At 38.0% G+C, this 115,748-nt stretch overlaps 4 protein-coding genes and 1 long non-coding RNA gene across 5 annotated transcripts; 1 reads left to right on the forward strand and 4 right to left on the reverse strand.

Moving 5' to 3' along the window:
• Positions 1–5,276: 5,276 nt before the first annotated feature.
• On the reverse strand, positions 5,277–19,351 carry LOC139734648 (uncharacterized). Its single transcript, XR_011711168.1, has 3 exons — positions 19,276–19,351; positions 9,543–9,740; positions 5,277–5,600 (listed from the first exon to the last, which is right to left on the reverse strand). It is a non-coding gene; the product is annotated as an uncharacterized lncRNA (long non-coding RNA).
• Positions 19,352–22,509: 3,158 nt separating this feature from the next.
• On the reverse strand, positions 22,510–28,223 carry LOC139734649 (uncharacterized). The gene is made up of 4 exons (XM_071645437.1): positions 28,058–28,223; positions 26,711–26,898; positions 24,689–24,820; positions 22,510–23,017 (listed from the first exon to the last, which is right to left on the reverse strand). Exons 1-4 carry the CDS (start codon positions 28,157–28,159, stop codon positions 22,510–22,512), a joined length of 930 nt encoding a protein of 309 aa, XP_071501538.1. The 5' UTR covers positions 28,160–28,223.
• A 24,266-nt stretch (positions 28,224–52,489) lies between these two features.
• LOC139734650 (trifunctional enzyme subunit beta, mitochondrial-like) lies at positions 52,490–71,619 on the reverse strand. Its single transcript, XM_071645438.1, has 14 exons — positions 71,458–71,619; positions 67,692–67,827; positions 66,945–66,989; positions 65,910–65,941; positions 65,023–65,090; positions 64,172–64,259; positions 63,547–63,668; positions 62,411–62,479; positions 61,546–61,638; positions 58,344–58,556; positions 57,536–57,663; positions 56,341–56,503; positions 55,773–55,937; positions 52,490–54,849 (listed from the first exon to the last, which is right to left on the reverse strand). The coding sequence occupies exons 1-14, from the start codon at positions 71,528–71,530 to the stop codon at positions 54,814–54,816; spliced, it is 1,431 nt and encodes a 476-aa protein (XP_071501539.1). The 5' UTR covers positions 71,531–71,619; the 3' UTR covers positions 52,490–54,813.
• A 382-nt stretch (positions 71,620–72,001) lies between these two features.
• LOC139734672 (trifunctional enzyme subunit alpha, mitochondrial-like) lies at positions 72,002–96,756 on the forward strand. The gene is made up of 20 exons (XM_071645460.1): positions 72,002–72,086; positions 73,574–73,627; positions 74,331–74,401; positions 75,074–75,207; positions 76,836–76,866; positions 78,199–78,306; positions 78,707–78,929; positions 80,104–80,173; positions 80,462–80,514; positions 82,367–82,485; positions 85,111–85,230; positions 86,210–86,391; positions 86,960–86,995; positions 87,499–87,634; positions 88,377–88,463; positions 89,512–89,721; positions 90,996–91,191; positions 91,942–92,144; positions 93,786–93,840; positions 94,501–96,756. Exons 1-20 carry the CDS (start codon positions 72,020–72,022, stop codon positions 94,647–94,649), a joined length of 2,304 nt encoding a protein of 767 aa, XP_071501561.1. The 5' UTR covers positions 72,002–72,019; the 3' UTR covers positions 94,650–96,756.
• Positions 96,757–102,645: 5,889 nt separating this feature from the next.
• LOC139734651 (1-acyl-sn-glycerol-3-phosphate acyltransferase epsilon-like) lies at positions 102,646–114,070 on the reverse strand. The gene is made up of 7 exons (XM_071645439.1): positions 113,799–114,070; positions 112,936–113,130; positions 110,793–110,891; positions 107,492–107,582; positions 106,846–107,016; positions 105,561–105,684; positions 102,646–102,878 (listed from the first exon to the last, which is right to left on the reverse strand). Exons 1-7 carry the CDS (start codon positions 114,012–114,014, stop codon positions 102,656–102,658), a joined length of 1,119 nt encoding a protein of 372 aa, XP_071501540.1. The 5' UTR covers positions 114,015–114,070; the 3' UTR covers positions 102,646–102,655.
• Between the last annotated feature and the right edge of the window lie 1,678 nt (positions 114,071–115,748).

Consider the following 115,748-nt stretch of genomic DNA (forward strand, 5'->3'; position numbering starts at 1 on the left):
TGGGGTGGGGGTCAATATTGTGATCAACAATTGAAAAACTAAATTAGTCGAATCTATAAACAATTGTATTGTGATTGTTGATTACATATCTTACCTCTCGTTACCTACAGCTATGTGACATTGTCGCGATATACATGATATCATTATGCCACCACTACATTAACTACCATTTATTTTGTTGTATAGCCGATCGAGCGCAGTCACCTTCATAGAGTCAGTGCACTGTGACAACACACACGCAGAACCATTAGATATTTACATTGCCCGTATATCTCACTTGTTCTTACTATTTGACTGAAAATTTTCAAAATACTCTATTCTTAAAAAGTGTGCACAAGGGAGGGAGAGGAGGGGACGGAATACGCCTTCAATATCCTCCCTCTCTGTCCTTCTCCATTGCCTGCATGCACACGCGGAAAAGCAGGTAGAGAGACAGCTTGAATTAACCACTCCCATTCTTCTATAATATTTGTTTTTCTTTGTTGTTGATTGAACTTTTTTTAATATTTCGTAAAAATATTATATACACCAGATTATTGAACTTTAGTTCCATTAAAATGAAAAAAAAAATAATCTTTCGTTTTGTGGTGGTTGGGCAGGAAAGCCCTAAAACATAGATTAGATTTGATTTGATTTCATTTCATTTCATTTCTACAATTTTACAAAGTAAACATAACGTAACACAATTTTCGAAAATTAATCATACATTGAACGAAGAATGACTATAAAATATGTAAAATCATATACAAATCATAAAATATGATACGTAAATTGTAGTCATACACTAACAATGGACAATCGTTCATTTTTCGATCATACCATAGGAACAAAATGCAAGAGACCGCCATCCTAGCAGAAGTTTGATTTTGATCAACCCCCCCCCCAAAAAAAAAAAAAAAAAAAAAATGTCTGGTTACTGATGGTTACAAATCATTTCATTACGGGTGGGGTGAATAAAAGATGCATCAGTGCGATGTTGAGTTAGGGTGTGTGTATAAGGTTACACTTTTGTTCTTTTAGAACGTTATTATCATTTTTGTTATTTTTTGTCCCCATTCGTCTTTGTTAGGCATTTGCCCCTAATTGAGAAGTTTTGAAGTTACTGTTAATTTCAGATCGATTTTATATAAAACAATAAGGAAAGTATTTTCCAACGTACGGATCTACATACCTGACAGTGAACAATTTTCCTCGCATGTCTGGTTTACGACTTCTTCACCTGGTATGTCACATTTGGTGTCCGCAATGTTTCCATCTAGCGAGAATATTTCAGGGTCTTGGCTTACACAAAAGCAGCTGCTGCAATCTCGTGAGAAGCCCGCGAAGTCTTGAGACTGAGTCCGACAATACGCAATGCACTCGTTGGCGTTGTTGACGTTCTTCAACGCAGCTTTCACTCGTCCTATCCACACTGCGTCCTGCTTGTAACATCCGGTGTAACTGCTCTCTATTCCACATTTTAAAAAAAAAACGGATTATGCGGGAGCAACATGCTTTCTGGTGTTCGCAGACAAAGGAAAGTCCAGTCGTCTTTTCATAAATCAGCTCACTTTAATATCATGCCTGCACTCTGCAGTATATGATATGACCAAACCAATCTCTTCGTTGCCTTTTTATTTCAAAGATTCATACCTCATAAACAAGTGCTATAAATTGAACAATGGCAAACGATTACCACTCCAATTTTCAGCTGAAGGTGTCCCCTCCCCTTATACTCTTTTTTAACTTAATCTCTCTTAGTTCGATATAACAGATTAATTTCTTATGTTGTAATTGATGTCATAGCCACAACTATTTTTTTTTGTATATCATGTTCTAGCTAGAGAGCGATCAGTTTTCGTCCTCATTAAATAAACTGAACATTTCTGGTCTTAGGAAAACTGCATAGTATTCTCAAATAATTAGAAGATGGGTTGAAAATATGATTCACCCGATCATCAATTATTGCTGCCATTATTTTTGCCAGTACAAGTAAAATTATTAGTTTTGTCGTCATAATTTTTAGGTATTTCCTATTGCACTGCGTAGTGAATCAGCAACCATACTTTCTTACTAATTAATCAGTTATTGAGGGAAAAAATGTGTAGAGTTTGTCTCCAAGAGTTAATGACACACAATATTTTTAAGATTATTTTTTCACACCATATCAACATAGCATTGAAATACAACGTTGTAACATGAAGGCGTGTTGTTTACAATTACATGGCAGCAATATCAAGAAGGACAAGAAGTTTATAGCCTTTTTTTACTGGTTGTTGTTGTTGCTGACATTCTCGTATCAACTACTTGTGATAAAATGAACGAGGACATTGTCAAGCAAAGTGTGAAATGTACAATGAAATTATACAGTTTTGAGAAATATTTCTTTGAAAATTTATAATTTGTAAATGGTATAATATGGTCTGCAGATTGTATACACACCCGGACATGCTATCCAGAGTGAACTGCCTTGGCACCTATGAGGTCTGTTGAGTTGGTTGAAAAGTCTGCAGTCTGTTTCACCTGTTCAGAAATGACGGAATTTTCTGAAAGCACTGTTTATCTCAAGTTCAATTATGAAGGTAGTATTTACACGATATACTGAAAGAAATTAGACTGAGGCGGAGGCAACAGAATAGTTATTATCTGAATAACATGATGTGTCTTATAATATGTAATGCAATTTCATACATAACCAATCTTCTGAATTATTTCCATTATATACACAAATCATATACACAAATTATATACACAAAATTCAGATGATAACTATTCTATCGGTAGATCCTGAGGAAGGCCTGATGACTGGCCGAAAGCTTGACTGAATAAAAGGGAGACTCAAGATCGAGAGCAACGTCCGCCTCAGTCTAATTTTTTTCAGTATAATATATGCAACCAACAATGAGGCACCGCGCACGTTTGGGAAGGGAACTATCTCTCGCACTATGATATATATGTGTCTGAATTTTGAACGATGTACAATTGAGCCAAAACAAGGCAAAATTTAAAAAGTAGGAAATTCTCCAAATTATTCATCTTACCTGAAAGAGTATAACTCAAGCTTTAATATGAACCCAATTATACTAGGATTTTCCCAGAGGAACAAGTTTTTATTCACCGCTGAAGTTTACCATGTCCAGAGCAGCGAACGCCCGTGAGGAATAGTACAGCACATACACTTGAATACCATTTAACATAGTTTGCAAAGATCTGATTCAATTCAAAATCCTAACGAAATATCTTAAGGGGCATGTGTACGTGCTTGCAGAATATTAAGCTTGTACTCTCAACCTGTGCGTAATGGTAGACAACTGATGATTTAACTAAATTCGTCGTTTCTGTTGAAATATTGCTCTTCCGCTAAAGACTTTCTCCACTTTACGCGCATTTTACAGAAACTCAATATTTTGACCTCTTATTTCACTATCCCATACCATACTTTAATCCTCACTCCCAAATAATAACATACTTTTTTAAGATGTATCTGATCTAGGCAGTCTCTATAACCCAACGAACATAGCATAGTTTTCATTACGGAGGTTCGCATGTATATAGCTCACGGATGTTCGGAACAAACAAGATGCAGCTCTCTTGAGTTGGAAACGCATTCTACTCACAACAAACAGCAATTACATGTCGAGAAAAAACTCCTCTACAAAATCCTGAATAGATATTACCAATATTCTCAATTATATAAGCTTGTTTATCTCCTCATACTGAGAAATCAAAGAAAACAATTTTTCCATCTCTCGTAAATGAACGTACAGACGTACGTGTAATCTCAGTGAAGTAGTCCATCCTTGAGAACGAATATATTTATCAAAATTTCGTTATCATGAAGTAAAGATTCAGGTCCTAAATTTGTTATCTAAAGTCTACGATGCAAAATTTGCTTATAACGAACATGGTCACAGCTAAAATTATGACAAAGAATTAAAGGGGATAGCTTGTAACTGATCAGTGGGAATCAGTGGGAATGCTGGAGGATGATTGTTCCAATCCTTGTCGGATTCATTTAAGAGTACTCTACTGTTGTGTGACAATTATTTGCTTCAGAATGGTCTCATATTCAAGTAATGTGCAGTTTAATGTTTCCAGGTTAGCGTGCCTGGTCAGTGACGGGGCATTAATCTGCACATTACTTGAAAATGAGACAGTTCTGAAGCAAATAATTTTCACACAACAATAGATATATAATGTACTCTTAAATGAATCCCACAAGGATTGGAACAATCATCCCTCAGCATTCCTACTGATTCTCACTGATCGGTTACTAGCCATCCCCTTTAACATAGAAACCCCTTTAACATAGAAAGACAACAGAAGTGTGCTCCGTTATAGAAATTCGAAGCTTAGCTGGAGAGGGCAAATGAATACGTTGGGAAGAAATCCCTCTATGTTTGCTCCTTGTGTTACACACTGTTACCGAGGAGAATTTGTATTATTATATTAGTCAGAAATGATAATAGGTTCGAAGTTTCGTCATAACAAGACACAATAAGTCCATATAACTTGGATGGATGTTTGTGACTTCGATATTATACAATATGGTTTGTTATAACAAACATTTTGTAGCGCGTCATTTCGGAGGCTCGTTATTCATACAGTTTGTCAATACGAAAATTGATATAGTTCGTATAATTATGAAGCTTTTTTCGGTAAATGATAGGAATCTCCGAAGGTTGATTGAAAGGTTTATTAATTGGAACATGAAAAATCATGTTCGCTTATCCAAATGTGGAGAAACATGTTAACAACTGAAACCCTCCAAATTTCAAAACCTCATAATAACCGTTTTCACCTAAACGAATATCAGGCCCTTTCCACTTTTAGAAGAACGGACCTAAAAATAATGATCCTTAATATTTATTTTTCGGACTAACAAACTTTCGGAATAAGAAAATCTTTAATAACAAACCTCCTTGATTAACTACAAACCTTTGGACTTTTTATTATTATTTTTTTTTCCGTCGAGATGTTTTCATTGCAACTGATTGACAATCAGTTGCAAACCTTTGGACATCGGAGTAACGAATCTTAGGAAGAGCGAACGTATCAAAGTCGTGCAACCTTAAACCTATTCTTAATCATTACTTTTTTTAACATGTGTTTTCAAAGTAAGCGCAAAAGCACAAACAAATTGACGATCCCTCTGTCTCTTGAATGTAAAATGAAAAAAAAATCTTGGAAAGAATTACAAAAGAACATTGCTTTTCATTGATGAGTATAAAACAACACTATGTGATGATAAGCGGAGGATTCGTTTGTTTTCATCAGACAATAATTGTATACTGCATTATTTTTGTTCGCTTGTGACGGCATCTCGATTACTAAAAAACATAAACAAACAAACAAAAACTTCTCCAGAGGAATTTGGTACAACGGGAGTGCACTGGCAATTCTTTTCTCTGTGTGTTGGAGCTCGATCCCTTCTCTGTTTTTCAGTCAAATTCATTCAACTGCTTCCACGTCCTTTTGAAACTTTTCCATTTTTTATTCAACACATGCCCATTACAGACTTCTTCCGTCATTATCCTGCATGTGATTACGTAGCACTTTTGGGATGGTTTTGGTATGTTTTGTTTTGCTTCTGTTTTCTGTTTGGTCGCAGCATGTCCAGGCTATTGAGGGAATGAGAGAAAAATCGTCATGAAGAGAAAAATAAGAATGAATTACTGGTAAGGCATTTAATATCATGACAATTACAGCGAACGTCCGTTATGGAGACAAAAACTGGATGTGTTCTGTTTGAGACGGCAGCTACCATACTCAAAAGATAAACACTTGGCGCACCTGTCACTAAAAAGTGGCACTGATCCTCTTTCTCCTACTATGTAATCCATTGACTTATTCTACCAACGAACATCCGTGACCAAAACGTTTTCCTTTTGTTATTACAAGTAAATTGAGTGCTGAACATTATTCACTTTTGGGTGTGAGCGGCTCGGTGATTTGGTAATATTTTCAACTAACATTAACTTCATGTGCAGTGATATATTTGTAATTATCAGAAATGTCCTTTCTCGGACAGAACGTCCGTGAGCGAAACTTTCAGAACCTGTAACAGTACAAATTATCTCCAGATCCTCATTAGAAAGAAATCTGAATGTACAGAAATTACAGATTACGCAAAATTCCATTTCCCTATAACTTTGTTTTCAGTGTATAGCTGTTTTTGACTAATTAGAGGGAAAACAAACGTAAAATTGTGAGTAAATTTTCAACTGTTTCTCCATCATGATCACATAACGCCTTAAAAATTCTGAAACTACTGCTCTAAACTCATTGTTTACTTTGTAAAACTTAATTTGTGGCTATTGGAGCTGAAAGTTTTAAAGAATACAGGACAATTTCGGGACAAGTTATCCCTATCGAAGGGATCGCATACGTCACGGACGTTCGCTGGAATTGTCACGGACGTTCGTTCTACTGATAGGGTCATGTTCCAGGACGGATAACTAATCGGCAGAGAGTACCTAGCCTTCCTAACTCTCTCAAAAATTTGAAAAGGTATTGTCAATGCAAATTATAAGAAATTTGACATCCTTACAACATATGTATTGCTCAGAGGGGGATCAGGAGCTGAATTTTCAGAGAAAATTTTAATTATTTCCTTGGTTTTCGGTGAATTGCATGGTCCAAAAACTGTGGACAAGCCTCAGTCCGCTCCAAAAATAACATGCAGCTCCTCGGCTAGAGAGCCAAAGGTAAAATGCACCTTCGTCATCAAAACAAGATGGTGTCCCACTCGAAAACGTTTTAATCATCACGGACGTTCCTTTTTTCTCGGAGATTCGTCTAAAAATATAATTCGGTTCCTATTTGACAATGGATGGACAGAAACTCAGAACAGACATATTATCGTGTGGCTAGATCTTAGTTGATTACGACTCAGAACAATATCACCAATAACGTTTAATGGGATACGATCTTTATTAGAAAATAGCGGAAGCACGTCCGTGACGAAAACTGAGTATAATTTTGAATAAAAGGATATTACGTCCCATGTACAGCCAACAGACGTACAATTTTTGCATGATATGTTCATTAGGTGGAGCACCGAATTTTCGTATACGTTACAGTTGGGACAACAAAGTAGAATTTGCAGCAGCGATAGAAATAAAAGCACCACGGACGTTCGTCTGTTTAGGACTTTGATATTTCAATTGTTCTCTGTGGTTTTATACGTGCTCATAAAGTTCTTATAATTTTGTGGTTAATACACATGATATGTCAGATCCAGAACATGGTCAGATATGCCACGTACGCTTAAAAATGCACATCATTAGTTTGAAGAACATAGATTATTGTGAAAATAGCGTTTTTACCGTATTTTTACGCTTTAAGTCCTTGTCAAATGAAAAATATTAGGCAAAAGTCAACCAAACCATATATTTCCTGAAAGGAAATTTACCAATCTTTGAGATGACATGAAAAAAAAAATCTGGTTTCTTAGATCACCCTGGCGTGTTCTAAGGGAAAGAATGTCATAAGGTGCGAAGATTGGCCATTGTACATCGTTCAAAATTCTCACCCATATATATACATACATATATATATATATATATATATATATATATATATATATATATAGTATTTACAGATATGCAGTAATAAGGATATATCTATTAAAATTGAAAAGGATGTACAATTATCATATCTCTCAAAACGATTTAGGTTAAGCGTACGTTATTTACTTATGCGCTCTCCCTCCCTCCCCCCTCCCCCCCCCCTCTCTATCTACCCCTCTCTCTCACTCACTCTTGAAACCTGCTGTCGTCATTCTAGGTGTACTGGCCATCACGGAACTATCTGACAACGGGCCTGATAGGCCTGAAAACTCCTTAGAGGTGGTTTAAGCAGGACAGCGATGTCCATTGGTGTCACTTCTACTCCGTTGTCGTTTGAAGCAAAGTGAATACACAACCTGTCATGGTCATGGGGATGAGTCTGATATCCCTGCATCCACTGTGCTATAATTATATTTTAACAAATAAAGACAGAATAAACTGACCAGAAAGAATATAAATTATTAGTGGAAAAGTGAGCAAAGAAAATGGGATTCCATCGGGATTCGAACCCGAGACCTCCGGATTGCTAGACCGGTGCTCTACCGACTGAGCTATAGAAAGCCCTAGTGCAGTGTTCGTCCCAGAAACCCTTAATTCTCAATGCTCGGGTGGTCAGAAGCTATAGCAGTGTGTTTGTGTGTGACACACACGCACACACTTGAACCTGGCATAAACCCGAAGGATAATTCAACTTGGGGATAAATGCGAGGGATCACCGAAGTGATGCAGCTTTTTGAGTTTGTAACAAATAAAGACAGAATAAACTGACCAGAAAGAATATAAATTATTAGTGGAAAAGTGAGCAAAGAAAATGGGATTCCATCGGGATTCGAACCCGAGACCTCCGGATTGCTAGACCGGTGCTCTACCGACTGAGCTATAGAAAGCCCTAGTGCAGTGTTCGTCCCAGAAACCCTTAATTCTCAATGCTCGGGTGGTCAGAAGCTATAGCAGTGTGTTTGTGTGTGACACACACGCACACACTTGAACCTGGCATAGACCCGAAGGATAATTCAACTTGGGGATAAATGCGAGGGATCACCGAAGTGATGCAGCTTTTTGAGTTTGTAACAAATAAAGACAGAATAAACTGACCAGAAAGAATATAAATTATTAGTGGAAAAGTGAGCAAAGAAAATGGGATTCCATCGGGATTCGAACCCGAGGATAATTCAACTTGGGGATAAATGCGAGGGAGCACCGGTCTAGCAATCCGGAGGTCTCGGGTTCGAATCCCGATGGAATCCCATTTTCTTTGCTCACTTTTCCACTAATAATTTATATTCTTTCTGGTCAGTTTATTCTGTCTTTATTTGTTACAAACTCAAAAAGCTGCATCACTTCGGTGATCCCTCGCATTTATCCCCAAGTTGAATTATCCTTCGGGTTTATGCCAGGTTCAAGTGTGTGCGTGTGTGTCACACACAAACACACTGCTATAGCTTCTGACCACCCGAGCATTGAGAATTAAGGGTTTCTGGGACGAACACTGCACTAGGGCTTTCTATAGCTCAGTCGGTAGAGCACCGGTCTAGCAATCCGGAGGTCTCGGGTTCGAATTCCGATGGAATCCCATTTTCTTTGCTCACTTTTCCACTAATAATTTATATTCTTTCTGGTCAGTTTATTCTGTCTTTATTTGTTACAAACTCAAAAAGCTGCATCACTTCGGTGATCCCTCGCATTTATCCCCAAGTTGAATTATCCTTCGGGTTTATGCAGGGTTCAAGTGTGTGCGTGTGTGTCACACACAAACACACTGCTATAGCTTCTGACCACCCGAGCATTGAGAATTAAGGGTTTCTGGGACGAACACTGCACTAGGGCTTTCTATAGCTCAGTCGGTAGAGCACCGGTCTAGCAATCCGGAGGTCTCGGGTTCGAATCCCGATGGAATCCCATTTTCTTTGCTCACTTTTCCACTAATAATTATATTTTGTAACATGGATGACATCCGTAAATATACATTGAACGTATATGAGGGGACAATACCTCCTATGCACGAAAGATAACCGAAGTTATGTATGGATCCTAGTTGATCTCGCATCGTGCCTGCTTGACCCATCTCTTTAAAGTCAGGCTCTCCGCAGCTGACCACGCCTACTTTGTAGTCGAGGGGTAATCCGAACTTAAGTGTGTTCCAGGTCCCATTCTTGGCAACTTTGATGAAGACTTTGTCATACTTGCCAGCTGTTGTCAGTTCAGTATTTTGATACCAATGAAGAAGCATGAAAAACAATAAACACACATAAATATAAATATCACCACTGATTTTAATAGCGAGGTATGACAAACGATGTAAACTCTTTATCAGAATGTAGGAAAGAGTTTGTAGGATTTTTGGATTCAAGAATGTAATGATGACATCGGAATGAAATAAATCATCGATCATCAATTCATCAATCATTTATGTGTCAATGAGTAAAATATGCGAAATTTCACAAATAAAACGTACGCACACACACTCTTTTTCTAATAATTGTCTGTGTCCGAATTTCGTTCGATATCATCATCGTATTCACAATGAAACAATACAAACAAACGATGATCTTATACAAACTCATACTGTTAACGATCACAAGCAAACACACACACAAACACACACACACACACACACACACACACAAGCACACACTCTCAACAGTGCAGGAAATGATATAAATTATATGGCTACAATTTTTTGTAAAAACGCGCTATTTCATTTCGACACAGTTTTTCATTGTACATTCTGTATATATATGTATATATATATATATATATATATATATATATATATATATAGATGTAGCAGGACCAAAATTGACCATCTATTACTCCTTTTTCCCCAACTTAGAAAGGTTATCGGGCTTCTATATTTGAAGTGTGAATGTTCCCATGTTTTACAGTGCACCCAAATTACATAGGGTAGAGGTTATTATGATGGATGCAGCAAAAGTTATAGTGTACGTGTGAACAGGGTTAGCTAATTTTCGACAAGGAGTCACCTTTCCTTGCCAACCAATGTTTACAGTAGGCCTATACGCCCGGTATAATGTTTTCAGGTTGTTCCCCTTCCTCGAGCGGTAGGTGGTCCCTTGTTGTTGCTTCACGTGTTGGGGAATGGACGTATTTACGGCTGAATTAAGTTCCGGACGTGGACAATGCTCAGCTGCTAGAGTCAATGCAGATTGAAAGACAGTTTTGTGCAAGCTTTATTCTTCTTCATAAAACAATGGGAATGCAGAGAAAGTGTTGTGTAAGCTCAATTTTGAAGAGTCAGGACTTTTTGGACAAAGGGTGCGTGACATTACATGTCCATCATGATAAACTGACCAATGGAGATTTGATATTCTAATCGAGCACTCTAGGACCATTCCCCCAAAAGAATATTTAGGAGAATTTAGGGAACCAGTAATAAGTCAGGACTAGTTAGTTCATTTGCATATACCCAGTTAAGGCGGAGTAATTATGACTGCATAATGAAGTATAAATCCCCCATGTTTGCCCCCCTTCCGACTCACTCTCGGCTACCCTCATCCTCACTCTCGCCTAATCTCATCCCCCTCTCGGCCGCCCCATTTCCTGTCCTCTTCACCTACTTTATCGCCAGTAATATGTACTAACCCCTTAGCGAGAAGTACGTCAAAGTTTTTGGACTCCAGCTGAAATAAAGTAACGCCCTGTGAAAGCGGAAAGTTTTGGAATTGATCTTCGCCGATTGAGTCACCAATATTTAGGAGAAAGGAACTTTTCCTTCCGATCGAGTCACCAATAAAACAGAGGGAACTTTTCACGTCTCGCCGAGCCGAGGAAACGGGACTTGAATTTGCACAAGTGCAATTCTAAATGTATACGTCTCCGTCCTACAAGTAATTTGTTCCAGAAATTAATTTGATCCTGATTTGTTCCCGTAGGCAGGGCTCGACACTAACGGTGGTCCGGTGGCCGGTGGTCCGGTGGCCCGGGGCCACCAAAAATGAAAGTCGGGCCACCAAATTTAAAAAAAGGGCAAATTTGGTGGCCCGCCTCGGGCCACCAAAATTTTTTGAAAAGTATGTCAATAAATTCGTAACTTTTTGCGCCAGAAATTAGCAGTTAAATTTGTTTAAAGGATGGATGAAAAGGACTGAATGAGTGCCTGAGAGTGAGTGTTGCAAGTTTGTTGAAGTTTATTTATGAGTAGATTATGTCCAACTTCTAATTCTTACTATCATAAAACTCAAATATTTGACTCATTAAAAAAAAAGGACTTTTAATGTTTTTTATTGTATTTTCGGGACACCAAATTTTTCTCGCGGGCCACCAAAAATTTGAAATTGAGGATTTTGGTGGCCCCATCGGGCCATCAAACAAAAAAAGTTAGCGTCGAGCCATGCCGTACGTCTTCCCGATTTGTTCCCGATGTGTTCCTGAATTGTTCCTGAGTTGTTCCTTAATTGTTCCTGTCCTGAATGCCCCGGAGGAGCCAGAATAGCGAATCGACCCAACTGAATTAAGTGCAACCAAGTTCAAGACTGCAGCGCATCTCGCGAATTATTTCATTTACTGTTTTTTTTTTTCCACGTGGACTCTCGCGTTACATGTGAGTACTCAATCCACCCCTTTTAACCCATTTCATTTATACTAATTGCCCTCCCATTCCCTATCCTGCTTTTCCCCCTATATATATATATATTACCAGTGAAGACAATTGTGACTTCTCTGCATGTATAACTAGTCAATTTGTTATGTACGAGTGTGGAACATGAGAATTCAAATGTGAATGTTAGATATGTTTTAACATTTTGATTATATTCCACAGTTTGGGAATATAATAAATAAAGTGACACATGCCTTATAGAGCAAGTTTCCAAGTCCTTTATTTCGCTATGTAACAATTCTTTCTTTAATTTGGTGGTTTATGCAAACTTTCTAACCCCGGAGAGCGGTGATGTATTAACGGACCCATTGCCCATCCCGGGACACAATTTCCTCCACTCCTTAGGGAAGGACAATCGGCGTTGTGTTAGATATACATAAATATAATCATACTTTTATGCCGTTTTTCAACTATGATTAGAACGGACTTGCTCAGCTTGGGAATATTCCACTGAAGTGAAAAGGATGCTTCCTACAACATCTATCTCCAAGGCCAAAAATGTCGAAAGTGAAATTGTGTATGATTTCTGCTACCATGATTATAAACAATGTGAAGTTAAAAACGACACAAAGTTGTGTCAGTGGTCAGTCTACATGAGACAAAGAAATAATGCCGTGTTCACTGCGACTGCCATCGTCTCCGCTGGCAACATGAGTTTCAAAGGCATGTAAAGCATCTGACTGATTAATATCAAGACTTTTTTTTTTCGATCATAATCATAAAATTATAATCTGTAAAGCGTGGCTCAGCATCAAACATGGACAAATGGAAAGACTGTTTAACACCAGAAATAAGCGTTCGGGAGTAAACGTGCTATGACTTTGTTGCCTTGAGTTTGATTGAAAACATGAGAATATGTGATCCCTCATCAGCCCCCCCCCCCCAAAAAAAAGAAAAAAATGTAGCCCGACTTGGATTTTGAGGTAAGGCCAGATTCTGAAAAAAAAAGCAAACTCTAAGCTTCAAAATGACATGATATATGATTCAATTCATATTTTCCTAGCCCATGTAAACAATCGAAAGGAAGTAACTGGGGGAAAAAATGCCACGAGTAAAGAGGTTTTGATGTTTAGGGTTTATTCAAGTGAGCTCAACCAAGCTATTCTCTGTACACTGAATAGAACAAAGAACAAGTTATAAAACTCCATACCACCACTATGGAGGGGTTATCAATCTAAACTGGAAACTTTGCACGAACATTGAGTACATTCTTTTCATGACTGATACTATACTTTTCCATAGGCAATAGAAGCATCCGTTAAAAAATTGTTAGACTTGAATCAAAAATATTGTTTAAAGGGTCTGTTGAAGTGATCTCATCCAAGCCGCTCTCATTGCAATGAATGTAGCAAAGGAGAGAATGTAAAAGTCCATAGCAACCACTATGAAGGGATTATCAATCTACAGTGACACTTTGCACGCATATTAAGTACATTCTATTTATTTCTGACACCAACTTTTTAGGCAATAGCAGCATCCTTTTGAATGTTTTTAGAGAATAATGAAAATAAAACGGTTTTCTCGTGCTCCAAACCCATAACCCTGAGAGAGTATCCATCAGACCGAACGAAAAAAAAAAAAACCTGCAAAAAGATAATTTCCTATTCATTTCAACATCCCAAATATAAGAAATATATTGGAAAAGAATAATTCTTTTAGAAAGTACTTAAATTTGACTTGGTCGATGTATTTCAAAAATAATGTTTTTCATTCTTATCGGAAGATCAGATCGTATGAGTTTATTTCTTGTTTTCTCGGACGGACACATTTCCCAAAAAAATCTCTTTTCGCTTTTCTCTTTCAGACAGCCGGGAGATTAATGAATAAGAGTCGAAGAACAAGAATGCATAAATAAGGGACCAATGTCAAGGATTCCACGGTTATATTGGAAACAAAAAGAGTTCGTGAGAATGGGAAGATGTAATAACAGAAACAGATGAATTCCAAAAAGGCGTAGCGAGCTCTCGAAGGTGCTCGAATGACAAGTATGAACTGCTGACATTAAGAAAATGGCATATGAGATGTGAATTACAATTGAATGAGAACTTTTCATTTATATATGTAAGTCACTTGTTCAGGTAAGGGCGTACACGGAGCAGAAAACAAAAAGCGTATGGGATTTCTTGAGAACAAAAAAAAACACAATTACTAAAGTCGTCATACGCATTGACAGGAATGAACAGGTTCATGGATTGCTATTGCAGGATTCCATATCCATGGAGAGATGTGTTTGAAGATCTACAGTTTACACATTTTGTGGTAAGGTGTCTATAAACCTTGCGAAAAGAGATTTTGAATTACGTAGGTGTAATGTGGATTTCTTGAAGAGAAGGACGATAAAATAAAAGATTATGACAAATGAGAGGCATGCACAGTTAAAGCCGCCTTCACACACATTGAAGGAGTCAGCGGATTTTGCGTGATCATGTTAAACTTGAGTTTATTTGTTTCTGTCAGTCTCTGTTAAAAGCATAATTTACCATTTGCAGATGAAACAAAAACCCAGCATTAGTGCTTCAAAATAGGTCTAAAATGTGAGTTAGGGATAGAAACAACCAATGTAAAAAATTGAACCAGTATTGATGTTACTGTAAGTATTGTCAAATAAACAAAATGCGAACAATAGTTATAATAAAATGTTTCCATATTAACCCGTCTACAGTTATGATTTTATGAGAAAAGTGTTGATATCTCCTTATATTTCAAGCTTATTGCAAAAATGTTATATCATATGGTAGGATTTTTGTGATACAACTGACCTACACAATATTCATCAAAAGTGATATCTTCAACATTTTTAAAATCACTGCTCCCAAAGGTAAACAGGACCTTTAACACATGCTGCACAGGATAAATTATTGCGACGTTGAAGAAATAAATGAATGAATAGACAAATAAAATCAACAGTTACTGAAACGTGATTCCGGACAACCAGGTGTGCTAACCTATAGAGTTGCCCTGTGGAATTAATAACACTCGAGTTTCTCTTCCAATCGGGTACCATTCATACACACTATAGGGCTTTTTGCAAGTACTATCGCGATGTTTGAAATAAAAATCAAGAGGGATTGCTTTTTGCATCACATTGCGGTTCGCAGTAATTTAAAGTTTTTCTGTTGATACACAAAGGACCCAAGGACATGAAGCTTTCAGTAATGTTACAGCCATGTCCACTGTGTTTATTTTTAATGTTCATCCTGTAAATGTTGTAAATGTTTAAAGTTCAAGTTCGTGAATTTTCACAGAAATATTGTAAGAAAAAGGCACTTGGAAAGAAAGACTCCAAATTGTCACTAGAAGCAAAACTAGCTCAACTTGGTAAATTTATTGATGTGAATGAGTGTAATGAAGAGGTATTAAGTTCTTATTCTGATGTAAAAGAGAAGTTGGAGAAGATTTATAATTACGAAGCCAAGGGAGCTGGTATACGAGCTCGAACAAGGTGGATTGAGAAAGGAGAAAAAAGCACGAAGTACTTTTTGAACTTAGAAAAGATGAATGCAAAGAAAAAAGAAATTACACATTTGAAATGTGATAAGGATAATCGTATTATTGAAGGAAATGAAAAGATACTGAAAGAGATTGTTGATTTTTATTCAAAATTATACAAAAAAGATACACAAACCAGAAAAAGTATGGAAAGTTATACCTGTTCACAAAATATCAAACGTCTCTCTGATGAAAATAAGGTAATGTGTGAAGGGTTACTCACACAAGAAGAGTGTAAAAAAGCTCCTTGCAATGCAAAAAGATAAGGCACCCGGTTTAGATGGAATTTCTGCAGAGTTCTATCAGGTGTTCTGGCCGACAATACAAGCGTTACTCGTAGAAGCCTTGAATGAAAATTATTTATCTGGAATGATGTCAAATACCCAAAGAAAAGGTCTCATCACATTGTTATTTTAAAAAGGTGACAGTCAACAGCTGAAAAACTGGAGACCTATCACTTTACTCAACTGTGACTATAAGATAATAGCAGCAGTTTTGGCCGTAAGGGTACAAAAGGTCATTGGCGGTATTGTGAATGACACTCAGACAGGATACATAAAGGGCCGCTTAGCTGCCTGCAATGTAAGGTTAACGAAAGATATTATTGAATATGTTATGAAAAGCGGTAAAACCGGAGCAATAATGCTAGCAGACTTTGCTAAGGCATTTGATGTTTTGGATATAGAATTTTTTGAGTTTGTGTTTAGAGAGATTAAATTTTGGCGAATCATTTCGAAAATGGATTCGTACTCTTTACACGCACATATCGAGCTCTGTATTGATGAATGGTTGGATATTGGAAAGTTTTAATGTTGAAAGAGGAGTCCGACAAGGATGTCCACTGTCATCACTATTATTCATTTTAGCAGCTGAATTCATGGCCAACAGCATCAGAGAAAACAGAAGTATTCGGCCAATGGAATTCGCAGGCTATGATTTTCAACTTAAACTGTTACAATATGCTGATGATACTTTGTTTTTTTTTTGTTCAAGATGAAAAATCGTTAGAGGGAATTTTAAAAGAGTTATATTCTTTTGGAGATGTAGCAGGTCGAAAGATTAACAAAGATAAAATATTTATGATTTGGATGGGAAAACAGAGTGAACGTTGGAACTTAGATAAGTTTTATTTGAAGTGGTCGAGTAAACCAGTTAGATATTTGGGACATTATATTCACCCCAATAATAATGCAGCTTTGGAGTTAGATTGGGAGCAAAAATTATTCAAGTTGCAAAAAATTTTTAACAGTTGGACAAAGAGAAGTTTAACCATCTTTCAATAGTTCAATAGTTCAATAGTTCAATAGTTTATTTATTTCCATCATCACAAAGAAAAGAAAAGAAAAAGTTGACATAATCCAAAGTGATACAATTTTTTTTTCATTTCTCTTACACTCGTCCGATAAAGGATTTTTTTCAATACAATATAAATTATACACGACGAGTTGGACGAGTTATTGTTTTAAAAAGCTTAGCCCTTAGTCAAGTTATTCATTTGATAATGGTAGATTAAATACCGTATAAATTTTTGAAGATTTTGGAAAATATGGTATTTAAGTTTATATGGAAAAGAAAAAAAGAAAAAATAAAGCGAAGTATTATTACAGAAGATTTGAGCAAAGGTGGAATAAAGATGATGGATATACAAAAACAATTGCTAAGTTTTCGGTTAAAATGGCTGGGTCGTTTTCTCAATGACTCAAGAGATATGTGGAAAATAATGTGCTCCTATTGGTTTGATTCGCTAGGAGGTAATATTTTGCTGCTGAATTGTAACTACAACACGGGTAATATTAATGATATTGATAAGAAAGTTTTATAAAGAAATTGTACAAGCATGGGAACAAATACGACATTGTACTACAGTGAAAGATATCAACAGTGCAAACAATGGGTCAACTGATGTTTTAAATCAGATTGTTTGGTATAACAAACTTATATTGTTTGACAAGCATTCGCTGTTTTATAAAGATTGGTATGAAAGTGGCATACTCTATTTTGGAGATTTAGTAACAATAAATGGTTTCCGGTCTTTTGAATACATTATGTCAGAAATTAATTTTAAAAGAAGAAAATGTACTGCAATTTTTGATTATGCGATATTACAAAAAGCAATACCATTAGTATGGTATAACATGATACATAAGGAAATGTTTGATAGTTATATCAGAAAGGAAACAGTATTGTGTATACCAAGTGTATGTGTTTCAAAAAAAGTAGTTTTCATTATGGATCTAAGCAGCAAGGCATTGTATAATTTGATACCTTCAAAAAACTTGTTAACCAATACATGTTCCTTATATTGGGAGAACAAGTTTCATTTCCAAGCTGATTGGGTCAGTGTATTCAGATATAATTTAGAATATATAAAAGAAAACAAATTACGAGAATTTAATTTGAAATTGTTGTATAATTTATTGCCAGTGAGAAGTAATCTATTCGAATGGGGTTTAAGTCATGATGATTTGTGCCCGAACTGCAACGTAAAAGAAGACATTGTTCATGCTTTCATTGAATGCGAACTTAATGAAAATTTTCTTTTATACGTAAGGAGTTTGTTACAAGATGTATACCATACAACAGTAACAAATATCAACGTTTCACATTTGCTGAAAATACAGTGTAAGAGTCAGTATAGTTTGTCTTTGACAATAACATTTTGGAGTATTTATAAGCTTATTTTGAAACGGAATGAAACCAGTAATGATAAAAGAAGTTGTTTTTTAAAGCATGTGTTTATGAGAGAAATTAGAACGAGAATAGAAATACAATGTTGTATGAAACGTAGAAGAACACTACGGAGAAATGAACAATTGTTACCAAACGAATTGTTGAACCTTTAATGCACGATTGTGCTTGCATCACTTTTATGTGACATCGTTATGATGATATTATTTTGATTGTGTATTTTGAATGGAATCCTGAATAAATCCTCAGATGAGGCAAAAGAAAAAAAAATCTTGTAAATGTAAAAGAATAAAATACTGCATGATATGAAATCCTTTGAAAGGAGCATGGTTAAGATCTAGACTTTCTTTATTTTGTTATTACACACTGTATTTTTATAGAAACTTGAGGAAAATATGCCATCTCTCACAACTCTTTAAAGAAGACATTATTGCATAATGTGGATATCCTTTTTTTTTCTTCGAGACTTCCTTTGTTTCGAAAAAAAAAATATCGAGACAAGGCGAAATATCAAAAGGTCCGTGAACAAAATGATTCGTCAATATCGTTGTATTCGAAATTAAAATGATAGATCTATAATTGTCCCTTGCCATCAGCGTTGTAGTATAAAATGAAGCTGTGAACATAAAGAATTAGGCCTACCTAATGAGTACAAACTGATGCAAATTTTTAGTAAAGAGGTGGTGGTTTTGCATGGTTTTTACCCACTTGAACAGGCACACATTAGTACTATACGTCGAGTTTATCATTTTATGATGTTCAAAATGGATTTTATCGGTGTCTCATTTCAGACAGAAATTTCCTGTACAGTCTTGAAAGTAATATCTAAACTCCGTAATACTTTGCATTGCTATTATTGTTTTCATTCAAGAGAGAATTCACGGGCTTATTATCATGCTACAGCATCAAGTTGAGGAAATGGCATCTTACCGTCCGCCGTTAAGCATACTGCAGCTGCACACACTAGCACCAGTACCAACATCATTTGGACGTCGTGGAGCAAAAAGTAGCTAACGTCGGATTTGTTGGTCATATTCATTCTCATTATGATTGAAATCGAAGACAAGTTCCTCATCGAGTATTATCCGCAGTCATCTGTATTTCCCTCTGAAACTGAGACTCGTTACTATGTACTAGTTTACCAAGCATTACTATGGAGACGTTGCACTGAAGCATTCTCTAAACTCTGCCTAAACTAAAATGATTAAGTGCACGATACCGGGAACATGTACCATACACGTTATAATAGTGATTATGAATCAATCACGCAATTTTATGATAACTATCGATGGGCTTATACTCTTTAAAGTGTCAATTCCAACGTGTATCCATCTTTGTCGTTAATCATGTTTCAAAAGTGGGTCCTCCCCCCCCCCCCATCTCCATACTCCCATTCATCAATGACTACTTCTACAATTCCCATCTGAAGTATAATGTACATTTATTTTTTGATTATCCATAATGTTGTTGTTGTTGTTGTTGTTTACTGTCATGTATACATTATGTCACTGATTATGTTGGGATGGCGACTAATAAAATTGAACTTGAATTTGAACTGTCGCACTCAACATAATCCTTTTTTTTACAAGGGAAGTGGCACTAGAAACAAAAAGATGAAAAATTGAAGTATGAGCGTTATATGGCCTTTGTTTTTGTGCTGAAGACCCTCTTGTTTTCTTTTTTTCTTGCTTGTTAGCTGATGAAACCCGGAAGTGACACCAAAAGTATAAATGCCCCCCCCCCCCCCCCACACACACACACATTTTGAAAACGTGGTGCCGACCATGAACATTACAAAAACAGCATGTTGGACCGCTTTTGTTTACACTCACCATCATACACAGTATATCCGGTAGAGCATTTATTTGCAGAACCCTGCTTTATTCATTACTATGACAAGATAATCGTATCAGTAATTGTATACCTTATGTCCAGTGCCAGTGTTACACAGAGACGTGAGCTGCAATTTTAGCAATTGTAGAGGGCGCAATGGCAATTACCCTCCTGATTGGGAATAATCTGACTGTGTGTATAATCCATAGGCCCTCCTAACTCATCATAATACCGTGTTGAAAAGGAAATGAAATACTGTAATAGGCGCACATTTCTGTGGCTAGGCTATTGCGAAAGCAGAAGAAAAAATTGAAGCAGGGTCTGTCTATCTTCAAGAGATTCAGATTGCGCGTCATCTGTTCAAATTGCGCGTCATCTGAATCCCTTGAAGTCGCTTGTTATTGTCACGACATCTCTCCTTGTTTTGTGTTGAAAACACACAGACAGCATGTACATGCATTTTCATATCGCATACTTTAATGGATAGATATGCACTCCATCATTCCTACGATAATTTGAGAGCGTGGAACCCTTCGATCTTGAAATGATTCATAATCCATTCATAAACGTTTCTCAAAGAGAACTCAATAACGTCAGTAATATCGTAATGTAGCCATGTTATCATATCCTACATCAGTGAGTATTAATCGGGTCAGTCTCTAGCCAAGAACAGATGACGGGAATATGTAATGTACGAAACGTAAAAAACGTTTCATGTTTACAGATGTAGTGGAAGTTACGCATTTTTATTCATTCATATGCTCTACAAAAAGGATAGAAAATGATACACTTGTTACAAAAACTAAAACGCATGCGACTAATTTGCACGAGCGATCAGGAGTGTTACAATTTAATGCCTGATATAGTACAAAAACAGTAATGAACAAAATGTAACGCGTGAATATCGAAATCAAAGTGTGTGGTGTGAATCAAAAACCATCCACACACACAGTCACACCCACGAAGCATTGCACATATGCAAGACTTATTATACCAGTAATGTATGATTTCAAGTGTATATAATTGTCGAAATATGACAGTTTTATGATCATACATCACAGTCACAAGGGGAAATATGAAAGTGCAGCCACCATGTTACATGTTACAACTGACTCAACCTATATGTGTTTGAGATGTTTCTTTCTCTCGTGGTTGAGATTGAGACATCACGATCTCAAGCACGCGTAAAGCATACATCTCAAACATTATACATTTAATTGTAGGTGACTCATCACATTTAAATCTTGGCGTGAATCAATTTCTGCTACAGCTACAGCTACAGTGCATTAGAAAGTCTAAAAGCTATAGCCTTTGCTAAAGTAAAGGCCTGCTGTATCGCAAATGCTACAGTCAATTCGAATGATTAATGTTCTTTGAAAAAATACGGGGTACATGATGTATTTATGTTTCCGAAATGTTACTGTAAATCAACCTTTCAAATATAGGTACGTAAAGGGGGTGTATCTTGTGACAGTCAAATGTTTGCCAACTTAGCGAATTGTAGGTTTCGTCAGAAATTTTGAAAATGTTCTAAAATTATCTAAAATTTGCCAAAGATTTGCCAAGTTCGCAAATATTAGCTGCTCAGTTAAAAAAAAACCCTCTTTAACGGTTAAGTTTCTTGTGATTATGAGGGAAATTGAATAACATAATTATCAAAATTAATTATGTAACTATCAAAAGTACAACTGTAATGTGAAAACGTGAGATAGAACAAACCATATGCTTACAACGTATATACATGTAGACATTATTATTCGCAATTCAAATGGGCGCACTGGAGGCTCTCTGAGGACGCAAGTTGAGCAAACACAATTGATTGTATTGTGATGGAATAATATCAATGCACCTTCAAAAGGGACGTTTCCGAGGTACAAGAGTAAAGTTCGGCTACGCTCAAAAGACAATAAACGAGAACATCCCCTTCCCTTCCCCTCCCCACACTCTAACCCCCCCCCCCCACCCCTCACCCTTTCATCTGCAGACGAGAAAATGTCAAATCGTGAGTAACGTATCAAAACCTTGGTTGACAAGGCGCTCTCATTATACTCACTAACAGACTCCACGATAGACCTTTTCCCATATAATTGCCCTTCCTTCGGGAGATTTTCACATCCAAATGAATGAAATCATAACAGAATTGGTACTTTGGTACCAAAGCTGTACTCTCCAAACACTAACTGGAGACTCTTTATTAACTCTAACTAATTTAGATATACTCTAAAGATTGTCATGCACTTAATGTCTTGAAAAGGCATTCACCTGTTACCAAGGAATACAGACTAGCAGAGAGCAAAGTTAAGTGGGGAAAAAAAGAAGAAGCACAAGGGATTAAAGTTTAAAGGCTGCCATTTCGTCGTAATATTGTTTGGTGGCGTCAATACATTTAACAGTATCCGGTTTCATCTCGTCGCGGGGTGGCGCCGGTTTCGGCGTATGGAACCCGGTGCTTTTGAAGGCCACTTCGTGAATTTCCTGATTAATCAAAGGAATCATACATCGCCACGTGTTGACAATATCCGCGCTCCCATCCCACTCGAGAAGGGACTCGGTGTACGGCATGCCGGCGGCCTCGCACAACTTCGGCAGATACAGCGTTGGATTCGTTGCCAAATCGTCACAATCGATCACAACCGGGTTCGGATCGATGTTCTCCCGAACGTGCTTCCACAAATCGTACTGACACTTGTACGTGTATCCAGGCATCATAAATGTAACGTCCTTGGTCATATCAAAGGTTTCCTCCTCCAGCGGTTTGCCCGTTGACAATCCCTCCGTCATTTGCTTGAAGAGCAGCCGACGCCAGGAGGGGAACATACGATCTGGGCGTCGGATAAGGGCGGGATTTCACGGAGCACGCGAACGATTTGCGAAGGACGCGAATGACAAAATCCAACATTCGGAAATGTTTTTCTCCGAATGTTTTCCGACAATGAAGCCGAAAACTATTCTTGCGCAATTTGTGCGAAGTTTCCACGACGTATGTGCGAATGTCGTGTGTATCATTGCTAAAGTACAGCATGTTACGTACACGAAGAACACGCGACGGAAATGCGAACAACGAAAATTTTTCAATAATCATGGGAGAAAATGTACCCAAGGAGAGGTGGAAGCTGTCTTGAGTTGAATTTTTTCTTTCCTCTATTTCTCCTTTCTTTTTCTCTCATTTTTCTATTGTGTGCTTGCCTACATTTTTTTTTCCTAGGACGTATCTCCTTTTTTTTTGCAGTTCCTCCAACACATAATCTCTATACTTTCAGATTCAGATTCAGATTTATTCAACACTTTCTGTAAAAAACAAACAAACAGGAGAATACAGAAAATTGACAACACCATAATAACAAGAAAAGAATGATCACAATAAGCATCAGTACGAAAATACAATACATTTGAAAGTGTTCGGAGACAGACAGAAAGGCTATGCCTTATATAAAAGTCCTGTCCCAATACTATTTCATTCATAAGATATTAAAGTATTGAATGAATACATTTCTTTATGAGTTAATACACACATACATACGCGCGCACACACACATACACACACTGACATGTTTTACAAGAAAAAAGTTTATCACACCATTTCGGCATACTGATTTAAAACATGCAATCTTAATTTTCTTTTAAACACATTCAGCGATGAACTCTGTCTTATTTCGACCGGAATAGCATTCCAAATTTTGGGTCCATTAAAAAATATAGAAGTATATGATGGCATAGTTCTGGCATAAGGCAATGTAAATCTATCTTTGATTCTCATATCATATCTTCTATTATCACTCATTTGAAAATAGTTCATTAAACATTTTGGAAGCATCTTCCTAAAGTATAAGTACATAAAAATTGCACTTTGATGATAAAAATTGCACTTCAAATAAAATTGTACATACTTTAGATTAATTTTAACTGTATTCTGCAATTTTTTTTTTTTTGTATATCAAATATTTCTTTCTCTTTGCTAGTCTTTAATTTCTTTTGTTACTATAGTTGTTAATAATTGTTTGATGTTTAGGTGTATGCTACGATTTTTATTTGTAGAAAACGTATCTGATACATCCCCCAAACGTGCGTTAAACGTTCGCGAGAATGTCTCAAAAGGTACGCGAACAGTTTGCGATTACGTCGTAAAATGATCGGAAAAACTTCGCAGATTTCGCGTAACATACGCGAGACATTCTCCAAAGTTTCGGAGTCTGTTTGGGGTTTCACGAACATTTTGCGAACATCGCGCGTGTCTTGCGAAGGTCTTGCGCATATGACGAGGCTTTAAAGACACTTTCGAGAACAATTCACGAGCAAATCACGACCAAGTGTGCGGAAAAGGTTCGCAGAAAATTTCAAACTGTTTTGAAATTCTCGCCGAAGTAAAAACGACATTCGCGAACAATTGACGACGCTTCCGAACCCTCACGTTCGTTTGGCGATCTTTTGCAGACCAAAATGCGAATGCTGGATTTTGCCATTCGCGTCCTTCGCAAATCGTTCGCGTGCTCCGTGAAATCCCACCCTAAGGAAGACGTGCTTGAAGTTAGCCTCCTTGCTGGGCAGCATGTCGTAGAAGCCTGTGGCTCCGTAAGCCATGTCCTTGATGACGTATGACTTATCTGCTGGTAACGAGTCTAGCTGCATTCTTACACTGTCGCGTCTGATTGGTCAGAAAATAATGCACAAGAATGATCACATCATTGAGTAAGAAAGTGACATTTGTTTAAGATTACAATTGTCACAAGCATTATCATAACAATTAGACAAACCAACGATTGTGAAAAAGTTAACAAAGCACATTTCATGACGATAAGATACCACAGCATATACCTAATGTCTACAGAAACCCCATCTCATTATATTGAAAGTGACAACATTAAGTGAAGATAAAACCCTGAATAGTAACAGACAATATAAGACATTCGCGGCTTGCCAATCATTTAGACTCACAATCATTTAAAGGACACGGACTTGAAATACAAAGGAATTAAAAGTATTTGATGTAAATCTGTACGTGCATTTCTTTTTCAAAGTCTAGATTTTCTTAGTAATATACAAAGTGGTGCAATTGATTTAATCAAGTTTTACAGGTTTCAATAGAGTGTTTCATAAGTCCTGATGATCACACACAAATTGCTATATAAAATGCATGGGTTGGGTAACGGGTATACACTGTGCGTGTATCAGATCCGTATAAGTTCTACTCATTACGACTATGATATATTATCTGGCAAATGAACTGCGACGCACACGCGTTTTGGTGTATGATATGAATCAACGAAGAAAAGTTATTATGGAAATTCCTGTGAGGGAGCGGAGCGACCGATCACCGCCAGCCAAGCGAGCGGGGGGAGGGGTTACACCAAGTGCAACCTGATGCTGCATGCATTAATCAATAGCATTTTAGTAGTTTACATAATCAATGATCAATAAATAAGGATGGCCCCGGACACATCAGACTGACAATGACCAACATTTTGATGAAAGGGTATAAGTGAGCCAGGATTGAATGAGATCATAATCCAGTAGATATTTTGATCGTTTCAGGGCACATTATTTTTTATCATTTATTCACTTTGAAATCGAATTAAAGCCGTGTTCTAAACCTAATCTCACCAGTTTTTTTGCCCCCCCCCCCCCTTCAGATCTTGATCTTGGATTGCGCGATCCTCGCGAAAATTTGTTTTAAGGTAGAGGCCAATGTAATCTACAAGACTGTGTAGTTAGCATGATTTATCAAATTTTGATTTATGTATTTTATATCAATTAATCTATGCTTTTTTTGCCTATAAATAAAGAAATAAAGCTCCAAGACTTCTAATTTTGGGTGAACAATTGTTTTTAATATCCTCAACAATAATATTGAAGCAAAAATTCGGCTTCATAATCAATTCTCATGTATATTAATGTTTATTGAATTTCTTATGTATTTCTTTGTTTTCTATTTTTGTTTTTATTTTTTTCGTCAAAATTTGGCGCAGAAACTTGTTAAAGCATAATCAGGCTAAAATAAAACATTATCAGCCACTGAAAATAAAAATATCCATTTTTATATGAATTGATTGCAAAAACACAATTTGCATCGGATTTGTACACAAAATCATGTTTTTGAGCAATTTTGGGGTCGACGAATCTTTTTCAAAGGGGCATGGCTTCAAAACGGTATGCACGGGAGCAACAAATTTGGTCTCAAAAGTTGCGCGATACTTAAAAGAAAAAGGTCATAAAATGTCGCGGCGAGAGCACCACGCGTTGCGGTATAATGACGCGAAACGTCGGGGGGGGGGGGGGTGGCAAATTGCCCCCCCCCCCCCGGTGGGAATATGGTTAAGGCGGAAATTACTTACTCTTTCGTGTTATCAACTAAACATCATGAACATAGATTGTGGTGTAGGCGCTAGTACGCTCTCAGTGCTCTTTCGGGGGCGTTTTATGGACTGTTATTTTCATGATATTGATTTTTCAGACACAAAGCTCATCAAACAAAAACAAATATTGTTTTTATGCTTCGTGTTTTTAATGTCGGTTTTTTTTTTCTCTTTTTACTCACAGAAAGAGCGATGTGTCCAACTTGCTTGGATCAAACTTATTTTCCAAGGGCGTTCCCTTAACTTTGGCCGCCATGCCGGCCCCGAAGGCCGCGTAGTCGAAGTCTTTCATCAGTCTCGGCAGCTTGAAGCCCATGGAGGCGCACATGAAGTCGTTAAAGAAGGCGAGACAGTACGGTTCGTACCATGCCTGGAAGAAGTAATCAGTAAAGAATGAGTGGCAGAGATATTGTTAAGTATCAAGGAAATATCGAAAACTCAGTGTGAGAAGGCCATTTGAGGAACAATCCCGTTCACTGTTTAAGGTACCTCCTTTATGCAATACTAATCGCTCATAAAAAGAAAGTCCTACTGAAACGAACACAGATTGTACAACTATTTTATATTTTATATTGATATGAAGTACATGTATTATAATTATATTTCTTTTGTGTGTTTTGATTTCGCTATTCAAGTGAATCGACTTTGCACTGTATTAAAAGCACAAGCGCAGTTTTACGTTCATCTTTCAATCAAGTATTATAACTTACAGAAATACAGCACAGTGTTACATTCAGCGTGATAAATGTCATCTAGTTACTTTCAGCTCCAGAAAATAAGGCAAATAGGGTTTTTTTTTCCATTTTGATTCTCTGATTCCATTTTGAATTTCGAATGAGTCTGGAAACGCAAAGATAATGGAGAGATATCACTCATTACATTCATCTTTCATTTATACTGTTATCATCATTCTGACGTGGAAAAAATATAAATAAAGATAGGAAGGGAAGAAAATAAGGACTTCCTCAAAGCTTGAAATGGATCATGGCATCCATAATCACTATTGCAGAGTTTCGCGTCGGAATACGTCCGAAATTACCATATTCATCTTTGCGAGGAAACAATACCACAAGTCATGTGAAATTTTACATTCATTTTTACAGAATGCAGGAAAACACACCATCACAGCCGTGAAAAACAATGTCCTAGCTAAACAATCACTCTGAAATCAATTATAAGCAAGTAAAATTGTCGCTCTGTCGTTGGATACTATTGAATACAGATATTTAACATTATTTCCCACGATAGTAGGTCTACATGCTAATGTCTTCTGAAATAACCAGTCAAACATTTTAATACATGGCATTTTCGTTTGAAAACATTCGTTACCACGTTGGGAGTGCAAGAATTTTATAGTTGCCAGAATCGGTTTCTGAAATGAAACTATTGTGATTAAAGTTTCATTGTATCATAATCATTGTAAACTGCGTGGCATGTTCCGGAGGCATGATAGTGAGCAGGATGTTCAGTTGCAACAGACTTCTCTTGTCTACGTGGACTGATGATGGCGCCAGAACACTAATTCTTACCTGTGTGTTCGGTTGGAAACTTAAACACTTGAGGATGCACGTAGAGATCGAACGCGGTACGCCCCAGATGATCACACGAAACGTCTTCTTTTCGTCCGCCATATTGGAATCTGTGTTCTTCGACGCGAGTCTGCCATTTCATATGATAAGGAGGAAGACCAAGATATTGTCAGCAAACTCTTTGCAAGAGGTCAGCTAAGGTTACAGACCGCCGCAATGTCATTTACGCGGACTTATTGGCATGACACTGGTTTGCTTTGTACATGACGATGTATACAAAGCAAGCCAGGCCACTCCAACCCAAGTGTACAAAATATGGGTGCGCATCGAATATCTATTTTATTCTCTTTTCGATATTGTTTCCCCATCTCATTTATCTTATTATCCAAAGGTAAATGTGTGTTATATAAACAAGAGACGAGTTTAGGAGACAATGGAGTAGGGTATCATAATAATGCTAGCATCATACATCATCCAGGTGAATGCCATTTAAATCTCAAAAGATACATTGTACCAAAGTGTGTGACAACTAGTGACAACCCTTGAATATTGTGCATTTAAAACTTCGTCGAAACATCAGAAGTCACAATCGCAAATGTATTGGCAGTAACGAATAAATCAAATCATCTAAAACCAGACTGAGCCATAAATTACTCACCTTATTTTCTTTCAGTTCCAAAAGTGAGAGAAGACATTTAGAGGGCATGATTTTGCCTCTACAGTTCAACTGGGTAACAACACTGGCCTAGCTTGCCTTTGTGAAATCAAATTAACAGCATTCTAGACCAGTGCTGTCTATTGCTCTAATTTTCTTCATATTGTTTCGTTTCTTTCCTAAATTCCCTGTAAATAACATCACTTTTTGTGATATTACTTCATTTCAATTAGTTCGCCTTCCATATGTTGCTTATGATGTGTGTATAGGTATGTGTGATTTTTATGTTGTTGTTGTTGTTCATACCTTATAAATATCATTATTCGCATAGTCTGTTCATGTTACGGTTGCCAGCGTTTTACATTGAGTCATGGTGATTCCATTAAATCAATGAGAACAGAACACTCTGCCACCGGAAGGAAGGATATCTGGACTCTGTATTCTGGCAGCGAACGAATCGTGTGAGAGATGACGAAAAAACAAGAGTACTTTCCAATTTGATCCACAGGTCGTCGGGTCGGGTCAACTCAACACCAACCGTACAGCTGGATTTCCACATTAGTCTGGATTTCAGACCGGTGCATAGACCAAGGCCCAAACGAGAAGAAGGCGCGCAAAGGATGGGATTGATTGTGGGACGTACGAACGCAAAGGAGGTAAGCATTATACTCCAGGCTCGACTATCGCATGGAGCTACTGCATTTTGTAAGTCCATGTTGGGCCTATACATCCATGGTAGATCGCACGCTACACACAAGTCAAAAGATCTCACAGTAATTGGCTTTTACAGATCACGGATAACTCTCAAAATCACATTCTCCTTCCCCAAAATTTATCTTGGATTTTTAATCATTTTTTTTTCTACTCCTCTTACACTTCTACACTGACACATTTCCTGTCACACCTTGAGTTATACACAAGCTCAAAGACAGCTAGGTCTCCTAGGCCTAAACAAGGGGAGCGTATTGTTTTCCTTCAGACCTAACTTCAGATTTTTTATATTTTTGGTGAGATAATGAGAAACCTCTCATGAAATATGAAAGAGCATGTAATTCAAAGAGGGATTCAGCCTTTATTTGATGGAAATCGGTTTCAAAATGGCTGGGATACCCAGTGGCGTATCTAGGGAAAACGGCGCCCGGGGCAAGCGCGAAAATTGCGCCCCTAATTTCTGAAAAAGTGTTCAACCCCAACCCCATCCCGGTAAGGACTTTAAACAAAGTTCACATGATATGCTTTTTCAAGCACTTTAAAGGGGTCTCTTTGAGGGTGATTTAAATGTAATGAATTTTGATAAATTTTGGCGAGCGAGCGCAGCGAGCGAGCCGAAAATTGTGGTATTTCAGCTTACAAAACATGGAATTCTTGTCATTTTTTCCTAATCAAATCTTACAATTCCAATCAAGATATAGTGACGGCCTTATAGATAACGATTTATACCAACAAACTGCATGAGGAATTTCAAAAGTACTCTAAATTAGTACGCGCGGTTAGCCGAAATTTGTATATTTCCACGTCATCATCACATTTTGTTCTTATCTCTTTTTTTCCCCTTTTTTTTATAAATTTTGGCGAGCGAGCGCAGCGAGCGAGCCGAAAATTTTTGTATTTCAGCTTACAAAACATGGAATTCTTGTCATTTTTTGCTTATCAAATCTTACAATTCTAATCAAGATATAGTGACGACCTTATAGATAACGATTTATACCAACAAACTGAGGACTTATAATACTAGTACTCTAAATTAGTATGAGCGAGTGAGCCGAAATTTGCATATTTCCGCGTCATCATTACGTTTTGTTCTTATCTTTTTTGATTTGGTGTTTTTTTTTTAGCCCCCCTCCCCACATATGTTCGAAACCGTTGGCGTCCTCTCTTGATCCAATCGGCGATCGCTTCAGAACGAATGAAATTGCAGCCGCTGCTCCGTGTAACATTTTTCCTGCTTAATATAAAATGACATGTGTGAACACAATAGACATTGTCATCTTGTGCGCGTCATCGTCACGTTTTGTTCTTATCATCTTCTTTTCTTTCTTTCTTTTTTTTTTTGGATAAATTTTGGCGAGCGAGCGCAGCGAGCGAGCCGAAAACTTTTGTATTTCAGCTTACAAAACATTAAATTCTTGTCATTTTTGACTTATTTAATCTTACAATCCTAATCAAGATAATAGTGACGGCCTTATAGATAACGATTTATACCAACAAACTGTGGACTTGACAAAAAATACATGTACTCTAAATTGTACGAGCGAGTGAGCGGAAATTTGCATATTTCCACGTCATCATTACCGTTTGTTCTTATCTTGCTTGATTTTTTTGCGCCCCCTTACCCCCCCCCCCCCCCCCATATGTTCGAAACCGTTGGCGCATTCTTTTGATCCAATTGGCGATCGCTTCAGAACGAAAGAAATTGCAGCCGCTGCTCCGTGAAACATTTTGCTTGCTAAATATAAAATGACATGTGTGAACACAATAGACATTGTCATTTTTTGTCCGCGTCATCATCACGTTTTGTTCTTACCTTCTTTATTATTATAAATTTTGGCGAGCGAACGCACCGAGCGAGCCGAAAATTTTTGTATTTCAGCTGACAGAACATGGAATTCTTGTGTGAACACAATAAACATTGTCATTTTGTCCGCGTCATCATCATGTTTTGATTATCTTGTTTGATTTGGTTTTCTGCCCCCCCCCCCCCCCTTTCCGGGCTAGTTTTCTTCTTCTTCTTTTCTTTTTTCTTCTTCTTCGTTTTTTGTTTTTTTCTTTTTTCTTTTTTCGTTTTTTTTTTTCGTTTTTTGCGACCCCAAGGAGTGGCGCCCGGGGCACGTGCCCCCCTTGCCCCCCCCCCAGATACGTCACTGGGGATACCCCCCCCCCCCCTCCAAAAAAAAATCCTAATAAAAAGCGGGGACCCATGCACTTTTCTTCTTTTTCTTAGTTTTACTTTATTTTTTGAGTTTCAGTGATTCCAAAAACCAATTTTCATCCAATCAACTTTGAATTCCTGTTAAAACGGTATGCTCTGTACTATTCATAAGTGGTTTCGTGATATCTCACAAAAAATTAAAAGCCCAATTCTCATTTCCACCAATACTACTATACAATACCTTTAATGTATAATAGTACATTGCATTGCAGAAACATGCATTGTCATTGCTACCATAGCTTGTTCCAGCATATCAGGAAGTACAGCAAAAAAAAAAAAAAAAAGTGCGTGAAAGACGACTGTGTGTGAAAAGTAAACTTGAATTGCTATTGTGATCGAGGTATATGACTGTATTATACAGTCATAATACTCGATCACAATAGCAATTCAAGTTTACTATTTCACACACAGTCTTCTTTCACGCACTTAGTGCAGCTACATGACATGGTAGCATGTAGGCTACCATAATCAAGGTACATTGCTTATGCATATTTCAAGTGACTTTACTGTTAATGACATCTACGTTTATGGATGATGAGCAAAATGTTGCAATGTGAAGTGACACCATTGTGAAATGCAGAGGACAACGTGTTGTGTGGATATAGCAGTGATCACCCATCGAGTGTATGTAGAAGACCACTAGTAGACGCGTTCATCGATCAGAAACACGACATCCACGATATTGTAGTACGTGGGCGCAGTCGGACAGGTACACTGTATTGTAGGATGAGTTGGCTGGGATCAGTGGGCGTGGGCCAGTGCATTGGGAGTGGCAGTGGAGATGCCTCAGTGCATGAGCATATATACGATGTATGCACTCATGTCCGTTGCCATGGCAAACATAAACTTCGTTCACCATTCACTGACATAGAACACCGATCAGATATGGTAAATATCTATTACAGCTGTAATAGATAATTACCATATCTGATCGGTGAGAGGCTACATGGTGTATATCACATGAATTGAGAAAGCATGTACATGTGCTTCTTGTACCTAATCCCACGTTTTATAAAGTCAATTGCACGTACCTGGAACTATAAAAAAACGTGTGTGTACAAGAATGTCCCATTAACATGATTAAACAGCCAGTAATTCTAATTTCCATGTTTAAACAAAAATCATATCGAAATATAGGACTTATATCGTGCAATGTATGAAGCGGCAAACGAGAGATAAACTGATGCCTTACGGTACTCACTTTTGGTACCCGGTGCTAATTGGAACAGGGACGACCCGAGACAATAGAAGTGAGCCAGAAGCCGACCAGCTCAGAACCCTTGTCCGTCTATAGTCTCTAGGACGCAACTATACACAAGACCTGGGTGAAGGTATTGTCTTTCCCCTGTGTAGGCACAAAGTTGGTTTTCTGCGAACCCTTTCACTGGACAACCTCACGATCTCTCGTCCGCATAAGGTGCGACGGAAACAAACAACGACTTTCACTGGTTCAATATGACTCTTATTGGTTTCTCAAATTGAATAGTAGTCTATAACTTCAGGCGTTCTATTCAACTTCACAAGAATTTTTGGAAATGGCAGCAATGCATTGATTGTATTAGTGCGTAGGGCCTATACTCACAAACTTTCACCTCGCTATAGAGGATTTAGGAATCACACTTATAAATGTGTGTAAATAGATACATGTAGTTTTTTTATTTATTATTTTAAGAATGATTATAATAACGAAATATTCAGCGCTCTCCGTTCTTTATGACATTCCATAAGGAGACTAAGATATATAATTCAATCCAAATAATCAATAATCGTGGTATCGTGATGCAGCTGCTCAGGCTGTTCAATTTCATTTACAGATAAAAGACCAAAAGGGATTTATACACACTATGCTTCAGACAAGCAAGTCTGGAATGGATCTATTCACTCCCACGACCAATAAATATAAGAACATAGACGAATAGACGACTATCATTAAAGGAAATATAGCTTCCTGTACTGGTCATAATAAACACACACATGCATTGTATGGATACGTACAACTGTATATAGGCCTGCACATTTACATTATAAGTCAATCATGCCAAAGAAGGAGTGGTGGTTGACTTTGGGTCATGATAGGTAAAAAAAAAAAAAAAGAAGTCTTCACTTTTTTCTTTTTTTTTCTTTTTTTTTTCTTTTTCGGCTGACAAGCAAAAAAGCCAAAAACAAAACAAACAAGACAAAACAAACCAAGCAAACACTAAACAAAAACAAATATTAAAAAAGGAGCCGTGGGGGAGGGGGTAACCCCTTAAAGGGATGGTCCTGTTCCTGTTTATGTGGCGTATCAGAATGTTATTTGCTAGTATTTGCAGAATACTTGATGAAATTGTGTTGAGGAAGGATAGTATCAACATCCATGATGGTTCGTTTCACATTACAGGGTAAAATAGATGAGAAAATTACGAATTTAGTACATAGTAATTTGCTGCAAGAAGGCAAAATCTTTCCAACATCTATCAGGATGACCATTACATACAGAGCGCCACCTGCCGTTTCCATTGCAATACGATACTGTCTCTGCGTTTTGCGAGCCAAACTCCAGCCACCTTCCACGCCTTCCATTCCACCAAGCGACAGGCCCTCCTGACCCCTTGACCGAAACACATCTATTTTTAGGCTATCCTATCACTCTGCGAGCTCCCCAAGGACTCTCGGCAGAATCTCTCTCCCCTTCTCCCAACTCTCGCCGTACAGACCTACACACACCAGAGAAACACACACAATACCCAATGCCCAGCCACTTGCTTCATTTGGTGTACGGTGGAACACACACCGGTATCGTAACCCCATTGAACGTGTTGGGTCGCCGATACCAGTATCCTTACCTACCTGGTTATGGAAATGATCCGAATGTCTAGTAATGTACAGCTCCATCCATTGAATACTATGTATCCAAGGTTGTGCCATTGGGTACTAAACTTTGTGAGTCCGAAGAAAGTAATTGAATGGTTATGGCACCGACTGTAGATATTTCACGTATGTCTGTACTTGAGAACCACCGGCATCAACGATTTTATCATCTATTCGAACATGAAAGTTTGAAGACTAGACACACGTGTACTAGCTACTAAACACACACAGAAAAAAGATCCTAGATGGATTTCGATTGAATTTTTGATGTTCAAACCGCCAGCTCAGAGATATGTTTATGACTGTCTTGACACAGGCTTGATCAGCGCATGTGAGGCACTATCGAATAATCGCGACTAGCCACCCTCACAATTCTCAAAAGTAGGAAAAAAACCCGATCGGTAACTTCCGATTTTGTGTGTGTGTGTGTGTCAAGACATTTCAGAAAGTATCCAAACAGATAGACGACGCCAATATTTGAAACGCTACACCTATATTGCAGTCTGCAGCTTCACACACATGAAACGAAAGAAGTTTGCATCAAGATTTCAACCTCCAAATGAGCCAAAATACATTAGTATAGACACTACATTTTTATAGAAATTAATTGTGAAGTTACAGCCCCCCCCCCCAAAAAAAAAAAATGCTGGGGTGAAATTCAGGCAATCTATCGTCCGGTCATTTATTATCATTTTTTAATCAGAATTTACCGCATACAGTCACTTCCCGTTACAACTGCCGAAAAAAAGCTAACGAGCAGAGATTTGTTTACGTGAATGACCCATATTACGGGCAGGTATCACGGAGTACTTCCTTGGTATCACAACGTTTTGTACGTGAAGTATTTATAGAATATAATAGAGACAATACTTGTTTTCTTATCATCAAACGATGATCATAGATTTAGTGTTAATTTACTGTTACGGAACTATTGTGGCAAAGTCTGTATTATCAATCGCGTCATGAATAATATGACTTACCTGCTTGACAAATGGTTCATTCTGCTTTATTCTGCTTAGCGCGTGTAAACAAAATAAGTAAACACGTACCGAACGCGATGTGATGAATCATTTGAATCAAAAATATTTTAATCAGAATTATTTTAAGTAAGACCCCCTGGCAGTGACTTGATTACATATTTATGTTGTATATACTTCATGGAAACTTCTAGTTAGAATGCGGTTACAGCTCGTTATTCCGAAGGGTCGTTATTCCGAAGGCTCTTTATTCCTAAGATTCGTTATTCCGAAGGTTCATTGTTCCGAATTTCATTTTCGGATTAACCAATCTTCGGAATAACGAACCTTCGGAATAACGCCACAAATTTTCGGATTAAAGAACCCTTTTTCATTTTCGGATTAACGAACCTGTAGGTATAGGGAATTTGCGTGTTTCGGATTAACGACCCTTCGGAATAACGAACCTTCGGAATAGCGAACCTTCGGAATAACGAACAGTACCCTTAGAATGCTATATATACTATCAATTGTCGGGTTTTTGTCACCGATGGGATCGTATGTTTTGTTCAGTATAATTATAGTGGTCGAGATTTCACTGATTTCACTAGTGTGCATAGCATACAAACTGACTTGCCCATGCCATATGGATCGAGCTACAATAGAGCTCCACCGGCGATATTGACAGAATGGAGTTATATGGTTCACAATAGGCGTTTTCACATCAGCCCGATAAAAATCCAAGCTCGAGATATTTTTTAATTTCCCAAGTCAGAAAATAGCGCGCTATTTCGAAACATCGGGCTGATGTGAAAGCGCCTATTGAGTCTTACTGAGCGTTATATTGTTATAAACAATGTATAGGCCTACTTTGGAGGCGATGTGATAGAACCATACACAAGTTTCGGCACGGAGGAATCAACAATGTTTTAATCAAACAATTTTTAGTAAGACCCCCTGAAAGACATTTTATTTAGGTTTATTAATTATTCTTTATGGAAATGTCGTGTTACAATTTCAAATCAATGATAGCTTTTGTTACCAATCGTATAATTCGAGGCCGAGATTTTTGTTTACGTGAATGACCCATATTACGGGCAGGTATCGTACGTAGTACCTCCTTGGTATCACAACGTATACGTGAAGTATTTATAGAATATGATAAAGACAACACTTGGTTTCTTATCATCAAACGATGATTATAGATTTTGTGTTAATTTACTGTTACGGAACTATTGTGGCAAAGTCCAAAATCTTCGAGTGATCCCTGCGGTCACTCCAAAATGAGTGAAAATGAACATGTTCACTCGAAATTCACTCCAATTTCACTCTAAATTCACTCTTTTTTGTATTCACTCCTTCGAGAGTGAATATTTTCACTCGATCTTTTTTTTAGAGAGTTATGTTTGATAATAATGTGAGTTATGCGACATACATTTGTAATTGTCAATTGAAAATCAACGACACTGCAATTACCGGTAGGCCTGTAGGACTTGAGTTTCTGAAATTCAAAGTTTTTTCTTAATCATGTCTTTTCAAAGATGGAAATAAAGAAATTAATACATTGAATTGAATTAGAGAAGGAAAATATATACCATTTATTGGCTGGTTCCTTGATTTTGACTGCCAAATGTTTAGCAACCAAGGGTCATCTCTATAGGTATGTTAATATTTCAATCTCACTGCTGCTTCTGAACTGTATGAAATTCATGTCCGAAATCATGCGACAAAATAGTAATAATACACGTTTGCATGAATGAAATCACCTTTTTTTTAATAGTTGTGTCTGATACACATACAGTCACTTCCCCGTTACAGCTGCCGAAAAAAAAAATAAGAGCGGGGATTTGTTTACGTGAATGATCCATATTACGGGCAGGTATCGTACGTATATATATAGTATCACAACGTTTTATACGTGAAGTATTCATGGAATATAATAAAGACAACACTTAGTTTCTTATCATCAAACGATGATCATAGATTTTGTGTTAATTTACCGTTACGGAACTATTGTGGCAAAGTCTGTATTGTCAATCACGTCATGAATGATATGACTTGCCTGCTTGACAAATGGTTCATTCTGCTTTATTCTGCTTAGCGCGTGTAGACAAAATAAGTAAACACGTACCGAACGCGATGTGATGAATCATTGAATCAAAAATATTTTACTCAGAATTGTTTTTGGTAAGACCCCCTGGCAGTGACTTGATTACATATTTAAGTTGTATTATACTTCATGGAAACTTCTAGTTAGAATGCTATATATGATATCAATTGTCAGGTTTTTGTCAGCGATGGGATCGTATGTTTTGTTCAGTATAATTATAGTGGCCGAAATTTCACTGATTTCACTGTGCATAGCATGCAAACTGACTTGCCCATGTTTAGTGGATCGAGCTACAATAGAGCTCCGATGTATACCTATAATACAAGTAAATTCGACAGGATCATGCTGGAACATTCAACTCCCTAGCAGTTATCATGATGTACATCTCTCAAACACCCCACAGTGAAATTCGACTGCGAAACTCGAAATCTATTGACAGAATGGAGTCATGGTTCATATTACACAAATCTTACTGAGCGTTTGTTATAAACAACGTATACATTGGAGGCGATGTGATGATCCATAAAAGTTTCGGTACGGAGAAATCAACAATGTTTTAATCAAAAATTTTAGTAAGACACCCTGAAAGACATTTTATATGATTCTATATTTAGGTTTACATTATTCTATATGGAAATGTCGTGTTACAATTTCAAATCAATGACAGCTTTTTATGATACCTATATACTCACGTATGAAACAAGGTGTCTTGGCTCATCTGCAGGTTGAAATCTTGGCTGTACATGGAAGGGTGCTGTTCGTTATTCCGAAGGTTCTTTATTCCGAAGGTTCGTTATTCCGAAGGTTCCTTAATCCGAAACACACAAATTCCCTGTACCTAGAGGTTGGTTAATCTGAAAATGAAAAAGGGTTCGTTAATCCGAACATTTTTGTAGCGTTATTCAGAAGGTTCGCTATCGAAGATTTTGTTAATCCGAAAATGAAATTCGGAATAACGAACCTTCGGAATAACGAAACTTCGGACTGAAGAGCCTTCGGAATAACGAGCCTTCGGAATAACGAACCTTCGGAATAACGAGCTGTAACCGTATGGAAGACGATGCCGTCAAGCAAAAACTCTTGTCAATCTATCTCCACAAGCAAAATCTATAACATGCAGTGACCATCATATCACAAACAGTGTTTGACAGTGTTCATACAGAGATGTGTGTACATGTGTATTTGTTGTAAATTTTGAACACCGCTGGTATTCGCGTGTCTTTTCCCATTCTTCAGAATAGAACTGGAAATTTGAGTAATTTAGAGACAGTTTTACGTATACATATATATATATATATATATATATATATATATATATATATATATGCGTGTGTGTGTGTGTGTGTGTGTGTGACGGAAGGAAAACTTGCAGTATAGACGTTGCAGTGATGTTCAGTTTTGCCTTTATTCCCCAAGCTTTCGGCTGTTTCACCAGCCTTTTTCAAGGGCTTGATGAGACATAAACATAAAAGCAAATTAGCAACCAATTTGCATGCATTTGAACAGAAATAGAAATAGTAATAACAAGAGGCCAATATATATATATATATATATATATATATATATATATATATACAGAATTGAAATAAGAAAATTGGTCTGCTCGGCATCTTGATGATAATAAGTACAAGAATTAGTAGAAGAAGAACGCCGTAAAAAAAAAAAATAAATCATAGATCTTGAAGATCTTAAAAACGGAGCATAGGTCTCAAATACTGAAAGGCAAGGTCACACTCTTGAACTGATGAAGACCTTGCCTTTCAGTATTTGAGAGCTATGCTCCGTTTTTAAGATCTTCAAGATCTATGATTTATTTTTTTACGGCGTTCTTCTACTAATTCTTTTACTTTATATATATATATATATATATATATATATATATATATATATTTATATATGTATAATATATATATATATACATATATATAATATATATAAATATATATACACACATATATATATATATATATATATCTGTATATATAATAAATACTTGTATACATGTACCTATGTAAACCACACCACATAATTTTTTTTTCAATCACAATTCTGACAGTGCTAAACAATGTATCTTGTTTGATGTGAAAAGGTAAGTAGTATAAGAAACAAGCCTTATAATAAATAATGATAAATCTGTTGATCTTAACATTGGAATATTTAAAAAAATGCGTGTATTATGGTAAATAATTTTCACATAGTATAAAAATACAACGATAGGCCTACAGACTGCAGCAATTCTCTTTAAATTAAATACATTGTAGCAAGACTCTTTTGGGCTATTTTGGAGGGGAAAACTATAAAGTATCAACATGGAGACAATTCGCAAACCATAATACAGATGAGACATTGGTGTGAACTATAGATACATGTATCATTTTATAGAAATTGTATACATCACATCTAACTCATTTCGGGCATATACAGATACATAGATGTAAAAGACAGTGTACCAAAATTTTGTGTAGGAATAAGATGTCAATATATTCCTGAAAATCCGGAGATCAGGAGGTCGTAGGTTTGAATTCTTCTCGATTATGTACATCCATGATTTATTTTGTCAAAGATACTTCAAAAACACTGATCAGATTTCTAATGCGTATAAACGTCGATGTATAATAGGCAATTTTCAATCGGATGCAGTAAGACGAGGGCTGAAAATGTGCGGCAGCACACCTCCCCGACCATGGATTACATTCAAATCTTTTCCGACAATTCTGATGTAAAAACTGAAACAAAACAACACGGTAAGCCTGAAACTAAGGTCAGAAAGAGAGAGAGAGAGAGAGAGAGAGAGAAGGAGAGAGAGAGGGAGGGAGAGAGAGGGAGGGGATATCTTTCCGTTCACAGTTCCTTGCTGAAACATGAGGTCGACAAAGCTGTGAACTTGACGAACATAACGAAACAAGGTTGATCTTGTCAAGGATTACAAACTCGGTTCTAGTTTAGTTTAGTCTAGTTTTATTCACCATCATTCAAGTACAATGAAGTGCAATCAAAAGACACTATAAATAATTGAATTACAAAATAAATTAGAACAAAACAAGAAGAGTTGATCTTGAAGGTGAACCCTACATACATATTTTCATATGCTTTATATTCCCTGGAAGAGCATTTCAGTTGTGGTTAATCAAGTTCCCTCGTTTCTCGTCAGTGTATAAAGTTTATCTTGCAAGTGCTCTGGATCGGCATCTCGCTTTAAAATTATCCCTCTTGAAGCTAACCGAGCTAACCAGTATCCACGATCACTGCACATTATGACCTCGGACAGAACCGGAGATGGTGATATCGGACCGTACATACCAACATTTCAAGGGAAATGCAAGTACAATTACAAGACGAAGTGTCAATCACTTTTGAAAATGAATATTTCTGTGATTATTCTTATCAACTCGTATAACAGCTAATGAGGCCAATGTGGTTGCGTGAAGTAATTAATGCACTTAACTTTTTTTTTTATCAATCACAAACACGCAGTTCGTGGTATTAAAAAAAATCGAGGCTATTGCTAAACAAAACAGCTAACTCCTGGAATTGGTATTGCCGCTTGAAATTGTTGTCTTTGTTGTTACCGTTTTTTATACCATTGTAATGATTATCATGAATACTGTACTATTATCATCATCACAAGTAATTTCATTCTCTATATAAGTTGTCATTACAAACCTCCCGAGAACCTCTGTTTTGATTGAGGAGAAAATATGTTTTGTCAAGATTCTTTTGACGATGCTCATAACGCCAGAGTACGTGGAATCCGTTCCAGTTAGTGCTAATGCTATCGACAATAATTATCTGATATCATTTGGCTCCCAGCCATTAGCCTCTTCACGATTCGCGAGATATAGGCATATAGCACACATACAAAAACAAAAACACCAATGACCAATGACCAGTAACAGGAACAACAACGATGGCGAGACATAATACTAATAATGTGAATATTATACAAAAATGAATTACACTGATAATACTGAGCAGTAACATGTGAATTATCATTATCTTCGGTTTGACAGTGTTCTTCCCAGTCGTATTCAATATATATCACCTATAATAATTCCACGTCAAGCATATCGCTGTGCTTGAAAGCCCAAATTCAAACTTCTCTCTGCCGTTATTTTAAAGAGGTGCGAACATTGCCTGTTTGTTAATAGCAAAATTTACATACTTACCGATGTAATAGATTATCTATAAGAAACTTACGGTCGAGCCACATATTTGCAAAGAAAATTCATACAGGGATAATTCACAGGGATATCATGAAAAAAGGAAGAGAAAAAATATACCTTCGACATAAAAAAGGAAATGTCTGAAAATCAAGCTTATCCGAGGTACTAAAAAGGACAGATTACGAACATCTTGTGGGAGTTTACCAGCAGGCCTGTACAGCGTATTGCACTACCAAAGAAATTAACCAGCATACATGTAAACATGTGTGTATACAAAGTGTGAACTAATGATTGATCGTTGAGTCAATGTTTTTACTGTTTGAACGTCACTGTACAGTGTAAATTAGGCCCTACGTCCATGTGACGGGGGATGGGCATTCAGGGTAATATCTTCGGAGTGACTGTTGCGTAATGTATACTGAGTATAATATTATTATTTTGTATCGTAAGTTGTTGTTTTGTTGAATAAGACAAGGGCAATAATAAACAAACATACAGCCTAAATAAACATGAAAAATAAGTGAAAACGCGCTGGCATTCATTACCCATCTATACACGCCTATAGGGGGATTCACACGTATAAAAATTACTGGGTAACAAAACGAGAAATTTGTAACCCGCTAGTAAACTGAAGGGCTTTTTACACTTGTGTTTCTTAACCCCGGACTTTCTCTGACCCAGGACTATCGTTAGTCCCGTACCAATTTTTTCAGCTTTTTACACTCGCCAATTAGTCCCGTACTATCTCTTGTCCGGGGCTAAGGAGAAAACTGACCTTTTTACACTCGTATTTCTTAGCCCCGGACTTTCCAAACCACATGTATATTCATAATTACGCTGTGTACTGTACACCGTACACGCACGCACCGGCAGCACTTGATTACCTTGTTTCTGATTGGTCAGTGAGGGTCGGACTTCGTCTCCGTCGCTTAGCCCAGGATTATTTTTTCGTTCTGTTTACACTCGCTTGCTTGGCACCGCAATTGCGGTGCTAACCCCTGCTATTTTGCAGGGCCAGATAGTACCGTACTATCGGTGGGGCTAGCCCACTTTGGCAAAAACGAGTGTAAACAGAAAGTGGGCTAAGGACAGTCCCGTACCAACGGTGGGGCTAAGGCCCCCCCCCCCCCCCCTTAGCCCCACCGTTGGTCCGGGGCTAAGCAAAATTTTACAAGTGTAAAAAGCCCTTGAGTTCTTTGCACGAGTGGACAAAAACCCAACAAAGCGCGGTCAGCAGCGCAATGCTAAACCCAAGAAATCTTGCTGTTATTAGCGCGCTAATCTTTGTCCCGCAGATACGTGTGAACGGTCGACCACAAAAACTCGAATCTTTCATATCCCATCATTCATAGCGCACGCCACAACGGCGTGCACTCGACAATGTATGTGAGGTTCAAGAACAATGCTTGTACTTTTATCGATTTATCGATAGGCAATTAGCGAGTTACTAGTATTTCTGTGAGGGAGAAAGGCTGCAAAAATAAAAACAGACAAATAAAGAAACAGACAAAAAGCCCAACAAACTCTAGTTTCCGAGCGCATAGTATACTCTACTAACCAATTAATTTGGAGAGTGTCGATTAACGGTTTCAACAAAAACAAAGAAAACGAATAAAACAAAACAAAATAAAAACTCGAGTTTCGGGGAGCTTGGTAACCCGCTATATGGTACGTACAAACGCGGCTACTAAGTAACACTCGTGGACCTTATACGTACAATTTCCTTCATAATACCCTATCAGTACAATGAAACAACATGCGCTTGTTCACCCGGATCGTTCGCATTCATGATCATGCATGTCTTGATATTGTGTTTACTATCTTTCCAGTATGTAGAATATCTACGCGCCATTAGCCGGATCCACACGTATAACAACATAGCGGGATGACGACCCAGGATGACGATTGAACTCCAAATCTCGAGATTTTTCCCCCTCTTCACGCGTTTGCATGTACCGACAATATTTACGCAGCTGCCACACAGTAGTGTGATGTTGTCATTTACCCATTATTGTGATGCTCGCTTGAATGATGGAATATAAAATCTGGAGATGAGTAAAGTATTTTCGGTCAGCCGTTTACGCGGTCACCGGGAGCAAATCAGCGCACTATTTCAGAAATCAAGTGCAAGATTTGTTGGGGGTACCGTCGCGATGCTGATCGCGCAAATTAGTGGGATTTTGTGTGCACATTTGCAAAAATCTCGAGATTACGATGGTCATGTAAATCTCGAGATTTGTATCCCGCTTTTTGGCATACGCGCGAACCCTAATAGTGGCTCTTGTGTTTGTGGGGATATAGTTGTGTGCAAAACTTAGAACAATGTACAGTACACTGTATTAAAAAAAAAAATTACGGCCTAATAGTACACCATGATATAGTCTACTGCCGATTCCACAGCAGAGTGGATTACCAAAGGAACTGTGCACACAGTTTGAACAACCACCGTGGATACTCGCTGTGATGCCATCAACGTCGTTCCCCAATGATCAACTCTTTAGACAGGTGGGCAGTGGTAGCAGCGGGCCAGATGGAATGACAGGCCTCGGGCTGGGCATGGTTTTCGCCAGGAACGTTCAGGCCGTGAAGGGGCTCAGCCGAACTTCGGCGAGGTGGAGGAAGAAACTTTTCAGGAGAAAGACAGATGGATAAAGCGACTTGTCTCTGGCGATACTTCGTGGCCGGGAATAGAAAATCGGCATGTCCGAACCTCTCCAATTTTTTTAGTGCTTTTGGTTTTGGTTTTGTTATTTTGTTGAACACATCTGCCTGTGTAATAAAGAACAAAACAGAAACATTTTCACATATAATTTTATCATTACCATGGTTCCATGAGTAGACATTTTCTTCAACTAATATACGATTCAATTGCACATCCCGTAGTTTATGTATCAGAGTAAAATGATATTCACACAATGCCTTCCATTCTGACTAATAAGAAATTCGCGGAATGAAAATAAGCGTCATATAGGCCGATATAGGCCTTACGTGTTTTCACATTCTACAAAAAAAACCACAAAACAAAATAAAGCAAAAACACAAATACACATGCACACACACACACACACACACACAATGCGAAAAAGAACAGGTCACGTTTGTTGATATATTTATTAGAATAACATTACCTTTGTTGACTGGCTTCCAATGCGCATTCCTGTCTTTTCTCGATTTGCTCCTGAGATCTATAAAAAAAATTGATACAGTGGAATTAGAGATTCATTCTTTTTTCACGCGTAAACGTATATTGAAAGAGTAACGTCGGGTCATACAACGTATCTCATTGACTACCATGATTCATCGTAATATCCCGCATTCCCTGTTAATGGAATCAATTGAGTTTTCACAAGTTAATTCCGAGACAAACTTGAGTTTTATTTATTCATTTATTTTTGGTGTCCTGTTCGGATCGCTTACAAAAACGTTCAATTCGAATTTTGATGACCCGAAAAAAGAAATGTATCGTGGCCTACCACTGAAAGGAAACATTTTTTTTCGACACAGTTCTCCGATGGAACCGTCAAAATATAAACTGTTCAGAAGTTTGGTGGTCTGATTTCATTTTCAGAGGTCCCGAGAAACCACTTAAGTGCCACTTGAGATGTAGAGTATCCATAGCCTACTGAAAGTGTAAAAGGAAAAGACATTGGTTGCATTCATAACCGACAATCTATGAAAAATTATACACGCATTGTTCCCAGGATGAATCCCTTTTGAGAAAAAAAAATACATCTGAAGATTTTTTTTTTCTCAGAAGGGATTCATCCGGGGAACATAATCATAGCATCCTAAAAAGTTTTAGAACCTGACATCAAGCTGTTCTCACTGACTGTGATAACAAATTATGAAATGGAAATGGAATTATGCAACCTGCAAATCATCTTATAGCTTGTCAAATTACAAAATCTATTTCATATTTCCATTTATTATAACTTTCATAATCATTCAGTACTTCAAAGAAAAGGGCACATCAAAGCAAACAGCAATTCATCATGATGGATCTATATGTACAATATGTACGATCTACATATATGGACAAAACTGACAGTGAATGAACAACCTACAGTCTTCTACGGCATATGCATGTAGAGTCTCAGTCAATTTAATAATAACAAACAGTAATTGAAGAGCTTTGAAAACAAAAGCAAACAAATCAAAATACAAATCAAAATACATATAAAAAAGTATATAGGATACTACGCAGAGAAAATTGAATGAAAATGATACGCAAACACACGCACATTATCATGATGCATCGGACCACTGAACCTCCGCCAAACGACCAGCGTTAATCGTTATGTTGCAGGTATTGTATACTTCATTTTTATGATTATGATATGACAGATTAATTACATCATAAGGATGAGCTATGTAATATGATGTAGAAACGGTTATTATAAATATAGGGGCTACTCAAAGGTAGGGAAAAGAAAATGACACGACGAGGGTGCAATGCTGCCGCGCCATTATGTTCCCCTGTTTCTGATACTACCTAGTAGTATACAGTGTAGATCATCCCCTTCCAAATCTCATGTAAACTATACTCGACAGAAATTATGATCACCCCTTCCCCCATTCTCTTTGGGCACATATTATTCACTTTTAGAATTAATAACGAATATTCCTTCATTTTTGACTAACGAATCTCCTTTTTGGAATAACGAGCCTTATTTCGTTTTCGGATCGATACACATAATCTTGAGAATACTATGGACGCTTCAGAATAAGGAAATTTATTTCATTTTCAGATCAACGAACACTCGGCACTAAGGGACCCTACTTCATTCTCGTTTGGCCGATTACCCCTTGCGAATTTCATTATTCAGAAATCTATTTTTCTGAACTTTTCACACGCATAAAACCTTGAAAATCAAGGTGAAAAAATAAAGTAATCAAGTCTTTTGTGGGTCATCCTACATACATCTTTTCTAGCAGGCACAGGATATTCTTCACGAGATAAACTTCAAGCTCTCACATCATGCACTTACGGATAAAGATGGGTCGGACCAAGGAGCTTCAAACACACTTGTGTTTGAAGCTCCTTGGTCGGACTGACTAACTTCTACACTAAATGCCTGTATACTCACTTTTTCACTCAGGACATCGCGAGCTGGGGTCGGTAGATCCAGGTGTCGCGTCGGTTCATTTCTACGGGATGAAGGCATCTTGTCCAGTTTCAATAATCGCGATCCCTTCGTTGTCCCCTACGCCTCATTTCGAAAGATTCTATATTCTTTTGCGAGATTTCTGGGTCGGAGACGTATGTATACCTCGTCTTGCCAAACTCAACTGTTTTAGTTGCTCTCGAGTCGGAATCCGTAGAGCTCTATACGCAGCATCACACCGAGGAAAAGAGACTATGTGCCCTCAAGTAAACAAACGGAACGACGCGACGGCTGATAGCGCAGTGCGATCACAGAACTCCACGCACACACGACGTGCATACAGGTCTACTGCAAATGTGCCATGAACCCCCATGATTACGCAATATTCCCTCGCCGCGCCGTCTCTCTCCCAAATTCACGGAGGTGAAAAGGTCAACCTCCCAGACCAAGCCGTGCGGTACACATCGCTCGCGTGTGCGGAAGATAACGGTTGAAAAAGCCCCAAGCCCAATGTAGTCAAATTCAAACGGTAGAGGGAGGTAAGGTCGTATCACGGGGGAAAGTGTGGGTCCCACACTTTTATCGGACGACGTATTTTTGCATTTCTCAGCCATTTCTAGACCAATTTTTGTCAAACAAACTTTGAATTCCCCATAAATTTCAATGCTCTTTCATATTTCATAAGTAGTTTCTCATTATCTTGCCAAAAAATTTCATCCCGACGTGCCATCATCAACCAAAACAGGACCTTCCCTTTAACCATCGTAGATCCGTCACTGAAACACAAAGACGAATTGATACCCTCGCGCGAGAATATAGCGCCTGAGATTTATCTGTATAGCAAAGAACCTCTTTGATTTCTACTGCCATGGTCGCACGCATGATTTTTTTTTCCCGAGGGGGAAGGGGGACCTTCAGGTTAGGGGAGGAAACCTCCTGCAACGCGAGGAGACTTTTGCAATTTTACTGAGACTCACCAATCAGCACTTTATTTGGAAAATGTGAAATTCTTCAATCAAAACTGTAAGAGAAATCAATATGTAGGGGACAATATTATGCTGAAACGACGTTGAACGTGGTATCTGTCACTTCTTGATCCAAGCGTGGGTCTTCACTCTTCACTCTTCATCAAAGTGCAGGACCGAAGGGGCTGGGAAAGGGTATCCCCTATCAGTCCATGGAGGTGTATCGAAAGGGGGATGTGTCGGGAGGGGGGGGGGGGGAGTATCCTCCTACTAGATATACATGAGGGATTTTTATTTGAAATTCAGCAATATCGTGCGCACCTTATAGGTGGCATAATTATGTTTTCTACAAAAATGTATAAGAAAAATCTGGGGACAATGTGAATAACTATAATAAATCGTGTTTTCTGCACTTCTTGTTTCACGCGTGCGTCGTTCACTATATGTATTAAGTCTATGGAGGTGTACGGGGGGGGGGGGTAAATTATATCACCCTCCCACACTAGGGAATTTTGCATTTTGTATAGGAAATCCGGCAATAATCTAGTTCACACTTACGTCTAGTTCGCAATTTTCAAAAAGGGTATTACAAGAAAATGAATATTTACGGTACATAGATGGAGGTAACATGGACCAAAGGTGTGTATGTTTGTGTTTGTGTGTGTGTGTGTGTGTGAGTGTGTGTGTGTGTGTGTGTGTGTGTGTGTGTGTTGGGGGGGGGGGGGGCACAGGGGGTGAGGGGGGTAATGAGGGGAGGCTATTCCCTCCGTCACGATGAAGTTAATTCCAGAAATCCACACGACGAAGTGCACGCTAAAGGTGGCATATTTGGAAAAGAAATTTTACTATTTTAATCACTTCTTTCCCATCCCACATAAGGTGAGGTACTTTGTACTTTTAGAATCTAGTGCACTTTAGATGGCATATTTGGAAATTTCACAATAAGAAAAAGTCAAAAAAAATATTATTCAGGGACAGTGGAGGTTGACGGAAGGGGTGGGAATTGAAGGAGGTGTGGGAGCGGGTATAACCCCTCTCACACGAGGGACTCGGAACTATTGATGTTTTTAAAAATGAAATTCAGCGATAGGGGGCATATTTTGAAAATTGTCAATCAAAAAAAAATAAGACAGTAAATATATATGCATATGAGACAATGTATATGTCTATAATAATTTGTGTTATTTATCATTTCTTGTTCCGTATGTGTGTCTTTCGCTTTGCATGAAGTACATATAGGTGTGTACCGAAGGGTGAGAGTGTGGGACGGGTTATCCCCCCTCCCACACGAGGGAAGTCTTTTATACTTTTAGAACAAAAATCTAGCAATCTAGTGCGCACTTATGTCGGATCAGTGTAATCGGGTTGGTCGGTATCTGAAATGCCAGAAAAATTTTTTAGATGTTGAGCGGTCAATACATCCTCTCTCTTCAAAGGGTAGAAGCAAAGGAGCGCATAATCTTCATTATTACATAATATATTCAACCTATACAGACGTTGTCTAAAAAAAATTAAAGAAAAATTGATAAGGCAAAGTTTCGTGGTTCAGATGTAAATCACTTAATCTTCGACCATACTGTACAATGACATTCGATACATAAACGCATGCAAAGTAATGTGGTAAACGCAAGATCTGTTCAGCCAATTGGCAAGAGCTTCATAAGCTCCTTTGTTCAGCAGAGCTGCAAATACATTGTGAGACCAATCCGACTGCTGCCACAGGTGGATAGTTCCAATATACACTCAGGAAAAAAAAAAAGAAAAAAAAAAGAAAAGAAAGTAAACACTTTTTCGAGTTCATAATTTTCATAGAAGATTTTGATGAAAATCAGTTATACCATATTAAATAATCTGTTATTTGTTGTTGTTGTTTTAAAGAAAGAAAGAAGAGAGCGAGAGAAAAATGGGACCCTATACAAATAATTTGCCCCAGACAGCACTTAACATAAAATAAACAGTACAAATCTTAGAGAGATATAAACAAGAATAGTAAATATATAATAAATGTAAGGTAATCTAATTGGCTATCAACCTAGCAGGTCAATATAAATTTATATAGAGAAAATTTACACATGAGTGAACACATTTGTTTTTGTCCTCCAAAGCACAAAAGTAAAAATTGCATTAATTGACATAATATTGTCTTTCACTTACAATGATTACAAAAGATAAGTTAAATAAAATGAGAGACATGAACGCAATAGCAAAAATTCGTTTTCATTATTTTTATCTCTTTTATAACCCCAAGCAAAATCAAATACGAAATTTAAGGGGAAATAAGACTTTTGTGTCAACTCAAACTTCAAATGACATAGGGAGCAAGGGCACAAGATGATAAAATGAACAGATAATCTTGATTTCTTTCATTCAATTTAGTAGTTAAGAATTTATGAGACAAATTCAAGAATCAAATAAAATTTACAATTTTCCTAATGGAAGAAATCGATTCAAAATCTTACCATTTTTGTTTATATTGCTTCTTCTCTCATTTCATAATAATGAACTTGCATTTGACAGAAAATAGTTCATTTTCCTTCATTATTCTTAACCTTTATTTGATCCTTGGGCATCAAAGACATTATAAAGATTATAGGTATATTTTTGCAACTGCATTCATGGTTTTTAAGGTGTTAACTTATTGTTACATAGAAGAGCATTTACGCATGAATGACAACTTGTTCATTTTTGCAATGTTTACTTTTGTGCCTTGGAAGAGGAAAACAAAGGTGTTCACTCATGCGTAAAGTTTCTCTCTTTATTGACTGACCATGTTGATAGCCAGTTAAATTACCTTTCATATGTTATATAATGCATCAACATTTAGCTGAAAATTCTATAAGAAATATATACTTGAACAAGTGTTTACTTTCTGTTTTTGCTGAGTGTATTTGATTGTCATGACAATATCACTTGATTATTAGAGAAATCCAAAGTATGACTTTCATTATTGAAAATCAAGCAGTTGAAGTATCAATTACTCGAAGCATCAGGCTCGACGCGGCAACACTGAACAAATGAACAGATGGCTGTACATGTCAAATTACCAAAGTGTCGGTTTTGAAGTTAAAGCACATAATGAGCTTAGCTCCTCTAGGAATGAGTAAAGTGTAATCTCATATTATAAAACAACTCTTTCAATGCGATAAAATAGCACGTACTCGAAGTATACAACAAAATATCATCCGTCCTTTAATACAGCTCCGAAGCAGTCAAACACATACAAATTATATAGGCCTACATTCCAAAAATAATGACAAATAGAATTAAGTGGAAATGGCTGGCCTGAAATGTCACAAAAGATGCTGGTACTTTTAGGAGCTTGGGTGCTTAACAGATCCTCTCTCTCTCTCTCTCTCTCTCTCTCTCTCTCTCTCTCTCTCTCTCTTTACGGAGCAGAAACAAATATGAGGAATGTTTGACCCAAATTATGTAAGATGACATAGACGGTATAACATGTTGCTAATTAGAGGGTGGATACTACAATTTGAGGGTTGTGGAGTCAATTAAGTGAAGCACATCGTACTGTACATGACTGTGTTGTATTCCCATAATACTTGAAATACGTTTTCAAAAAAACTAATTACTTTTGATATCATAATTCTAAATATTGCATTAACTTTTATGGACCTCCATATCTTGAGATGGAAGAGTCAATTTCTAACTACGTGACCAGCCCTATATATTCTTCTAAGAAAAGACAATCGAGAGGGGCAGGAAGAGGTACAATTGTATGGTAGGTAAAGAGAATAAGGGGAGACAGGGAGAGGGGGAGATTGGGAACCAAGAGTGGGAGTGGATAAAGCAAGGGAGCAAGAGAGAAATGAGAGAGGAGGGAGGGATGGAGAGGGAGATGGGGGAGAAGGCGGGGTTACTCGGGCTCCCCAGTCGGGTTCCTACCACAAGATGGTATACTATGTCACGTTCATTGCCATGGCAACCGCACAGCCTGGACTTTTGAACCCGTCCGGAAAGGAGTAATGAATATACTGAATTAGACGAGAGCACGTAAATGGTATGGGTTTTTGTTAATATCGGGTAACTGTAAATCCCCCTCCCCCTCCTGTTTTTCTCAAATCGGTGATACAACGGTATAAGTCGCAAATACATAGACCCAATTTACTGGGAATGATGATGGTGATATTATGAAGTCACGAGTCCTCCACTGAGCTGAATACAAATTTTCACAAGATTATCACACTTTTAATTTTTATTCTGTTAACCATGCAACCAATCACTAAATGAGATGTATCATCTGCATAAGTCGTTGCAGTTTTGCAATGGCCATCTACATAATTATGTATCAAAGGTGAATACTTTAGAGGGAGTTGCTGTAGCTCTAACATCATTTAAAATATTTTAAACAATGTTCTTGCATTCCTGCCAAAGATAGAGCTGTGAAATTATATCATTGCGTCTTCCGATTTGTATGCATCTGGTGAAAACATGTGCGACTGTCGTAATTAAGATCTGATGGGACTTGCAGTATTCTCTGTGTATGATTTTGCTCTATTTTGATATGTTAAAATGGAACATGGTGCAAAATAACATCACAACTTTTGCAAGGTCATCGCATAATCACAGACACAAGTGAATGTACTGCTCACACACACTCATGCACACAGGAATGAAAACACATTTCTGAAAACTTAGTAAAATCTGTCAACAGATGTAAAAGTAAAACAGTCGGCTGATACTCTGCTTGTACTGAAACTCTTTAGGCCTCAGTTAATTTTAATTCAACTTTGACTTAGTGTATACAACTAAAATACAACACAAAGAATCCATTTATTTCTTCTTTCTTTTTTTTTGGTCGACACATTGCATAATACATGTATGAGACAAATCTGAAAACTTGAATCAGATGTGAGTGACCAGAAATGTCTTGGAATACAAGTAAAAATTTCTCATATGTTACATGCGGTTAATACATTATGCAAAGATAACTCTCTTTCAATATCCGGTTGTTACGCAAGCAGGAGAAACCTCCTTGCCCCATTACCTCCAAATATGAAATAATAACACATCAAACCAAAAAACATAAATAGATGCCTGTGACAAATTTCACTCCTTGCCATACAAAACGTGTATGAATTTGCCAAGAAGTCCTTTCTAACATTCACAATAGGAATCAGTTTATATGAAGCTACATCTATACATTAGCAATGGTATTATAGTTTAATTCTTATGTAGGCCTATCATGTCATAAAACTAGATGATGCAACAGCTGAACCTACAGTGTATGCAAGGTCGTGCCATTGACTGCAAGGAAATCATTACCTGCTAATACGTGTATATTGCAAATAAATAAGGATGTAGCAGGCTGCCCCTATTTTCGGGAGCTCAACAGTCTCGTTATTTAAACTCGTGACTCCTTTTCATAACAAGCTTGGCGCCGATTTGAGATGCTTGCAGCTACCTTACACTGTAGCTACAACAGAAATACATGCAGATAATTGACCATAAACTACTACTACATTTTGTATCTTCAAAATTGCTAGCTTAAATCAGTTTCTGAACAAGACACAGATGTAGGAGAACTGGGTAGGCAACTACTTTGTGTACACTTAAGGATGCAAAATCCACAAACTGCTGGTTAGCTTAAGGTTCACTCCCAAAATGCCAGCCTGAGTGACACAAATTCACAATTATTTCAGGATTGTGATGAGCTACCGAGGCACAAAACTCTGTATGTACAACGTTTGTACATGTCTATGCATTCATTGTGTACACAACAACTGAAGATTATGATTGCATGACACAAGTTCATCTGTATTACATGTCAACAGGGAGTGGGGAAGACGTACACCTCTATTTGAATCTTTGTGGCTCTGACAAAGTTTACATCCACACTGATGATCACAGTACATGTTGGATGTGATTCATATCATGGCTGAAGTAGAACTGCTAGCATGCATCACAGAACCAATAAAGGTTACTACGATAAAATTGATTTTCCAGAGGTATATACAGTACATGTCTGTTACATTCACAGGGCTGACATGCAGTTAAGGATATTTTTGAAAAGTAAGCCCTTTTCTATCATATCATGGATCTGTGAGCAGACAATAAAATGTAGTAAATGTAGTGTTTGACTGTTTTTGACAACCTTGCATGAAATTCTGCACTACACCTTATACTTTTAATTTACTGTTGCTGTTGTTTCTCACACAATAAAGGGATATTTCGACAGGTTGGATTTTTCATTACATGTTATTAAAGGATAAGGACCAGTAGATTTTGATGTGTCATATACCATTTCAAAGTTTAGAATGTCCTCTTTCAGGATTTTATCCTATTTAAACTGACAAATTTTATCTGAAGACTTTTCACTGGCTTATTACTGAACGTTTACAATTAACCCTTTTAGGATGAGTCCTGAGTATACTCGGGCAAGTGTCTATGGGAAATGTGTGTTGTAGCAAAATCAGCCCATCAAGCTTTACATATAACATTTGAAATAATAATAATAATAAAAAAAAAGCCTTTCAAGTGTAGTATCAATGATATAAACACAAAACATGCAGTGAGCATGACATTGTGCTTATTTAGATTACATGATACTAGCAGTAGCTCCATCTAATCTCATCATCGTCACATAAATAAAATATTATAACCAGCTTCGTTTAGCGCAATCATTTTCAAAAAAATGGTAGCCCCACCAACAAGAAAACACACAAACGATGTAGAGGCATTTATGACCACATGCTGAATGCCTGTTCATGGTGAGGCATACTTTTTGAAAGGATGCATTTTATTTGTATTCCTTGAGGTGAGACTTAATTGTCATCGATCACACGCCTAATCCTCTTGTTTTAAAAAAAAATGAAAGAAATTAAATTTATGGCCATTTCAGAATTCAGTTACAATGCAGCAATCATTATACTGTGCTTTTGTTTTTCTTCGTCTGCTTCAAAACAATTGTCTTACAAATGTTAAGCAATAGATTTCATTATTGAGGATAGTGATTTTTCACTGTATTTACATAAATCTGAATGTGTTAGGTTTGAAAGGAAGATCCTCCATTTACGACGGGTATCTCTCCACAACCATGGCATGACCCTGTGTGAAAACAGAAACAGAAATCAGAGCGTTCATTTTTTGTAGGAAAATGCACATAACAAACACATCAAATAAAAGTAAATGTATCATCTGCGAAAGGCACTTTTACGTTGAGTGCTGGTGGTACTGTCAAACCAGAAATGTTCGCATGCATTTTAATTTCACGAATTTGGGGAGAGCGAAGATTCGTGAAATTAAAATGCACGCAAAAGTTCCCAACTACGCTGTACACACTGAATGCCAGTTTCAATTCTTGAAAATGTCATGCCGCGAAAAAGTCTGTCGGCTCCAATTCAGAAAAAATTCATGCAGCGAACGTATCTTGCTTCACAGTATATCTTAAACTGCTGATTCTCTTTAAATAGTCCCTACGTTGCACTATTGTAATATTCTAATGCAAATGCATATTGCCTTTCTGCATCAAAGTACTGAATGAATCGAATTTTGTGAAGTCATTCAAGACAGAATCCTATCTCATGTTACAAAAGCTAAATTTGTCCTGCAAATACATACAAAGTTGAGAGCTCTACTTGAAGCATAACATTTGATGCTATATTTCGGTAATCTTCGATCTTGACCTTTAACCTGTCACCCTGTCATGTCAAGCAAGTCACTGTATAGTCATTTCTATCCTTCTTAGCAGCTGATAATACCACTGTACATTCCCAGCTGTAGTTCTGGCTGAAATGACATTGGGGGAAAAAGTACAGTGACCTCTGACCCTATAATAGTATCACATTATGTTATCAATAATATATACTTTTCAAATCAAACCAAACCATATTTTGAATGGACATTCCCATATGATGGTAAAGCTGGAAAATGCCATTCTGATAGCAAAAGTTCAGAGATATTTTGACCTTTGACCTGTATAATTTGGCCTCACGTCTACTCAGAACCAAGGAGGGCAGGGTTCAACTCACATGTCCACCAGCAGCACAGGCAGCAAGGACCGCAATCTGACCGTCCTCCTTCTCCAGCCGATTGGCCGCAGTGGTAGCCAGTCTGACCCCAGTGGCACCAAAGGGATGACCGATAGACAGGGAGCCTCCCCACAAGTTCATCTTGTCCATGGGAACAGCACCGACCTGCAAGGCATCAAGTTAAATGTGAGGGTCACACATGTGACAGAGCCTTTTGACATAAAAGTGAAATATGTAACTCATTTGATGTCTTATTTGGTCTATACAACATAACAACATGCTTTTATTTGGGGCATTGTTGATATATCATTGCCTCTTTCGATCGCAACTCCACACTCTAAATTATCTTCTCTTCCTTGACCAAAAATTAACCTTCTCAAAAAAACAAGATCAGCAAGAAAAATACGGGGATAGGAGAATACGAGAAGGAGCATGAGGAGAAGGGGATGTGACATCACCAGTTACTTTGGGCCTCTTTCATGTCGAGGATGTTTCTGGTTTTACAGTATTATAGTTCTGTGATAGTGCCCTCAAGGTCTCATGTCATCAGACCTACATGAACTCATACCTTTGACTTCTTGCCCATATACGTTTGACACCAGTAGTCCGAGTCCAAGGCCTTGAGGTTGGCCAGGATCTGACCGGCGAAGGCCTCGTGGATCTCAAAGACGTCGACGTCAGCCATGCTGAGCCCAGCCTTCTCCAGGACCTTGGGGATGCTGTATGCGGGTCTAATAAGATGAAGGAAGACAGTAGTTTAAGACAACAACATCCTGACAAAAATATAGATACTCCATAAAATGTCATTCTCTTGCTCATTCATAATGGGTTTTTGGAGAAATTTACATCACACAAACACATTGTGTCCACCACAATAATTCTGCCACTGCAATAGTGTCATAGTTGCTTACTCCTGTCACTCATCACTTTCATCAAATCACCAACACAGATCTGAGCTATCTTCATGAATTTTTTTAGTTTTATTTTTCTTCCTGTCCACATATCAGACAGTGGCCAGCAATAATGTTATATACAGACCAACTTTGCCAACTGGATTTGTGTATTGGTGAACATATTCACAGTACCACATGTTGATGACCATGGTGAGATGAATCCACAATCCAAAATCCACTACATTTTGCATGGTCCATTTCACTTAATGAAACCAATAAAAAAATCTACAGTAGCTGCCACGTATGAATTTTATCTTGCATTCGGCCAGTCACATCAGGACAGTAATGACTTGGTATATAGTAGCAATTAGTCTCAGTAGTAGTAGTGGTAGTAGTAGTAGTAGTAGTAGCAGTAGAAGTAGTAGTAGTTGCAGTAGTAGTAGTAGCAGCACCAGCACCAGCAGCAGTAGTACAAGTAGAAGTAGTGGCAGAAGTAGAGATAGCAGGAGTGGTTCTGGTACTGGTAGTAGTAGTAGTAGTAGTAATAGTAGTACATTGCAGTAGTAGTAGTAGTAGTAGTAGTAGTAGTAGTAGTAGTAGTAGTAGTAGTTGTAGTTGTAGTAGTAGTTGTAGTAGTAGTAGTAGTAGTAGTAGTAGTAGTAGTAGTAGTAGTACATTGCAGTAGTAGTAGTAGTAGTAGTAGTAGTAGTAAAAGTGGCTGTAGTAGTAGTAGTAGCAGCAGTAGTAGAAGTAGTTACTGTAGTAATAGTAAGTAGTAGTAGTAGTAGCAGCAGTTGTCTTAGAAGAAGCAAGGATAGTAGCACTACTAGTAGTAGCACCAGCAGTAGTAGCAGAATTTCAAAGACTTACCCCAGCAGAAGTTGGTCCTTGGGGTCCTGTGCCACGTAGACAAAGTCCCTGAGGTAAGCCTTGGGCTTGTAGCCCATCGCTAGGGCCTTCTCCTCTGTCATCAGCAAGCAGGCTGAGGCTCCATCAGTCTGGGTTGGGCAGGGGAAGAAACGATCAGAAATCCCATTCAACAACTGGGATTGTCAATACTCATCATACGTGTAATAGGGCAAACCCAAGAACGCACAGATTAGTTTCAATCATCCTTTTTTTTTTTTTTCCGCTAGTGCTTCGAGACATCTATAAAAAAAGATACAAGCTGTAATGTGCTATACAAGTATAAGGGTATGGTAAATTATTATTATCATTATTATGAATGATCAGTCCCTTCATGGGATTTATTTGGTGGCTCTGAAACATGAGGATGAAGAGATGTACAGAATGTCTTCTGTGTATGATGCTTGGTGATGGTAGAGCTGTATCAGGGTGCCAATAATGCAACACTTCATCCACAGTCTGTAGTATATACAGTAACCCCTGTTGCTTTGACACCTGGTACACCCCACTTTTATGTTCATTGAGTTAATTTGCAAAGTATAGTTAACCTCCAATAATCTCAAAAGAGAATTTTTGAAGGGCATCTATCAATCTTACTCTACCCATAATCAGATAAAGCACTATCTTTTTCTGCCAACATGTAAAAATAAAAGTTAATAATGATAATAACAATAATAATAACTTATATGATAAAAAGAAAAGTCTATGTCACTGCCAGAATTGCTGTGTAAAGAGTAAAATAATAAATAAAAATACTTTTATGATATCTTACCAGGTAAGAGGCATTGGCAGCAGTGATGGTGCCATGGGGCTTAATGAATGCTGGCTTGAGGCGGGCCATCTGCTCCTCGGTCGACACACGGATACCGTTGTCCCTGTCAACCACCTTGCCCGTTTTCGGCACGCGGACGTTCAGCCTGTCGGACAGCAAGCCGTCCTTTGTTGCCTTGTCGGCCAGGCCGTGGGAGCGCCTGCTGTAATCATCCTAACACGTGACAATGACAAACAAGGAAAAGTAGAAATTACGCGGTGCGTAATATATGTCCCCGCCGGAAGTAGCATTTTGTAGCAAAATGTGCAATATAGGTAAAAAATCAAGGTCAAAGGTCAAAGAAGTCAAAGGTCAAAATTCTGTGTAAAAGTTTTGAAGCCCTCACCTAGTGCCATCACATAAAGCAAACGGAATCGAAATCGGGTTAGAAATGGCGAAGGAGTAGCATTTTATAGCCAATGTACAATACAGGTCAAAAATCAAGGTCAAAGGTCAAAGGTCAAAATTCTGTGTAAAGTTTTGAAGCCCTCACCTAGTGCCATCACATAAAGCAAACGGAATCGAAATCAGGTTAGAAATGGTGAAGGAGTAGCATTTTGTAGCCAATGTACAATACAGGTCAAAAATCAAGGTCAAAGGTCAAAGAAGGCAAAGTCAAAATTCTGTGTAGAAGTTTTGAAGCCCTCACCTAGTGCCATCACATAAAGCAAACGGAATCGAAATCGGGTTAGAAATGGCGAAGGAGTAGCATTTTGTAGCAAAATGTACAATATAGGTCAAAAATCAACGTCAAAGGTCAAAGAAGGCAAAGGTCAAAATTCTGTGTGGAAGTTTTGAAGCCCTCACCTAGTGCCATCACATAAAGCAAACGGAATCGAAATCGGGTTAGAAATGGCGAAGGAGTAGCATTTTGTAGCAAAATGTACAATACAGGTCAAAAATCAAGGTCAAAGGTCAAAGAAGGCAAAGGTCAAAATTCTGTGTAAAAGTTTTGAAGCCCTCACCTAGTGCCATCACATAAAGCAAACGGAATCGTAATCGGGTTAGAAATGGCGAAGGAGTAGCATTTTATAGCCAATGTACAATACAGGTCAAAAATCAAGGTCAAAGGTCAAAGAAGTCAAAGGTCAAAATTCTGTGTAAAGTTTTGAAGCCCTCACCTAGTGCCATCACATAAAGCAAACGGAATCGAAATCAGGTTAGAAATGGTGAAGGAGTAGCATTTTGTAGCCAATGTACAATACAGGTCAAAAATCAAGGTCAAAGGTCAAAGAAGGCAAAGGTCAAAATTCTGTGTAGAAGTTTTGAAGCCCTCACCTAGTGCCATCACATAAAGCAAACGGAATCGAAATCGGGTTAGAAATGGCGAAGGAGTAGCATTTTGTAGCAAAATGTACAATATAGGTCAAAAATCAAGGTCAAAGGTCAAAGAAGGCAAAGGTCAAAATTCTGTGTGGAAGTTTTGAAGCCCTCACCTAGTGCCATCACATAAAGCAAACGGAATCGAAATCGGGTTAGAAATGGCGAAGGAGTAGCATTTTGTAGCAAAATGTACAATACAGGTCAAAAATCAAGGTCAAAGGTCAAAGAAGGCAAAGGTCAAAATTCTGTGTAGAAGTTTTGAAGCCCTCACCTAGTGCCATCACATAAAGCAAACGGAATCGAAATCGGGTTAGAAATGGCGAAGGAGTAGCATTTTGTAGCAAAATGTACAATATAGGTCAAAAATCAAGGTCAAAGGTCAAAGAAGTCAAAGGTCAAAATTCTGTGTAGAAGTTTTGAAGCCCTCACCTAGTGCCATCATATAAAGCAAACGGAATCGAAATCGGGTTAGAAATGGCGAAGGAGTAGCATTTTGTAGCAAAATGTACAATATAGGTCAAAGGTCAAGGTCAAAGGTCACGACTGAAATTCTGTGTAGAAGTTTCAAAGCTCCCATGTAGTGCTATCATATAAAGCAAACAGAATCAAAATTGGCTCATAAATGACAGAGAAGTAGCAAATTGAAGATTTTGATCACACACGGACGCACACACGGACACACGGACACACGGACGGACGGACGGACACACGGACGGACGGACACACGGACACACACACGTACGGAGCCCGTTTCATAGTCCCCTGCTCGAACTCGTTCGGCGGGGACAACAACAGGAAAGAGATATGGAAAAATCATAGACTAAGTATGCACAACTCTTCAGCAAAATTCAGATTTGATTTGCTATCATTACTTACCAGACCTTTTTTGTTGATAAGAATAGGTAATAGAGTAGGGAAACCAGCTCCAAACCCCTACCCCCCCCCCCCCCAAAAAAAAAGAAAACAACAAAAACAAAACAAAACAAAACAAAATGTAAAAAGAATGAGAAATGGCAACTGGTATGCCTGTGCTATACTGCATTATATTCCTAATGCATTGTACATGTAGGTCTACAAAACATCTTTTCAAAGTTAGGCAATGTAGGCAAAGAGTTCTCTAAACACATCCAAAAGTTATATTTACCTGTGACAGTTTCGACGACGGGCTGTCATATTTCTCAAACAATGGCTAATTGGCAACTGATGATTTGGCGCCAATCAGCAATCACTCAGGTGTGACATCCGAGTGATAGTGCCATCGTATATGTCAGAAAGTTGGTATGCACCCCCATCCTGGTTCATGTTGTGGGGGGTTCTTTTAATCCAAATGGCCTCCCTGATGCGTCTGTCCAGGTCCTGGCTCTCTATCGTGCATACCAACTGTCTGACATTTACGATGGCACTATCACTCGGATGTCATACCTGAGTGATTGCTGATTGGCGCCAAATCATCAGTTGCCAATTACCCATCGTTTGAGAAAGATGACAGCCCGTCGTCAAAACTGTCACAGGTAAATACAACTCTTGGATGTGTTTAGAGAACTCTTTACCTATATTTATCAACCATCCTTATGAACTTATTTTGCAATGTGAGGCAATGGTTTCAAATGAATGGCAAATAATTGTTATCTGGTGATAACAAGGAATTATAACATTATCAGAAAGCGAACACATTCTGATATAACATTTAAGAGATTGAAGGAGACAGAACCAGTACAGGAAAGATACAATAAATCCACCTCAAATAAGAAAAAGAAATAAAACAAAGTGTACAATTAATATAGACCTATGTAAAACATTTGATTAAAGTTGACTGTGTGACTGACAAAAGAATACAAACCTGCTCTTTTCTTGAGATATCAAAAGCTGCAGCTAATCTGTCACCAGAATGGCCCATGGTCTCATTCGTTGAGAATTCCGCAACAGCTGGCAGCTGTTGAGACACATCAAAGATATACTCCAGTTTATTTGTTTGTTTATTTTCATTTCCATACATCGTTCAAGTTCAACAGTGGGAGCCTATTTGGTTGAAAGTGCATTACATTTTTGAGCGACATTAAAAATCAATCAGTCCCTCGGATAGGACATAGAAAATGTAAAGGAGTCATGACTCAAGCCTGTAAGAGATCCTATGTCACTTCTAACACAGATCAGGTTTAGAACTGGTGAAGTGGTCCCCCCCCCCCCCCCCCCCCCCAACACACACACACATACACACAAGCCAGAGCAGGTTAAACATGTCGATCCTTCAGTGTTCAACCCAGGTGACTAGCATCACTTAGCAACCCAGCATATTTTGTCATTCTGGGGGACCTTCACACAACAGCAAAGTCCTGTATATGCCATATATTCGCGAGTCGAAATTTTTGCTAATCAGGAATTCTCGACGATTTCGCGAGTGGTTAAATTCACGATCATGGAGTCTCAGAACAGAGAAATGTACACACATACGTCACATCCACATCGGGATCAGAGTCAATATTTTTGCATGTCTTCAATTTCGCTAATAGCACCCCACTCACAAAATTCGCGAAAATAAAAACCTTGCGAAATATTTGGCGTATTCAGTGCACTGAACATCCTGTTCCTACTGTTTTTATAATTGCCCAACACACACATATAGACACACATCACTTTGATATTAGCTGGGGAGGAATTCTACCTAGGAATATGATGCATGCAAAAATTATCATCATCCGTCTCACCTCTGGTGACAGTGCTTTCAGGCTCAGGTACTTGGAAGCTAGGCCCATCTTGGCTCCAAATGTCTTTGCCTGTGTGAAGGCATCAGACACACACACACACACATAGTAAGAAAGGGAGGCAAGATACCAGAGACAAACACATCAAAAATAAGTAATTTGCTCTAAAACAAAACATGCTATTGACCGATTCGCGTTCGTTGAGGGCAGCAGACATATCATGGGCACTGGGCGCAGCCATAGTGAGTGTCTGAGCCGACCCTCCCCCTGCTCTCCCCCATCCCGGGCAACATGTTTATCACGCACTTGTAACAAAGGTTCGCGCACTAAGCAAGCATTCGCGCACTCAGTACGAGACGCCCATTGGCTAAAGCAGTTTTTCATTCTGCGCACGTGCTAATGTAGGGAGAGGGGTGGGGAATGGGAAGGGGGGGTCGGCTGAGACACCCACTATGGCTGCGCCCATGCCAAAAATACACATAGCGCGTCACAGAATCGGTCAATAGCATGGCTTTTGAAATGTGACCTTAAGAGTCAATCAGCTGTGTTGGCATTATGACATTTTTTTTTTTTTTAATACCTATCTAAGTCCCAGTTTCTTTGCAGTATCCTGATTAGCATAACTCATGTGATCGGCAAAATAAAATACACTGCAACTAAATATAAACAATTTCTGTAATTTTCATCGAAATACATATATCAGGGACAATAAGAGTTATCTGTAATTTTCTGTGATAGGTATATTGCATTCTGAGAAATACCTTGCATATGCTAAACAAACAAATAAATAAATAAATAAATAAATAAATAAATAAATAAATAAATAAATAAATAAATAAATAAATAATTAAATAAATAAATAAATAAATAAATAAATAACCCAAAACAAAGTCACAATCATATAATTATCAGACCTATTATTGAAGAGCAAAAGGTGAGTGTTCCTAACATATGCCTGGATTTTGCTTGAACATATTCAATCTGTCGCTCCATTTCACTTCCTTCTTTCAAGCTAACCAGTGACTACAAATTCTGAAACTCTGTACCCAGTATAATCAAATTATACTTGTTCAAAATGTAAAAGTCTTTACATCATACAGGGGTGACCTTTAATCAGGCTCTTAATATCACTCAAATACCTTCCCCAGGTTCATCATGAATTTCCTCATGTCCCGGCTGTGCCTGATAGGCGCATCCGACATGAAATCCACGCCCCCAGCGATGATTGTCTCTGCCTGACCAGCGGCCAAGAGACCGATGCCTGCACCAGGAAAAATGGGAGCGCAAAGTCCAACAAATAATCATTATAAACGACCCCTGTCTGTGATTCGCAACCAAAGAACAAGAGAAGCCCCTACAAAAGCTGACAGAAATATGAAACCTGAACTCAACTGTAAGAAGTAATGAAAACTGTTGTCGACAACACATTGTATGTGCTACTCATGTTTTTGGTTGAATATCCCATTATATTTATAGGCTGATAGCAACCTGTTAGTTGTGAATTCAACCATAATGAAACCAAAGCTTTCATGAATTTTCTTCCATAGCCTCCCCTCCCCCCCCCCCCCAAAAAAAGAAGAAGAAATGAACAAAAAGAAAAGAAAATGGTGGTATCTACAAAACTGAGAGGAAAGAGAAAATTTGAAAACTGTGTCAGCAATGAGAGGGTGGCATCGAAACTATGTTTGTTGGCCAAACTTGCATCACACATCCACTATAAGCAGGGAGCCACTCATTTTTGGCTGTTTGTTTCTCGCTACCTACCTGATGTGATTGCTTGGTTTGATGAGATGCACGCCATGGTAACGGTGTGTGCTGGGACGCGATCAGAAAAACCTGCCTCGAGTGCAGCCTGCAAACAGAGAACGGCAGAAGTGAGTGAAACGGCTCTCATGTCCAGTGGATTCACAAAACTATGCACTAAACTGAGGGGGCAGTGATTGCTGCACTAAGAGGAATGTGTTGTACAAATGTACAATGTACTTCTTCCTAGTAAATTCAGTAATGGTTTATGCGGAAGCCTATGCAGTCCCATGAAGCCATACCATCATACCCTTATTTAGATCGTGCATTATGACGACGACTTTGACTAACACCACAACTTTGGGAAATGACAATGCTTTATGTCTCTTTTTTTTTAATAAGAAACATGAGATGGATCCTTCTGTTCATATTATTATTATCATTATTTGTAGTAGTAGTAGTAGTAGTAGTAATTATAATAATAATAATAATAATAATAATAATGATAATAATAATAATAATAACAATAATAATAATATTAATTATTATTATTATTATTATTATTATTATTATTATTATTATTATTATTATTATTATTATTATTATTATTATTATTTATTTATTTATTTATTTATTTATTTATTCATTTATTATTATTATTATTTTTTTTTTATAAGGGCACACATGCATGAGAGTATGTCAGTGGATATGAAACATAGCAGTCATCTGGCTAATATGAACTTTGACCCTTCTCTGACTACTAATACCAGATTCGGTGTCAGGATAAGTGGAGAGCAAAGCACAATTACAATATGTACATCTATGTGGCACTTTCAAGTATGATGCATTGGGCGATTCCAAGAGCCTCTTACCTCTCTTGCAACGTTACTCGTCTTCACCTCCTGGATAACTGTCCCAACAATGATGTGGTCAACAGCGTCTGAGAGCAGAGAACGAAAGAATTAAATGCTGTGTGACTTTAGTGAATGTTTGCCCATTCCTCTGTCCCCAAATCTCCATTTTCAGGCACCTGTTAATTAACATGCTAACTGCAAATACAGTCAGTCATATTCAATGTACATTTGTGCTGTTCCTCATATCTGTATTCTCGCATATGGCATTTTATTCAAGAAATGAAGGAATTTGAAGAAAATGAAGAAATGAAGGAAAATGCTGCACTTGTATTTTCCAATCAATGATCATGGTACATGTAGTTCTTGGAATATGTCCATATTGTAACATCTACACATCAGTAAAATTTCTCATTAAAAAAAAAATCCACATCACAGAAACATACTACTGGTACATGTTCTACAAAAAGCTATGCACAACATGTCATTTTCTGGTATACATTCTACAGTCTACTCTATTGTTTGTTCAGAGTAATTTCAGGCAGACTACCAACTGAGGTATCAGGTCGGAGGCTTAGGCAGCATGCCCTGTGAAATGGCTTTGTACTTTTTATACATCACAAAATGTACATCTTTTAAAAAATCAACATTGCCAACACTCATACGAATTGCTGACCAAGGGGATTGAGATAGCGTAGAAGTTGAGGCACTCAATAGATCTTGCCTGGTAGTGGGATAATCAGTGGCAAAGTACAGGGAAGAATTCTTTCTAATCTGCATTTCACTTTCTGTCTTAAGAAGATATAACACGAGGTATAACAGATATGTCTTCCTTTGATCTAGATGAAGTCATGGTAGAGTACATGCTGGCAGAGGGGCAAGCCCTCAAAACCCATAGATAGTTTTACCTTTTGGGATTCCCGTCTTTTCCAATAGGCCCCTGTGTGGATAATCAAGATCCAAGACAACTACATTAGATACAATTAATTACAGATCAATAACTTTGCACTTACCTGAAACACAATTAAAGGGACTGTGCAGTACTGGTTGAGGTGGGGATTCATGTTTTGAACATTCCTAAGTGAGATAATGAAAAGCCTCTTATGAAATATGAAAGAGCATGTAATCTTAAGATGGATTCAATGTTTATTTGATGAAAATTGGTTTTCAAATGGATGAGATATCCAAAATAGTGCTAATAATAAAAGGCGACATGCCACAACTTTATTAGGATCTCTTTGTTTCACCTTGTTTTTGGATATCTCAGCCATTTCAAAACCAATTTTCATCAAATAAACTTTTGATACCCCTAAGAACTGCATGCTCTTTGACATCTCATAGAGTGGTTTCTGAATATCTCTCAAAACGTTAAAAGCTAAATCCTCACCTCGACCAGAACTGTACGAACCCTTTAAAGTACCACACACTGTGTGTTGCCAACCCATGTATAAATTGCACATCAGTATAGACAGGGAGACTCTTCAAATAGGGGGTGTGGTCAACACACAGTGCAACAGGAACATCGTGCATGAAAAACATTTAAAGCAAAAAACAAAACAAAACCAGATTTTATCCAATTACAATACATGATTGTTATGCTGGCAAAAATGTAAGGGTTTGTGATTGGGATCATGTCAGGTTGTATCCATTTTCCCAAATTTTAGAGAGTGAGGATGGCATTAAAGTCAGTGTTCACTTCCAGCTGGACTCCTCAGCATGGCTTGGCACACTGGTGTATTGCCAAAATAAGTAGCTCCAACCCAAAATGAAGGCATAAAAGTGGGACTACATACTATATGAGGGCTTGCTGCCCCAGCAACAATATGAAATATACAGATTATGTCAAGACTATACATTTGTGTACATGTACTTTATATCCAACTACCAGTATTAAAACAATAAAGCTCCATAGCTGATGCATACTAGCACCACATTGTACTCACTTCATCGCTTCTCTCTGCAAGTCATGAGGCATCAGGTCTTTGTAGCTGTGCAAACACAAACAGAATAGAATGAATAATTGGCAACAAGCTTGTAAAGGGATAAGATGGTTACAGTAGAACGAGAGCCAAGATTTGCAAAGTTAAAATGCAAGCTACAGTTCTTGTCTACACTACCCAATTTCATGCCACAAAAATTATCATATTACAGTAGTTAGTATGGCTGAAAAGCAATCCTGTAACATCAAAAAAAAAAAAAAGAAGAAAACTTCATCAAACATGAAGGAGTACAGTTTTTTAGATTGAAAACGAGCATACAATAGTGTATTGTCCTTTTCTGATACAAATGACAAAGTTTATATCATATGAATGTTTCTTCCATTCCTCATCACCATTATTTTTTTTTCATCACTTTATACAAATACTGTTTTTTGTTTTGTCTTTTTGTTTTCCTTTGAAGGGGGCTGGGAAGAGAACTGAATTACTGCAACAGTAATTGGATTTTTCATATCACACACTAAAATACTTTGAATAGCAGCCGCAATACATGGTTACACTGTACAGCCTACAAAACAGTGAAGAATGCGTTCTGAAATACATTGTAATTGTAAAGCCAGAATGAAATATTTTGAGCTTGTTCTTAAAGGGCATACATGTACATGCATGTATTCATGTGTGGCTTTAATTTGTGTATATTTAGATTGTGAGTGTTGTTGGCAAAATCTTAAGAATATAACACATAGCACTCACTCAGTTCCAGACATAAGAAATGGTGTCCTGACTCCTTCCACGAGCACAATATTCTTGACATTCTGCTTGGCAAGTGACTTCTTCTTTGCAGCTGCCGCCTCATGCCTGCAACTTGTACTGAGGGCTCTGGCGCCATCTATTGATGGAAATATGGTTAACATCATTAAATGCATAATAATTAGGTAGGCCTGAGCATTGTCATAGCATCAATAATGTGTTGTTCAGTGTGGCCAAACACTTAAAACAAATTGTGTAACAACCATAGCAGTTCATACCTAATCTATACAATTTATGAGTTTCAAAGATGGCTTTCCTTTGTTTTAAAATGCCCCTCCTCTCCCTCCTCCCCCACATACACACACACAAATGGGATCTACACTACAGTTGTACAGTAACATAGCAAATGAATTGACATCATGGACAGAAATCATTGTAATTTTCCTTTCTCAAGAGATAAAATCAGGTGCAGACAAAATGCAGAACCAGGGCTTAATTTTCATGTTGTGTAGCTCTACATTTCTTTCTTTCTTATCTCACCAACAGCTACGCAAACAGCATGAAATACAAAGAAAAGATCCTTCAGAGAACAAAACATGAAGTGTGTTGGTAAACCTTATCCCACTGCAGCAGACACACATTTAAGTACAAACAGTGTAGAGTATATCTAGTCCAACTGTACCACCTCAACCTTTTACATTGCAGTTCTGTAATATGGGGGGGGGGGGTGGCCACTAACTTACATTGTACATGTAACTTAAAGTGGTTTGCCTTTTCAAAGACTTTTTTCTAAATTATCATTATTAACATTATTATTATTATTATTATTATTATTATTATTATTATTATTATTATTATTATTATTATTAATTATTGTTATCATTAGCATTATCAATATTATTATTATGAACAGAAATTATGTAAGTTTACATGTACAAACCCAATACATAAAGAAATTGGCATGAATATAAAAGTGATGGTATGTATGCACAAATATGTTGTACTGCAATGGAAGTAGTTTCACAATGCTAGCAAGGGGTATGGAACTGGGGGCCTGCTGCAGCCCCCTAACTCTTATGTACACGTGTATCTTCATTGTAAAAGAAAAAAATGGAAAAACGAATACTGTCTACTACTACTACTACTACTACTACTACTACTACTACTACTACTAATCATTATAATAATTAAATAATAATAATAATAAGCATAATAATAATAATAATAATAATAATAATAATAATAACAATAACAATAATTATACAGTGTAAATAATTGCTAATATAATGATGATAATAGCAAACACATGCAACACCTATGAACTTCTGAAATGGTTCCCCCTCCCTGTTCTCCATGTGAAGGAGGTCCACAGCCCACTGAGCCCCCCCCCCCCCCCCCCCAATTAAAAGAAAAAATAACGTTCCAAGGCCCCTGACTAATGCACAACTGCCACCCTACAGTCTTCCACACAGCAAGCAAAATATTTTTACCCTGGTCCCCAGCCCAGGAAATCACTACAAGTCATGTTTGACAGACAGCGTAATGTGGTTCACTTGTGCCGGCTCAGAGTCTGAATTTTACAAGGTGACCTTCACCAATGAGAGTCACTTAGAGAAGATAATGGTACACACACACTGTACACACCAGATAACATACTCAATAGCAAGGTTCAAGAGCATAGATAGAGTTGATCAAACTTCTACCTGGTAGTGTGTTAACCCTAACAGACAGCATAATGACGGCTGATTCCACCCCAACCCCCCCCCCCCCCCCCCCGCCCTGTTTGACATACAGCCCATTATCTCAATTTTTCTGCATTTGTATTTTTTTTTTCAAACTACAGCGTGTGTATGTAAACCATGTAGTTAGTCATTGGCAGCGGCGCTATCAGGCGCTTGGCATACGTCCATTATTTAAAACGCAAAGCTTGCCAGAAATCAAGGCTTTGTATAGCTTCGCTCGTGAAATTCAACATCACCATTTGATTACTACTTTGAATGTGATACGTAAAGATGTGTACAGATGTAGCTATCCTAGTTCAATTGTTGACAACTCATGCTGCACATGTAAGTGTTTTTTTCCAATAGTCCCTTTCTGTCCATTAATGATTTTTCTTGATTCAGTCCATCATACGTTAACCAGTCCATGGTATTCTAATGAACTACATAAGGATTTGGAACCTGTGGCTGTGCACAGGTACATCATGTATCTGCGCGCAGGTTCCAATTCAAGTACTAGTGACGCACCACATACAGTTGTAGTATTAGTACTAAACTACAGAAGGGTTTACCAAGGACCAAATTGTCAATCAAGAAAAATCACTTTGACAGAAAGGGACTAATGGAGAAATCAAATTTTGCACAGCAAAATTTTTCAACATTTGAGCTAGGCCTACATTGTACATCTGCATGTATTCGAATTTAAAATGAATCAAATTCTGATAGACCTTAGTATTGAATTTTGTAAGCAAAGCCATTGTGTATAAGACACCAAATCCTTACACCAGCAGCCTAAACAAGCTATGTATTCTTGCTGCTCGCAGAAGTACAGCTGTATGATTGATTTTCCTAATTATGCATTATACATTTGTAGGCCTATTTAAACGTCAATTACTGTACAGATGTATAGTCGCCACTTGCGTGTATTCCCTATGCACTCCCAGGTTTGCAAACTAACGATAGGCACTGAATTAGTAGGCACTGAATTAGTACGCCCCCCATAGCGCGCCACCTATTTACAAATTGTAGTGCAGGTGTCATACACACACTTCAATGAAGGATGCATTGTGCATCATCGGCATTTGAAAAATTTTGTTAATCTGCCACCTAAAATCCATTCGAAATAAAAAACATTCTCTCATTAAAAGTGGTTTTGTCACCTGTTATAACTCTACATATCTATGGATTAGTATGGTAGAATAAAATTTGTGCTTAGTAGAAAAGGTGAATTAGGTATAGGAATGTCTTTTGAGAGCAATGAAAATCCGTCGCCCCAGCTGATCTCCGATTCGCGGTGCGGGTTACATGCGATGTGAATGTCTGACGACCTTTTTGAATCCACAGTTTTGGGTTGTTAATGTTATGTTGCCTTTCTTGGACGAGCCGTCCAGCCGGATTTAAGAAAAAACAAAACACAACAAAAGAAATAACTCGCGTGAAGAAAATCAAAACAAAACAAGTAACAAAAATTGTATTAAAGAATGAAAAGAAGTAACGTTATGACTCGACTCGAGATTGAGAATGCTCTTCACTTCGTGAATCAATGTTCATCACTTTTATGATCCCTGCATGGACCTGGCTACAGCAGGCTAGGCAGTACCCAGTACACACGTACTTGTAGGCTCTTGAGACGTTTGAGTCTTAACGTTAGGCCCTTACATGTGAATTTCATTCTTTGCTGTTTTTAGTGCTTATTTGTCAAGGCTCAAGCCAAATGAAAGAGGCTGCCCTAGCCTCTAGTAATTGTATCTGGTCTTACTCTTAGGCCTCTTTAGTGTATCTTCTTCCTTGCCCATGGCCATAGCTCTGCCCTTTCACTACAAGTTCAGACTTTGACCTGCAGTAGGCCGCGCCGTCGCCGAGCCCTCACTATGTTACTAGTAGTTGTTAGAGGGATTCTAAACTCTTACCATTGCTAACTGTCACACTACACAATCATTCATAACTTGCAAATTTTGCACCAAGCGATTGACCTTGATTTGACTTTGTAACACTGTCTACAGCGATTAATTGCAACCTGATTTCCACTCATTCATATTACCAAAACTCACTGTATGCAAGCTGGTTTCCAGTTGAAGACAGAAGACTTGAAAGCCGGAGAGAATTGAGCATAAGAGATGCCATGGTTGTGGATTATCAGGTAAATTTCAGGTCACTGTGTCGCAGCACTTCTTGTTGTTTCTTCACACTGCATGCAAACCGAACCGGCCGGCGACTTGCCAATCTGTAATACACGTATTGCCAATGCTCTGCGTATACGTACAGTACGTGTGTCCACAACACTACGTACACCCAACCAGCATCTCTCTTGGCGTCTACTATTACGTCAATAGACTACATGTGCGGCGTTGAATCAGTAGCAACAAACTTCCGGCTTCAATCGCTGTAGTAAATGTACATTTAATAATATTGTTCATATATTAAGCTATCTTTAAACTAGTCTGTATAATATAATTTGTAATTTTAAAAATATTTAATTTATTTTTTTCCAACAAAAAGATTGTAATGATTATATTTTACATTCTGATTATTAGATAGTTGGGCTGTGCGCAATTCAGCTACATAAACTTTACGTGAAATTCGGCACAAGGGCACCTTGATACACTATTCGCCATGGCTTCTGTTCGTTCTCTCGGAGCCCTTAGAGCTGTTTCCTGGGCAAAATACTCAACACTGAGAGGTAAATATGGGAGAAAAGAGGTAGTCATATATATACCATGAGTATTTATTATCGTTTTGTGGTATGTGTCTCCTTTTAGTCTGTAGTGATGGGCCCTCTTACAACTCTTTCCAGTCCTGTCTCGATCTGCCGGTGAATACCGATTACCGGGATCTCACCAACAGAGCAGAGAGCAGCTCACAGGCAACCAGCAGCCACCCAACCCGCCCGTCGGCATGCATGGCATGACCTGTGGCTGGCTGTGTATTGCATTAGCCCACTGTCCTCTTCCTTTACTCTTCCTATAAAATAAGGCTGCCATGATAAAGTAATACGACCAAGTGGCAGAGACGTTTAGTCTGAAATGTGTACAGTTGAGTTATACTTATACTTCAGCGCTCGGAGCTGTCTCTGGATCTGCTGTGCTGATGCTACCGGTTGCGGAATGGCGCTGCTGCCGCTGGTGACATGACTTTTTTTTTTTTTTTTTTTTTTGACTTGTTGCTGTTGGTAATACCTTGATGGAATTAGATTTAACGTTAGAGTCTACTTTACCATGTTAGATTTTATAAAGTGTTTAGAACTCTGCTTGTTTGTGTTGATATAATATTGTGTTAAAACATTCATTGACATTGTAAATTAAATTTAGGTAACCTTTGCATTTTGCAATGTGTTTCAGTAGTGAAGCGCGGGTGGCCATAGATCTATCACACTATCCAACAACATTCCAACATGGTCATGAATGACATGATTGTGGATGTCTGGTAAATTAAACTATTATTCTTTAACACTATAACAACAGCCCAGTCGCTGTAAAAAAGTGACAGGGCTCCAACAACAAAGCGGACGCAAAGAGTAAATGCAGATCGCGCGTGTTGAGTTTTGATGAGTCCACTTGACAAATTTATGTTATTTTTGTCACCTCAAACTCATTTAACCTGTTCCATACTGAATTCTGAAATCTCCATAGACTTAATACACAGGGCACCAGGTTCTCGTATTGAACAGGTTAAGACAATCTTTATTATTTAAGTTAGACTTCATGTTACAGAAAACAAAGATTAGAATCTATATGCAGCATGTGCGAATGGTACATCATCTTTCACTGACACTCCAGTGACAGCCATTTTGAATAACTGAAATGTGTTTTTGATGAACTCAGAGATGCCAAGTTCAAAAAAACTTTTATGAGTGAGAATTTTATGACTCGGCGTCTCGGCGATCTGGTGCATACTTAAGTGACTATTTTTTACTAATTTTGAAAGGCAAAAGGGAAATATACCTTCAATTGCAACTATCACTTTAATCTTTTGAGCTATGCTCCTTATTTTTGGCCCAAATTGCAGACTTCACCAGATGCGTGAGGAAAATGGGTGCCATGCGTGAGATCGTGAGACAGACACTAAATGCTTGAGTCTCACGCAAAATGCGTGAGACTTGGTAGCTCTGTGAACTTTCACTTGAACTTGCAATCTTTACATTCTTATCCCATTTGTTCTATCCTGTAGGTGTTGCAGGAATGACAACAAAGCGATACTTTGCTGCATCAGGAGCTGAAAAAGGTACAGACTAACCAAGAGTGTTCAGGGCTAAACTACCACATTTTAGTACACATCTCAATCTTTTTTATTCAGTCATACAGCTGTGTGCATAAGTATAGAGTCTGTAAACAAACAATCCTAAAGAATATCTATGTATTAAAAAAAAAAGATATTTGACCAAATAAAAACAAAAAACTCACAGTAGATAACTTTGCAGTCATTGGACCTTTTATTTTATATTTTTCATTGTATGCTTTTTGTTTTTTGTTTGTTTATGTTTTTTTTTTATTGTATCACTTCTGTTCATGGAAAGCTTAAATGCTTGTTTCTAACCCTCATACTGTGTGTAGGAATACATAGCCCCCATCTCTGTAACAGCAGTTTATAAGTAATTTTAAAGCCTGCTTGATGTTAATTACTGTTAAGGAGAAACATTACAATGGCACTGTAAACCTGGATGTAATGCCAGTATGTTTGAAGTACAGCTCTAATGGTAGGTGCTACTACAATAGAAATTATGCAAAGTTGGTGTAGAGATGTTGCCTCCACTCTATGTCAAGAAGTGTTCTGTGCATAACTACCTCTCTTAGAGTAGATGCCTTGTGCATCTAATTGTAAAAATATAGTTTGTATTTACTTTGTCATTGACTTTTATTCAATTCTGCCCATGTTTCACAATTTACAAACAATGCAGTTCATAGTGTTCTTTTATGTTATTTTTCAGCACGCACAACCGTGAACTATGAACTCAAAGGAGATGTTGCCGTTGTACGCATGAATGACCCCAACTCTAAGGTAAGGTACTGTAGGAATTGAACAGATGTCACATTTTTGTTATTTTAATCTGTTCATGAAAGTTACTTCTTAGATGAGGGAAAAGTTATTGTATGAATCAAGGCTGTACACTGGCACTAGTCCGACGGTCCTTGACCTGTAAAAGATACTGTTGGACCAGTAACTTTTTCAGGAATGGACTAGTAAAACATGAAAATACTCTGTCGTACCAGTAGAAAAAAATGGGTTAGTGTGTAGCTTTGTATACTAGTAAATCATTCTAGTGATGTTTAAAATGCTAGACAAAGATGAATTAGAGTTTTAAACTATTCTTTCAAAGCTCATGTATTTACTGGACTTTCGTTGTTGCTGTGAATACGTACTGTATGACCATGATGCCATTTTATTCCCGCTTGTGTACTCAGTTAACATGTTCCCACTTAATACATTTTGATGTGAAGATCCCAATCAGCATGCAGTTTACCTGATTACATCTTGCAAGACTGGAAGTTTTAAAGCTGTCTCATTCGCTAGGGAAGTTCTTTGTTTGCAAAGGTTGCTCACATATCAAAAAAAAAAAATAACAATAATAAAAAAGAATTAAATTTATTTTTTTTTTAATTAAAAAGATAAAATAAAATTAGCCTGGTCTGATGAGTATATTATTTCAAAAACCTTTTTTTTTTCGCACAGGTTAACACATTATCCAGACAATTCAATGCAGAAATTGAGGATGTCTTCCATGAACTCTTCAGCAACGATGCGGTCAAGTCTGTGGTCCTCATCTCATCCAAGCCAGGAAATTTCATCGCTGGCGCCGACATCAAGTGAGTCAAACCTCAGTGCTCTTCACTCCCTTCACGTGCATAATCTCTTACATTCATCTGTCACCTTTTCCATTTATTTATTCATTCATTTATTCTTTTGGAATGAATGTTAAGGATAATACCATTTATGAGGATCATGTATTTTGATAGAATATAACTTTCAGATGTTTTTTTTTTTTTTTTACCTTTTTGTAATTTTTGCCTGAGGTCAGTGATATGCATGTTGTAATATAGTGTCAATATAATCGGAAAACCTAGTTGTGAGCAATGAGAATCATTTACGGGCACTTCACTGTGCCAACTCAGATGGATAACTTGTCACTTTTCTTTTTATTCTTTTATAGTCTGTGATCTTTGGTATTTGTGCTTGGGTTGTGTTTTGTCTGGCTTTTTGAATCCATGAGTGTAGTTTGTATGTTTACTTGTAAACATCTTCCAAGTCCTGACTTGCCATAGCAAAGTCTAGTATTAACTGAGTAGCAGTGAGCATTAGGTATTAACCAACTTGTCATAAACACGTTAGTTGTTGGCCTTCGTTACTGGAGTTAGTGGGGTGAGCATTTGCCATGACATACAATGTACTTCAGAAGGACCATATGTGTGTGTCAATCAATGTAGTGATTATCCATTGCAAGTGCTACACTTGTGCCTTTGCTGATTTGATTTGTGTTGATGCCTGTAGCCCAGTACATGTAAGTAAATACATTGTGAATATTATCAACGACTACAAAATGAGCCACCCCTCCCAATTTAAAAAAAAAAAACACAACAACAAGATATGAAGGGTTTGTTTGCAAAAACCGATAAGTCTATTTTTGAAGATTTTGAAGTACGGTCTCTGTCAAAAAGTACAAAATAATACCTTTTAAATGATATATTGGTCACTACATATAAAGGTATATTTTTGAAGTTATGGTCAAAAGAAGCAAGCAATTTCTTATTATTCTCTTTATTTTTCTTGACCTTTAATCGCAAATATCTCCATTTGACAAATATGGATTTATCGGTTTTTGCAAACAAACTCTTCATATATATGTATATATATAGATGTAATGGATACACAATGTAACTAAATGAATCAATCACACACAAAATGAAAAAAAAAAATCAACAATTGTTTAACTTGAATATTTAAAGTAAAATATGACAGAGATTGCCTCATGAAGTCAAATGTTGGTAATTCAAGTGTTATGAGAGTTTTGTGTTTATAGTACAAGCAGGCTGCACTGATTTCATGAATGTCGTGTGTTGGCATCACTTCGTATCTTTTGGACTATTAAACTTTTGTATAATTTCCTTCAAAACCTGAGAAGTTCATGAGGCAGTATCACTTTTTTGGAGGACACTGGTGTCCACATGCGGTCTTCAAAAAATGCAAATTAAATTCAAGAAGTAGTCCCATTCATGAATTTATATGCTGTGATGGCCATTCTGAAGGGTGAGAGCCCCCAATACCGGCATATGTATGCTTATCTCAATTTAACCACTACCAGGAACTTCAATTGCACTTTGCAGGAAGGACATTACAATGGTGTACCTGTAACCCTCACCACTACATGCATCTTGTCTTGAATGAATCTAATATACCAGCATTTTTCTCTTCTGTCTGTTCTGTCATCCTCTACCAGGATGCTTGGAGATTGCAAATCTGCAGAGGAAGTAAGTATGATACCATCTTTCATGATGTGCTCTTCAGGAGTGAACATTGCACCTTAGTTTGCTGTCATACATAAACACACACACACACACACACAAATGCAGATTATGCACATATATTATACACACTGCAGTGCATGATATACACATTCTTCATATGTTTTTAGTGTACAGTTGCATTTGTAATGAAGTATGTATTGATAGTGATTACAGCTGTAGGTGGATAGATAGATAGGTAGATAGATAGATAGACAGACAGACAGACAGATTGATAGACAGATACACTGTAGATGGATTGATAGATCAATAGGTAGATGAGTGGATAGTTTTGTTTTTAGTACTCCATCAGGCAATATCATCTAGATATAATGGTGACACAACATTTGCTACTGCTACAACTGCTCCAGACTTAGTTTCCCCAAGGGCAAAGGATTAGAGTTTTGATAACGTTTTAGGTTAGTTAGATTTGAAGATTAGGATTTGGATTACAGTTATGTTTGTGAGTAGAATTTATGCTTGGCTTAGCTTACAGATATTTCATGACACCAATAGTTGCAGGAGCAAATGTCATAGAACCAGAAGTAACATACATTGAATTTTTCCAATGCTGGCTTAAACAAAAGAGAAAGATAGAATTTTAGTAAACTGTCGTAACATTTTACTTACCCTCAAACCCGTGGGTTTTTTTTTTTTTTTCATATTTATTGTCATTTACATTGATAATAGGCATTTGTATGGCGCTCTAGTGAGAGGGCATAATTCTTACTCCAAATATTGTTCCAAATAGATGACAATGATATACACAGCAACCAGTTTATCTTGAAATTTCATTCATGAGTAAGAAAGTCATGTGACAGGTTCATGATTAAGACTGCATATCATCTTTCAGCAATGAACATCAATGACAAACAATGGAAGATTTAGAGAATGTCTTGGTGCAAAGGAAGGATTACACTCACTGCAGAACTGTGAAAGATAAATTGTACACTTTTCATCTATTCATCATATAGGTCAGTTGCCAGTCAGCATACTAGTGTAGTACACACACTCAAACCTGCCTTAGCAGCCGCCTGCCGTTTACGGCCACTAAAGAAATTCCCCCCCCCCCGAGTGAAAAAAGACCCTCTTTATAACACCCACCAGTCTGTGTAAAGGCCACTTCTTTTGTCTTCTTTGGATGGCTGCTAAAACAGTTTTTGACTGTAGTTTTTACTTTTCATCATTCACCAAGAGACAGAAAAGTTAAAAATGTTGCATTAATTATGATTTGATGGGACAAGTTTCTAACAGTGGAATGGGCATGACATGTACAGTATGTATCTTCAATGACCATAGGTCACAGAGCTGTCAAGAAACGGCCAGATTCTGCTGGAGCAGGTGGAGCAGAGCCCCAAGCCAGTGGTAGCAGCCATCAATGGCACCTGTCTTGGTGGAGGCCTAGAGGTGAGTGAACCCCACTCCCAAGAAGCCATTGGTGTTAAACCTGTTGATTAACCCCTCAAGGCTACAGTCTTGAAACGTCATTGCCATTGTACACAGAGGAAGCTACTGATGGTAGGGATGGAGTTAAAAGAAGCTTTAATGTGTAAATGTTAATGGTGAGAGAATCCATGTTTTGTGATGACTTAGTTTGCTCAAAATTGTGCCATAGGTGTTAACAAAATTAATCACTGCATGTAGCTCTGTGTAGTTCACTGCAGGTTCCAATGAGGCGACAAATGATACTGCTGAAAAGATGATTCAAAATGGTCATGGGTTATTGAATATAATTGCTTAGCATGTACTCCAGATAGTGTGTAAATGCCAATCGTGATGTGTAACCTCTGACTTTAAATATATCCAGGTTGCACTCAGCTGTCACTACCGAATTGCAACAAAGGACAAGAAAACAGTCCTGAGTGCACCAGAGGTCATGCTCGGTCTCCTTCCTGGGGGCGGGGGCACCCAGCGGCTACCCAAGCTGATCGGCATCCCCAACTCGCTGGACATGATGCTGACCGGCAAGAACATTCCAGCAGACAAGGCCAAGAAGATGGGTCTAGTGGACCAGCTGGTTGACCCCCTGGGTAAGTCGCCCTCTGACTGATAATCAAAGTTAATTAACCCTTTAGTAACTGAAGATTCCATATATAGGACCTATTGGTCCCTAGAAACTACAACAATATCACTCTCATTTAGACAACTTTCTAAATTACGTAAAATAGCGCATTGCATGTTTATTTTTGTTATTTATAAGTTATGTTTATTTGAAAGCCTACAAAGACTCTATCAAGAAATGGTGTGTCACACAAGTAATTCTGGCATACTTTTGTTGGCCTTTGACCTCTTTCAAATTGCATGATTCTATATCTTATAAATGGTAAAGCATAAAACTATAAAAAGGTGGTCAGGCGGTTTGGGGTGTTTAGGGAGTAATAGGACTGGCAGTTTCAGGCGGTTCAGTTACTAATGGGTTAAATGCTCGCCTGTTTGCCCTTGCTTTGGCTTCCTTGTGTGTCTGATTTTATTTTGATTACATTTCATGATTACTTTTCATAATCGGCTTTCTGTCTTTCTGTATTGGTATGGGCATTCATGAATGATGAAATTGGATAGTATATGTTCACTTAGGCTGTTCCTTATGTGATGCAGTTGATGAGAATCAGACAAAGTGAGAGTTTGCATTTTCCTTCTTTTTCCTATGAATTAAATAAAATGGATGTTCTGACACTTGGGTTTGAAGTTTGAAGGCAAGAAGTGCAGTCAGAGTTTAGATGATGACTGTTATCCTGACTCAGAATAAATTTCAAATCAGTTATCCTACATGTCAAGAAGGTATTAGTCCTTAGAAATTATTTCTTTTTTTTTTTCAAATCGATGTCAGCATACTGGGAGAGGCTACTGAACAAACAGCAATTCAGATGTCAAGTCTCAGTCATGGTTTTGTAAATGGCGAGAAAGAAAATAGGGTCGTCATGATATTCTGTAGCAAGTGGTTGGTTATTAGACTTGTTTATTTTTGATCCTGTACTCTAATATGGTCAGAAGAAGAAAAGGAAGTCCAAATATATTAGCAGAATAGATTGGCTGCATAGTGTAAGGACTAATAAATTGAAGATATGTAAGCCTTCATGTTGTACTAATAAATAATACATATGAACCACACCTCCCCATCTGTAATAACGAAAACAACAAAGATATAGTTATTTGTATTATAAGTTATATTGATCCATTCATTTTCCTTGATGATCATTTATGCAGGTCCGGGTGTTAAGCCTATTGATGAACGCAACATTGAATACCTTGAAAATGTGGCAATCCAGGCAGCAAGGTAAACATTTCCTTTATTTCATTCCATGTGATATTATCAGTCCACTTCACAGTTTGATTTTGTGCTGTTTTTGTTTGTTTGTTTGTTTGTTTATTTGTTTGTTTGTTTGTTTGTTTTATATTTTTTCATTTCAAGTAATACCAGTTGTATTTTCATCTCCCAAGTCTAGTCTTGAGTATTTTTTTCCCTATTCTCCACATATGCATGTATGTATCATAACTTTGTGATCATGGTAATCATAACTTTGTCTGTTTCTTTAAAATATTGTTATTTTGTTTTCAATTTCAGAGATCTCGCTGCAGGGAAGATCAAGACAGACAAACCCAAGAGTATGATGCAGAGTGAGTTGGCCGAGTGTGAACGACTCCCTAGTATGGGAGAAATATCTCTCTAACCTCTCCCTAAGCCTTTTGATATTTTGAGTAATGATAGGCACATAAAACCTCAAAGCATTGTACACAATCTCCAAAATCTCTTGCACAGAAAAGGTTAATCTAGTGCACACCTGTAGAATTTTTTACTCCTTGCCAATAAGGGCCTGGAAGGTCCTGTATGTTGTCTGCAGAGTTGTCAGAATCTGGTAGGGAGCATATTAAACTTTGTCTGAGTTAAGGATTGTGATTCTGTGTTGTAGTGCAATGGTAACGATATAGAATGATGATAATGAGAGTAGGAATGGATGGTCGTAGTAGTAGAAGTGACAACAGCATGTATAACAGTGTAATGATAAAAAATGCAAGAGAGTATTAAGTAGAGGGGTGAATTTTCTTCAGTTTGTCTCCCTCTAACGAATGAAATTTTTAAGATCGCAACTACTGATCTGTAATTTAACAAACATGTCGGAAAAAAGGAACCACTGGACTCTATACCTGACATGTACTGCTTTCCATGGTTGCCGGCAGGGACACAATGAACTTGAAACAAATACCCAAGCTCCAAAATTCCGACATTATTAGTAGTCCAAGGCAGACGAGGCATTATAATAGATGCAAGAGAAAATAAATGCAAGAGAATGTTTTTCCAACATGGTTGTTAGATTACAGATCAGCAGTTGCAATCTTACAAATTCCATTTGTTAGAGGGAGACAAACTGAAGAAATGTTACTGTTACTACTATATTGAACTACTTTTAGTACTGCTACAATTTCTACTACAGTTGAACCTCTCGTATCCGGACAAGTCGGGACCGGGGCTCATCCGGATAAGGGATTTGGCCGGATACGGGAGATTCAATGCTTTATGCATGTACATATACATACACATGTACTGATGTAGCCCATTGTAGTACCACATGTAGTAATGTGTATACTGCAACCTTTTCATTGTTACACTCAGTAACAAACAGCTACATTACTTAATTAATACTGTACCGGGCCCAAGGTAAAAAGTGATAGCACATTGCGATTGGGTTGCTCTCTTCCCCACACTCTCTCTCCCTCTCTCTCTTTCTCTCTGTGTACTGTGTGTGAACAATTTTTGAGCGTTCAATATCATTTGTTGCTCAGCCAATGACTCGAAACAATGCATGTCTATCTAGTCATATCGACGGCTGTGTATGGACCTATATGTGGCAATGCGATATGAGAGGACTCGAGCGCATAATCTGTCCATGTTCTTGCGATGATTTGGGGATGTTTGGGGATGTTAAAATGTCTGAAGGTAAGCAACTCGGAAGGAAATTTGATGTAATGTATGTTAATCATGTTGGAAGTAATATGTAATTCATGTGTGTTTGTGTAGGAGTTCTCAAGGAGTTGGGAATCCCCCTTTCCTCCCGTAATTATTAAAAAAAAAAAAAAAAAAAAATCATGGCGAGATTGCGTCCGTATAATAGAGAGATCCGGATAAAGGGAGGCCAGATAAGAGAGGTTCAACTGTATTCCTATTTCTACTACTCCTACTTCTACTAATATTTATACTACTGTTACTACTACTACTACCACTACTACTACTACTACTACTACTACCACAACTGCTACTACTACTACTACTTCTACTACTACTACTGCTACTACTACTACTACTTCTACTACTACTACTACTACTGCTACTACTGCTACTACTACTACTACTACACATAGATAGTAGAAGTTTTACTGCAGACAAAGTACATTGTATTCCTGCTCTGCACCCACATTCCAGTACCATGGTATTTTATGTCCCTGCCATTCCCTTCCCTTCCCCCCACGACAGAACTCCAGGACAGCATCATGGGCACCAGCTTTGTGCAGAATCAGATCTACAAGAGGGTCAACGCCATGGTGATGAAGAACACAAAGGGGCTCTACCCTGCCCCCTTCAAGATCATCGAGGTATGAGAGGATGCAGTTATACTATATATTTGCAATATGTGTTGAGAATCTTGCACAACACACTGTGTGTCATATGTGCCTGTACAGAGGAAGGCTTTACATTTTGTAACAGCTGGATAGAATAAGAGTCAAAGTGGGGGTGCTGTGTGCTCAGATAGGCTGATGCACATGAGAACTTTTCTGTGGGATGCAATAGAAGCAATTGCCATTAACTGATGAGGTTCATTATCAGAACTGTTATTCTGTTTTACAGACCATTGTTTACTTAACCTTAACAGGGCTGGGGGGGCAGAATCCGCCCCCCTCGACGTTTCGCGCTATAATTCTGTAACGCGAGAAGGCCTTGTCGCGAGGCTTCTTGACTTTCTTTGTTCAAGTCACCCGCAACTTTTGAGACCAAATTTGCAACGTCCGTGCATACTTTTTGGAGGCCACGCCCATTTTTGTAACGGCTTGTCGCCCCAAAACGGGCACAATTTTGTGATTTTGTGTAGATTTCCTATGGAAAACAGTGCTCTGTCATGAAAGTCATAAAAACCTGATTATTTTTACAATTAATCACTTTCATTGATTAATCTTAGGCTAATAATGGTAGACAAGTGGTCAGTGACAATTTCCAATAAAAAAACCAGAGAAAAAACAAAAGTTGAAAACCAAAAAATACATAAGAAATTCTGAAAACAATAAAATACATAAGAACTGAAATTACTTTTGGAAGTTTTAGTGATGTACAATTGTTGAATATGCCAAAACAGATTTACAGACCAAAAAGTAGACTCTCAATGCTTTTAATTAGGCTAAAATATGATCTTGAGCTTAATTTGCATAATTAATTAATTAAAATTAAAAATTGATTGTTTCAAAAAATCTTATGACACAGTGTTGTAGGTTATGACGTGGGTGTCACGCATGCCAAATTTCATCTTGATCGCACCACTGATGGCCGAGATTTTTTTTGGGGGGGCGGAATCCGCCCCCTCCGGTTTTAGCATAGCCCAAAAAGCCCAGCCTGATTAGGGTTAAGAAGTGAAGTGAAGAAATCCTATTTAGGTGACAGTTAAAGTTTCTGTAGCTACAAGCAAGAATAATGTACTGATAAATATGTGAAGTTTCATAGCTATTCTTGGTTTTTGTTCTTGTTCTTGCTCTGAATATCAGCTTTGTTGTTGTTGTTGTTGTTTTTTGTCAGATTGCTATCGAGTCATGACTACATTGTATGTAGCTTGATGTAATGCAAAGTGAGCACCTACAAAATACTGTTTACTCAGATCTTCACAGATGGAGGGATGGTAAATGGTTTTTGCCTCAGCATCAAATTATGTTTCTCCCAGCGTACGAGAGTCATACACCAGGTCTTGAAAGACTTATCCTTTGAGTTGTCAATTCTCGCTATCGCTAATGACGTAAAAAGTACCCAGATGTTGATTTAAGCATCATTTACGGTGCATTATGGGATAGTCCGGTAGCAAAGTCACTTCCGTTCGTACACGTGTGATACGTGACTATTCGTTCAATGCTTTTTACACATAAGCCGACTGTATTCTATGTGTACTTACTGTTTTCTCGACTTGAATTTTAGCTTTAATATGATTTGAAATTTCTCCATTCTTAAGAAATTGCTGTTAATATGACTATGGGTTGTTACTGCGAAGCTGCCATGTGTTTTCCGCACGACAATAAATGAAAAAATTCTACAGAAATAGGACCCTTACTGGCATGCGAGATGTGATGTGGCCGCGTGGGTGAAGTTTGCGGGTGACTCCACAGCGCAGCGCGCGTTCGCATGCGACTTACTTGCTTGGAAGAAATTGCTTCGGAGACGTACTAGACAGGATAAGTTCAAGATCACGGTTCATTCCCGATTGTGTTCGCGGCACCTCGACAGAGAACAAATAAAAACGATGGGCATTCCATGACGATATCCAGGTGGGCGAATATTTTCCAGTAATATTCTCAGCGTATGCAGAGTGCAAATCGATCGCATGATCAAGCAGTGCGATGTACTGGTACATGTATGTCTAGCTTGTATGCGTGTGGTGGTGCATGCTAATGCAAGGCCTAGTGGATAGGGCAATGCGGGGGCTATAGCTACAGTGTACGCGTATACGAGTATCACAGGCCTGGCCACTGGCTGGCTTGGGTACTGACTACAGCCGCCTACTGTACTAGTATCCGTGGTCGGCGCGGCGCTATAGATAAGTTACACATACACGCACGCTAGCGCTGTGCAAAATATACCCCGCGCCAGACGTGCCCCAGTCCCGGAAGTGCACTAAATCTTGACGAAAAAGCCACATCCGGGTACTTTTTACGTCATTGGCGATAGCAAGAATTAGAATCAGTCCTGTTTTGTGAAATCGCAATGAGTGTATTCCATAAACGTAGACGATGCTCCAAGGAATCACCAAATCTCGTTAGTTTAACTCTTTTGCCCCAATAATATTTACCGTTTTCTTGCCAGAAATAGGCATAGCATGTATTAGATTAATGGGAATTAGCCATACTTTGTCAGCAATGTGGTAATCTGTGCTCGTAATTTGCTGCATCTTGTATATTTTTTGGTAGCTCAGAGATAACACGTGGTTTATTGTTGTTGTTGTTGTTGTTGTTTTTGCAACCCTGCAGGCTGTCAGAACAGGAGTGGAGAAGGGAAATGAAGCTGGCTACATCAATGAAGCAAAGGGATTTGGGGATCTAGCAATGACGACACACTCAAAAGCGCTCATGGGCCTTTTCCACGGGCAGGTTAGTCACTTTCTTCTCTTTACTTTTCACCGGGCATTAGTTCACCAATGACCAGTACCAACAACCACTCATCCATGCTCAGCTGCATTGCCTGTGTATGATAAATGCATTTTGTAATTGTTTGTGTGTGTGGTTCAGTTAGCTTGATGTTGGTGCTACTTTGGAATCTTGTGAAAATGGCTGCCACAGAATTTAAATCGCATTATTATTTTATAAAACAAATAAGGCCCACTACTTGATTGGGCATCTGTAAAATCATCTACCCTCCGTAACTTTTTTACAATCCAAATTTGTTCCAAAGTTACCATCGCATAGATGGTTCTTTATTACTATTGCCCCGTATAGTGTGCACTCTTTGTACTCGTATACTTTTCTTATTCAACCTATTCTATCATCATTTGTTTGTGTGGTTTGTGTGGTTCAGTTAGCTAGGAGTTGGTGCTGCCTGCAAATTTTGCAAAAATGGCTGCCATAGAATTTAAATCACATGATTTTATAAAACAAATAAGGCACACTACTTGATTGGGCATCTGTAAAATCATCCACACTCCGTAACTTTTTGACATCATCCAAAACGCACTCGGCTTTGGCATATGTGGTATTGACTGTTGCCAAATTACCATGGCGTAGATGATTCTTTATTGCCATTGCCCTGTATAATGTGCACTCTCTGTATACTATTCTTTTTCAACCTATTCTATCATCATTTGTTTGTGTTGTTCAGTTAGCTTGGAGTTGATGCTGCCTGCAAATTTTGCAAAACATGGCTGCCGTAGAATTTAAATCATGTCATTTTATAAGGCACATTACTCTGTTGGGCTTCTGTAAAATTATCCATTCTCTGTTTCTGTAACTTTCAATCAGCCCAAAACACAGTGACTGTTCCAAAGTTACTATCAGGTGGATAATTCTTACTAACACCCTGTATAATGTGCACTCTTTATATACTACTCCTATTCCACTTATTCTCTCATCGTAGGTTGCATGCAAGAAGAACAACTTTGGGAAGCCAGAGCGGAAGGTGGAGACCTTGGCCGTCTTAGGAGCTGGTCTGATGGGCGCTGGCGTCGCCCAGGTCAGCATCGACAAGGGTATGCATGTACTTCTCAAGGACATGTCGCTGCAGGGTTTGGCCAGGGGAGAGCAGCAAATCTTCAAAGGGTTTGTAAATTTCTTATTGCAGTGCTTCCGTGTATCTGTGTGTGTGTGTGTGTGTGTGTGTTTGTACGTCTTTGTGTCTGTCTGTTTTATCTCAAGTGCTAGCCAGTTGGTATATTGTAGCTCTCATAGTATGAAATGGTATGGTCTTGCTGGTGGTTCACCCACGAGGATAGACTTAAATGTCAGCACAAACTAAATGAAGAAGTCTGATGAACTGTGTGTATGAGACGTGTTTGAGGTGTGTTTGGTTGTATACATTGTATATATGTTATGGATGTGAAAGATGTTGTTCTTTTGTCTGTTTGTCTTTCTGTCTGTTTGGTTTTCGTTGTATTGCTAAGAGTGTCTAATGGTTGTCATATCATAAAATACATATATATATATATATATATATATATATATATATATGTATTTTGAAGATGAAATGCAGCTTTCACAATGGCATGAAATTATGTGTCTTCGTTTAATATTGTTTGTATGTTTTGTGTATAAGGTTCAGCTGAACTGTTTGAGCTTTAGTATTGTTGTATTTGTAAAATTATTGTTCTTCATGTTTTCTTCCTGATAGCTTGGATGGAAAGGTGAAGAGGAAACGATTAACAAGGTATGTACCAGCCCTCCCACCTCACCCCCCTTGGACTTACTTGAAGATATTTCATATTAAAACCCTTTTAATGACTGATTGTGAAAATTAGTGATATCATGATAGTTGAAAGACACCAAAGTTCTGTGGAGTACAAAGCATTTGCTTTATGAAATACATGTCATTAATTCTTCTTAGATATTTTATTTTATGTCAATATGAACTTTTCATTTGTTTGTCTGTATGTCAGGCAAACACAACTTCACATCTTTTCCAGTAGATACTGATGGCACATGATTTGCTGTACAATTTGAAGATTACACCGGCAAAATTCCAAGCGAATAGACGGTTGATTGATTTCCAAGCTACTTGCAAGCTATTTCACATTCCATCTTTTCCAAAGTTGACGAGTAATGTCCTCAGACATTTATGTTTTCATGCCAGAAGCATTCAGTTCCTCACCAAATGAAGACCTAATGAGTGAATGTCCACTTTCAATTTCTCTAACACTCGGCGTGGCTCAGCTTTGAGCGAGATCGACTAATGTCCAATGTGACCGGCCAGATCGACTACGCAAACTTCAACAAATGTGACATGGTGATCGAGGCCGTGTTCGAGGATCTCGCCATCAAGCACCGAGTCATCAAAGAAGTGGAGGCAGTGAGTATCATCTTATGACATGTCTTTGGACTCTAACATAACACTCTCATGGTATGAATCAAGAAATATAATGTAGTGATATCAACACATCTGATAGTTGTAATAGAAAATCACAGAAATGACATGGCTATAGCTTCTTTGTAGTTCAGTTCATTTTATTTTCATTTTTTCCCAACAAAACATAACAAAAGAATAAATCAGGGATTATATCATGCATACATTCTTCTGCCAGTGATTACAATGCTTATGGTAACAGGCGGCTCCCATTATATGTGTCATAGGTTAGTCATCGATATGTGTTCATTATGTTTTTGTGTAGTTTTACTTTGATTCTTAGTTTGTTAGGCATAAGAACTGTACAACCTCACTACCTGAAAATGATTGTCCGGTTAATGACAAATGTATGCAATACACCGAGCTTTACAACTTTCCTGCCGTTGTGTTTGTTTTTTTTTTGTCATGGACACTTGTTTGTCTTTCTGTGACCTACAATTATCTTATATGATAGTCAAGTCAAGATGTCATTCCTCATGCAGGATATCATTCCATTGTTTCCCATTTCATAAAAAACATAATGCCCTTTTGCTTGAGGGCCTTTTCCAAGAACTTGTTTATATTCTAGAACAGTGACACAGTTCCTCTTTGTTACACTTTGCTGAGTGGACTATTCTTGGTACGATCTGAAAGTGCCAATATTGACTCTGATCTCTTACTCTCTTTCTCTCATGTTCTGTCCTCTTAGGTTATTCCAGACCATTGCGTCTTTGCTTCCAACACATCTGCCTTGCCAATTACAGATATCGCCAAGGCCAGCAAGAGACCAGAAAAGGTATAAACATTACATGATGCTCCTAAATCTGCTCATTTCATTCAAGGGAACCTGGTTGTAATGAGAACCTTAAAAACCATCATAATTATCTTGTTGTATTAGGATTCTCACTATATCATGGTCCAAAAACAAAGAAGTATCAAGAATGGTAACGTGCAAGATCACTTTGTTGTAAAGAGGGTTTTGTTACATACGACCGGCTTATAAGAAGATTCTTTCTTTATTAGGAGATCCTCCCCAACTCTTTACTCTCGATGCAGTGACTTGAGACAAAAACTTTTTAAAAAGTAGAAGTTCACTCCATAGAGTTTGAATGAATGTATGTGTGTGTGTTTACATTGTAAAGGGGGGGGGGTTGATGCAGTGTCTTCCTGTCATGCCAAGGCCTTCAAAACCTGTGATATTGTCCTGGTAATGACTGCTGCAACACTTTACTCTAGCAGCAATGCACAGAACAAAAAGCACAAAAACATGGTGATTCTGTTTGACCCTGAATCAGAAACAAAAATAATGCCGTTCCATGATAGTAATCTCCTGCGACAAATGCTCCCATGAAATATCTGCGCACTAAAGCCAAACATAAATTCTACCCACAAACATAACTTTAAGCCTAATCCTAATCCTTCCATCAAACTAAACCTAAAACCCTATCACAACCCTAACCCTAACACTATAGTCCTTGGAGAAAATAAGATCAGATAGAAAGCAGTTTTCGTAGTAGCAAATGTCACGTCACCTGCAGACACAAATGTGCTTTTGAAAGAACATGTAAACATGACTGTGATGTGGGATAAAGAATTAATATACTGTAAAACGAATAATTTTCGCGTGCATTTTAATTTCACTAATTTCGCGAGCAACAAAATTCGCGAAATTAAAATGCACGCGAAAGTTTTTGTCTACACTACATGCGTTGAACGCCAGTGGCAATTCGCGAAAATTTCATGCCACGAAAAAGGCTGTCGACTCCAATTCGCGAAAATTTCATGCCGCGAATATATCATGTTTTACAGTATACAGTATTATCCTTCCTTTCTGCTCCTGGCAGGTTGTAGGCATGCACTACTTCTCCCCAGTGGACAAGATGCAGCTGCTGGAGATCATCACCACGCCCCAAACATCCAAGGACACGGCAGCGGCAGCCGTAGAGGTGGGCCTCAGGCAGGGCAAGATCATCATCACCGTCGGCGACGGACCGGGATTCTACACCACCAGGATACTGGCTCCAACACTGTCTGAGACCATGAGGATTCTCCAGGTTTGCGCTTACCTTTCTTACCTTCCTACTCTTCTATTCCTTGTCATCCTTCAGTTTCCTCTCAATACTCTTCTTCATCTCTATCTTTATCATTTTTTTTCACTTGTCAGTCTTCTTTATCCATGTCTAGCAAAAAAAGCTGCTGATAATTGCTTATCCAATAGTGATGAGCCAAATGTAGTAAAATGGAGTCAAAAGGGGCCTGAGGTTTTGATCCTAGCAGTATCCTCATCAGAGGCAAGGTGACGAACAGGCAGGGAAAGCAATTACATAAGGACTTCACACAACAAGAACAGTCAGGGACAGGCTAGGGACACAGAACAAAGAAAACAAAAGGAGAGAGTAGGAAATCATGGGCAAGGAGCCCAACAGGTAAAGGGAGGGGGATTAGAGCAGGAGGGTGGACAGACAAAAGGCAGAGGAGGGTCATTGAAGATCATGAGGACCAAGGGGGCAACCTTTGAAGGATAAGGCTGAATAGGGAGGCAACATCAAACAAGATGAGGAACAACAGAGGGATAAAGAAAGGAAAAGTATGAAATAGCAACAGCATGAGTTGGGGGGGGGGGGGCTGAGCATGCAACGAGCCCTCATCTGGTGTGCCAAGAAGAGGCTGGAAAATGTATTATAGAATAGTTTCTTGTTGTTGTTTTTTTTTTACTGGCTGACTTTTTCACTCTTTTAAACTATGTACAAGCAACTAGTTTAATTTAAAGGAGAATTTCACCTTCATAGACATGTGGATTGAGTGAATGCAGCATTATTAGTAGAACACATCAGTGAGAGTTTAAGGAAAATCAAACTATGAATTTTTGAAGTTTCTGCACAGTCACTACTGCTGGATGAGAAGACTACTACAGCTTGTGATGTCACGTGTGTATAGCAATATAAAGAAAATATTTTAAAAATTCAACATATTTTCACTTCTCTCGCATTGTAAAAGAACATTTGACTTGCCTCTTTCAGAAGGCAGGGGGAATAACATTACTCTTAACATACATCAGTGGCAAGTTGAGGAAATGTGCACTTTATTCTAAAAATCAAAGTTTGTGAAATTCTCTTATATTTTTCTTATAACGTTCTACGCATGCGACATCATACACTACTGTAGTAGTCCTCTTATCCAGCAGTGACTGCGCAGAACAGATTATCCGATTTTCCCTAACAAACCTTCACTGATGCATTCTACTATTTGCTGCATTCACTCAATCCACATGTATGTGAAGTTGGACTTGTCCTTTAAACAACCATCTTCTATCTTTCTGTGATGACAGGAGGGTTTTGGACCCAAGGAAATGGACAAGGCCAGCACCTCCTTCGGCTTCCCCGTCGGAGTCGCCACGCTGGCAGATGAGGTGGGCCTCGACGTCGCACAGCACATCGCTGCTGATCTCGGCCAGAAGTTCGGCGAGAGATTTGCAGGTGGCGACGTGGCCATGCTGAAAGACATGGTAGATGCAGGCTTCCATGGTGAGTGTGTGTCTTTTCCCTACAGAATCCTTTGGATACTCCTTGTCGGTGTTTATACTGGACACCTTGTATAATTTGCATCACTGTGAATTTTTGTCAGTGGCATCACCTCGTATTTAACTTCTACCTGAACTGTTTCTACATCAGATATAGAATATGTGGTGTATGTGGTAACACAGGGTAACACAAGGGGACTTGCAAATGCAGTGAATCAGGAAATCACATATTACAGGGTCACCGATCAGGTCACATGTGCACTGACTTGCATTGTATGATCAATTATTAAAATAACAAGTGTAATCTGCCAGTAAGAAGTCAAGACTACTTGAGCACTTCAAATTTCTGTACTTGCTCTGCTTTTACTGAAAACCATCCCATGCATCGTGGCGTGATCTCACATCACCCACTACCCAATGTGTTTCTTCTTGGGAAAAATTTTGATGTGTTACCCGCATCAACACGCATCACCTCCGAAGGTACCAAGGATCAGAACGTGCCAAGACTGGTGAGAGAAAAATGCACATGAAAGTTTTTGTCTATACACAATGCAGTAAATGCCATGTACCAATTGTCAAAAGTTTCAAGCCTTGAAAATGGCCGTCAGCTCCAATTCGCAAGGTTTCATGCAGCTATTGTTTCAGGTTTTACAGTATGTTCACCTTGGCCTGGGCTGCTCTGTTCCTTACCATGTACATGTACTTAAGTCACTGAATGCTGAAGATATCTTTTTTTGCGGTGTAATCAATTTAGGTCGCAAGTCAGGAAAGGGCATATTCGACTACAGCGGCAAGTCGAAGGAACGGGACGTAAACTCCGGTGCCGAGGAGATCCTCAAAAAGTATGCTCTGCCGTCCAAGGGCTTTAACAGCGTGGAAGATGTGCAGATGAGGATGGTGACACGATTCGTCAACGAGGCCGTCCTCTGCCTACAGGAAGGCATCCTCAGGGATCCCGTGAGTGTGGATGAAGATTGACCCTTGACCCTTGATCCTTGACCCATAGGGGTGGGGAAGTTCTGTCTTTTAGGGCAAGATTGCAACAAGAGAGAAGATGAATATACACTGTAGAAACCAAAGGAAGAATACAGGAAAATGCTCCTATTATGTTCTTTATGCTTATATGAGGAAGAGAAAAGAGTAAACAAAAATGTGTACATGTTGTACATGTGGAACATAATATAAGCAAGTTAAGATTACATGTACCCTATGAGCAAAATTTCACATATCCCTATAAACACATATTAAGTAATGATAAATCTCCATGCTCGTGTGGTGTGCAAACTCACATCAAATCCACTGATTCTTTGTGATTCTACAGGAGGCTCAAAAAAACAGCAAAACGTAGTTTCCCCTATCCCGAAAGATATCCTGATTTTGGATTTTCATTGCCTAATGAGGTGTCAGTTACTCACAAATAGGGAGCTTTAGATTTGTGACGCGGACGTTTAAAGAAGATGATTTCATTGACCTTTCTCCTCTTTCCATGTGTCATGTTGCAAAGTAGCTTTATATTACAAGAGGACGCGACCTATGCAAAAGTAAAATGGCGCCCTCATATGATCATTGAATGAAATAGCTCTCTTCGACATGAATTGAGCGGATGCAAAAATGGCCCAGAACCGACCATGCAAACTCAGATGACACAAGGTCGATTCTTATATTAAAGCTAATGTGTGCGTGGTGCAAAACATTTTTTTTCCCTCTGAACATCTGCATCGTGAAAATCTAAAGCTCCGTAATGTCTCCCAGATAGCTCCTAGGGACATTTCATAATTTAATTTGTGAATATTTGCAACCTAGTATCAGGCCTCGAATTTCACCAGTTTTAGGGACAGGCAATTTTTGGTTTTAGGGGCACTCTCTCTCAAAATTTTTTAAGGGCAGCAAGGAAAAGTTGCAGTAAGCATGGTAATTTTGAGAGAGGCATTGTAGCAAGTACATAGGGCATTGCGGCAAATTGCCTTTTGCCTCCCGGGTAATTCGAGGCCTGTAGTATCATCCACGTCAATGTGCTGTTTTATCAGAAATTGTCATCTGTACAAGAAAACAATATTTGCCTCATCTTGTCATGTCCACACAATCAAGATTCTGTAGGAATGTTTGTATGCAACGTGTCATAACAAAAGTTTTTAGAGTAGAGAATAATTGTACATTTGATGGTAAAATCATCATCAGTACATCTGTCCTGTAACATACAGTATTCATTGCATTGTATTGACATTTAATTTTCATTTCTTTTTTCCTCAGTATTCAAGGGCTTTCATAGACATATATAATGTGAGGTTCTAAGGTGAATGGCTTCTGTCAAGTTCATCTTCCGCAGTACAAGTTTATTTCAACGCAAGTGCCAGTTCATTGTTAGCAATAGTAATGATTCACTGAATGTATCAGTGGTAATGTGGCAGATAATTGTGATGTGGGGTATGAGCATAAGAGTAGGATAAACATGATTCAACAGCATCATTTGTTTTCCTCCTCTTCTTACCAGTGCAATGCAGTGATTGTTGAATTTAATGAATCTGATATTCCAATAACATGTTATTTTGTGAATCTGAATCCAACTTCCTCTTCTCTCTCTCTCTCTCTCTGTCTTAGGTCGAGGGTGACATTGGTGCTGTGTTCGGCCTTGGTTTCCCACCCTTCCTTGGAGGTACATTACCTTTTCCTTTCTCATAAAAGAGATATATGCGAGGAAATGTAGATATAAAGAGTATAAAGAAAGATCGTTTATTTGATATTTGGATCATATTTCACAGCTTTCTTAGGTCTGTGTGTCATTAGTGAATGGGGTAAAAGAGATTTTACTATATGTTCTACAATGTATTCAGAGCATATAATAATCTGTTTATGTCAACCACCATGGCACATTCCTCCCACCCCCCCCCCCCAAAAAAGGGGAAAATATGTTGTTAGATATGTACATATGTATGTATAGTATTTGAGGATCTTAGACATTTATTCTTCGTTTTGGGGCTCTGAAAATATCTGCTTGTAATTAAAATCAGATTCCTGCTACATCCAACCCCTGACCCAAGGTTCCCCTGAATGAGTAGCTGATAGAATGCATGATTATTAGCAAGTTTTCGTAGAGTCCATGAACTGTTGCTGCTCTGAATTTCTGAATTTGGAGATGTCCGGATGACATCAGCTGATAAAACAGTTCCCACAAACTCTCTGGAACATTTCTGTCTGAACACAAATGTGGTATGCACCCAACTGCACTTTAGTGGCTTCAAAATGATGTGGATATTATGTTTGTACCAGTCTGATCTTTCCAATGTGTTATCTCATTCATCTTTTTTGTCCACAGGTCCATTCCGTTACACAGACACCTACGGCGCTGACAAAATCGTTGCACACATGGAGCGCTTCGCGGCCGCCTACGGCTCAGCCTTTGAACCCTGCCAGTTGTTGCGAGACCACGCAGCAGACAAGACCAAGAAATTCCACTCACAATAGACGCAAAGATTGAGAACAAGAAAATGCAAATCATTCATGCGTAAAATGAAAAGCTATTTGAGCCTAGGATGTATGTATTTAACAGAAAATTAAAACAAACATTAAAAATGATCTAACAATCCAATGAACTTACTTCTTCCAAAGGGTAATGTTCAAAAAACAAGTAAGAAGAGTAACTATTATTTTCAGCACTGAAAGGCTGTTTTATGTTTGTACAGAAATGTGACAAGTTTGTTTCAGTGAAGCAAAACAGTGATCTGAACAGCATATTGTGTGTTGATATTTCTTTTTTGCATAAAATGTATTATTTAGGGCAGTTAAGTTATTCCATTAACTTCATCATAAAGAAGCACCATGCAAATCAGCACAGTTCCCCACATACCAATGATTCCTTGACTTCAAGTTTGAAATATCAACTTTAATAAGAGAGTTAAGCAGTGTAGCTTTGGCATGATTGAATACGTAAAACTCTCAGTCTGAGAAAGACAAACTAGGGTTTTCATGTAATATTTTGTATTACTTGATCTGAAATATTCCCTAGAAGAGATATTTGCTTTCTTTCTGCAGAGATTTAATTTATTATGGTTTTCATTGTACATGCCTTTAGATATTGTAGACCAAATTAAAATCTTTGAACATCAGTGTGGTTCAGAGGTCTCTCTTTTCCTGTTTCCAACATTTTTTTTTTTTAACACTTTGCAGAAGTGCTAGGAAAAAAGGAAAGTGTATTGGTGATGTGTCTACTGAAGCTTTAGTGTGTTTCTGAACAGCATGTGAGTCATTTGCAATGCACACGGATTTGTTTACATTCTGCACATCTATTCAATGCAGAGATGTCGCACTATCTCAGTGCCTTGTCTAAGACCAAGGCAAGGTTTCATGTTCTGTTTACCAAGTGCAAGTTACATTGATTGTAGTTACAACAATGGCACCTTTGCCAAACTATTGATCAACTGTTAGTATTTTCACTTTATAGCTACAGTAACTGCAATTGTAGGAATTCACAACAGTTATGGCATGTGCGTCATTACAAAATTTGGAACTGATGTTCGTGTAGTATTGATCCTATCCTCAGTCCTATGAAATTGGATCACTAGCTAAAGAAGGAAAGTGTTGGGATTGGGTATTTGCTTTAGTGTCTCTCTTTTTCTTTCCTTTCTTATGCTATTTCATTGGTAATGCTGCAGATGTGTGTAAATCTCAAAGGAATATCTAAACCTGCGCCGTCTGAAATGTATGGGACTGAGCAATGTGATTTTACTTCACTGGAAATAAGGCACAAAGATGTACTTTACAGAGAGACCGAAAATGTTTCAGGGTTTTCTTCTAAGTGGTTTTCACATCACATGGAGTTGATGAAAGTTTAATGGTCAAATATTTTGCAACCTCCACAAGACAGTAAAGCCGTGGTCTGTGAAACGCATTGCATCTTCAGGTTTCCGTGTACATTATGTGCATTTAGATGGGTCCTTGGACCAAGCATAGCATGAAAATCCCACAATTGAGTTCTCAAGATAGTCAAGAGTTGCTGTCATGAGGACTTGACGGAAAGTTATTTCCCCTCGTATTGCGGAAACCAGGAAATTAAAGCAAAAGTGGCAAAATATGTTTGCATCCTGATGAGCCATATAATGTAACAGTTTGAGAGTTAATACATTTGAGTGTTCTGACAAGGCGCTCAAAAGAAGTGGCCATTGCTACACTTTCTCTCAGGTGAAGAAGGTATACATTGTAGGTGACAAGAAACATTGACAAGCATCCGATAGAAAAACAACAACGAAGCAAAGCTCTACACAGGTCATCCTTTATTTGCTTTCAATTGTCATATCTCTCACTTAGGAACTGTGACAAGTTTTTGTATGTTATTCTGCAGGCTTTGTGGAATGTATTCTGAAGTAGGGATGGTGGAAAACAAAAACCAACATAGTTTATATGAGAGAAAAAGTGATAAAAGCTTTCTCCCTAGAATTGTTGTCTCTAAGAGATGGCGGAGATGGAAAAAACAAAATATTTCCACCGTCCATGTTTAAGTTCGCTTCATATGAGAGTTACATGGATGTCGAACGATGACAGTTTTGTTGTCGTACAATCTGGATTTGTGTAAAATTGCAATAAAGTGATATTGAATTATAAAAAAAGAAATAAGCCTTGTATTTGCGATAATGTGTGTGTTAAGCTCTGCATTATAGTCAGTCATACTAGCTAAAGGTCACCCAACTCGGAAAACCCTTAAAAAGAGAGAGAGAAAAAAAAAGTGATTTATTCTCATGCATTCATTAAAGGACAAGTTCACCTTCATAAACATAAGGATTAAGAGAATGCAACAATATTAGTAGAACACATCAGTGAAAGTTTGAGGAAAATTGGACAATCGATGCAAAAGTTATGAATTTTTAAAAATGTTGTGTTGGAACCGCTGGATGAGGAGACTACTACAGCTTGTGAGTCATATGCGTACAACAGTATTAAGAAACTGTAAAAGAAAATTCAACATATTTTCACTTTTTTCGCATAATAAAGGAGCACTTGACTTGTCTCTTTCTACAGGCAGGGGGAATAATATTACCCATAACATTTGTCGGTAACGAGTTAGGGAAATGTGTACTTTTTTCAAAAGATGGAATTTTGTGAAATTCTCTTTATATTTTCCTTATATTGTTGTACGCATGTGACATCTCAGTTATTCATACACTACAGTAGTCTTCTCATCCAGCGGTTACTGCACAAAAACTTCAAAAATTCATAACTTTTGAACGGATTGTCTGATTTTCCTCAAACTTTCAATGATGTGTTCTACTAGTATTGCTACATTCTCTCAATCCTTATGTTTATGAAGGTGAACTTGTCCTTTAATGAGATATTGCAGTGCTACAGAGTCAAATATGTGACCGTGCATCACAAAACCGACAAAAAGTTACATGCCCTGGTTTTATGCGAGGACTTAACATCTAGGCAAAATAGGTCAACCTAGTTAATCTTCACTTTTTCATATTTTCTGAAAGAGCAATGATTATTCTTCTACATGTACATTATTCTAAAGTTTGGGATCGCAAAACAAATGGGAAATTGTGTTTTTTGGCTTCTTTCAAGAACACTTTTGTAGAATACTGTCGTGTGATTAGGTACATGTACAGTATGTCTCAAAGCCTCCTTTTCATCTCTTAAAAAACCCTTTACACGCTCTTCATTTTCAACTGTGATATTGAACTTGAAAACATGGTGTTACTGCTCTAAAAGTTGGCATTCGTAATGGATAGAATGTGGTACAGTAATAGACCACGCTCAATTTCAGCTTAATGTCATAATCCCTTTATTGTTGTTGCTGTGGAATTTCACATCCTGTTTTTTGTACCATTCATCACACAGAGTGCGGCGTGGTAAAGATAAAGCACTTGAATAGACCCTATTTTTTTCTATGTACTTCAGAGCCTCTTTTCTCAGCACACACTTTTCCAGGGTGTGTGCTTTCTTTCCAATACATGTACAATGTATTTAGATAGGTATTAGAAGAGTCCCTTTGAATTAAGTTATACAAGGTACATCCTTTTAAAGCTTTCAAGTCTGCTCTTTCACAATATGCCTTTAACTAAAAATTTCTTACATGTATCTAGAGACTTTTTCTTGCAGTTTTGTGATGCAGGGTCACATATACAAATGGTAGAGTGAGGTGAAAGAAAAATCCATTGTGCTCCCCTTGCACTTGAAATACATGTACATGAGAATTTAATCACATTGATTGAAGTGGCCAAGTCTTCCAATTTAATCTCACAATGGACTATGTGTCACACATCTAGCCTTATACAACTCCAATGTCCTCTCTTTGTTTTCTGCATGTGTAGGCCTACATGTCCATTTTGATCCTCTTGACACGTCGGTCCAAATCCATGATAGGATGATAAAGGAATTTTTGAGGGCGTGTGATATACATTGTATAATTCATAGATAAAACCATGATGTGACAACTGTAGTGTATTAATTGATATTTTTTCCTGGCGTTTGCATGTTAAAATTGCTGGTTCTAATCATACAGTGTATAAACAAAGTTTAGATGGCTGTGATAGCCAGTTGATAATGAAAACTAGTTTTAGTACTATTGTGATCAGGGTACTAGAAAAATGACCCCCTGGATAATTATACCCCCGCCAAACGAAGTTTGAAGGGGGTCGGAATCAGCGGACGGTCGGGCGGTCGGTCAGGCGGTCGGTCGGGCGGTCGGTCCGTTGCAAATCTTGCGTCGCGAACTACTTCCTCAGTTTTCAACCGATTCCCATAAAACTTGGCACAGATGTGTGCCTTGGGTTGTAGATGTGCAAGACGTATTTTTTGACAATACCCAAAAGTACGTTGCCATGGTAACGGCATATTATGGGCAAAAATGGGTACAAATCTTGCGTTGCGAACTCCTCCCACAGTTTTTGATCAATTTTTATGAAATTAGGTACAGATGTTCATCTGAGTATGTTAATGTGCAAGACACATATTTCCGCAGTGGCAAAAAGTGCGTTGCTATGGTAACGGCATGTTATTGGTACAATATAGGGCAAAATGCTTCATGGCAAAACTGCTTCATCAGTGTTCTTTCAATTCTCATGGAATTCATATTGAATGTTTGTCTTAGGATATAGGTCAGCATGACACATTTCTTGAGTGACAAAAAGTATGTTGCCATGGTAACAGCTCACATATTATGAGCCAAAATGATGGAAAATTTTGTGTTGCAAACTATGTACTTCCTCAGTTTTTGCCCAGTTTCCATGAAACTTGGTACAGATGTGTGCCTTTGGTTGTAGATGTGCAAGACGCATTTTTCGACAGTACCCGAAAGTACGTTGCCATGGTAACAGCATATTAATGGCAGAAGATCAAGGAAAGATCTTGCGGATTTAACTACTTCCTCAGTTTTTTGACCAAAGCTTATGAAATGTTGTTTGGCGGGGGTATAACCAGTCGCTGTAGCGACATTTCTAGTTACCCCTAACTCTTCCCCTGTCCCTAACACTACTCCTAATCCTGACTATATAACCCACAAGTTGGTGGGAACAAACTTCTGCTCAAGCCGGGTCTTCTCTATGGAACTTACTACCTCGATTCTGTTGAAGTATTTAAGAATAATTACGATATGACTATTACGATAATTATACGAATAATTTTCAGTGCTCACAAAAGAATCGCGGCATGCAACTTTTTGTTGGTTTTGTGATGCACAGCCACATATTGTGTTAATGAACATGTACACACAATCATTCACACACACACACACACACACACACACACACACACACACACACACATACTCTCTCTCTCTCTCACACACACAAACAATTTGCAAATTAACAGATCTGAAGTTAAAAACTTCCAATAAAATACCCTTTATTCTGTACAATGTACTTCCTACATGTACATAAAAGAGCCCACAAATTCTGATAAAACTTCTTATATTCGGCACGAGGTTAACAGTTCTTTGCATCAAGTTGCACAATGATGATGGTGGGCTAAGGAGTACCATTGGTGCGAACATGCAGCAGATAGTAGCTGCATGTATACATAATACATCCACAATCAACGTACATTGTATGGAATGCCAACATGGTAACAAATGATCACGACACAGCAATGTGATATTAGTACACAGGAGAAAAACCATACCTCCCCTCTATGACGAGCATAGAGTATTACATTGCTGCTGTGACTCTTTTTTGATTGAGTGAAGATAAGTCAGAAGCTCTTTCACAAGATCTATCTGACGTGATTATCAGGTCTGCCACCATTCCCACATCCAAATCATGGAGATGCCACACAGCAATCAGGGAGATATCTGTGTGTTACATGCATTTCAATGGGCAATGGGCAAAAACAAATATATGTGGGGAGATTTTGATATTCTCTTATTCAGACATGAACAGATTTTGACATTTTCAGGGAGACTCCTGCAGAATGAGGGTTACTTGGTAGCTCTGGATTATCTCTGTGATTATCACATAAGATTCTAAATTCCCCTTTAACTGAAGAATCTGTTGTGTATCTCATTGGATAAGACCAGAGATCATAAATCACGCTGTTTCTACCTAGAGTGTCCCCTGCTGCAGCGATTGTACCCTTAGGCAAGGCACTTTATCTCCATTTATCTTTCAAAGGAGACTCAAAGTTGTTGGTCCTGTAGTAGCTTGCATATAAGTACTTAATGCTTCCAATACAGTGGACTCTCGTTATAATGAAGTCCTCAGAACCAGCAGTCTTATTTCGTTACATCGAAATTTTGTTATAACCAAACAAACAATAGAAATACATGTACAATGTGTACATAGAGCTGATAATGTTGCAGCCTGAATTTTTATTTCGTTGTAACCAGAATTTTGTTGTAACCAGAATTTTGTTATAACCGCGTTCGTTATAACGGGAGTGCACTGTAGTGGTCACATGAAACAAAATTAAGTTCTAATCAATTAAGTTTGCACAGGACCTCTCTGGTTAACAGAGGAACAGAGTAGAGTAGTGTATTGTATAGATTCCCCCCTCCACCCCCCCCCCCCAAAAAAAAAGTAAAGTGCCTATGATACACTATATCAAACTTCTATATCAAATTAATTGGACTGTGGCACGTGAATAAGTATTCAATTGCTTTGGTTATTCCCTAGCTTACCTACATGAGAGCAATGTCATGGCAATTTCAGTGAACATGGGATGAGAGAAAACACAGAAAAATAGGGTGAAGAACGTAAGAAGGGAGATACAAGTGTAAAAGTAAAGTGAAACATGTCAAGGACATCCTTGTCACATGATTTCAATCATAAAAAATCAAGGTGGTACGTGAGCGAGACAGAACAGAAATAGGCTTTTTGTACAAAAAAAAATGAGGTTCAATGTGAACACATACTTTAATAGTGAAACAATAGTTTCATTGCAAAGCTGCATGTAAATAAATTGATGGTTTAATAGGCACTAACTTTCCTCTGCGTAATAATACTGTGGAGAAAATCTTCCTTTATAGGGGTAAAACCAAACTATAACACAACACCAGCAATCCCAAATATTTTTCCACAGCTGGCAGCACAAAGCATACTGTAAAAATATGAAACTGATGATATTGCATACAACAATAAATCTGATAATTTTTGAGAGGCAAGTAACAATGAGCCCTGTCTCCAGATTTCAAAAGACAGTCAAAATAAATGTGTAATATGAGTGTTTTCTCTATTTGGTATGAAAGTACTGACCACCATATTCCTCAGCTGAAATCACCAGTACCTGAAAAAAAAATACTTATACAATGAAATCAAAACTTTCAGATTTGTTGGTTCATTTATTTTAGTCCAGCGTTAATTTTTTCTACAACTTGTCCATTGAAATTTAAAGAGAAGTTCCCTTTCTCTTTTTAATATTTCATTAAATTAGAACTAATGTAATGAATTAGATGAGGTAGGCATTTCATAGTTGCATTGTGAAATTGTAGATATCATTTTTCAATGGATTTTCATCCAACTATACACTGTTGAAATCTACCTCCTAAGCCAATTGTAATATTACATAACATTATCTAATACACAGGAGACTTTAAAGAAAAAAAAAATACAGTGAATTTATATGAATCGGACCTATACATTGTAGTAGTCACAACATTTGAATTTTACTTCTATAGTGCAAACAAGGAATGCACAATACTGCTGAACTGTCCAATGCACTTGGCAATTCATTCCTCACAAATATCTAGATTTAAGGGAACACTGTCTCGTGATAATACGCCTTGTGGTGTGGGCATCCAGTTCATACCGAGGAAACGGCAGTCTGGGTAATATTAACTACTTTCCTACATGACAGATGCATTTGTGTAGATACGTGAGAATGAGGGGAGGGTAATGATAAGACTTCACTTGTGATGCTAATAGCCACCTCCACTTTGAATAAGAGTGCATAGCTCTCTTCACTGCACTGGTACAAGATATAAACTTGGTACCCTAATGTGAAAGGTACGGGTAAAGAGTCTTGATTCAAGACGCACTAAAGTTGCGTTATGTCGTCAGCTTCATCCAGATGACAGTGAAGAGACCCCCGTAAACCCACAGCTTCCAGTACGCCTGTCGCTGTGAAGATAGCATCACAAACGGGACCACGCTGAGCATCGAGACTGCAAACGCTGGAAAAGTGGTTCCCAGACCAAGTCTCGATCTGCGACCTTCGCCCTCGAGGTGACCTCTCTTTTCTGGGTCTTCAGAGTAGAAGTCGGCCAGCATTCTGCAGAAAATAAAAATATACACTTATACTTGGCTCGATATTAGCAGTAGCTCAGGGCCACGAAAACTTGATCTCCAGCCACCACATTTCCCAAAAGGTTATACTACGGTGACCAAATGGGGCACATAATATTTCAAATAGGTTGTTATGTTTCTTTAGTTTGGGGACATGAAGAGTTTGTTCGCAAAAACCGATAAGTCCATTTTTGAAGATTTTGAAGTACGGTCTCTGTCATAAAGCACAAAATAACACCTTTTAAATGACATATTGGTCACTACATATAAAGGTACATTGTTGAAGTTATGGTCAAAAGAAGCAAATATTTTCTTATTATTCTCTTTATTTTTCTTGACCTTTAATCGCAAATATCTCCATTTGGCAAATATGGACTTATCGGTTTTTGAGAACAAACTCTTCACATTTCTTCTTCAGGCCACCAAAATTGTACATCTCATAAGATTTTAATGGCAAGAATGAGCCAACACCACAAGACTACCAGCAAGCATTACTGTAAAGCAAGATATTTTTGTGGCATGAAATTTTTGCGAATTGGAATCAATGGCCACTGGTGTCCAATGCATATAGCGTAGACAAGAATTTTCACATGCATTTTAATTTCATAACACTTTGCTCTCACGAAATTTGCACAGTTAAAGTCAGGGCTGCACATTACTTCATTGCTCCACTGGTCCGACCTGTCCCCGTTGGACCGGTAAGTACTGAGTTTTTCCACTTTTGTACTGGTCCATCGGTGAAAAGTTACTGATCCAACAGTGATTTTTACTAGTTTGTACCGTTGGACCAGTGCCAGTATGCAGCACTGTTAAATGTACATGAACATTTACAAGTTAACCCTAACTGCACTGGGGGGCCCATACTTTTGGTGATTGCATCGCGACCGCTGGGAATTTCGGATTCTCGCTTCATGACTTTTTCCCCTGAAGTCTTGCGCACATTTTGATACCACATTTGTCCATATCGGACCTACCTAGGGGGTGTTATGGGCCAATTAGCATGCGCATGTCATTAAAACGGCTAATCGCTGCATACATTTGTGTACAGTTACATACTGTAAACAGACCATGGCTTGCATTACTTTATAAATTTTGCTCAGGAATTGGTTTTCCACTTGGTTCATGCTTCTATATTGTTCTGAAGTAAATTGGGCAAAGTTTAGAAACAATAATATACATAAGGAATATAAAAACAATAGAAAACATAAGAAATAAAAACAATACAAAACATAACATTCTGTAAAGTTAATTTCAAAAATGTTTTATGAGTATGGCAAATAACTTGTTTGATTTTTCTCACATTTCTATACTTTTTGTACTCACTGATTTTCTCATATTTTGCACGCAAAATCACATACAAGCTAATTTTTATTTAAAAAATCATAAATTTACATACATTTGCATAAATTATACTTCGAGTTTACAATATCAGGGACATCAGAATACAGTTGAGAAGTATGGTAGTGCCCCATGGGCCCTGTAAAAGGATAATTTTACTTCCAGTTCAATTTTAGTACGTCATACATTTCAAAAGTATGCAAAAATTCATAAGTAGTAAATTTGCATATTAATAGTTTATGCAAATCTGCTGTACTCATAAAAATAGATAAGAATTGATTTATTTCACATTTGGGAAACATTATTCTTCATTATTACACAGTTGTAATTTTGTACTTGTTTACGCCGAAATTATGAAAATATCCCCCAAATACATAAAATATGCATTATGAATAATTAATTATCTAATTATGCAAAAAAAATGCATAATTGATTAAAATAAATTACACCATCAGATTCAGCACGCGAAGATCTATCAGCATGCAAATTTTCAAGTTCATCGGACATTGCGTTTTCTAGATCAATGGGGGCCTCCCAGGCCCCCCCCCCCCCCCCCCCCAGTATTTTCATGGAGCCAAATAGCCCAGTACAGTAAGGGTTAAGAATGCTAATTTTAACACACCATATGCACAATTTAACTTCAGTCATACACTTATAATAAAGGCTGTTGTCAACAAATCCTGTCTACAGATGGAGATAGACCACCATACACTTCCAGCTCTGTCAGACATTCATCTGCACTCCACTACAAGAAAATTATGTTACATGCCAAGTATGATAGGGGCCACAAAAGCTTTAAAGGGATGGTACAGTTTCGGTTGAGATGGGGTTTCGTGTTTATTACTTTTTCGAGAGATAATGAGAAACCTCTTAATGAAATGTGAAAGAGCATACAATTGAGAGGAATTCAAAGTTTTTTTGATGAGAATTGGTTTTGAAATGGCAGAGATTTTTTGATGATCTCACACACTTCAAAACCAATTTTCATCAAATGAACTTTGAATTCTTCGTCGAATTGTATGCTCATTAACATTTCATAAAGTGATTTCTAAGTATCTTGAATAAAGTTAAAGGCTGAATCATCAACTCAACCAATACTATACTATCTCTTTAAGTGTGGGGAGGGTTAGGGGTCAAGGGTAGTGCTACCAGTTGGGGGATAGGTTGAATATGGCCTTCCCCCCCCCCCCCCCCCTTCTTCCTGTCCATTTACACAAGTCATGCAACCTAAGTTAGTGCAACAGTCTTAATAAAAAATGCTGAATTATTGTCACTGTGACTAGCTAAAGGTGCCCGGGCATTTCACACACTCAGATCTGTGAAAGCGTACCTGTCTTTCTCCGCAAAGACACCGTGCAACCATCTCTGGAAGTCAACAATATCTGACGGGATGCTGTCCACCGCAATCCGACGCATGTGGATGTGTATCCGAGGACATTTGCCCATTAGGAAATCTGGACAGAACAGAGCAGAGCCAGGGCTCGGGTTCACGTCATCACATGTCTATAGCATGTTGTTTGTTTGGTTTTTTCCTTCTCCTCCTGCCTCTATTCACAATGTGCTTCACAATAGTTTTACCAGATATATGGCACAATATAAATGCGCTCTATTATTGTATAATTATCACTATAAATCACTATATTCATATGTATATAATAAACTAAATTTTTACAACGATTCAGAAAAAAAAATGACATTAATTCTATAGTTACAGTGGTGTTAAAATTTCAATAAACAGATGAAACAATCCAGTAATGCACTGAGAATTCTTTCTTCTCAGTGCCTCTTGCACTATGATGCATCTGTTAGCTTAGTCTCTTTTGTCACTCATGAAATTGGCTGCAAAAATGAACTAAGTGAAACGCAGTCTTCCTTCTCTCTACAAATGCATCTACGGTCTTCTGGGAAAATTGGTCTTTGACACACCTGATCAGTTTGTCTTAGGGTTTGTTTCATGCTCAATTTGCAAAGACAGAATCAGTTGATTCAAAACGTTGGTCATGGGGGTAGGCCTACTCTTAAGGCTCACTTTTTTCAACCTTGAGAAAGAGCTGACACTGCAAGCACGCACTGTGTATTATTAAAATACTTCAATTAAACCTCTAATGTAGCCAACTGTTAGACATATGTGTCGACTTCACATGAATCGGAAAGACGTGGACGTGTTTACACCTGGTAAACATCTTTATATATGTTTTGCATTAATGCTTCCCCTGTAGATGTGCTTAAAGCAAAAAGATGATCGTAAACAACACAAACATTTGCGTTTGGAATCAGGTTTTTGAAATGCTGTTTATATCAAGTAAGTCCAGATGCAGTAGTGTTTTGTTCTACTCATGTTTCAAAACAGTGATTCTGGCTCTGAAAAGTTGAGCATAAACACATCCTAATCCCATGTAATCTAGAATTTTGAGACAAATAGTAGGAGTGCTTGTAAAATGGCTTGGCAAAGGACCAATGCACCAAGGCACGCAGGAGCACATAAAGGTTTACCAAAAAAAAAGACATAACAAAATAAAACAAACATGGGACTAGGCAAGAGAAATAATACAGCATTATAATGTGGAGCTAACAATACACCGTACTGAAGGTGAGATAATCGAGTGTCTGGGTACCTGGCATAGAGGGTGCTTCTCGTCGTTTGACCTGCCCCTCACCCTGCTCCCCTGTGTTGGAGTACGCTATTGTGACATCATAGAGGGTGTCTACGTAGCCCCGGAACCCCTCCACGCAGAGGTGAGTGGCTCGCACCCTGGGAGAGAGTACATGATGCAGGACAGGAAGATCTGTCAAGGGAAAAAATAATTTGGGGTAAATTGATCATAGCCCTGAACATATTGCCTGTGAGATCCCAGCCATTCCTGTACAAATCTCCTGGAGAAAGACGTAGCAAACAAAGACCTCTTAAAATACAGAAACTCAACCATATTTGACATTTGTATTCATCTTACTCAACCCTCAAATCCATATTGCATAAAAAATTATTGTGAAATGAAATCTTTAGTACACATCATATCTATAGGTAGGGATCTTTTTTTCAGTTCAATTTTGAATATCCCTAGCAAAAAAAGCTAACAATATCATGTTAAAAATAAGCAAAAATTTTGAGGGAAAATCATCTATGTGATGGCTTAACCCCTTACATGCTTTGAGTGCCCATCAACACAAAACCCCCAAAACACTGCACACCCTGTCCAATGATTGGTTGTACCTGGTACAGAAACAGTTCATGAATCTCAAAACTGATAATATGATCATCACCTTGTCCGTATGCAAAGCCCTGGCTGGCTTTGATCACCTCTGCCTTGTCCGGTCTGAATCGTGTGCCTTCCGGAAACACCACCATCCACACCTGCAATAGATTCAATGTGCTGCTATTACAACAATTACATTCGGTCTGCCGTCCCACAACAAAAGGAAGTAACTCTTTGGAATGCGTTTCTTAGTAAATGAAGAAAACATCATTCTTTCATGAGGAAATCTGTAGAGTTGCTTCCTTTTGATCTACATTGTATATTTCAAACTAGAAATGTCGCTTTGGCGACTGGTATGCCTCCGCCATAATGCATGATTTTCCCAATAGGTCTAGATAGTACATGTGGACAATGTGTGATTACATTTTCACAAAATTGGCAAAATATTGAAATGACAAGTTTGTCACAAATGTGTTGAATGTTCACCTTCCTTGACCTAGATTTAATTGGATGAATAGGAGAGCATGCATCTAGGGATTTAAGGACTTTAACTTGACTTTGACCCATTCATACATTTAGGCATTGAGTAATTTTCAAGGTACAGGTGTGGAGAAAAAGTCCAATTTCTGAATTGAATAGTAAATTGTTACCATTTTCATCTGGCCCTTGACCCTAAAATTCATAAGATAATCACTTTCAGGTAGAACATGCATAATATGTACTAAGTTTCAAGATAACTTGAGCCACTTCCGAGATATGGCGGAAAAAGTTAGTTCAGCACTTTCACTTGATCTTTGACCTTTTGACCTTTGAGGCAAAAAAAGAAGAAAAAAAAAAAAACTTTCCAGAGAATTTCTATTAGGTTACACATGCATACACCAAGTGTAAAAAAAATAACCCTGCTGGCATTGCATAAATATGAGGGAAATAGTAAAATGTTGAAGTGTTGCACTTGACCTTTGACCCCTGACCTTTGACCCCATGAGCCCTACATTCTCTAGATAATCACTTCCAGTCAGTACATGTATATACTATATTCCATGAAGATACCTTGAACAATTTTCCAAGGTACGGAGAAAAAAAAGAAGTTTGAATATTTTTACTTGACCTTTTGACCTTTGACCTTTGACCGCACGACCCAAACTTTCACCAGAGAATCTTAATTGGGTAATACATGTATACACTAAGTTTCAAGAAAATATCTTCAGGCATTCAATAGATATGGTGGAAATAGTGAAATTTTATGTATTTGACCCTAACCTTTTGACCTTTGACCTTTGACCTCATGACCCAAACTTTCACCAGAGAATCTTAATTGGGTTATACATGTATACACTAAGTTTGAAGAAAATATCTTCAGGCATTCAATAGATATGGTGGAAATAGTGAAATTTTACGTATTTGACCTTGACCTTTTGACCTTTGACCTTGAGCATGTGCACCCAAAAGTTGATAGGCACAACTTCACCCCCTATTACACATACATGCCAAGTTTTATTAGGATACCTCAACAGGTTTTGATAGTTACCTTGTCCACAAAATTCATTACGGACGGACGGAAGGACGGACGGACGGACGACCCGAAAACATAATGCCTCTGGCACCACTTCGTGGCGGAGGCATAAAAATGGGAGTCATGTGACCTCAATTTCTTCACCATCATACAGAGCATACAAAAAATACCCAAATGAAGAAAAATATTGATTTTGAGAATTCAGAGTTGCTTCCTTTGATCATGGGATAGCATGGCAGCATTGTTATATTGAGCTCACCGATATTTTCTAGTTTGCAGGCACAAACCTTGTTGGTCGTAAAGGAGTCTGCACCAAGACTACTACATGCACCACTTTGGCACTTTCCCATAGGCCCTGTGTTGTAGCTTTGAGGCTGCAGTGCCAGGGTGGTGCATGTAGTAGTCTTGGCGCAGACCTCCTTTACAACCAACACGGGTTTGTGAATGCAAACTAGATATTTTCCTTGAGATCACACAAAGAATTAAAACTAAATAAACAAACACAGAATAATCAAACAAATGCGAGAGCATACTAACTGTGCAGCAGAAAGAGAAGACTTTATCCCCTAGTATTTTACAAGGGTTTTCCAGGGTGGAAAAAGGGCCAAAATGGCAATCAAAGGTCAATGCACTGATAAATTTTACATTTGAATTTACAACTCTGTTTCCAGGAAGAGGTTTCCAGTAGTATCCAGTGTGTTTTGCAATAATCTGTCCAGCTTTTCCTTTGGAACAAACACATTTGTGTTCACACTTTTGAAGTTCATTGTCCACACAGTATCTGATGGACTGCTACAAAAAGGAAATGATTTCAGCTCAGTCTCCATCCTGTAGAATTTAAATCCTCATCCTATCCCCCCCCCCCCCCAACAATGATATGATAATGATGACTACCAATTTTCAAATCAACTGTAATGCAGAATTCATGTTCAAATAAGTACTTGGTGTTACAAAAATCATTTCCCACTTTTGATCCTTAAAAGTTTGAAAACTATACATTAGATAACACTGTCATTGATATAATGAGTAATAGCTGAAAAGTGTACAATTTTGTTGGAGGTGATTTGAATATGAGAGCATGAATCAGTTTCATTACATAAATAATTAATTTTAAAGTTAAGTTCCAGATTTTGGTCGAATTTGGACCCTCTGTACAACATTGAACTATACACAGTGAACCAGTGACGCGTGTGTGAGCGTGTGCTTACAATGACCCTGAACAATAGACATGAATACCATGAATACCACCTTTTTCAGAGCTCTGTTTTCAGAGCTCTGCTCGACTAGGCTTCTGGAGTCTTGCTCCAAGGCACATGAATGCTTTATTCATAATTCATGATGGATTGCCCTAGGCACTGCTAGTCTGAATTCATGGTACAGGGTAAAATGCATGTGCCCATGAAATATAAAGTAAAAAACAATAAGCACATGATTCATGATAAATAAAGACTAGCTGTTATTGTGGAATTTCTCATGAATATCTAATAGAGCATTCCAATCCTGGTCATTGTTCAGGACCATTGTCGGGGTGTTTGTAATAACCACACACTCCTATAGATACACACCATTTGACCCCTTTGCAAAATCAAAATTTTGTACAGAGGGCTGAAAATAGAGCAAAATCTGAAACCTAACTTCAAAATAAATCTTGAATTTGATGAAACTGATTTATGCTATCATTTTTAAATTACCTCCAACAAAATTGTACACTATTCAGCTATTGCTCATATCAATGTCAGCATTATCTGATATAGTTTTTGAACTATTAAGGATAAAAAGAGGAAAATGTTTTTTGTAACACCAAGTAGAAGTAATGGCTGCTGAAAATACTGACGTGAGCTCAGCGTAAACTCACTGGGATCTTGTGATATCTCAGGCTCTTCAGCTGCTTGGACACCTTTGTAAAAGATGGTGGTGTACCTTGCTTGCCTCTGTTGACAAAAATACTCCCATGCTGTTAAAATACAAGAGTGGAAAGAAGTGGAAAGAAATTCAGAGCAGCTTACGAAAAAAATAACAAAAAAACAAGGCAAGCGCCCAAATGAGTCATCATGCCTACAAATGTACTACACCACATTTGTAAAAATCTAACTTTGATTGTTTAACATTGGCCTCTGAAAGTTTGTTGACCGCTGTCTGTGACCTTTGACCTTGTGGTGATTTTCAACTCCCCAAGAGATATCTACCACCAAAGTTTGGTCACAAACAGTCCTACCAAGCAAATGTTATAAGCCATAATCTACTCTTCACTCCAAGTTTGATTGACGTATAGAAGTACTCAGTACAAAGTAATTGAAGTTTTTTTAGCGTTACGGACAGACAGATGCCGCAGGCGATCCCTTAGTCTCCCCTCACCTCCGGTGGGCTTGATGAAAAAAAAAATCAACCAAATATGATGATGATGATGATGATGATGATGATGAGATGATGATGAAGATTCACAATACTGTGTATCTGTATGACGCTATCTTTCTATTTCAAAAAGCACTGAAAGGTATACCTTCCAAGAGATATTAAGTCATAATTATATTAAGTGAATGTCTGGCAAAAATATTAGTCTTGAGGGAATTATGCTTTGCAAAGTGGTTCGGATGGTCAATCTCGCAGACAAATAATGGAAGGGAATTCCATAGGTAAGGAGCAATGAGGAAAACGTTCAGTCTCCATATCCCTGAGATGTGTGATGGGCACCAAAAGACTTAACTCTTAATGTGCCAGGTCCAAAACCCCTAACGTGCCAGAGGTTTTTACCTAACGCCAGAACGTTTCGAAACTGGACTGACAATGAAATTTAAAACCGCCATATCTCTGAAAGTATTGACTGTTTTGAATTGGGTTCTACACAACATATATCAAGAAATGTTTGTTCTTTAGTGTCATGTAGTCAATTTGCCATAATATCTATCTGAACCTGAAATATTGCAGAAATAATTGATACATCAAAAAAAAATATTCGAAATATTTGTGTAGTATGGAAAAAAACGAGTCAGTCGTGTTGTTTCTTCAAAAGAACGCTCCCTTGACTCTGTGAGAAAGTTTTGGAGCAACATCTCCTCTTTTAAATGATAACGAAGATACTAGCAGTTTATTTTGTCTTAGCAATTTTTCTTTCTGCCTCAGTAATTCATTCCCAAATCTGAGTCCTTTAGTCCCAGATCCTGTATTTGAAACTAAAGTAATTGTCCCGGGCCCTGGAAGAGTGTCCTTTGTCCACTTGAGAAGGAAGAGCCTACTAATCCTTCTTTTGTCTAAGCAGACCACGGGGGGGGGGGGGGGGGGGGGGGGGGGGGGGGGGGGGGGGGGGGGGGGGTACTCTATTGAAATCGGCAGGTCTTTGTCCACGTGCAATTCCTATGCTAGCGTGGGGGACGATTAGTGAAGTTCACCAAAACAAAAGGATGAAAGACTTGACCGACAAATGAAAGCTGACCCTCTTTGAGGGACAAAATCAAAGCAGCTTCCCGCAGGACAGCATCCAAGCAGAACAATGCGACTGGAACCGCATAGACAATACACGCAGATTCACTAGCATACACACCTGTGGTTTACCAATGAGACTTTTGATCCATACACATCTCGCAGAAGATGCGCTCGCTGCGCATTTTCCCGACGCGAAAAAAATACACATAGCTGCAAAATCATGTTACCGGTACTCAAAATTTTCCAATGTAAGCATGTTTATATTTTTAGTGGAAACAATGGCTATGCTAATCAGCTACCACTACATATCATTGGCAGTTTCTTGGTGTAACACATTACGGTACCACAAGAACTTAAATGATCAATGCTTTTCTCGCTCTTCTTAGTCGCCGATCAGCGACCATGGCACGTCAGCACTAAGGTCGCCGTTCGGCGACCATGGCACGTTAAGAGTTAAAAAGGCCAGATAATATTGCAATAACATCAAATTGAAAACAAAAAAACTGTCACTATTTTTCTTTTTCTTTTTTGCACACTTGTCTCTTTGCTGATTCCATCTAAAACACACAATTATTTACCAAGCCAAAGACGTATCCGTAGAGCGGCAGAAACTTGAGGCCGCTCTTCAGGATGTAGCGAATTCTGCCAAGGCAGCCCGCCCTCGCAGCCAGCATGTCGGTGACGACCCAGTCAAGCGTGGTCTGATGGTTGGACACGTACACCACATTCTCCTTCTTGGAGAGGCAGTCCTCTGCTTCTCCATACAGAATCACCTTGGCATGGAGGAGAGACACGTTTAGATACTACTACAGGATTACATCAAACTTTTTATCTCATTCCAGCATTTAATTACCCCTTTTTTATTATATAAAATTACAAGAAAAAGTCTACATTTGCTGTCATTGTCAGCTGATTGTGTTTCCCATCAGCATGCACAAACCTGACTTCTCTGAGATGGCAGTTCTGTGCACTATAAAACTTGTGGAATAAAATACATTAGACATTGAATGATGGAGCACACATCATACGGCTGCACAATCTCACACACTACAGTGCGTGAAATCTAGTTCAAGCATGAAGCGCTGCACTTAACGGAAGAAGGAGGAGGCCGGAAGCCTGATATTTTTTGTAACATTACTCTGATGCAGTTTGGTGAGCATCATCTGACAAGAGTTCTACATGGTTCCCCTTCTATTCTCTATCACAGTCAGACACTAAAAATAAACTCAAGCCAAGGCTTACACTCACTTTTCACAATCACACAGATGTCTTAGTCTTGTCATCGATCAACCTCACGAGTCACAGTCACACTCCCACAGGCACAGCTCAGTCACAATTCCTGGATTTGAAAACACGAAGACAACATAAAAATTTGACCAAACACTCACAAGCGCAAGATTCATCAACAGAAGTGTCAAAAGAAAATACTCAAATATCACACCTCCACACCACTGTAGTGTTCAAAGAAGAACTCAACGAGGCGCTGGTAAGTTGCCCAAACAGTGTCTTCCACGGCCCTGTACCATCGCACGGGGAGCACGTAGCTGAGAGCGTGGCAGCCGAAGTACGCCCGGAGGTACGTGGGCGCACAGCCCATCATCATTGCGGCGGGTACCATGTACCGCAGCGAGTTCAAATGAAGGATTACTGTGAACATGTTTGTAGTACTTGGACAAGATAATTTCAATAGCAGTAATTCATTGATCAGCAGAAATGGATCGTAACATCATGACGACACAGACGCAAATTCGGTCAGATATTATGTTATCGAGAGGTTTGGCGAAAGTCTTCTTGAGCTGAAACTGAGAGTGCTGAGATGTGTTCAGCCTAAACTCACGTGTACCGCGACCGACTGGTGGGCCTAATGATGAAAGGTATTACAAAACTATGGTAGCGTCAAACTGGCTGAGAGGGAAGCAAAAAGGACAAGGTTCCACTAGGTATATGCTATTTTGCTACAAGGATTGCATCGCTACAATGGTTGCTCCCGTGAAATATCTATATAAGCCAAACATTATACCCATTAACATAACCATAACCATAATCCTAATTCCTCACATCAAATTAAACCTAAAAGCTTACGATTCATTCTACAGTAATTGTTGGGGAGCATTTGGCATCCGTCATTATTATAAAGGCGAATAGGAAATAGATCAAAGGTGTGTTTTTAGGCCCTTTCTTGTAATGAAAGTCATGTCAATCACTGAATCTTAAAGCAAAAAAGAGGGAGAGAGAGAGAGAGAGAGATAGAAGAGCTATACATTGAAAAAAAAAAACATTTTTCGAAGTTTGCCACCAGGTTTTTTTTTCAAAGAATGTCGAGGATATTAATTTTGTGCACCTCCCACGCATGCGTGTTGTATGAGTAAAAAAAAAAAAAAGATTATAGAAATTATAGTGACACACCTGTCGATTTCCCACTCAACAATTAAGTGACTATTAAAAGAATTAAAGAAGAAAGCCACCCCAAAAGTAAATAAACTTTAAAAGTAAGAGAAAAATATTTCCTACAAGACATTAAACAAATCGAAGATATATCATGACATTTGGAAATTTCAAATTTTCTGAGAACCGTTAATCTTGACCCACTCCTTATCAATATTGAAATCAGCAAGTTGACGATAACATGTAGGCCTACATAATCATAGAACATGAAAAATTGTGAGGGTATAAATGATCAAATCGCCCACTTAAATATTCAATAACGGGTTAAGTCAAGAAATGCCTTTCCTTTGAAATTTCAAAATGTCACAATACGATCCTTATTTTTTATCCAATTTTGTCATTTTCGTATCATTCTCAGAGTATCGTACATTTTTTTTCTCTTTCTTTTGAAGTTTATTTATTTTTGGGGTGGATTTCTTTTTTAGGATATCAATACGATTTTTTAAAAACATTTTTTACACAACACTTTCCCCTGTCATGTCAAAACTAAAAGGTGGAAAATATAGCGGAAATAGTGATGTCTTTCACGTCGATCAGTGTCGACGTGGAATATAATTATAATACAACTCTATACGCGACGCGCGTCTGTCCATGTTAGTAGATATTTTAATTGATATTTAGGGCCTATGATGAGTGGAATTGAGTGAGTGAAAAAAAAAATCCACTGGCCGTGGGCGGTTCTTCAATTTAGGCCTATTCACGTTGATGCCTGAATGGAATTCAGGTGTAAGCTTGTTTGCAGGTTCTACAAGTTGTTGGTTTTTTTTTTTTTTTTTTTTTGGTTAAGATTTTTTCAATCAACATTCATGAACACAGTGTGGGATGTGCGTTTCAATGTGTTAAAGAGTGAATTAAGCTATACCTCTTTGTTGAAGTAGCCGTTGAGAAGACCCATCATGAAATTTGAATAAAAAGCAGAACAACCGTATAGGCCTATAATAATGGT

The sequence above is a fragment of the Diadema antillarum genome, unplaced genomic scaffold, assembly GCF_040938485.1.
Source record: "Diadema antillarum isolate AM-2024a unplaced genomic scaffold, OU_Dant_1.0 seq00000538_RagTag, whole genome shotgun sequence".
Taxonomy (NCBI): domain Eukaryota; kingdom Metazoa; phylum Echinodermata; class Echinoidea; order Diadematoida; family Diadematidae; genus Diadema; species Diadema antillarum.

Bases quoted from the DNA above. Each gene is read 5' to 3' on its own strand.
- LOC139734651 (XM_071645439.1), bottom strand. From the start codon at position 114,014: ATGTTCACAGTAATCCTTCATTTGAACTCGCTGCGGTACATGGTACCC. The intron at 110,892-112,935 runs GTAAATAATTGT...GTATTTTAACAG, and splicing joins ACGGATACGTCTTTGGCTTG to CATGGGAGTATTTTTGTCAA. The intron at 107,017-107,491 runs GTGATGATCATA...TTCCCTTGACAG, and splicing joins GGGCTTTGCATACGGACAAG to ATCTTCCTGTCCTGCATCAT.
- LOC139734649 (XM_071645437.1), bottom strand. From the start codon at position 28,159: ATGGCGGACGAAAAGAAGACGTTTCGTGTGATCATCTGGGGCGTACCG. The intron at 26,899-28,057 runs GTAAGAATTAGT...TACTTCTTCCAG, and splicing joins GTTTCCAACCGAACACACAG to GCATGGTACGAACCGTACTG. The intron at 24,821-26,710 runs GTGAGTAAAAAG...CTGACCAATCAG, and splicing joins TTGGACACATCGCTCTTTCT to ACGCGACAGTGTAAGAATGC.
- LOC139734650 (XM_071645438.1), bottom strand. From the start codon at position 71,530: ATGGCATCTCTTATGCTCAATTCTCTCCGGCTTTCAAGTCTTCTGTCT. The intron at 57,664-58,343 runs GTAAGATATCAT...TGCCCAACCCAG, and splicing joins CTGCCAATGCCTCTTACCTG to ACTGATGGAGCCTCAGCCTG. The intron at 56,504-57,535 runs GTAAGTCTTTGA...TCATCTTATTAG, and splicing joins AAGGACCAACTTCTGCTGGG to ACCCGCATACAGCATCCCCA.
- LOC139734672 (XM_071645460.1), top strand. From the start codon at position 72,020: ATGGCTTCTGTTCGTTCTCTCGGAGCCCTTAGAGCTGTTTCCTGGGCA. The intron at 86,996-87,498 runs GTATGTACCAGC...GGCGTGGCTCAG, and splicing joins AAGAGGAAACGATTAACAAG to CTTTGAGCGAGATCGACTAA. The intron at 88,464-89,511 runs GTATAAACATTA...TGCTCCTGGCAG, and splicing joins CCAGCAAGAGACCAGAAAAG to GTTGTAGGCATGCACTACTT.